This window comes from Colius striatus, chromosome 9, assembly GCF_028858725.1.
Source record: "Colius striatus isolate bColStr4 chromosome 9, bColStr4.1.hap1, whole genome shotgun sequence".
NCBI lineage: Eukaryota > Metazoa > Chordata > Aves > Coliiformes > Coliidae > Colius > Colius striatus.
In genome coordinates, this window is record NC_084767.1 from 24,776,099 (window position 1) to 24,920,277 (window position 144,179).

At 42.3% G+C, this 144,179-nt stretch overlaps 1 protein-coding gene and 1 long non-coding RNA gene across 8 annotated transcripts; one reads left to right on the top strand and one right to left on the bottom strand.

The window, feature by feature from the left end:
- Nucleotides 1-20,740: 20,740 nt before the first annotated feature.
- Nucleotides 20,741-79,402, bottom strand: VWC2L (von Willebrand factor C domain containing 2 like). 6 transcript variants are annotated; one of them, XM_062002219.1, is made up of 4 exons: nucleotides 78,646-79,402; nucleotides 76,105-76,571; nucleotides 59,453-59,582; nucleotides 20,741-22,668 (listed from the first exon to the last, which is right to left on the bottom strand). In XM_062002219.1, the coding sequence occupies exons 2-4, from the start codon at nucleotides 76,513-76,515 to the stop codon at nucleotides 22,520-22,522; spliced, it is 690 nt and encodes a 229-aa protein (XP_061858203.1). In that variant the 5' UTR covers nucleotides 76,516-76,571; nucleotides 78,646-79,402; the 3' UTR covers nucleotides 20,741-22,519. The 6 variants fall into 6 exon arrangements, with proteins under 6 accessions (XP_061858203.1, XP_061858208.1, XP_061858204.1 ...); XM_062002220.1 differs by lacking the exon at nucleotides 20,741-22,668 and adding an exon at nucleotides 49,241-52,560; XM_062002221.1 differs by lacking the exon at nucleotides 20,741-22,668 and adding an exon at nucleotides 49,241-53,013.
- Nucleotides 65,439-70,708, top strand: LOC133626050 (uncharacterized). 2 transcript variants are annotated; one of them, XR_009819248.1, is made up of 3 exons: nucleotides 65,439-65,786; nucleotides 68,571-68,635; nucleotides 69,633-70,708. It is a non-coding gene; the product is annotated as an uncharacterized LOC133626050 (long non-coding RNA). The 2 variants fall into 2 exon arrangements; XR_009819247.1 differs by lacking the exon at nucleotides 68,571-68,635.
- Nucleotides 79,403-144,179: the final 64,777 nt, after the last annotated feature.

Consider the following 144,179-nt stretch of genomic DNA (forward strand, 5'->3'; position numbering starts at 1 on the left):
GCCACCTCTGCCTGTGCTTTCTATGCTACTTCTGATCCATGTGGGCTAGCTTTCCTGTCAAGGTGGTGGAGGGAAGGGGAAAAAAATCTGTTTAGATGTGCCAGTGCCACACTGCCAATAGCGGTACAGGGCAGGACCGTCTGCCCTGTGGCCTGTCTGCCAGCAACTATGGAAAGCAGCACCTTGGGGTCTTGTTGAGGACAGGGCTATGACACACAGTAGAAGAAAGGTGCTTTTTTATCCTTCTTAAGATATTTGTACTTCAGTGTTGGAGCATCACCTATTGTGGCTCTTGGAAATGGGGTGAGTAATTAATTGCTATTAATCATTTTGGCCCCATGTCCTTTTTCTGACTTGCTCCCATACTTTGCAAGGAAAAGCAGTTTGTTGGGAAGTTTGAATCTTTGATACTAAAAGCAGACTGCACTGTGTTGCAGGAGCCAACAAAGTAGGCTTAAATATCAGCTTAAAACCTACATAAAGAGGCCTTTGGACAGCCAGATAGTATTGGCTAGGAAATGGGCTAGGATGGAACAAATGAAGATTCAGCCGTTTTTAATAGCAGTGCAGCGTGTTCTATCTTTTCAGACTTGTTTGATTTAAATTAACGGTAGTTTAAGTAGTGTTCAATTGCCCTTAAAAGCAGAAGAACATCTTGTATATAATCAGGTGGGGGAAGGGGAGGCAGGTTCCCACCTTTTTTCCTTTTTTTTCTTTTTTCTTACGGAGAAGATGCATTTTCTGTGCTTCAATTTAATTCCTGGCAGGAAGTCTGGCCTGATGAAGCAGCAGAGAACCGTGAGCTCCCGCTGCGTTTGAGACACTGGTGTCATTCAGCGAGTCGAGATGTTGAGACAGTGACAGGCGAGGGGATGACTGGTGCCCATGGTGGTGTTCTGCAACAGGGGTTGCCACGTCTTGCTACAGTGGATGCTGGAAGCGTTGTGGAGAAGTTAACTGTGCCGTGCCACAGTTAGCTGCCTCACAATATCATCAGCCCTGGATCTCCAAGGGTGCTTAAGAAGCAGAGAGATTTCTTCCCAAGTGGGCACAGCTGTAAGCCACAGCAACCCTTTGTCAGGGACGAGTTTACTTCAGGGCCATGTCTCTTCGATTACAGCCGGTATGCTGCAGGGTGCTGGGCTGCACAAGGACGAGTGGAGCTTCACCAGCCCTTAAGCTAGACAGACATGGGGAGAATGGGGGTAAAACTGCAACCTGATCTAGGTTGACCTGCTTCTGCAGGGGGGTTGGACTAGATGATCTCTAAAGGTCCCTTCCAACCCTACCATTCTATGATTCTATTAAAATGTGTATTGAAAATGAAATGCAAAGCAACAGCTAAGCCAGCTGTCTTGCTCAGCTTGTAGAACTGATAAAAATGTACTTATTTCTTCAGCCGTTGTGGAATTTGGTTAGTTTCTTGCTAGTTTAGCAAACTGCTAATTCTCAGAGGAGCCAAACAAGCATTTTGTGAGGGGAGCAGACGTGAGTCTGCCTCTTTTGTCAGCGATCAGCTGGGGCACAGTTTGGATACATAGGCCTCCAAAGTGAGGTTTTTCATTTGCCATGCATGCTTGTGCACCCTGTGTTCGCCTGAGGGGGTCCCAGTTTCTCTGGGGGTTTTGTACTGTGTGCTAGTGGTGCCCTGAGGAGAGAAATGGCTCTCCTCTGCCCTGCTGGAAGGGCCAGCTGTGAACAGCTGGTGGCAGGAGAAACCCAGATCAGCTAGAGTTTGGGTCCAGCTGGCATTCATGGTCTCTAGCAAAATGTAACTCATTTTCTGCAGCATAAAAGATCTGAAAGAACATTTTAAAAAAGGAAAAAAAAAAAGAGGGCCTTTTAATTGAATTAAATATTAATATGGATAATGCAATCAATCCTGTATTGATTGTGTTAGCCACAATAATGTTTAATTCAATAAGTCCACACTGCTGCATCATTTTCTTCCCCAGTGTTTCATTTACGCTGTGCAGCAAAGTGATGCCCATATGCTCTACCTGGCTATGTCCCCTAGGCTTGTTCTGGGAGAGCAGGAGGTGATGGCAAAGAAGCCAGGCTGCATGTGAATGCCTTCATGTGCCTTCAGGTTGACTGTATAAAGTCAAGGTCACCTGTGTGGCTGATATAATCTGGATTCAAAAGAGCTGCTCTTAGTGGCATACATAGTTTTTAAAGCAACAATATTCCTATTAATGTAAACATTGCCCACAGCTTCGATTTGCTCTGCTTCTGGAGCTTGGGCCCAATGTAATGCTTCACTCCTGCTCTCAGTTGAGTCGCAGCAGCTGCATGTTGTCAAAACGGGAAGATTTGAGACCATAAGCTCTCTAACGTGCTTCTGAAGAGGTGCCAGGTTCTGGTTTTAAACTCAGCCAAGCTTGAACGATTTTATCTGTGGTTGTAGGCAGAAGGTTTTTATTAAATTAAAAGTCACAGTTTTGTTTAACTGAAAAATTGGAGGCAGATGTTCTCCCCAGCTCAATCCACTCGCAATACAGCTTTTCTGGTCTCTGGTCCTTTGCTTGCTGTGTACCTATTGAACACAGCATGGTAAAAACATCCAGGAACAACTTGGAATAAGCATTTGGTTCTTAACATCAGTGTCTTTTTGTGGGCTCTTTCAGAGGTTTCCATGGACTGTTGGCTTCTAGTTTTAGAAACACTGCTTGATGAAATCAACCTTGACTCAATAACGACAGATGGAGAAACTGCTTATACCGAATTTGAAGTTCCTGTGGTTTCTGCATGTGTCTGTGGCTTAAAAGCGTGGTGTCTCTATCTAGCTCGGGCATTGTGAGCTACAGACCTGCCCTCCCACCTGTGGCAGGACACCAGGCTTGCCCAAAGACTGTGTGGATACTTGGGCACGTCACCTAACCTGCACCCCAGGACAGCATAAGACATGGTTGGTCCTGCCAACAAGGCAAGTTTTTACCAGTCTCTGAGGATACTTTCATCAAGCAGGTGGAGGAAAGGGGCTGGGATTTGATTTGTTCTTGGTGCATTCCACCTACATTTGTCAAATCCAAGGAAGATCCTGCTTTATTTCCTTCATATAGGGCCCAGGAGTTTCAGCATAGAATCACAGAGTGGTTATGTTTTGAAAAGACCTTTAAGATCAAGTCCAACCACTCACCTCACACTTTGAAGACTGTTACTAAACTAAACCAAACCAAACCAAACCAAACCACAACCCTCAGCACTTCATTTGTGCGTCTTTTGAGTATCTCTAGGGATGGTGACTCTACCACCTCCCTGGGCAGCCCCTTCCAGTGCTTAATAACCCTCTTGGTGAAAAAGTTCTTCCTAATGTCCAATCTAAACCTTCTCTGCTGCAATTTGAACCCATTTCCTCATGTCCTGTCATTCATTCCTGGGGAGATCTACCCTCACCTCACTACAACTCCCCTTCAGGTGGTTGTATAGAGTGATCATGTCTCCTCTCAGCCTCCTCTAGGCTAAACATCCCCAGTCCCTCTGCTGCTCCTCATCAGACTTGTGCTCCAGACCCTTCTCGAGTTTCATTGCCATCTCTGGACACCCTCCAGCACCCTCATGTTCTTCCTGTAGTGAGGGGCTCAGAACTGGACACAGTATTTGAGATGCAGTCTCACCAGTACAAGGGGACAATCATTGCTTTGGTCCTGCTGGTCACACTATTCCTGATACAGGCCAGGATACCATTGGCCTTCTTGGCCACCTGGGCACACAGCTGGCTCATTCAGCTGTCTGTCAATTAACACCCCTCCAGGTCCTTTTCTGCCTGACAGCTTTCAAGCCACTTTGTCCCAAGCCTGTAGCACTGTTGGGGTTGTTGTGGCCTAAGTGCAAGACCCGGCACTTGGCCTTGTTGAATCTCAAGTGATTGGCTTCAGCCCATTGATCCAGCTTGTCCAGGTCCCTCTGAAGAGCCTTCTTGCCCTCAAGCAGATCTACACACCTGCCCAGCTTGATGTCATCTGTAAATTTACTGAGGGTGCACTCAATCCCCTCATGCAGATCATTGATGAGGCCTTATTGAAGCCAATGGGGAATTGATTAGCATGAGACCTTATTACCGTGCAGGGAAGCAGGTAGGTCCTAACAGTGTCTGAGTGCAAACAGGATAGAAAGGCAACTAAGCTCAGCTGTAGTCAGCTGTCAGTAGGTACTAGGTCTGGTCATAGCCATACATTTTTCATTTGTCTTTGAGCACCTGCAGTCAGGTACTTTAATCTGGATTTGGATTGCCAAACCAGATTGTGAATCCAAACTGGAACTCCAGGCCTGCAAACTGAACCCCTCAAATTCACACATAAAGGAGTAAGCAATCAGGTGCAGCAGTCTCTGCATTAAGACATTGTGGTTGCGACACACACCATTCAAAGGGCAGACTCTACACAATCCACAGGGCAGAAGGAACCACAGCTCCTGCTGATGACTGGACAAGGCAGTACCAGTCCTGGATCAATATCACCATAGTGGTCTGTTAAATTGGAGATGGCTCTTGCACTCCAGGCATAAGCAAAGAAATGATGGAGCATGAACAGAAAGGGAGAGAAAAGTCTTCACAGGCACACAAAGTCCTCACCTTCTCCTGGAGGCAACATGCTGTAATCCTGTAAAGACAAAAGATGTGCACGCTGATGAGGAAGGAGGAGAGCTGGCTCCGTGTTTAAGCAGACAATGCTCAAGATAGCAGAAGAGGAATGTAGGTGGAAGATAACTCTGCTCAGCTCATGTGCTGTGCTGTTTGGCACCCTAGAGAGAGCCCCAAGGCTGGGAGATTGCAAAGAGAGAAATAATCTCATTCTGGTCCTGTTTGAGGTGCAGGCTGCCTTTGAAGTGGTGGTGTCGCACCTACACTCAGAACTTCCAGGACTTCACAGTTTCCCAGAGAAAAGGGGTGAGATGACAACCAGAGAGCTGAAGAGGAGCTGTGGGGTGAACAAAGTACTGGGAGCTCCAGCAGACCAGAGAGAGGCAATTTTTGTCCAAGTCTGGCTCCTGTTCGGGCAGCCATAGGGAGTCCCAGATCTGTGCTGACAGCTTCTGGCTGGCTCCAGATGGTACATGAAACTGCATTGTGGCCTCTTGTGTTTTAGAAAGATGGCTGTTAGCTGTGACTGCCAGGGAGTCTAAATCACAACTGTGTTCTGTGCCCTACAGGTGATAAATCTTTGTACATTTTATGATATTTGATCATGGTAGCAAAATGTGCTCGAGTGTAGTAGGGAGAGGCTATAATCAGCCCTTGGGATGTGTTGCACATTCCCACACCTAATTAGTGCACATTAAGGTAACTGTTGAAACTGTCTGTGCGTATTAAGTGATAATATTAACTTCTCCTGATCTCATTCTTTCCCCTTTCTCTTCACATCCCTGAAAGAAAAGCTCTTAGATGTTACCATTTTGAAGCAGAGTACCCAGCAAGTGAAGAAATCCTCAAATGAAGCAATTTGAGGCTGTTTTATGTCTTCAATGCCATGGTCACCCCCACCTCTTCTATTCTGGTGTCGCAACTTGCACAGGCTTCTCCTGGTATTTCTTTCATCTTCAAAAAGATGACCTTAAAAAAAGATCACTTTGTACCTGCCCGGAGGACTGAACAGTTGGTTTCCCCACAAAGTTATTACAGGCTGATGCCCCACAGAAGGATGCCAGGGGGCATCCCTGGGAAGGCAGGGACGCCTTCCCAAACACCTTGTGGTGTTTCTGCGAGTGATGTGGGGGTTCTTTTTCCTATGACAGGGAACCAGAGGATCAAAATCATCATTTTGGTGCTGCCCAGGCTAGCATGAGAACTTGGGAAGGCACTTGTGTCTGTACGGCGTGGTGTTAGGCCCCCTTGGTGCAAGGTTGTCTTGGAGCAAGTGAAGCCATTCCATCTCCCTCACTGCAGCCTCCATCAGCGTGCTGGGTGATGCTTGTGCTGGCAGGCAAGCATGGGAAGAAAAACGTGCCAGAAAAGGCAGACCTGTGGCAATGGAAGAGGTTTCTGCAGGTAAGCTTTGCCCTTGGGGTCAGCAACAAAATTCTCCTGCAAAAGAGGAAGCTTCAAAGCTCAGTTTCCATTTTTTTTCTGTCCCTTTTATAAGATTTCTCTGCCCAAAGGAGCTTTCTTTAACCATCTTGCGCTTGTAACCACCTTTGCATGGGTCTCTGTCCCTGCCATACCTGCTTAGATTTTTACAGACTTATTCACTGCATTACAACATTTGCACACCATGGTTACTAGACATTTCCTTCTAATGGATTTTGCATTAGTAGCTAGTATCGGGAAATCTGGTACCAAAAGGTTAATGTATATCCATTAGTCCTTCTCCCCCCCCACCCCCCGCCCTCGTCTTCTCTATGTGCTAGTAGAAGACAACCAATTTCAGTAAATACATTAGGTCTGGAAGCACTTGAAATTCTGTACGTGCAAAGCTGTGGGGCTGTTAATACTGTCCTGTCTAAGCACTGCAGGTAAAGTGTGACTTGCGGATGTTGAATGATACCTCTCAAGTGTTTTCCAGCCTCCACAACCTTTCATTTCCTTGTATGAAGAGTGGGTTTCTTTGAGACCTGCTCTTTTTGTCGAGTATATTACTTGCTCTGCATCTCTAACATCATAAAGATAGCTGTCCTCTCTGAGCCATAGGCCAGCTGAGAGGGAACGATGTCAGTGTAGTTCAAGCTTGTGGGCAGCTGAGACAGCTTTTAGACTGGACTAGACTATTCCTCATGCTGCAGCAAATGGTTTTCTCCCTCCTCCCCACAAAGCCAGCACGACAATTTCTGTCCTGCTAATTGGAGTGAAGCTGAGCCCTAAGTGTATCTCATTGTGTTCTCTGACAAGGTCAATCTTTTCCACTGAAAAAAATCTATTACTGTAACGACCACAAGTGGCAAGTGGGAGGGGTAGGAAGGGCTGGCAGTTTTCCTTCCTGATATATTTATGATGTGCAGAACTTGTTGTTTAACTGAAACCTTAGTTTTAGCACTGTAGGCGTCTGAAGGCTGAGAATTCGGGTCGTGATACTCTGATACTGGCTGTCATGCTTAGCAGGCAGTCAGTACGGGCTGAAGCTCCTCACACAAGCCACGTACCAAGACCCCGGTGGAGAGCCAACACTACCACTCTCAGTCTTCCCACTCTCTCATGCCCATTCCAAACCAAGATTCAACCCTGAGGTCTGCAGTTACCCCAAGGTTCTTCCATATGTCCAGCCTGGCTCTCCATGGTATCCTGCTTTCTGTCCCTGGCACAGGTGAGGGGCTGGGTAGTAGAGCAGATATGGTACGTGTGAGATGAGGCTGGCTCTGTGAACCAGCAGCTCCTGATTTCTGAATCTTGTTACTGTTATCTCTTGGTACCACATGGTTCAGATTGAGGATTTATGTCTGACCTTAAGATCTGTGGCTCCTGGACAAAATCTGCACTGGTTTAGTTGAGCCCCAGTGGGACACCTCTGTGATGCCCATTGCAGGCTGACGCTGTAGGATCGTCCACCACTGTGTATGGGACTCAGTTCTGCAAGTTCTCCAGGTAAGTCCTCCTACACTGGAGGCTCACTGACTTGAAGATATTTAGGTTAAATTTGGGTGCCCAAAGCTGGGTGCATGAGCAGCTCTGGGTATGTGAGTTCAAAACATTGCAGAATCGAGGCCAAAAGAAGAGAAAAAAAATCCCACATGCTTTAATTTCACTTAATGAGAAACCATTCACAGCTTTCCATTTCTGATCCCTATCTTTCCATTTCTATTCTGATGGTAATTACTGTAGCAGTTTATTAACAAAGAAATCATTTGATAGCTTTCCCATATTCCCATGCTTTAAGTATCTAACAACCTATTGATTCGATAGCTTGGCAGCCTTCCTGATTGAGGAGCTGGAGTCTGATGATTTTTTTAAGCACTTTGATCGTTTCACATGCAAAAGATAATTATTTTTTTTCTGGTTGGAACAAGGGCTGGATTGCAGGTTGATGGTTTACAGTATGGCTCTTGTGTGTGATCTCTGTTGTACCCATGAGAGGAGCAAGCAGTGGCTGCATTGTCATATAGAAGGACCTTGAAAAGTTGTCTTTGGTCTGGATTTGTGATGCCTTCATTACTGCAGTCAGCAGTGAAAATGTTCCCTGCATGTGTAGGTAGCTTGGAGGGTGGACCAAACTCATGAGTGTCCTACAAAATCCTGTGCATGTGAAGCCCCTTAAAAACAACTTGGAAGATCTCCATTGTCTTAGTATAAAAAATCAGTCATCTTCCCAGAGCTCCTATGTTGACAGGGAAGCACATGCCACCAGGTCACGTTGGATAATTTCAATGATGAGCATGTCTTTATGAAGGGTTTTTGTATGTACAACTGTATGCCCTACTTTCTGTGGGACTTCAGCGAGGTGCTGCATGGAATGAGCTTTGGACTGACAATAGATTTTCATGGCCCTCACTCACGGTGCAGAGTCATGATGCTCCACCAGCCCTGCTCTCACTTTCTGGATGGTTCCTCCCTTCTTCCACAAATTTCCTCTGACACTGGTTCACACTGCTGCAGAAGACCAGGATACTGCAAGAGCTCTCAGAGCGTTATGCAATATGTAATGAGTGAATCTGCTACAGCACACTAGCATGGCCCAGATGTTTGGAGACCATCAGCAGTCAGTCTGCCAGTGCGCTGGGATGACTGGTGTTCCTGAGACGTGGCAGAGGCTCGCAGGAGTGAAAAATAAGGTGGCATTTCTGGAAGCAGTGCATGACCTAAACTGCTTGTTGCCATTGTGCTTTTTGCTGCTTTCTTGCAAATTAGTGTGTCCAGCAGGTTGAGAGAAGTTCTCCTCCCCGCCTAGCTCTGCCCTGGTAAGGCCATGTCTGGAGTAGTGCGTCCAATTCTGTGCTCTCCAGTTCAAGACAGGAACTGCTGGAGACGGTCCAGTGGAGGGCTACCAAGATAATGAGGGGACTGGAACATCACTCTTGGGGATAAGATCTGGGGCTGGGAGAAGGGAAGACTTGAGGGGGAACCTTATAAATGCTTATAAATACCTAAAGGATGGGTGTCAAGAGGATGGGGTCAGTCTTTTTTCTGTAGTGTCCAGTGACAGGAAAACTTGTAACAGGCACAAGCTGGAACGCAGGAAGTTCCCCTTGAGCATTAGGAGAAATTTCTTTGCTGTGAAGGTGAGAGAGCCCTGGCACAAGCTGCCCAGAGAGGCTGTGGAGTCTCCTCTGGAGATTTTCAAAACCTGCTTGGACATGTTCCTGTGCAGCCTGATGCAGGTGAACCTGCTTTAGCAGGGATGTTGGACTAGGTGATCTCTAGAGGTCTCTTCCAACCCTCTCCATCCTGTGATTCTGTAAAATTGGTCCCAGTTTTATTGAAGGCCTACATGGGAATTGTATTTCTGCTTTAAAATAGCAGGAAAGCTTATCTCTAAGGAGACCTCAGCTGTTTCAGTAAGTAGACATGGACCAAACGACTTTAGTCACATCATGAGCCCTTCTAGGAGGAGTAAAGTGAGAAAAATGGATGGAAGTGATATCCTGTAAGAATAAGAATGTTGGTTCAGGAAGAAGAGAAACATTTGACCTCTATGAGGAGAAGCTGCTACCTATGTCCTCACAGGGTGCTTTATGCATGTGGCCCCAGTGTGCTTCTTAGCCGGTTGGTTAATAACTCATAGGCTTCTCAGCTATCCCAATTTGATCATGCAAAGCTGAGGTGACTCTACAACCTGTCGGGAATAAGTCACCGGGAGGGCTTGAATTACAGGTTAGTCATTTTCCCATCTAATATATCATGGCCTGAAAGCTTTATGACTTCAGAGCTTACTGTATTAATTTTATGCATGAGTGCTTTATTTTTACCATACATGATATATCACTGGCTTACTAAAGCAAAGTATCATTAGACCTGGAAAGGGATTTGGTCACTTACACTTTGTCACCAAGGATCATTGCATAAAGATTATGTAGGGCTGTATTGTGCCATTTCTCATGTGTTTATTAAGTGATTATAAATATCGAACAGTCTGCCTTCAGGGGACACTTGAGACCTGTTATTATAGCAACATTTCATTTAGAAAGATGGCCCACAAGCAGTGATTTGTGCCTTGGGAAGGTCTGTTGAAGGGTTTGGATGATGAGAAGACAGAAGTAGCTCGTCCTGCCTCGAAGCAGCTCTCCTTCATTGTTTTTAGACTCAACTGTTAGTATCATGCATCTTTTCTAATCCTGAAAGTCCAGACATGTTTGTGATGCCTTTGACTAAATCACATAAAACTACTTTGGGTTCTTTGGTTTTCTCTATCTCAGTTCAAGATGCCAGTCTTGAAAACACACCAAAATTGGCTTTTCAGAAGTGCTAAGCCCATTTCTTTTAATGATAACAAATTGGTTTTCTATGTGAAACCATAAATTCATAGAATGGTTTTGGTTGGAAAAGAACTTTAATATCAAGTCCAATCACTAACCTCATACTGCCAAGCCCGTCACTAAACCATGTCCCTTAGCATCTCATCTATGTGGCTTTTAAATATTTCCAGAGATGGTGACTCCACTACCTCCCTGGGTAGCCTGTGCCAGTGTCTAACAGTCATCTCAATGAAAAAGTTCTTTGCAATATCCAATCAAAACCTTCTCTGGCACAACTTGAGGCCAAATTACAGGTCTTTACCCTGAACATTCAACATACTTTTGCACAAGCCAGGGGGAAAGAGCGTGTGGATGTACCAATTGCTGTGGGACACCTGTGTCCCACCTTCTTGAGACCTCGGTGCCATTTCCCACAGCCTGAAGCTGGGCAGGAGTCCACCTTGGAGCTCTGCCACTCCTCAGCCTCTGAGACCAAAGAGTAGCCTTCATCTCCAGCCTTTCCATTTGCTACCAAGACTGCCGGTGAGCTGATGTCTCAAGTTTTCAGGGGAGCTCTGTTCCTCTTTGGTCACTGCAGTAGGTTTAATTTTTCTAAAAAAATAACTTGCAAAGCATCTGCAGGAGAGATGGTGAGGGTTAGGCCTCTTCTGGAAACTGGTGCATCTTTAGATCCCTTTTTCCACTTAAAATTTTACATTAAAATGTTTCCTGCTGGGTATGTAAAGCACGACCTGAAAATGTAGCTATTCTCCATTTCTGGATTTCCACTGTAACTGAACAACACAAGCCCACCTTTGACTAAGTGATTCACAGACAAGGGGGAAAAAAAGAAAGCTCTCTGCCTCTTAAACATTAATTAATGTTTCTGTGATTCATTAATGAAAAAGACTGTGATGAGAAGCAGTAGGTGAGTGGTAAAGAGCTGCATAAATTCACCAACAGAACTGCTATAAGCCTGCACTTGTGTGCTGAGGCTGAGAACACAGGGAAGCAGGGTAAAAATGATTTGTGACCTGGAGAAGGAGGCATTTCCTTGTGCTACATGACTGCATGCTTTTATTAGTTTGACGATGTACAGTGGGACTATTTCTCTTGGAAATGGCTTTTTGGTTAACATTTCATTTTCCTTCCCAAAGTTAGCTCTTGTATGCAGTGATATGAAACACAGCTCTCTGCAATTGGCCATCCCCAGACTTTATTAATGCTACTTGTTGTTGTAAACGATCTGTTCTAGAACAAGTAATAAAGCTCTTGTTTTGTAGGTGAGCAAGCTCTTACCTTTTATTGTGTGGCATTTCCACAGCAGGGAGAGCACGAAAAATTTGTTAATAAAAAATTAATAAGGATAACACTCATAATGCATGGCATTGATAGTTAAATTGCTTTTATCCCAGCTGTTTCTCTTTAGGAATTTGAGGCTATTTGCCAATTTGTTATGAATTGTCCTGGTTTCTGATGTGATCTACCCTACTGATACTGTATTTCCAGCTGATGTCACTTGGATATTACATGGTGCATCCAAATAACAACCTCTGAAAAAGTTCCAAATTCCTCTCTACCTGCAAAAGGCACAAGTTCCCAGGGGCAGAGAGGTGCTGCAGATCAGCTGGCACTGGGTTAACATATGTTTATCTCCAAATAGATGTGAGAAAATTGGATTGAAGGGCCTGTTGCTCATAACCCTGTGAATAATTTCCTGTGATGAATAAAGCTGACTCCTGGAGTTGCTGGTACTGGATGTAACATCTTTGCATGAGGCCAGATTTTTCCCCTGCATCTTCTCCTGGAGCAGGTCCTGATCTAAATTTGTGCTTGTTTGAAGTGAATGTGTCTCAGCTGTGTTCATGTTTCTTTTCATGTTTTCTACCCTGTTTCTCTTTGCCCTTTATTGATAGCAGAAAGGATGTGACACCTCTAGTACTGGTGCCCACAGATTGCCTCTGCCCATGGAGGTACCAAAATCTTTGCTACGTGTTATGTAGTTGTATGTTATGTAGTTATTTTCTGTCTCAAAACCTAAGGCCAAATGCCACTTGTTTGGTAATACTAGTTGGAAAATGAATCTGACAAAATAATGGAGCAAGTGTGTGGTGCACACAGATTTCCCTACATCCTGCTCCAGGCTGGATGCTCAATGGGCCAGGCCTGGCCAGGGAAACTTTCCTTGCTGAGGTACCTCCTTCAAATGATGTGAATCTGCCTCACTGGTCATAAATTCAGATGTGCATCAGCCTAAATTTCCATTTCTATGCTCAGGACCTTGTCTCCCATTCAACAACTGCTTATTTCTGCCCTTAACGTGATTTCACTTAAGAAAATTCCTTTATTTCTGCTCCAAGGCATTGCAGTCAATGTCTGTGTAAAGTTTTGGGTGAGCCTGGCCTAGGAAATGACGATTTTCGTTTGTGATCCACTTTCTCAGCTCCAGAAGATGGGAGTCCAAGTTGCCGGTAACAGTTTTGGAGAGCGGTGAGGTTGTGATGTGTTGGTCCCTCAAGCTCCAGCTGGATGGATATCAGCCTTGTATCTTCTCGAAGGACCCAAGTGGAGTGGGCAGAGGAAATAGCATTGTCTCATGACATTAGTGATGTCTCCACCTCATGGGATTTATGGCATCTCCACTTTTCCTGTGCTGTCCACTGGCCTAAGCAGACTCTTTATCTCTCAGGAAAATTTTAAGGGTTGTCTTTCCCTGTGTGCCTCCTGCTCCCTTGCCCAAGGTACCTGCACCTCTTTCCATTTGTTATCTTTCACACTGCTGACAAAACCAGCATGATTTTAGGATGTTTTAAGTGAAATCACGAGGGCTAAAATATCCCGTGGAGCTTCAGAGGAGGTAAACACACTTTGTTTCCCGGGCACATCTCCATTTAGTTGCTTTCCATGCTGGCAAGGCAAGGCAAGGAGGGGCAAGGCTACTATTTGTTTAGAAATACAATTAGTCCAAGTGTGCAGGCCTGCAGCAAGCCAAGAGGAATAACCTTGAATCCAGAGAAAGTTAGGGGAAATTTAAAGCCATCTGCAGCTCCAATGGGTCCCTGTGCACCCCTTTCACTCGCAGTTTCTATTCATGCCGATAAAGTGCCAGAAGATATGCAATACAATGGGAAATTGCTTCTTTGGGTATCGTAGCATCTTGACTTAGAAGTGCTTTAACCTTGGCCTCATGCTTCCTGTGGGGCCTGTTGTCTTTGCTGCAGAAGTACCGACGCCAGCCAGGAACGTGGAGGATTTTTCATCGGAGTAAAATTAAAATCCAAAACCTTTACCATCCTCTCGATGCCAGACATGCTCTACCCGCATTAACTTGAACTTAATGGACTGCAAAACGAGCATTTCAGCATGTATGGGAGTGGATAATTTGTGGGAGAGCAAGTTCCTTGCATTTTTATCTCCTCCCTTTCCTACCCTGCCCCAACTCCCCTTGGAAGCACAGGCATCTATCCACGAGCGGGAGGAAGACCATCTATTAAGGACATTCCAAGACAGCTCTCTTTCAGAACATTGTGGATGACTGTTTTCCTGGGAAGATGTTTGCTGCTCCCTCGAAAATTAAATTAATAAGTAGAGAAAAAGTAAACAAAGGTTTTACCCTTTGGGGGGGAAAAAAAAGGAGAAATGGCAAATTCAGCTAAATTATAGAAATACAGCTAAATTATAAAAACACATCCAGCCCTAGGAAATCCAGAAAACTGAGCAAGGCAGATGGTGCATCCAGCAAGCCAAACAACTAATGAAAAGACCAAAGATCACAGGTCCCTACCTATTAAGCTGAAATGCTTTCCTACTCTGCCCTTGTGAGACCGCATCTGGAATATTGTGTCTGGCTCTGGGCCCCTCAGTTCAAGAAGGACAGGGAGCTGCTGGAGAGAGCTCAGTGCAGAGCCACCAAGATGATGAAGGGAGTGGAGCATCTCCCTTCTGATGAAAGGCTGAGGGAGCTGGGGCTCTTTAGCTTGGAGAAGAGGAGACTGAGGAGTGACTCCATTAATGTTTATAAATATGTAAAGGGTGAGTGTCAGGAGGATGGAGCCAGGCTCTTCTCAGTGATCTCTAATGACAGGACAAGGGGCAATGGGTACAAGCTGGAACAGAAGAGATTCCAAAGAAACATAAGGAAAAACTTCTTCACTGTGAGGGTGAGGGAGCACTGGCACAGGCTGCCCAGATGGGTTGTTGAGTCTCCTTCTCTGGAGGCATTCAAAATCCCTCTGGACAAGTTTCTGCATGACCTACTCTAGGTGACCCTTCTCTGGCAGAGGGTTGGACTAGATGATCTTTCGAGGTCCCTTCCAGCCCTTGAGATTCTGTGATTCTTTGAGGTACTTGTTGGCAGTGTTGAGGATGACAATGTCACTTAAGGTGACACTTTTCAGCAGCCCTGCTGAGCAACTCACCCTGGCTTTGTTGCAACCTCTTCTCAAGTCCTTCAAGGTTGGACCTAGGGCTCCCAAAGCTAGAGCCCACCAGCCCCAGCCACCCCAGTGCCTTGCACACCAGCTGCACAGCCAGGGTAGGAGTCTTTGGAGCTCACCCCCAGGCACAGTCTGCAGCATCCACTCTTATCATTGTGCATCATAAAGGCTGGAGAGCTCAATTTTTCACCTGCTTCTTCGAAGTTTTGCCTTCAAGATTCATGTTTTTTTTTTCCCAAACCTTCCTAAGCTGTGATTTGACTGTATCTCCAAACACAGAGACAAGCCACCACTGAAATACCTGAAGTGATCATTTGTGTGGATAACAGGATAATCTCTAATGGGTAACCAGGTGGGAGAGTGGCCTGATGGTTTCTGTTCAAGCTTTCATGGGTTGTGACTATAAAGAGAAGAGAGGCCTGAAACATTGTGTGTGTTTTAATGACCAAAAATACCTTGACTGTGTCCTTTCCACTGCCAGATGCCTTACAATCTAAATGAGCATCTGTAATAGTGGCATTAATTATTACTGAAATCTTGCTCTGTCTCACTGAAACAAGTCTAATAGCTCAGGCTCATTCTTTGTCTCTCCTCTCCTCTCCTCTCCTCTCCTCTCCTCTCCTCTCCTCTCCTCTCCTCTCCTCTCCTCTCCTCTCCTCTCCTCTCCTCTCCTCTCCTCTCCTCTCCTGCTCCCCAGTCATGGCCTGTTGGCACATATGTCCATGGGTGTAGGGAAGGGAATTGCCAAAATGAGCGATTGAGTGACAAGGGCAGTTACCAGGGCTAAGATGAGAAGCTGTAGGGGTTTCTGTGCATCTCATGTGCGTTTTTTACTTTGTGGAGCTGCTGGAAAAAAAAAAAGCCCAACCATCTACTCTGTGCTCCTCTGTTGTTTCTCTGGATGCCAATCTGTGGCCGTGGTACTGAAGGGTTTCCAGGGACAACCTCTGTCTAGGTAGCTTGGAGGGTGGACCAAACTCATGAGTGTCCTACAAAATCCTGTGCATGTGAAGCCCCTTAAAAACAACTTGGAAGATCTCCATTGTCTTAGTATAAAAAATCAGTCATCTTCCCAGAGCTCCTATGTTGACAGGGAAGCACATGCCACCAGGTCACGTTGGATATTGTCCCATGTTGGACATATTTGTATGCAAAGCTCTCACTGCAGCCTGTGGCATTGAGGTGTCTGCTGGCTCTCCTGAGATCACACAGGAAGAGCACTGAGTGGGGGCACGAAAAGGCATCTTCTGAGATCAGAGCTTTTTTGGATACTGAAGCTTATCAGGGATTGAAAGATATTTTCCCTAAAAAAAGTCACAATGAAAATGTAGGAAGTTTACCTGCAAATAAATACATATTATGTATGGTATCTTAAATTGATACAGACATTTACTTCCTTTCCATGATCTCTGCTCTCTGTGTTTTAAAAGCTTAGCTTCCACACTACAAAGGAAGTGAATTTTTGATCATTTTCTGTATTGGCTTACTGTTGCAAACCCATGTAATTTTGTTATATATAAAGCATTAATTTGCTATATATTCACAGAATCGCAGAATCACAGAATAGCAAGTGTTGGAAGGGACCTTTAGAGATCATCCAGTCCAGTCCCCTGCTAAAGCAGGTCCACCCACATCAGGTCACAGAGGAATATGTCCAGACAGGTTTGGAAACCTCCAGAGGAGACTCCACACCCTCCCTGAGCAGCCTGTGCCAGGGCTCTCTCACCCTCATAGCAAAGAAGTTTCTCCTCATGTTCAAGTGGAACTTCCTGTGTTCCAGCCTGTGCCCATTACCCCTTGTCCTGTCATAAGGCACTACAGAAAAAAGACTGGTCACATCCTCTCAACACCCACACTTTTAGTATTTATAAACATTAATAAGATCCCTCCTCAGTCTTCTCTTCTTCAGGGTACACGACCTGAGGTCTTGCAGCCTTTCCTCATAAGACATGTTTCAGTCCCCTCAGCATCTTAGCCCTCCACTGGCCTCTCCCCAGCAGTTCCTGTTTCAAACTGGAGAGCCCAGAACTGGAAACAGTACTTCAGATGTGGTGTTACCAGGACAGAGTTAGAGGGGAAGGAGAATCTCCCTCGACCGGCTGGCCACACTCATCTAAATACATTCTTGCCCATGCTGTGCTGGAAGCTTAGGATTTGCATTTTGCCTTTATGTTTAGCAGAGCTGTGGTTGAGACAGGATGATCAAGGCAGATAGGTCTTGACTCATGGCCACTGAAGCCATCACAGAAATGCTGCTGAGTAAGGAGAGCTGGTGCTGTGTGGAGCCAGCTGGCTGGAGTGGTAGGATTGAGAGTACCCAAAGTCTGCATTTTTCCCAGCCTTAGCCTGGTTTTCAGCATGCCTTGCCTGGGGAAGAACGTCATCACCCTGCTGATGCTTCACAGGTGATCTTGAGCTGACCCAGCTCTCAACTAAGATGTGTATGAAATAATCTTGTAATTATAAAATAATCTCAGATGATGACATATTAATGAGGATGGGGAAATGTGGTGCTCTTAGAGTCAGCTTTCCCACTGTTTGTTCACTACAAGGACATTTTGGTGCTGGAGTATACCCAGAGATGAGCAATGGAGCTGGTGAAGGGTCTAGAGAACAAGTATGATGAGAAGCAGCTCAGGAAGATGGGCCTAGAGACTGAGAGGAGACAGCCTCATGCTCTACAGCTACCTGAAAGGGAGTTGTAGTGAGGTGGGAGTTGGTCTCTTCTCCCAAAAAAAGAGTGATAGGACAAGAGGAAATGGGCTCAAGTTGTTCCAGGAGAGGTTTAGACTGGACATTAAAACAACTTTTTCACTGGAAGAGTTGTTAGACACTGTCACAAACAACTCAGGGAGGTGGTGTAGTCCCAGTCCTTGGAGATATTTAAAAGCCGTATAGCTGAGGTGCTGAGAGACATGTTTTAGTGGTGGGCTTGGCAGTATGAGGTTAGTGATTGGCTTTGATGATCCTAAAAGTCTTTTCCAATCCAAACCTTCCAACAATTCTGTGGTAAGGGAGGCTGTTCACAGCTGCTGCACTGTGGGAGGATAAGAAATAGAAACACATCAAGCAAGTGGACTTGGATGTGAAACATCCCAGGGGGAAGGATTGTCGTTCTGGCTCTGTGTGTATTTCTTCTGCAAAATTCACTGTTACTCATGCTGAAGGAGTTGCCTCCAAGATATCTGCTCTCTGACCTGCTCTTTTGCTCCAATTCAAGACCTTTTGGTTCCCTTTTCTATCTCTTAGGCTATATCAGTTCTATCTCCCCTCACATTGTCCTCTTTATACCTCATCTTTCAACCCATCACCTCCACTTTCCCCTACTTTCTGCCCTACCAAGCCCTCTGCTCTTCCTCAGTATCTTTCTTCACCTTTGTCCACCTTCTCCTTTACTCCGTCTCCCACGGAGATGGAGTAAAGCTCTTGTGTTTGTAAGTGTCAGTGTAGGGGAATGGGAAGGACAGTACCTGCAGAGGAGGTTGTGCTCCCTCATCTAATAACACATGTATTAGGCACCTTCCCCTTGAGATGGCAGCCTCTGGAAGCCCAAGATGAACCTTTCAATAAGATTAAAGAGATGGTATTAATTGCTATCGATCATAGGTCAACAAATTAAATCGCATCTGCAACTGCATCTTGGAAAGGTCTAAATGAGAAGAGTAGTTAATGGGTCTGGCTGGCCCAGAGCTGTGATTCATTAAAGGGAGAAATGAACTAAAACATAAAAAAAACCCCAAACCAAAAGGCAGGAAGGAAGGAGATTGAGACAAGGCTGAAACTCTTTGGCTCAGAAAAAACAAACCAAGCGTACCTGGAGAGTGCTCTGTGACATTTCAAGTCTGGATCCATCCTGTCTGGCCTGAGATGAAATGCTATGAAGCAGAGCTGGTGGCAATGAAAAGCTGGCCACCAATGACTGGTGAACCTTCCACATCAACCCCCAGAGAAGCTGCACAGTGTCCATCGCTCCTCCCTGTGACCTCAGGCCTCACCCCACCACTGCCCAGGGGCCCAGGAAGAGAGAGCTACGGGACCCTTAAGATTCTGTGATTCTGTGACCCCGGCCCAACGCCGCTGTATTTCGGGCAATCAGATCCTCCCTTCTGTCTGAGCCAGCACCTCAGGGACACCTCACAGCAACATCTGTGCTGAGATCTGCAGGGCTTCCCCATCACATCAACCAAAAGCATGCTCCAGCTCATGGTGCATGGACCTTGGGATGTCCCTCTGTCATCAGCTTTTCTTTTTTTCCCCATTTGTTTTTTAGACTCAGTGCACTGAAAGGGTGAGGGGACAAAAATGAGCATCTCCATGTTGCTTAGCAATCAGCCAACTCCACAGCATCCCAGTGGGAACTGGGAGTAAAGTACTCCTGGGTGAGAACAAGGGTGCTAGTACAACTCCTTGGGAAATAATGAAGTAGCACAGCATGGAATGGAGATGATGCTTAATTAATAATGAAGAAAATAATAATATGTGGCACGTATAGTGCTGTACTTGTTCCAAGCACTGTACAAACATTAACTACAGTAATTAAGCTGTAATTAATTAGAGTAACTACTAATCAGTGTAAATAATGATGCATCTGGAGGTATTAAATGGAGTTTGTGAGCTGAAAACAAATTTCCATGTTCAGGAAATGGCATCAAATCTAAAATGGCACCAGTAAGCAGCAACAACAGCTGAAGGTTAAAGGGAGAGCCTTGGAGTCGTGCTGCTCCTTGACGGCTCCCCCCACAGTGCAGCAGCTGTGAACAGCCTCCCTTGCCATAGATTCATTCAAAGGTTTTGGTTGGAAAAGACTCTTAGGATCATCAAGGCCAACCACTAACCTCACACTGCCAAGCTCACCACTAAAACATGTCTCTCAGTATCTCAGCTACATGACTTTTAAATGTCTCCAAAGACGGGGACTACATCACCTCCCTGCGCAGTCTGCACCAGTATCTAACAACCTTTTCGGTGAAAAAGTTGTCTTATTGTCCAGTCTAAATCTCCCCTGAAACAACTTGAGCCCATTTCCTCTTGTCCTGTCACTCATTTTTCGAGAGAAGAGACGAACCCCCACTTTACTACAACTCCCTTTCAGGTAGTTGTACAGAAGGATCGTATCTCCCCTCAGCCTCCTCTTCTCCAGACTAAACATCCCCAGCTTCTTCAGCAGCTTCTCATCAGACTTCTGCTCCTCATCAGACTTCTGCTCCAGGCCCTTCACCAGCTTTGTTGCCCATCTCTAGACATGTTTCAGCACCTCAATGGCCTTCTTGTACTGAGGGGCCCAGAACTGGGCCCAGTATTCAAGTTGCAGCCTCACCAGCACTGGGTACCCGGACATCATCACTCCTGATAGTCCTGCTAGCCACACTATTCATAATACAGGCCAGGATGCCATTGGCCTTCTTGGCCACCTCGGCACACTGCTGGCTCACGTTCAGCTGGCTGACAATTAACACTCCTAGGTCTTTTTCTGCTGGACAGCTTTCCAGCCACTCTGCCCCACTGTAGCACTGCCTGGGGTTGTTGTGGCCCAAGTGCAGGACCTGGCACTTGGCCTTGTTGAACCTCATACAACTGGCCTTGGCCCATTGATCCAGCCTTCTGACAAAGCAGAACTGATTCACTGCTGGGTGACCCATCCCATCCCATCCCATCCCATCCCATCCCATCCCATCCCATCCCATCCTGGGTACTCTCTCAGTTGTTCCCAGGCTTTGTGCCCACTCCTCCCACTCATCAGCACTGCAGAGAGTCAGGGGCTGGAGCAAGGGATGGGATGTGGAATGGGCAGCTCAAGGAGATGAGGATCAACAGAGTAAAATACGCCACCAATATCTATTTTGTTTTGGTTTTTTTTTGCTGGTTCACACATTTTATATTTAACAAAATAATTTTTTAATAATATAGTCTTTTACACATCAAATTTTGTTTCTAGACTCTCCCATCACCCCCCCCCCCCCCATTTTTTTACAGATTTTTATTTTCCTCACTAGTTTCAGGCACACTATTGTTTGTAAATTTTGAAACCGGTTAGTCACTGACAGGCAACGGCTTGCAAAGAAACGTGGCGATGACTTCTGTAACGGCGCCAGTTCCACTCACAGGAAGTCAATGCTCAGCCCAAGTATGGCACTCACCCTGCTGCTACTCCTTGTCCTACTCCCTGCTCTCCAGTGAAATGCAAAAATGGGGAAGAAATAAAAATATAAAGGAAATGGTATGCATAAACCATGACAGACCATGCTGATCTGCTTTGATGATTTGCTGCCATTTCTGTTAAGAGCAGGTGCTGGACTGAAGTCTGACCAAAATCAGCATCATCCCCCTAATGACCAAAAAGCAGCAAACTAAGTGTGGGCAGCAAATGGGCAAGGCTCCTGTGCTCACTTGGGCAGGGAAGGTAAACAACAGTGGTGGATTTTCGCTTACAGTATCACTTGGAAGCTGCAGCCTGAGAAAGCACGAGGTGCCAGGGCCAAAAAGCCTGAAGGAGACTCTTGACTGCTGGCAGGGACCTCCCCTCCCAGCAGGTAGGGATGGAGCTGCTTTCTGGAGAGACCCTTTACCAGGAGCCAATGCCCACTGAGGCAGCCAGCCCATCCCTGGCCCCTGGGCACCCAGGGTGACTTTATTCCCAGCAGTACGGATGCTCCTAGGACTAGGGGAGAGCCAGGGCAGCTCCAGCAAGGCATCTTACCCACCAGCTGACCTGGTTTATTGCTGGCATGGCCATGGGATGTTTCTGGATCCCTCCCTAAGGGTGTTGGGCAGAGTGGGAGGACTGGACATCTGAATTTTCACTTGTGGTTGCCGAGTCCCACTGTTGTTGAGGTCAATGACACAGTGCCCTCGGCTCTAGCAAGCAGCCTCAGTGCTGGCAAAACAGGGCTGGGCCAAGGCCTGCAGCACCACAGCACTGGTGGGACCCCTTCCCTCTGCTCCACCACCAGCCAGGCTTCCCATGGGGACAGCCCTGGGAAGCCGTAATTTTCTGGGCCTTCCCAAGGCTTTGGGATCATGGCCTGTGCAGCTGGTGGTGCCTTCACACTCCATCAAGGTCACAGCGACTCTGTAAGTGTCTTTGACTTTATTGTCCCCACGCAGTGGAGAAAGTGTAACAGATACAGCTTGTGTCTGGGGTGTCCAGGCTATACCCCTGCATCTGCCTCTGTCCTTCTGCAGGTTACATTCCAGTTGGGTGGGTTTTGTTCTGCTTTGTTTGGTTTCTTTAAACTCTTTCCTCCCCCTTTAATTTCTACCTTCCTCCTGTCCTTAGTGGCCCCTCCTTAGAGACACAATAAAAATGATCCATCACTTCACTCATAGCTGTATTGCCCTGATGATCCCAGCTTAGGAAGAGGCTTTAAAAAAAAAATCACAACTGCAAAACCCCTTTAAATAAATAAATGTGAAAAACCCCACAATCCACATTGTAGAAAGTGAGAGCAGTGAATTGACTGGAATCTCGGAGGCGTCACCAGTCTCGGAGGTCATGTGGGCTGTGTTGTTATCCTGATCAAGCACTGATAACTACAAAAGCAGAGTAGATACCTAATACTGGATACATTGTGTGTGAGGCGAGAGCTGCGCAGGACAGCAAGGGAGAGGGAGACCCTTCCCCATGAGTTAAAATCTCTGCTTGTGTGAAACCCTCACAGATTTTGCTGGTGACGCTGTTGCAGCTGGCGGGAAGTCAGACACGTGTGCAGTGTCAAAGCCGTTCCTTCGTCATCATCAGGCTGCTTGGTCAGTGGGAGGCTGTGCCACTACAGAGCCTGCTTGCCCTGGCACTCACGCTTGGAGCACTGCGCCGGCTTCCACCAGTCCCCATTGTGGCAGTGGCAGATGTTGCAGTCATCCACCTTCACTTCGATGCCGGCCGGAATTATCGTGGTTCCTGCAAAGCAGTTTGGACCTGCAAAAACACATGGGAGTAACAGGAATAAATACTCTTTTTTTTGGTTGTTTTTCCACTGGGTGTAGCAGCTCTAAGTGCCAGGAAGCGGGCAGAGGCTGCCCCAGCCCCTCGCTGGGCTCCCACCACCACACTGCTGCTGCCGAGAGCAGAAGCAATGCTCCCAGCCTGCTCAGTGCTGAGCCTCCATCCCATGCCCATCACTTGGCTCATGGTTTTAGGCTGTTGTCAGGCAGCAAAGGGAAAAAAAGGCCTTGAAACTTTCCTCCTCCTGTTTCTCTACATGATCCCTAGTACAAATGGCATTGGATGCCCCATCACTGTGCTATTTTCTACTCAGTTGACCACTAATTTAGTATTTCTCCTAAAATTTGACTGCAAGATGGACAAGTCCATGAGGACAAGGATCAGGCCACAGCCTAGCCTTTGCTGCTTCAGCCTGGTGAGCCTGTGAAGCTGCAGGGACCAGAGCCAATTCATCCCCCAGGACTGTGGCAGCCATACCCAAATGCCCAGCAAACCCAGGGACCCCCACTCTCAGGGTGTTAGACACAGATGATTTATAATATCAAATTAACAAAAATAATTCCACCCCCAAAAAAAAGACTCCTTCCCATAAGAGCCCCACAAATGCCCATTACCCAGCTGGCCCTCTTTTCCTCCCCTCTCACTCTTGCATCAGATAGTGCCAGGAAGCAATGTCTGAGCCAACACCACGTGGAAAAAAAATCAAGGCAGTCCCACTTGTGGCATCAGGACAGCATGAAGACATTAATGAAGTATCTTGTAGCTTGACTGCTGCTCTGAAATGTCACCCCTCAGCTGGCCACTGGTCCTAATCTATGCCTCTAGTGCACAAGGTGTGTTTAAAAGATGAGACTGTGTACAGACATGAAATTACAGGCAAGTTGTTAGTGCTTTAAAGAAGGCTTCAGGCTGTTTCAAAGGGGAAACAGGGTCCCTACATGGCTGGAAACAGGCTGAGCTGGGGTCTCATGTTTTATAGTCTAAGAGAACTATTAATGTAATCTCACAGATTTATTAGCACCCTGACTTGATTAAGATGTTCCTCACGACCCCATGCTTAAGCTCAACAGGCCACATGTTTGACAGGGCTGGAATTAGAGCCAGGTAATTCAGGTTGCTGCTGAGCCAAACTGTGCCTGAACATTAAGCAACTTCCCATCCTTATTACAAGGCCTCTCCAAATGCAGATCGGCTATACAGAAACTTTTAACATCCATTTTAATGAAGCCACAACAAACAGAGGCTTTTGATTGATCCTACACTTGAATTTGAGGTGATGGGGTGTACCACAGGGCTGCCACTTTATTCCACGAGCAGGACTTGGAAAGGCAGAGCTGTGCCTTGCCATGGAATGGGGATGCTGTCTTCTCCACCACCTGGCCAGTCCATGAATCCATCAGGAAGAAGCAGGCTTTGCTCCAAACAAGGAATTTCAACATGGCTTGTTGAGCTTGATTTCAGGCTACACTGGTCTGTTGGCGGTCAAGGAGCAGCATGATGGCCTGGGGAATGTTTAGATTCTGCTCTGAGCTGGGCTTTGGGAAAGTCAACCTCCAAAGGTCCCCTCCAACCTCAGCCATTCCACAGCACAAAGAACTTCAAAGCTAGGAGTTAACCAGCCACGGACACACAGCAATATGGAAAAGCCAAATGAAGCACCATGCAAGCTGCTCGCTCACCCTCTACACACACCCCCACCTTCCTTAGGATGGTGGAGGCCCCAGCAAGATGGGAAGAGAAGAGATATCCAAGGGCCTTGTGGATCAAGACAAGGGCAGGGTGGGCTCACTGACAATTATGGTTCTGGGCAAAACTGACTCCACTACTCAACTTAGGGAAGAAAGTAAGGACAGTTTAATCCATCAACAACTAGAAACAGAACAAACAGAAAGTAAAAAAACAATAGAACAGGATGATGAGAAAAATACAACCAGCACTTTAAGGTCTCCTTCCCCCAGCCTTCCCAGGCTCAGCAACCTGCTCCCAGTATCTCTTTCTCCAGGGGTAGAGATAGAGCAGCACAGGGGACGGGTAACGGGGGTTGTGGTAAGTCTATCACAGATGGTCTCTGCTGCTTCCTTCTTCTCAGAGGAGGAGGACTCCTCATATTCTCCCCCTGCTCCAATGCAGGGTGTCTCCCACAGGATACAGTCTGAACCTCTGTGGCATGAGTCCTTCCCAAGGCTGCAACTCCTCACAAACCCTCCCTATGGGTCTCCTCCACAGTGGCAGAACTCCAGCTACATTTTGCTGGAATGCTGTCTTCACAAAGAGTCATGGCCCCTCTAGGGACAGTCACCATCCCTGGCGTGGGGTCCTCCATGAGCTGCTGGCAGATCTCAGCTCCACTATTACCCTCCAAGGGTTGCAGGGCCACAGCTGCCATCTCATCAGGGGATGTAGGGGAATCTCTGCTCCAGCACACACCTCCTTGTCTCTTCCCTCACTGACCTTGGGATCTGCATGGTTGTTTTGCTCTCATCCAACTCCTTCCACCACTTCCCAGAAAGAACAACCTTCCTCTCCCAGCTTCTTAAAACAGTGGTCACAGAGGCACCCAATTGGTTCAGCCCCAGCAGTGGGTCTGACTCAGACCTGGGCAGAGTTTCAAGCAGCTTCTGACAGGAACCATCTTTACAGCCCCTTCCCCCATTACCAGAAACAGCTTCTCACAAACTCATGACAGGTAGCCATATTTAAACTTGAAGTAAGCACCTGTCCCTCTTTAAGAGGATGTTCTGATTGCCTGCTGCTGTCAGATGGTCAGCCTCCACATAACAGCCTGGTCCTGAAACCTGGCTGTGGCTTCCACTGACAACTGCCCTCCTATGTGATGTTTTGCTGCTGTTCCAGGACATCCATGTCAGACTTTGGTACTTTTAATTTCAGCCAACACTATGACTGCTCTGGACCTTTTCTTTTCCCCAGCACACTCTCAAAATATCTGCCTCTTTATTGCCAGAGGTAAGTTTTCTTTTGCCTGCACAGCAAGCTGGACGAAGCATTTTTGTATCCTCTCTCCTCCTCTTGCTATTCACATCCCATAGAAACATGGATTTTTAATGGAAGACAAAATTTCCACACTCCATTTGTGATAATTCAACTTAAATTTCCACTTCCTGCAATCCAATTTTCCAACACAATCACTCTCAGCCAGCCCCAATTTTTTCCCTTCGTATTGGAGAAGTGGATCTGAAACGGAAAGCAGTGAGCACTGTGCCCACAGCTGAGACCTGAGACAGATGAACTCAGAAACAGATGCTGCCCCACTGGTATTTAGTGGAAAATATGCCCCAGAGAAGTGTCATTTTCTATGCAAAGGCAAGGCTGTGGGGGAGTTTTTCAGTGACCTTGTTTTTTTGTAGAGCTGATCACTAATGCACTGCCTGAGATAACATCCAGTACCTGGAGATGCTACGTGGCTTTGTGCCTGGCCTTGGAGGAGCTGGAGCCCATAAAGCTACTGCTGGACCCCACATCAAGAAACAAAGGCCTTTTTTTTTTTTTTTAATTTCCAGTAGAGTGAACCAGACTCCTTTAATTTCTCCAATATTATTTTTTCCCCCTTAGGCCAACCTCTCAACATTGCAGAAGCTCCCCGTGCTGCTGGGGACTGTCCTGAGCTTTTCCCACTGTGGCTTTCTGCTGCTTAGGGGAGCAGGTTGAGACCACAATATGCCAAATTGATGTAAAAAATAAAAAAGAATGAGACAGAACAGCACAGCAACTTGTTTGGGGTTTTTTAATTATTGTTCAAAGAAAGATGCTGCTCAGAAACATTTGATGACATCAAGAAAGTTACCTATGATAACAGTAGTAGGAACAAGAAGCTACTTTGGGAAAGGACTGTTGCCCTGATCTTTGTAAAAGCATCTTGAAACTACAGCTGCAATGAAAACAGGGCAGTAATCACTTTTCATTGCTCAGAGAGACGGATGGGAGAAGTTTGCTGCTCCCACAGACAACATAATTGTGAGATTTGCTTTGATTAACATAGTTAATACTCAGACCACAGCACTCCAGGCTGTTTGCTGTGAAAATTTGTATGGAGATATATTAGAGACATACAGATGCTGTTTTGATGGGAGAGAGGAAGAAAAATCAGATACGGTTGGTTCGTTGGTTGGTTGGTTGGGAAGAGTGACAACAAATTTTGCAGCTATATGTGTAAGGTATGCCTGAGTGATGATCCACATTGTGCTGCTGAACTGCACTCCTGGTATGGAGGGAATACATCTAATCCCTTCCATAGGCATTAACAGACCCCTGATCTGTCATGTAACAATACCCAAAGATGTGAGATTAGGTCCTCTAGGACTCAGTGGCATGCTGGTGTTTCAAAGCAACCCCAAATCCTCCAGACTGGGATACTGCCATGCTGGAAATAACTCACGACTCATAGAATCACAGAATCTTAAGGGTTGGAAAGGATCAAAAGATCATCTAGTCCAACTTCCCTGCCAGAGCAGGGCCACCTAGAGTAGGTCACACAGGAACTCATCCAGGTGAGTTTTGAATGTCCCCAGAGAAGGAGACTCCTCAACCCATCTGGGCAGCCTGTGCCAGTGCTCCTACACCATGAGGAAATTCTTCCTTGTATTTCTTTGGTACCTCTTATGTTCCAGCTTGTACCCATTGCCCCTTTTCCTATCATTGGACATTATTGAGAAGAGCCTGGCTACATCCTCCTGACACCTGCCATTTACATATTTGTAAACACTAATGAGGTCACCCTTCAGTCTCCTCCAAGCTAAAGAGCCCCAGTTACCTCAGCCTTTCACCATAAGGAAGATGCTTTCACTCCCTTCATAATCTTGCTGGCCCTGCATGGAACTCTCTCCAGCAGCTCCTTGTCCTTGTTAAACTGAAGGACTCAGAACTGGACACAATATTCAAGATGTGGTCTCACAAGGGCAGAGTAGAGGGGAACTTCTCCTGACCTACTGCCCACAGCCCTTCTAATACACCCCAGGATGCCATTGGCCTTCTTGGCCACGAGGACACATTGCTGGCTCATGGGTATCCTGCTGTCCCCCAGGACTCCCAGGTCCCTTTCCCCTACACTGGTCTCTAACAGTTCATTCCCTAACCTGTACTGGTACCTGGGGTTATTCTTTCCTAGATGCAAGACTCTACATTTGCCCTTGTTGAATTTCATTAGATTTCTCCCTGCCCAACTCTCCAGCCTGTCCAGGTCTCATTGAATGGCAGCACAGCTTTCTGGTGTGTCAGCCACTCCCCTCAGTTTATTATCATCAGCAAACTTGCTGACAGTGCCCTCTGTTCCCCCATCAAGGTCACTAATGAATATGGCCCCTGAGGGGCTGGACATATTCATCAGCACTGGCTCCTGAGGGACTCCACTAGATACAGGCCTCCAACTAGATCCTGCTCCATTGATCACCACTCTCTGCCTTCTTCCCTTCAGCCAGTTAACAGTCCACCTCACTACCTGATCATCCAGCCCACACTTTCTCAGTTTTGCTGTGAGGATACTGTGGGAGACGGTGTCAAATGCTTTACTGAAATCAAGATAAACCACATCCACTGCACTACCACCATCTATCCACCTGGTTACATCTTCATAAAAGGCTATCAGGTTGGTCAAACATGACTTCCCCTTGGTAAAACCATGTTGACTGCACTTAATGTCCCTCTTGTCCTTTAAATGCCTGGAGACAGCACCCAGGATAAGTTGTTCCATCACCTTTCCAGGGATGGAGGTGAGGCTGTAGTTACCCGGCTCCTCCTTCTTACCCCTTTTGAAGACTGGAATAGCATTTGCTTTCCTCCAGTCCTCAGGCACCTCTCCTGTTCTCCATGCAATGACATTTGCCAGCTCCCTCATCACCCGTGGGTGCATCCCATTGGGGTCCATGGATTTATGTACATCCAGTTGCCCAACTGATCCTTACCTCAGTCCTCACCAACCAAACAAAACTCCTCCTTTAACCTGACTTCCTCTGGAGTCTGGGGCTCCTAAGGACAGTCTCCAGCAGTATAGACAGAGGTGAAGAAGGTATTCTGCCTTCTGTGTATCCTCTGTCACCAGGGCATCTGCCTCATTCAGCAGTGGGCATGTCCTAAATGCAAGAGAAGCACCCATTGCAATACCCCAGCAAACTCCACCTGCCTGGTTCCCACCACAGCTCCATAAGGATATAGAGGAAAACCTATGAATTCAAGAGGCCCCTGCACAGATGGGAAGTTAAAGCTGGAAATAGAATGAGTGTGGGGTTTGATTGTCTCCAACACCACTCATCATGTTGATGCTTTGGAATCACTCAGTGCTGAACACCAGCCTGGCTCCTGGGGGCTGTGGGGTGAGTTTTATTGAACTCGATGGTTTTGCCTGTGGCTACAGCAGCTCTGAATTTAGCTTCATGTTTGCAAGGAAGCAATAAAAAAAAATCAAATGTTAAGCACTGTGAGCGAGCGTACATCACTTCAGGCCAACTGTGATATTCAGCTTTGCCCTGGATAGCATCTTGCACCATGTGAAGCTCATGGCGTTCATCAAAATTTCTCATAGTACAGCATCCTATTTCAGCAAAGAGTGGCATTTCCATCTTGGTTACATATTTGCTGATGATAATCCTATGTCTCCCACTACTCTTTTAAGAGCCTCCTTACCCCTTTAGGAAATATTAAGGCTGACTCTAAGATAATTTAGTTTATTTGGTCAATAGATAACGTCAAGGATAGAGGTGCTGATGGTTATGCTTCTCTACCTTGCACCTATAGTTTAGATAGCTACTGAATAGCCACTCATTTTTTGGCAGCCATCCCTCAGGCTTCCATGTGAAGTGCCCAATTAAAGTTGCAAAGAATTGTTGTGGTTTTGCCCAGCCGGAGCAAAGGGAAAAATCTGCGACTCCTCCCCTCCCGGGGGGGTGGGGGGGGGGGGTGAAGTAAAAGAGCCCGTGTAAGTTTACTAGGAGAAAGTTGAAGAGGAACAACTATAACAAAGACAAGGGGATATTACAAAGAAAACTAGTGAGTGACACAGTTGCTCACCACCTGGGACCCGACCTAAGCGACCTCTCCGGTCGCGACCCTGGAAGGGAGCTTCTTCTGGCTGGCTCCCTACCTATATACTGGGCATGACTTTAGGATGGTATCGAATACCTGCTGGTCAGCATGGGTCAGCTGTTCAGACTGTACTCTTTCCTAGTTCCTCATGGGAATTAACTCTATCCTAGCTCAAACCAGGACATTCCACTCCTTATTCTATACCATCTACACGTCATGTCTAGGTTCACACATCATAATCACCTACACATCCATAACATAGAGCAACTATAGGAATAATGACATTCAACAGCTATCATTATACAATTTAATCCATGGGTTATTCTCACCCAGAATCAAATTCCCTTGAGGCACACATTGAGTCTCCCCATCCTTGCACATCACCCACCAAGTGCACCGAGGTTCCTGAGCAAAAATAATCCCACAGAGGGGTTTGCCTTTACCCGAGGCAGGACACACCCAGACTGCTTTCCCTAACATATCTTTTACATGTACCACAGGGACTTTGTCCCCTTCTACAATATTCAAGGATTCAGATTGGGCAGGGCCAGCTCGACTGACAGATCCTCTGGAGTTGACTAACCAGGTGGCCTTTTCCAAGTGTGTATCCCAATGCTTAAAAGTTCCACCTCCCATTGTTTTCAGTGTGGTTTTCAATAACCCATTGTGTTGCTCAACTTTTCCAGAGGCTGGTGCATGACAGAGAATATGATAAACCCATTCAATGCCGTGCTCTTTGGCCCAGGTATCTATGAGGTTGTTTCTGAAGTGTGACCCATTTGTCTGATTCAGTTCTTTCTGGGTTGCCATGTCACCAGAGGACTTTCCTTTCAAAGCCCTGAATAGTGTTCTGGGCGGTGGCATGAGCCACAGGATATGTTTCCAACCATCCTGTGGTCACCTCGACCATTGTGAGCACATGGCGTTTGTCTTGACGAGTCTGTGGCAGTGTGATGTAATCAATCTGCCAGGCCTCTCCATATTTATATTTCTGCCATCACCCTTTATACCATGTGGACTTCAACCATTTTGCTTCTTTAATTGTAGCACGTCTCACACTCGCAGATAACCTGTGCAATAGTGTCCACCCCTCGATCATGAGCCCATTTATAGGTAGCATCTCTTCCTTGATGACCATCATGGGCCCATTGAGCTAGAAACAACTTCCGCTTGTGTTGCCAATCCAGGTCTATCTGAGAAATCTTAGCAGCCTTGTCAACTTGCTGGTTATGCAGATGTTCTTCCGTGGCCTGCTTTTTGGGTACGTGAGGATCTACATGGTGCACCTTCACAACTAGTTTCTCCACTCGAGCAGCAATTTTCTGCCAATTTTCTCGAGCAGCCCAGATAGATTTGCCCCGTCGTTGCCAGTTGTTCTGTCTCCATTGCTGTAGCCATCCCCATAGAGCGTTTGCCACCATCCACGAATCAGTGTAGAGGTAGATCCTTGGCCATTTTTCCCGTTCAGCAATGTCTAAAGCCAATTGGATGGCTTTTACCTCTGCAAACTGACTGGATTCAATTCAATTGGCCAATCAACTTATGAATGGGAGTCACAGGGTCTTGGTGCAGTATTGCCGACGGTGCACTGTTGTGGTTGCAATTGGTACCTGTTTCTCCTCAACCTTCAGCAACCTCACAACAGAAGGGTCCTCTGAAAGGCATGCTGGATAATTGTTCAATCTCTTCTACCCCCACTGTAGTCACACCGAAAGCCCACTGGTACCCTTTTGGGTCCTTAAAATATCTTCTCTTAAGATAACCTATGCCTAAAATGCATGGAGCTTTGGAGCCTGTTGCAATGGGATGCTTGTGCCAATTTGTCCCAGTCAGACTCACTTCAGCTTCTAATACAGATAGCTGTTGAGATCCCCCTGTCACTCCAGAAATACAAATGGATTCTGTCCCTTTAAAATTTGATGGCATCAGAGTACATTGTGCACCGGTGTCCACTAAAGCCTTGTATTCTTGTGGATCTGATGTGTCAGGCCAATGAATCCACACAGTCCAATAAACCTGATTATCCCTTTCCTCCACCTGGCTGGAGGCAGGGCCCCCTAATATTGGTCGTCGTAGTCATCATTTACTCTTTCCCAGGAAACACCAGAGGTCCCCTCGAGGGAATTAAAATTGAAATCGACCCTCCTATCTTGTCTAGGGAGTTGCTCACTGGAAACTGGAGCAGCATTCCTCCAAGGAGAGTCACTTCTTTTAACCTTTCCTCTCCGCAACTCCTGTGCCTGTGTTTTGGAGGGGGTGATCGTGGAGTGGGTGGCCTTGGAGTCGATGAGGTAGGTGGCCTATCCCACTTGCTCATATTCTCTCCTTGGTCTTGGTGATGGGACCGTGAAACATCCTGGGGTGTATACTCCTTACGTTCCTGCTCTTGAGCACAGGGACACTTACTCTTAAGAGCTGGAGTACTGGCAGGTGGAGAGCGAGATACAAATTGGTCAATCTTCCGTGACATTTTCTCTACAGCTGAAACAACAGCCTGTAGGGGACAAGACACATTTTCTTCATATAGCCAAAGTTGAGCAGCTAGTTGTTTCACCATTTGCCTCTCATCTTCTTGCCAGGAGACAACTGCCAATGAACTGGCATAGTTTGATGGTACACTTCGTAGGAACTTTCGCCACATAACTCGTGTGCATTGAATTTTATCTGGGTCTGTGGACGCATAGTATTATAAATAATCTCCAGCACAGCTAACTCCTTCAAATACTGAATGCCTTTCTCCATGGTGGTCCACTTGCTTGGGGGGCTTGTAATATCTTCCTTGAAGGGATATCTTTCCTTCACGCCCAACAGAAGTCGTCTCCAGAGGCTGAGCGTTTGTGACGGTCTTCTCATAGCCTTATCAATGGGACAAGGAGCCCAATTGCCTGGCTTCCTTGCCCTCTAAGTCCAAAATGTGGGCTCAATTTTCCCAACATTGGAGCATCCAGGTGATAACGGCTGTAATCTTTCCACACATCTCGCAGTTCACTCAGATTATCTCTGGCTCCAACTCTTCTTTCCTCTGTGATATCCCTTGTTCATCTTCATCCTTTGTGCTGCAAACTGATTTTTTTGTGTATTTCCTTTCCTGTACAGGAGCAACTGATATTGGCACAAATTGATACTCTGATTCAACAGCAATTGTATCAGCTGCCTGGGTTTGAGTAGCTGCAGTTTTAACAGTAACAGTCTGGGTTTTTACACCCACAGTTGTAGCAGCAGCAGTCTGAGTTTGAGTGGACACAGCAGCAATATCCACCATCTGGGTATGAGTGTCCACAGTGGTAACAGCAATGGAGTCTGCTGTCTGGGTGTGAGAGTTCACAGTTGCAACAGGGACATCCACTGCTGGAGTCAGAACAGTAACTGGTTCTGGCACAGCTGAGTTGACTGCAACATCCACTGCTGAAGCTGGAACAGCAACCAGTTCTGGCACAGCTGATTTAGGAATGAGTTCATGTGTTCTCCAAATCTTTACAGGCAAAAAGCTCCTTGGACACCTGCCCATATTCTGTATGCCTCTCCTCACATACCTACCCAACCTCACAATTCTCCAAAAGACAATTTTTATAATCCAAGCTGAGGTGAAAATGAGGGAAAATAATACAAACACGGTAATTAGAACATTCCAAGTATTATTGTTAGAATCCATTAGAAGCACCTTGAAGAAATGAGGGTAAGTAACATAGTGGGAGGAATTATACATGTCAGTTTTTCCCATAAATTGAGTGCCATTATTAAGTTCTAGGAGAAAATGCAGAAGAGACAACAAAGCCATGTACATATTCCAACCCAACTTAATAACCCATGACAAAATCATATCATAAGCCAATCCCATCCAGTGTAGTAGTATGAGAATTTTCATACATTTTCCACAGAAGAGAAACACTATCACAGGACATACATGATGCAGATAGGAGGACATGTAATACATGCCACCATACAAGCATATCAGCCAACATTGTGACCAACAATCAGTTAATTAGTGTTAGGAGTTTACACAAGGAGTTTATTTAAACCCATGCTGTTCTATTCCAACCTCCTGGGCCCCACGTTGGGCGCCAATTAATGTTGTGGTTTCAGCCAAGCTGGAGCAAAGGGAAAAACCCGCGAGTCCTCCCCCTCCCGGTGGAATGTGGAGGGGATCGGGGGGAAAAAAAAAGTAGAAGAGCCCGCATAAGTTGAAATAAGAACAATTTACTAGGGAAAATTGAAGAGGAACAACTATAACAAAGACAAGGGGATATTACAAAGAAAACTAGTGAGTGACGCAGTCGCTCACCACCCGGGACCTGACCTAAGTGACTGCTCTGGACCGACAACCGAGAAACTGCGACCCCGGAAGGGATCTTCTTCCGGCTGGCCTATATACTAGGCATGACATTAGGATGGTATGGAATACCTGCTGGCCAGCCTGGATCAGCTGTTCAGGCTGTACTCTTTCCTGGTTCCTCACAGGAATTAACTCTATCCTAGCTCAAACCAGGAAAGGAATAATCAGAAGATGGTGATGTTTCCAGACAGTATTTAGGAATGGATGCAGCCTGAAAACATCTCCATGGACGCTCATTCAGCTGAAGGAGTCTTAATGACTTTTTTGGAAATTGATCATGAATACAACAAGACATGGGATTTCACTGCTGGCAAACTGCACCCAACCAGGGAAGCCAGTTCCAGTGAAATCTCCTCTCAGTGGGAAGGATATCTCTTGGTGTGTCTCCATGGAACATGCTGTAGCCATATGGTCTCTGGTGTTGCTCTCTGGCACTCCCTGCATTGCTCAGTAGAAAAAAAAATCACTCACAAAGCAACAACAGGTGAGGATGACACCCTGAAACCTCAACAAAGATGCTCATGGACAACTCTCCCACAGACAAAAGAGGCAAGCCACAGCAGAAATACATATGACTTCCAGGCTCTGGCACAGAGGGCAGAAGTCAGCATCTGCCTGCACCCTGTGACCTTTTTCCATGTCCGGGCTCAGGAGGAAAGAAAACCAGCATCTTGTTGTTAGTGATGGCCCCCATCTCTGGAGGTTAACATGGCTCCTCTCTAGTGATCCAGCAGGATCTCTTCAAATGTTCCTTTAGCTCCATCAATGCTATTTATGCAATCACTTCAGATTACAATGAAAGACCTCAGTTTGTGGCTATAATTAATGAGTTGAGGAGGGAAGAAGTCTTGTTTTGGCTGCCTGGTATTGAGACTGCCTGCCCCACTCTCCCCGAGGGGAGGAAAAGGCAGAGGGGGAAGCCAGAGGTGAGACATAAAGAAGCCAGCTGCTGATGCTGAGCTTTGCCTTACTGAAAATTAGTGATGCTCTGCAGGAAGGGGCTGAAAACCCCACCAAAAGATAACAACAACCCTGTGACTTTTTTGTGTTAGAGTCAGAGGCTGAGGATCCTGGCTCACAGTATTGCTGAAGCCTGAGAGTACATCAGAAATGGGGCTGTCACAACCAGAGCATACCAAGAGGTCTGTGGGTAATTGCTTTTTGATGGTGTCAGAAGCGAAAGGAATAGGCTGTGGCTTTGTCTTTTCCCTGCTTTTGGAGGGGATATCCCATGTCCTCCAGGCTATAGAGGATACAGCTCTGTGCAGTTTAGAGGACATCTATTCATCCTATATCTTCCCAGTAGATATACCAGGTGAAAATGCCCTTACCCTGGATGCCACTTTAGCCCAAGTCCATCCCCACCCAATCTGCAGGGCTGGAAATAAGATTTTTCAGGTGAGTGCCTCCATACTGATGCCCAGCAAGCCTTTGAAAGCTCCTTTCCAACCTGCTCACCCTCTCCAGCAGCTCCTAAGCTGCCTGCTCCTAAACCTGGAGGCTGCATCACTGCCTCAACCATTACTCCAATAGCATTTGCTCCTCCGCCTTTGGGAGGGACTAGGAGTTAAGTCTACCAAACTCCACCAGCCTCAGAGACACAAATTAAAAATCCCTCCAGCAGGCATGTGGGGGATGCTGGAGGTGTGAGTCCTTGCTGATGTAAGCAAAACACTTTGTGGAGCCATCTGCCACCCCAAATGCTGATCGACTGCACATCTCATCTTGGAAGCACTGTATGCCAGAGCACTGTGATGTTTTCAGGGTGGGAAGGTGAAAGTTGGTCACCAGGACAAACAAGCCATGGTCTGCTCATCCCCCGCCCTGTGCTGATACAGACCCGTCATGTCTCTGTCTCTGTCCCCAGGGGGTGGGCAGGGAATGGAGGGAGGAAAGCAAAAGCAGCACTGTTTTTTTCTGGCAAGATGCCCACAAGTGTGCAGATGCTGGAATGAAATTGCTGTGGGTTTTGTCCCATCTTCCCCTGTGAGGTGAGGAATGAAAACCAAGGCAAGCACAGAGAGCTCTGGGGAGGGGATGCAAGTGAGCACAGGGCTGGTTGTGACCCCAGCAGCTTCGCGTCCCTTCTGCCCTTCAACAGCTCAGGAATTGTTCTGTTCTCATTTATTTATTCATTGAGATTTAAAATTCCTTAAAGAAAATCTTGCATGGACCTGAAGTAGGTAGATGGACATTATACGTATAAGCCAAGTCAAGGAAGGTTGAAAGATACATTTCCCACAGCCTTTTTTTTAATCTTCTTGTTCACTTGCTTTTAGACAGTGTTTTCCTGGAAGGCCAGGAGGTTTGTGAGAGCCTCCCCACCAAATCTCAGCCTACTCCTGTCTACATTTACCACCACAGACACTGCAAAGAACTCACGGCGAGGTCGGTCTGTCCCTTGTGCCCTCTCCGCTGAAAGGAACCAAACTATGGGTACTTGCAATGATGGACCAAGTGTTGTTTCTGTGACAAGGCCACTCTCTGCCTGGGATATTTCCACTGTTGACTCTTGGCCATGGTAACAAGCGCCATCTCCTCAAGGTGACCCCAAGGTGGAACGTTCACTCTTTCTTTGCCGCTTTATCGAGCCACCCATGGAGAGATGGCACCTGCAAAAAAATTCCCTCAATTTGACTCTGTTGTCTAAAATGTGCCAAATTGGGCAAATTGGGGTTTTTTATTTGTGGATAACCCCTCCTGGCCCTGGCTAAAAGCTCCCTGAAGTCAAATGGTGATATCTAATAGCCATCCACCAGCTTCCGATCTTTCACTCTGTTGCCCTAAGGAGTTCACCTCCTGCAAAGATGCTCTGCAGCTCTTTTCCATCGTTAGTGTATATTTCATTCCTCACAAGATGGTGTAACGGCCCTTCTCAAGCACTGCATATTTACATGACAGATTTTTCCAGCCATAATTCACATTGCTGGGTGCCTGAAGATGCCTAAAAGTTATTTAATCTCTGCATTAAAATACATATATATATATCTGCAGTACCTTCTCTAATCTAAATCCAAGTTGCTCATTTTAAGCAAGCCCTACATCATTAAATGGAGTGCATTAAAAAGTCAAGATTGAGCTGAAAAGCTAAATTCAGGGCAACGGGAACCTTTCCACTGATCTTGCCAGCGATGAAGCCAGCACAATAAATCAAACACACCTGCAGCTTTTGGCCAGCCCAGAGGGACAGGGATGTCCTGGTGACCCCACCTGAACTCTGTCTCTCCCTGTGCAGAAATGTTCACATCACCTGGGTTTTGCTCAGAGAACGTCACACATCCGCTGCTCTGGAGTCTAATGAATGCAGGGGACTCACTCGAGTCCTCTAAATGATGACCTGGCTCCCAGAGACACAGATTGATTTAATACTCTCTGGTTCGCACTGCGCTTAGAAAATTACTGATGGCTCATTATCTGTCTTAATCAGGAGCAGCAAACAAATGAGGGATAGGAAGATATCCAGAAGGGAATACACTGCATTACTCCTCCTTATTGATAGCACAGTTACTTAATTTGATGTGGAGACGTAACTTCAGGCATCACTAAACACTGGAGCAGGAATGTTTTGGTGCAAGGAAGATCTATGGGTGCAATTTAAAAGCAGTCTGCTTAAGAGGGGTGACATCTACCAGCACCTATACAGACCTGAGTTCTGCAGGAGGGCTTGAAATTATCACTCAGCAAGTTAAATAAAGGCAGTGGCTCTTCCACAGTTCAAAAGCACCAGCCAAAAACTGCAGTCCCACTTCTCTTTTCATCCATTATGCTAGTGGGATGAACATGAGGATGGGGGATGAAATCTCAACTGGGAGTTGCAGCTGTGAGGATGAATCTTTTTAATAACTTTTCAACAATCCAAGACTAATGCAGATAATCTAATAAAAACTGATCTAGGGATGCTAAAAAAATATAGGGCAAGGAGTACATTTCCTGCTGCTTTAGATGAAGGGTACTTTGCTCATTGTATGGGTATTTGCTCCACCCCATGCATCCAGCCCCTCTGTTTCTGATCCCAAGTGAGCCAAAACCAAAGCTGGAAGCACATCAGAGCGCACTGTCAACTCCCTGCAAAACCTCTGCCCCAGTTCCCCCATTTCACTTGGTCTCTAATCTGGAGGGGGGCTATGGACTGTTGCCCTGCAGGATCAGGCACTGCTGCAGTGCATGTCAATAGCTAATATGAAATCCATAATTATTTACCCGCTGTGCGATCAAGTAATGCACCCAAAGGGAGGGTAGTATTGAAGTCCAACCACTGCCACCAAAGACATGTCAGAGTCACCTTGTGGTGTTTCTCCAGCTCAACTCTCAGACAGCAGAAGAGCAAATCGCAGGGCTACAGACATGGCCTTCACCGTAGGGGCTCCCCCCACCCCTCTTTTACTATAAAATACAGATTGGCAGTTTCAAAGTCACCTATGGGATGTGCACACCAAATTCCTCTTCATTTTAAAAGGATCTATACATGCAAACGCCTTCATCAGCACTGAAAAGGTTAGGTTATGAGGCAAGATGCTTAGCACTGCACAGACAGGCACTGTGCATATAAACCAGCCTTTCCATATCAGATTTTTATTGTGTACATTCAAGGTTGAAGAGGAGTAACACCTCAAAGACAGCAATTCCAGATATTAAGTGAGAAATGCATGTTTCAACATTTACCTGACCAAATGGAAAGGATTATCTCTTAAAAATCTCTTTGCAGACAGCATAAAACTTTGGGAGAATGTAACAGATTCTTTAAAAAAGTACAGGTAGATTTTAATTTCAGGTAGTGCTAGGTCACTGTAACCTTTCAGGTAACTAATAGGCCTTAAAGTTGTCTAAATAGATATTGCCCCAAATGAACTCCAACAGTGATGAAGGTACATTAATTCTTTTACCGGTTCAAACATGGCAAAAAAGGTGGGTTGTTTTGGGTTTTTTTGGGGGGCAGCTGATATCAAATAGGTTAATTTAAAAGAAATCAATTAAGAAAACTACCACTAAAGTGTTGTACCAGCTAAAAATGTTATCAGTAAAATCAACAGCCAAAGGGAGGGAAAGTTGGACCTTCCAGAGACTAAATATTTATATTAAAGATTCACATTTATATAAAAAATAACAACTGAGACTTCTTCTCTGGGCCTTTTGAGTTTTAGGCCAACTTATTCACCTCTTGGTTGTGCTCAGTGGGAAAATTTAATTATTTTTATAGTCCATTATAATTTTTATGTAAAAAAAATCCAAAGTGAAGAAACATATTCAGAGGGTATATATATATATTTTAGATATATATACACACATATATAGATAACGTGCTGTTGTGTTTCTAGTGCCTTCACCTCGCTAACCTGTCCCCCAAGGGCAGCCACAGGATAAGGTATACTGTGGGACAGGCTCGGTCCAGGTGATTGTGCCCTTATCTAGGTGGTCCTGCTTTAGCAAGGGGGTTGGATTAGATGATCTCTTGAGGTCTTTTCCAATCCCTACCATTCTGTGATTCTGTGATATAGCCAGTATTTCCCAGGTCACCCAAGAAAGGCACTGGGATGCAGGGTGGCAAACTCAGCCAGAGCCTTGCCTGGGTGTTTATCCTGCCCACTGCAATGGTGCTGGGGCACTTCCCAAGGCACCAGCCTCCCACACCAGCAGTGAGCAGGTCCAACAGGCAGCAACAGCTTGTTGTCTGTGCAGACATGAAGAAAAATTCTCCTTGAGAGAAGCAAGTGGCAAAAGAGCTCTCAAATGCCAAAGCAACAGGTCTTTGCTCTCTGCCTGGTTATCTCCATTCCAAGGTGAAGGTTAACACCAAAAGAATAACAACTGGGACTTTTTCTCCAAGGCTTTTGAGCTTATATCCAACTTATTCACCTCTTGGTTGTGCTCAGTGTGAAAATTTAATGATTTTTATGGCTCATTTTAACATTTTTATGTCTTTTTTCTTCAGAAAAAAACCCTACATTTGGTGTAAGAATTAAACCAGTATTTCATACTTAACTGCAATCACAGATGATGTATGGAAGAGAGCTGGCTGCATGTCAACTCAATATAAAGGCAGAACTGAATCTAACTCGGTCAGTACAGCTGCGCATGATGTTTTATGGGGTGGAGTTTTTTTCCTATCTGTCATAAATGAAGTGGAAACTGTGACAGTGCTAGTTTTGTGTAAAGCAGGAAGAAAAAGGTGCAAAATGGGGTGGGGTTGGGGGGAGAACCAGGATTACTACACATTTATCTGAGCTGTGCATTTAGATGCAGTTTACTGAAAACCCATCCCACCTGTGGCTAATGGAACTCCAGCATGATGGCAGTCGTACCCCTGAGCATAGGAGTCGCCCCTTGGTATGAGCAAATCCCTTGCCAAGGGGAAGAAGGTGCCTTTAGCTGCGGAAATCACACACTCAGGACAAACCTTCAGCTACTGTCTGAAAAATAGAGCTTTGTTGCAATCCAGATGTCCGTGGGAACGTGTCAGTTGGTAGGGAAATGCCTTTTCTGCTGTCATGAGATGAAATGTGACACTTTGAGAGCATCATCAGGGTCACTTCTTTTGTTTTTTCCACCTAGTGACAGTTTTCTGACAAAGGTTTTGAATGTGAGACTGTGTTAGAAATGAAACTTCAAAGCAAAGCAAAAACTTTCCATGGAAGAAGAAAGAAACCATGTCTCCTGCTGAAATAATTTCTTGATGTGCATCTTGTGTTTAGGCTATTGGGTTTTCTGATTTTGAAACAGAATCCAATTCTCACACTTTGTGTGACACAGTTAGCCCATCTCCTGTGGTTTCCACCACCATTCCCAGCTTCCTGGCCTCCCCAACAACGGACAAAGAAATGACTGGCCATGGGTGGGCAGGACTCAGGTGAAAGGTGAATTTAATGAACTAATGTAGCTAAAAGTCTATGTCAGTTACCAAAGGTTCTCCTTCTAGTCAAAGGATGGACTTTTCTGGAGGGCATTTAACAGAGCCAAGTGTCATCAGCCTTGGGATTAGCCTTTTTTTCACCAGTATAAGATCAGGTCAGGCTGCAGTGACAACACTCACTTCTATGCAAATCTGCACAAATGAGTAACCACAATGGCAGAAACAGAATTTCTTCATTTGTCTGGAGAGTTTAATTTCCTGCCTGGGACATGGAGAGAGAAACTCAAGAAAACATCTCCCTTCTGACCCCACTCCAAGAAACTGATATGAGACAAGATATGGCTCTGCTGAGCCCACATCTGCAGCTCCTGAGGAAAGAGGAGGGCAGGGGGGATGGACCTCGAAAGTGCACACAGGGAGAAACCACTGCAAGGACAGGCACACCTGGGTCTGATAGACAGGCGAGACACGTAGAGCTCGGTGCTTCTGGAATAAGCAGGCTGGGACCTGCCCTGATTTCTCCAACAGCTCTAGAAGCAGCTCTAGTCCCTGTTTTGTCTCCAGATCTTGCTCCACTGAGGGCCCATTATGCTACCTCAATTTAACGGCATCCATGGCATTTCGACAATGCTTTCTGACGGTGCTGTGCAAAGAGTCAAGTTGCTAATAAAAATAAAATGAGTGGTGCTGGTTTTGCATGTGAATAGTTCCATTTAATGAAATCATCAAATGGAAAACGATCATCCTTTCCTTTGCTAATAATGCTGGGTGCCGCTACAAAATGCATTACCCCAATCTATGTGGGCTTTTATTCTTCAGGAGATGCCATGTAATGTTATGCTGATGTGCCAGGACAGGATAGTTATTTTGTGTGTAAGGTACCAGCTAGGAATGATGAAAGGCTGGGGAAAATTTATGGTGGCTATATGTGGCTTTGCATCCCTCCCCCTCAAATTTTCATAATGCTTCATTACCCCTCATTCTGCCAGTCTGTTTTTATTACTTAATTACAGGATAAAACCATTACTCATTGGCTGGTCCTGGTGGCATCACAGTATCTGAATGGCTCATGACCAGAAGCCTGTTATCATCATAGCATCCCTAAGGCGGGGATGCGCAGAGGGGGAGCTGAGGTATGGAGACAGTGCCCTGCTTGAGGGGACACGGGTTATTAGAGGTAAACCCAGCAGACAACTATTTTAAACAAAACTTGAGTAACATGACAGGTTTGAGGCTGCAAACTGCATACTCAAATGTGATGAGTATTGGTTCAGACCTCACTGGCATGGAGAAGGAACTGCGGGATGGAGTGACAAAGTGATGGACTACTTCCAAATGAAATTCTCCATTTCTGAGCATTTCTACACCCTTTATCAAACATTCTCTGCCTTTTTTCCAGTGTTCATTTTGGCCTTTAGAAATGTTCTTACAGCCAGAGTGGGGATTAAACATTAGAATAGCTACTGACCTGATACAAGTTAATGATTTTATAAAATGCCTAAAAAATGCTTTACTTTAAAAGATTTATGTTTTCTATTATATTTTTTCAATGCCAATTAATTACTTAATTCATTAGCAATGTAACACAAGAATAGTATTTGAAAATCTGCTGCTTTGTGTAGATGCCTTTAATTATGGATAATTAAATACTGTGGAGAGACCTGATTATACCTCTGAGCATTTTGTAATCTGGAAAATGAAACATGCTCTCGTACTCTTGGATGCCTACAACAAAAGCTGAGCTCAACAACCACATGCAGCCAAGAAAGGTGAAAAAGAAAATGTACCCCAAAATCCCAAACAGCCCGAACCATGCACACCATGCCTGGTTGAATTCTCTGCTTGGGGCTGTACCATCCCCTGCCTTGTTGGAGATACGAGTAGAAGCCCAAGCAAGCTCAACACAGAGCTGCTGCAGTCAGCAAGTAAACACAGGCTCAGGGCAACTCAATGTTAACGCTTGCTAAAGTTGGGAACAGATTTCCAGATGGTCCTTTGTACATACGGCTACAATAGCCAAAACTGCTAAAAAGAGCAAAGCACTCTCCAAATGAAATCAGGGCTGACCTTGGAAGATGAAAACTTGCCAGCACTAGAAGTTACTCTATTAGTTTGGCTCTGCATTCCTTCCTCTTGCGCTTTTTTTTCCCTTTTTCTCCTGTTCAGTCCTCCGCAGCGATGGCGGTGAGGAAGCCAGCATCCAGAGGGCTGTAACAACCAGCCTCACTGCCTCAGAAACATTCTCATCTCAGAAGAAAGACAAGAAAATGTTTGAAGACAGCATCACCCCAGTGCTTTCGAGACAGATTCCTTTGCTACCACAGCAGAGATGTGTTAAGGCACAAAGAGGTTTATTTTTGGCTCTTTTTGTGTTTGCTGGAGAAAAGCTGAGGGAAGGGAGGGATGCCCATGTCCAAATGAAGCCAATTTGTGCTGTCATGCCAGGCACCCTCCCTATGTGCACCTTCCCTTCCTCTTCGCCCCAGACCTTACTCATACCAAGCCCAATTTCTCCCAGCACCCCGGCCCCTCTGCGCCCTCCACAACCCATTGCCATCTGCCTTCAGTAAAAGCTGCTGATTATGGTGCCGAATGATGAAACAAGGCCAGTGGCTCTCTGTGGTGAGCGGATAGTCCCACTTGGCTGGCTGGGAGCTGACTGTCGCCCAAACCAACAGGCAGGTTGGCAGGTTATCTATGGGACAAGCACATATGCTATAGAACAAGACTGTTAAGCACTGCATGACAAGTGAGCCATCAGCCAGAAAGACAAAGTACTTATAGAGAGTGCAGGCCAGGGCTGGGTAAACCTACAGTGGATGCTTTTGAGAGCAAGCAGCATCTATTTATCCCTCCTGACTCCAATTTTGCATCCTTCTTCCATGGGCCATGAAGTGATTGCCAAACTCGGTGAGTAAACTCTGTTGTCTTTACTGAAGATATTTCTCAGTTGGAAATTTTTTGGAGGAAAAATAAGGTGGAGCACAGGGACACGAGGGAAACAAATAAATGGGCTTTGCACTGGCACTGATTGATCTGGAGACACCGGAGACACCAAAGGAAGGAAAATGTCACCCCTAACACATGGGCTGCCTGTCTGCTTTAAGAAGTCAAAGTAGAAAAAATGACTTTGTGGCTGCTGATGTCCAAGTATGGAGAGTTGGTCTGTCCAGAGATCCTCTCTTGGGTTGCACAGCCAAAATCCTTCACACGCTGCTGATTTTAGGCAAAAAATGTAGAATCTCAGAGACTGAGGGGTGAACTGTACAACTAGACACTATGGCGTACCGGAGGTGTTGTTGATGGCGCCCAGGGACGTGGTGCCTACATCATTCATCAGGGCTACCTATCCAAGGCTTCCAGAAAGGCTCTCTCCTATGTGCAAGGGGTCGGAAACTCACTGCTAGTCCCTCACAAAAAGGTGATCTCCTCCCAGCATGATGGCAGTGAGGGCAATGCTGAGAGGCAGGGCAACAGCATGCCCCTACAAAGACAGTAATAACGCTTTACTAACAGATGCCATTACTAAAAGAATGCTAAAGGTGCTGTGCCTGTAAGCGCTGCCAGGCTCACTGCTGCTTTGATCTGACCACTTGGGAAAGTTTTAGATATAATGACCTTATGTGGGGGATTTTATTTCATTTTCTTTCCATGAACAGGTAGTGGAAAACAGAAAGACCATGATATTTAGCGTCGTTGCTGACCCCCTGCAGCTGTGACCAGCCCATTCGTGACACTGCCAAGCACGGTCAATGCCACTGCTGTCAATTAGCTAGTGGGCTCCTCTAAACTCAGGATAACAGAATCACAGAATGGTAGTGATTGGAAGGGAACTCTAGAAATCATCTAGTCCAGCCTCTCTCCAACTGCTGCCCACAGCCCTTCTAATACACCCGGGGATGCCATTGGCCTTCTTGGTCACAAGGGCACATTGCTGGCTCATGCTCATCCTGCTGTCCTCCAGCACTCCCAGGTCCCTTTCCCCTACTCTACTCTCTAACAGATCATTCCCTAACCTGTACTGGTACATGGAGTTATTCTTTCCCAGACACAATACTCTACACTTGACCTTGTTGAATTTCATTAGATTTCTCCCTGCCCAACTCTCCAGCCTGTCCAGGTCTCGTTGAATGGCAGCACAGCCTTCTGGTGTGTCAGCCACTCCTCTCAGTTTATTACCATCAACAAACTTGCTGACAGTGCCCTCTGTTCCCTCATCAAGGTCCTTAATGAATATATTGAATAGTACCAGTCCCAGCACTGACCCCTGAGGGACTCCACTAGATACAGGCCTCCAACTACACCCTGCACCATTGATCACCACTCTCTGCCTTCTTTCCTTCAAATAGTTAACAGTCCACCTCACTACCTGATCACCCAGCCCACACTTTCTCAGTTTTGCTGTGAGGATGCTGTGGGAGATGGTGGGACAAACGAGAGAGGGAGGAAAATCCTCAGCTGCTGAAAAATCATGGGTATGTCTGTTGGAGCAAGGCAGCCAGTCCAATTTACACCATTGTCAGGAACTGGACCACAACCTATTTGCTCTCTGGGGGAACAGAAATGTAGCAAGAAAAAAGGTGGTCTTTGTGCAAAACACAGCAAATGTATCTAATTGTTACTATTTTGGACAGGTTTCTATTTTTAATTACAGTTTCCGAAGGCCTTAACAATTAACCTTTAACATTTCCTGTAACACATCTCTTTTGTGTTTGACACGGCTCGAAAAATAACCCAAAATTCTCTGTCGCCGCTTCCCTTGTCGCACAGCGAGGGTACCAGAGCCTCACACACATCAACCACGGTGCGTCAGACCAAAGCAATCTGAGCTCATTCATCAACAGCTGGCAGCCACCGTCCTGATCCATAATCCAGAGTGCTGGTCTGCGACCACCGTGCTGCCAGGGAGGGCCGGTGTCCATGCTGCCCACACCGCCCACGCGACTCCTGCCTCTGCGTGCTGGCAGATAAGGGATGACGCATTGGAGGCTGCTGCTGACCCGGCTCAGATGAATAATCCTCAGGCAGAAGGAGTCCCTTGGATGTCAGCAGTGGCTGCGATGAGTCAGAGATCAGACAACTAGGCTTTTCTGGAAGGAGGACCCAACATTGGCTTGGCCCTTGTGAAATCAGAACCTTTGACTTGCAAACTGAGCTGACTCGGCACTGAAATGCTGTGTATGGGCTGCAGCATGTCCCTCTGCTCAGATACAGCTCCAGGAGCTGATGGGAGGATTATTTGCTCCCCAGTTTTTGTAGTCCTTTCTGTATGCAGTGAGAGCTGAGAGGGGATAGCAGGAAAACATGCTGATATTTTGTTTCAGATGCCCGAAAGCAGGTAAATGCAGTGACCTGAGCTAATGATGCTCAGGACTATGAATCAATATCGAACGAGGCTCTTTGGCCCGTGCCTCCTGACATTTCCCAAGCATTCCAATCAGATCAGACAGCGCAGCTCAGGGTGCTGTTCTGCAAACAGCTGGTGAGCCTGATCCTGCAAGGCACGGAGGGTTTCCTGAGTAGCACTGGGTGCCGGCTGCCCTTTCTAGCCAGGCATGGGTGGTGGCAGCCCCAAAGGCATCTAACCCCAGAGGGGTGTTTTGATTCATCCTGGACCTGGCTACTTACCCCGGTGAGGGTGGGAGCTGAATGGAATGATGTTTCCCATCACAGGTGGAGCCACTTCTGTGATTTCTCTCTTACTCAAATGGGGAGGAAAAGTCAAAGTTGCAAACCAGTTTTGGTCTCAGAGTTGGTTGAAATAATTCATTGGGTAAAAAAGCCCCTTCATTTCTGTATTCCTGATCTGAAACGTCCCAAATTATAAAATAAAGATCTACCTCCAAAACCATGTCACCCCCTCCACTTTACCCAGATTTCAGTCAGTTTGCTCTGAAAGCATTAAAATGTGGCATCTGATCATTTCAAAGCTTTTTCCTCGACCTTTTCTGATGTACAAATGATGAGTTCACTACAATTGACCTTTTTCCTGGGGATGTTTCAGTGAGTCAGCATTTTCATGTTCCCATCTTCTTCAAATACACTCAGCAAGCTGCAGTGAAAAAAGTCTGAGCTTTGAAAGGTTGTGAAGAACTTTGTGTGTGCTCATCTTCACACAGACCCATCTCTCTCAATGGATCCCTGCACTGGACATCAGTACTTTTCTTTTTGGAACATCGGCTCCTGCTCCATTTATTCTAGCAAAGACGAGCTTCTATACCAGCACTACCTGGCATCAAACATTTTTAACTGGGACAAAAATGTGGCTTAATTGATGTAGAATGAGTTGTCCCAGCTTACATCAGCTGTGGGACTAGCTCATATCTTTTTTTTTTTTTTTTTGGTCTTTAAAACTAATTTCCGAATTCCCTGTGGCAATTATGACTTCAGAAATGGGTAGAAGTGGTACATACATACGTCCCAGAGTCTACCTGAAAGAATAAACCCAGGGAGACTCCACATACAACAGTATAATACTGCTCACATGGTGCAGAATACATGCAACGAGGATATAGGAGCTTAGCGGTACTTAGGGAGAGCTCTGATTGCCCTTCCACCTTCCTAGGAGATGAAATCTAACTTGCACTCGCTATCTTTTGTGCAAGACCAAGGTTACATCATACATATGATTAGACCACATATGTCCTGAGTGCATTGTGGACAGGGCAGATTTCATACCCTATTGGATGGGACTGCAAGTCTATGGTGTTTTCCATTGCATTTTGACAGGTTTTAGCTTGATGGTTTGGAGTTTTTTTACCTTGAGAAAATTCTGTTTTTTACAGCTTTTAAGCTTCAAGAACTTGCACACATAAAGACATGATACGGAACACAGGCACACCTAGACAGGGTTGCTAAGAGTGACCACGTTTTACAATGAGACCCATCCACCACACACACCCCAAAGAACAGCAGTTAGTAGGGCCACAGAGCCATCACTGTCTTTGCCAGTAACTGATTGTATCATGTGGAGTGCCTCACTGCCCTCCTCTCTGACTCCTCTGCTCCCCAGTCCACAGAGATCAGTTCTGGGGCCAGTCTTGTTCAACATCTTCAACGACCTGGATGAGGGGACAGAGTGTACCCTCAGCAAGTTGGCTGATGACACCAAACTGGGAGGACTGGCTGATTCCCCAGAAGGCTGTGCTGCCATTCAGCAGGATCTCAACCAGCTCGAGATTTGGGCAGAGAGGAACCTCATGAGGTTCAACAAGGACAAGTGCAAAGTCCTGCATCTGGGGTGGAACAACCCCATGCACCTCTACCCTGCCCTGGTGTGTGGGGAGTTTTGTGGAGACTTGTCTAGAGAAAAGAGGACATGATAGAATACAGCTGGTTAGGCAGTAAGCATTAAGCAATAAGATATTGGACTCCTGCTCAAGGCTGTGAAAGCAAGAGAGCTGTATGATAATAGGATGAGAAAGCAGGAGCTTAGTTTGGGTTAAGCAGCCACAAGTATCTGGAGTATGTTGAAACAAGGGCGAGGTTTGCACCTAAGTGGGAACCAATGATGAGCTTAGCTTTTGCAATATGTATGAGCCTGATCTATAAAAGAGTTGTATCTTTGCAAACGAAGTTGAGACTTGTTGCACTACAGGGTGGGCTTGTCTCCCGTCCTCTTCAGCACTGGTGAGGCCTCATCTAGAGACTTGTGTCCAGTTCTGGGCTCCCCAGCTCAAGAGGGACAGGGAACTTCTGGAGAGAGTCCAGCGCTGGGCCACCAAGATGATCAGGGAATGGGAGCATCTTCCTTAAGAGGAAAGGCTGCGGGAACTGGGTCTCTTTAGAGAAGAGGAGACTGAGTGGGGATCTCATTAATACTCACAAGTTTTTAAAAGGTGCACGTCAAGAGGATGGAGGGACACTTTTTTCCTGCAGTGATAAGACAAGGGGTAAGGAACAAACACAAAAAGTTTCCCTTAAACATAAGGAAAAACTACTTCCATGTGAGGGTGGCACAGGCACAGGCACTGGCACAGGCTGTCCAGAGAGGGTGTGAAGTCTCCTCTCTGGAGATTTTCAAAACCTGGCTGGATACATTCTTGTGTGACTCAATCTAAGTGGACCTGCTTTAGCAGAGGGGTTAGACTAGATGATTTCTAATGGTCCCTTCCAAATCCTACCATTTTGTGATTCTGTGAAAAATTATAAGGGGTAAGAGTGTAGTGGCAGCTTTTCTTGTGGAGGGACTCAAAGAACGCACCCAGACTGATAAATAAAACAGGGCATGAGACTTTCCTCTGGCTTTGATGCCAAGTGGTAAAGATTGGCCACAACCGCCCCACCTGACACTTCTCCTTGGACTTCCTCTGGAGCCTAGGAGGTGCCCTCTTCATCCTATGATGTCATTATTTTGCATGCATTTCTTTAGACTGCTTAAGCAAGCAGAAGGGTGGCCCTGAAGCCCAGCAGAGTGAGGGTCCCTCTGCATGAAGGGTGCCAGCTGTGCCTCTGGGCTGGGGGAAGACATGACTGGGCAGTGGGCCAAGCAAAGCCTCCTAGAACCATGCTGGCTGATGGCTGCAGCATAGGTGTGCCCCTCATTACAAAGTGCTGGCAATCAGGGTGCCATGGGCAAGTGCTCTGCCCAGCCTTCCTTTATTTAGCTGGATCAATATGGCCAGAGGTGTGAAGAACTGAGACATACCAACCCAAACATCCAAAGCAAAGAAATCAACATCCTTTTCTCTTTTCCACTGGGCTTTTATTTGTGGTTAATCAAATCTAAGGAATTCAGTCTTAGGTATGAGTCCAGATCAACACTGCAGAGGGGTTTTCTAAACACAAACACAGAAAGCAAGAAATTACCCCCAACCAGCCAAGCAAAGCCTCAAGCTGAGCGAAGCCTTAGAGCTGAGCTGACAGACCTGCACTGAGACTTGACAGCACCTGTGGAAAGCCAGAGCGTGAAGACAGCTAGAGTAGAGGGAGAGGGCTGGGTCAACGAGGTGGGAGGAAATAGATGCTGATGTTTATGGGCAGAAGAGCATCCCTGGACAACAGGGACCAGCAATATCCAATGGCAGTCTTGGCATAGTACCAGCCTTGAGTCTCTGCTACAGGCACCTTCTTTCCTTGCACAGTAACAGCTCAGTTGCTGCCATGCAGCAGTACTGCCACTATGTATAAATAATGTTCTCTTACCCTTTCTGGGCCAAATTGTAACAACTTGTGGGTCCCTCTGGCAAACGGTTGCACCAAACTTGCACTTACTCTGCCCAAGAGATGCACTCCATCAGCAAATTAGGAACAGAGATGAAGAAAAACGCACCTTAAAAATAGTTTTTGGTCTCTCCAGCTGAAGTGACTGGTGAGTTGGCAAGCATTACAGGCTAGGATGATGTGAAAACATATGGTAATACCCAGAATGAGATTACTGCACTGATTTCCTTTGCAGAGCTGCATAGGTATAGAAGAGATAGAAGGTTGCAGCTAAAATACAGGACCCTATCAAAGCAGCAGACAGGATGGAGAAGTAGAAAAAGTGGAGTGAAAGAAAGGAAGCAGGAAAAGAAAACTTCTAAGTGCCTTTTTTAATTCTAAGTTTTCTCAGACTTGCTTAGCTCTAATCTTTAATTCATATTTTCATTACAGTCTCTTTGCTCTGTAAAGTCTGCATTTCACGTAGAAGGAGCAGCTCAAACATCAATTATTCGACGTAAGTCAACCTCTTGTTAAAGTCCTCTACTCTACATATATGTAGGCTCCAATAAAAGAAGCTTTAAACATTCATTAAATTAGAAATACATGAAGACAGTGTCTGCCACTCTTCTCATACAGATATGCTTAATAATCCCAACCTTCTGGAGCAGTAAAAGCAAACCCATTTCTAATCCTTTTAGAAAGCCTGACCATGCAAAACACCCTAGCCTCCTGCAATTTGCCTGTGAGTCACCCAGAGACTATGAGCTCTTGCAGGTCAGATCCTCAGCTGGAGCATATCAGAGTAGAACAACGCTGCCGGCATTATACCAAGTGACACAGCCTCAGGATTTGGCTTTAGGCTTCTCTTGCAGCAAAATGGTTTACAGCAATGTAATTGGATAACGATGTTGCTTTGGGTCTTTTAAGTTACATCAAGAATTTGATCAGGTGGGGAACAGTAACATCATGTAATTTCAGTACTTTAATTTCAGTACTGACTGGGCTGTCTGTGTTCTGCAAAAGGAACCTAGTTTCCCAACCTGAGTCTAGGAACATTTTTCCCCCAAAAACCCACCCCCTCCTCTGTAATATATTATCATGATGATAGTGGATCTTGAACTACCACTGCCATAGGCTTGTGCACACAAATTTCAGCAACACTTTCCCATGGGGAAACAATCACCGATGAGCAGATGCTTCTTCATAAATATTTCTGAGTTTAAAGAGTAATGCAGACCATTAAATGTTGTTTCCTACATCTCTGTGAACTGTGTCCGCTTAATGAGAGCTTTGGAGCCAGTCCCATCCAACAAATGGCTTCTCATAATGCTCCCTGACCCATCTCTTTAGGATGCCTGTAAACATTCATTTTGAACTCTGCTGGGGTGGAAGCATGGAAACAGGGTTAGGACCTGGGGTACAAATTCAGGATAGTGGCTTTCAGCTCCTGCCTGGCTTTACGCTGTCTGGCAGAGTCTTCTCCTGCCTTGTTTAATATGTGAATTATCCTTTTCTTGCTCCCTGGGCAGGGGAAAGGACCACAGATGCTCAGGAAGCATTAGCTGACCCGTGAGGGTGCAGACAAACGCGGCGAGTCAGAGGGGATGGCTCTGTACCGCAGCACACTTTTACCAGAGCTTTTCCCAGCAGTGTTCCTGCCACTCTGACGCTACTCAGTCCAGCAGCCACTGCTCTGTGTGAGCACTGAGCTGTGTCATAGAGGTAATCACATTAAGTGCTCTTCAATTCATGTCTTTTTTGTTCTCTAAAGGCTCTTCCTCTCCCTTGCCTGTTTTAGTCTCTCTTTCTAAACTTCAGGAGGTGTCAGATTTGACTCAGCCCTCCTTGATGCTATCCAGCACCAGCATGGCTAGTTTTGGAAATTTTAACCTCTATAATCTTTTCTGAAGCTTTCCATTGTTACTAGATGACTGTTCATGGGGAGCAGGTCACAATCTTGAGTCAGCAGGGCATTTAAGCATCTGGATAACCCGACTGAATCAGATTTCCAAAAGCAACAGAGGAGCCAGCTCTTGACAGATGCTTCTGTACCCAACTCTCATCAGCAAGTTCAGAATCTACGTGCCTTTAACCACTTGGCCCAGTGAGATGGAGGTGAATGAGCTCCACTGAGAATCAATTTCAATGAAATAACTTCTTTTTTCAAGAAACAGTAAAGCGAGTACTGAAGTATTCTATCAGCCTGGCAGCTGCCTAGCCCAGATATACTGCCTTGTCTTCAGTCTTGATCTTCTATCAGCTTTTAAGTCAATCTATTTTTTCCTCTGTTCATAATGAAATCACTCCTTTAATTGAGCTGGTAGGGTACCACATTCCTGCTGGTAAACAAAAGAACATCAGCTGATAAACAATCAAAACCCCATCCTTCATAGTGTCAGGAACTTTTGCTTGCATTCAGTCTTCCAGCCCCACTGATTTTCATAGCTGGCCACAAAGCCTTGGTGCACCAGGCTCCGTCATAGCAACATTAAGGTGGCTTCTGCAGGTTCTGCAAAAAAGGAAGACAGCTTTGATTTGTGATGGCATTTCTTCATCGGCACAACAGCATGAAGGGGTCAGCTGTGAAACAACCACCAGCTCCCACGCACTGGACAAGCACTGCCTGAAGAGGAGCAAGTTCTTCCTGTTATCCCTCAACCCACCACCTGACATCTGAGTGAGGGGGTGGTGGTTGGGTCAACTGAGTACCCAAGAAGCTATCTGGCTGCTATGAATACTTCATCCACCAAGAAGGAAGACATGGCTACGCTACACTACTGGCTTCGGTCTCTGGGACCTATGAAGAGGATCGTGGAGTGCAGCAAAGTCTGGCGTGGAGGATACATCTTCTTCTTGGCTGATGACATTCAACTTGCATCTGCACAATCAATCAGCATATTGCATAGACTTTGACTGAAGGGGTTTTAACTGCAATCTTAAAATCTGGCCATTTCAGGAATTCCTGAAATAAATTAGAAGAGGAATTTTATTTAGTCGGGTTTTTTTTCTTTTGTAAAGGAATTTCCCCATGGCTCCAAACCACTGTTTTCCATAAAGTAAATGAATATGAAGTCTTCTCTCATCCTCTTGCCACATTTCCTGTGTCATCTTTATCCTGCAACAGTTGTCTATCACCAAATGGCAGACAAAACATCCTCTCCCCAAAACCTTCATTTTTTTTCCTCAAACTTTTATCATTTTTTTCCATACTCCATTGATTTTTTTTTTTGTTAGAAGCAGATGCTTTCCAAAACAATGACCTGGAGATTCAATGATCCACAACTTGCAGATAAATAACAAGATATACTTATGCAATAAAGCACAGGTAAATTAATATCCAGGTACAGGATTATTCAATATTAAAATCTTGGCACTTTTCAAGGTAGCCAGTAATTTGGAACAATAGAGACCATGTGGGAAAGTTCTTTTTGTCAATATTGGTTAACAACTTGCACTGTTAATCCATCCCCTTCACCTAAAATGCAATAAGTAATTTACATTTGCGTGGAGCTTGTTGTCTCCTTAAATCCTGAAGGGTTTTATAAAAGAAACATATTGCATTGCCCCCCCATAAGACAATACCTAGGCATTGATTTGGTTGTCTCCCTGATTCAAAAGGAGGAGCCCTGTTCATTGACGGTACCACCAGCCTCTTTCTGTGGCATACAGATTTTCCTGGGAGGTCTACCCATCTGACTGCTGGTCAGTGTTAACCCTGCCTAATTTATGAATGCAAAGGCAGCTCCTGAATCAACTTTCACCCAGTGTGTCTGGCTGGGCAAGACAAGAACAGTCTGGCCTGGGAGCCGCTTGCCCATGTCCCAGCACCAACTCACCCTGCTGTCCGCAGCAAAGTTTTTCTGAAGGGACATCCCTTTGACTCTCGAGGACTTCCAAGAATCTCCCATTTTGAAAAAAGGCATTTTTACACACTGCTTGCTGCGAAAAGGCAGTCTGGAAAGTCAAATCCCAGGTGTTGTTCTACACAGTGGTGTGGAAAACTGACTTAGGGACACATGTAATGTGTTTGCTAGAGGAAAGGCTGCCCTTGGCTTTGACAGGCTGTGAAAATCCTCGGGAGGTTCTGGGCAAAACATGCTGTGTTACAGAAGGAACAGGCTGGGGTGCTGAATGCTTATTGCAAATTAACTTGAACAGAGAAATAATGAGCAGCAAGTTTATATTCTCAGTAAACCGAAAGAGAAGCTTAGGTAAAATGAGGCTTCATATACACAGAAATAAATGGGTATTTACTCCCTTTGTGCCCATGCCCTCAAATATGAAGACATTTGTATGAAATTATTAATATTTATAGCATATTACAATAAATACTCAAAGAGCTTTGCCTGAATACATGCTATTTTACCAAGGTAAAATCTGTTGAAGGTCAAAAGGATCTTTCACTTGCGTGTGGAGGGCAAGATCAGATTTTTTACTTTGAAATGTGTATCAGTTGTGATAATTTAAAACTTTAATTAAAGACTCAGTGACAGATTATCTATGAAATGTCTTCCTGCTGCCCCATATTTCATCACAAATGTCTCCAGAAGCCCATGCTAATGTGAGTAAGCACACTTGCCAGAAAATATTTTATTGTAGACACATTAGCTTTTATCTGTCTTATTGGGTAACAAATTCTTTTGTTGAGGATCAGTGGCTAAAAAAAAAAAAAAAATTAAAAGCAAAACCAAACCCCAAACTAGAAATTTATAATGTTTATTCTGTTCATCCCTCACGAAAATGAAAGTGTCAAGGCAAAGTCTATTTTAGCAATTGTGTTCATGTATGTGTAAGTGGGTGAAGGCGCCTTTGAAATGCTCTGAAAAGAATTTCACACTTTACAGAGAAGTTAACAATTCTATTGTGGCATTTATTGGAAATGTAAAATTCATTTCCCTGACACATCTGTGCCATGAAGTCGTCCACTATGCTGAATTTTTGCTAATGTCAAGATTATTTTCAGATGCAATTCGGAAGGAGCACTTTGCAAAATCAGAAGAACATGGGTCACCACGAACCCCAGGTTGCCCTTCCCTTGCCTCCACTCACCTCCAGCTTTTCCCTGACATTCATCTGAAATTGCATCTGTTTTTTTCTTCCACAGGGGGGACGGATGCACAAGAGGCGTGAAGCTGAGCCCTCTTAGAGCAGCAGGTAGATCCACGTCTCTAACTCAGCACAGTGTTGGAGGAAGTGCCCCCAAGACCACTTTGGAGATTCCCTGCTAGGGCACCTCTGCTCACCCCCTAGAAAGGGCAATTGGGAATGGGTGATTTTGGCTCAGGAGGAACAGCACTGGGGAAGGTGAAATGCAATTAATTTCTTCCTTTGCACAGTGTAGTAGGTGAGAGTTGCTTGGGGCTAGCAAAGAAGAGCTGGCATTTCATCTGGACCACAGATTAAATCAGATTAAGAGATGAGAGTGATGATACTCTGGGGATCCCTCCCCCATCCCTGCATCCTTGCCAGACCACATTCAAAGGGCTGAAGGAAATATAAAGTGCAATCTTGCAGCAACGCTTAAGGATGGACTTTAAAAGCAACATGTTTCATCAATAATGAAGCTTAATGCACAGCAATGGATGGTGGGATGAGCAGAGGTCTGGAAATGGTTAGCATCTGGTGAGAAGACCCAGGAGAGGTATGAGTTACGTCAGACATGCACGTCTACAGCCCTCGACATGTGGGGATGGGCACTTTGGGGGCAATTTTTTCTTGGATGGGCTTTGACACAAGCAGAGTGGATGGATGACCTTACTGAACCACAGGGGAATCTGGGGATGGAAAGGATAGCACAGATGGTGGCAGCCACGAGCTTGATTTTAACAGTGATAGGCAAGTTTTAGATCCCACAGAGGAGAGAGTTAACAATAGCTGACACACTTTTGTCTGGAGAAGTCACAATGACTAGAAATAACAACTTGGGGCCATAATTCTGCAGTCTGTCACTACCAGGAAACATGAAATCCAGTGACCTTTCATCTCCACGATAGAAATGCTGTGCAGCACCTGGAGCCAGTGTCCTTAAAATCCACTCTGACAAATAGGGTGATAGGACACAAAGGAGACAATGTCCTCTCCCTTCCTCACCCCCAGATTTTAGCCTCGCAGGGAACCCCGCCTGCTCTGTGTGTAACGTGGTGTCCCTTGCTGAGCAGAAACAGCTTTGCACCAGCTACAGCATTTAGCAAAGTGCAGGATAACAGTTCTATTTATTTTGACAATTAGGGATATATCTCCAAAGCCACTTGTTCAGACTACTCTTAAATGATGGTAGAGGTAGGGAAATTGATATTGGCTTTTTATGAATCTTCAGGTCAGTATGTTAGAATCAACAGATTTTTGCATTAACCTCACTGCTTCACAGCACTTTTGCCCTTGGCAAGACATAATTAAGAAAGGCATGAAAATCTATCTGAATGTATCAGGTGGAAATTATTCTGCCATTAATGGCTGCAACAGCTAAACAAGTAGGCAAGCCACGATGCTAGCAGAGTGCAGCAAATGATGCAGGGCTGTGTTTTAACCTATAAAGAGGAATTTCCTTGCCAGAATTTTAAGGAGTAGCCTTTGAAATTACGATTTACACTACACATTGTTCTGGGGATTAACTTCTTGCCCTGCTCCCCCCTGCCCATGCCCCCCCCCCCCCCCCCCCCCCCCAAGCTGTATCCCTTGAGCAATGACCACAGGGACTGAGAGTAAGCTAAACTGTTTTCGTCACATTGAAACGTGGCACCGGAACTGCCTTCATCACTTTGGCAGAAAGAAAAGCTACAGGGTGGAAGGAAAAACACAAACAAATAAAAAGAAGAAAAAGAATGGGGTGTTCCAATCATTTAAGTGGGTCTGTCAGCTCGTGTTATCTTCATGCATTTGTGAAACTGAGCTTTAATTGACTGGCTGCAGCAGAGAGCGGAAAGATAACATCTTGGTCTCAAGATGAGCAGACAACTTACAGCATTGCGATCCTCATTCATTAGGATGTGTCAGAGGGATTCAGAGAGGGAAGAGACACAGCAATGCTTGTTACTTGTTCATATGAAGTTGCCAAAATGTAAGAGGGCTGCAAAGGGTGTGCATCACACCCGGAGCCACCACCAACAGCAGTTACAAAATTTGCTCATCAAATTCCCAGTGACAACGAAAAACATCTTGGTGCCTATGAATTTCCATTACTGTGTGAATGACTTAATTTTGTTTGTGCAGGATGAAGTCAAAACTACAAACATTGGCCAACTATTAGCCAGTGAGCTCCAGCTGCAGCAGAAGGAGCAGAAAGTCCTGACAACTGGGAGTGGGGAGTCTCCTGTCTCATCCCTACAGTCAGGCTGGGACACAGACAGAGGTTCAGTTCCCCTCCACAGTACCCCTGCCCTGTGTAGGCATGTTCCTTGGTGCCAAGGAATAGCCACCCCACTGCACCGCCTCTCCCCTTCATCCACTGCTGGCTCAGAGCTGTGATACAAGCTCCAGCCTCTCTGGCCTCAGGAACCCCAAGTCATGCAGACTGCTTTTCAAAGGATGGTGAGAGATATCTCTCTGCCTAAAACAAGTTTCAGAGAACTCTGTGTGTTTACAACAGATGAGTGAAGAGATGTGTGGAGAAATTTGACAAAAGCATGGAGGAAGCCTCCTGGGTTCTACTTGAGGGTTCCAATCACTACACTGTGCCACAGAACCCCTCCAGCAGGTGTCTGATTTTCCTTCTGTCCTCCTGTCTTGTGCTGCCTCTTCCTTTGCTCCTGGTTATTTGGGCACTCTGACTGTTTATGTTAGAAAGATGCTGTCCCACTCCCAGTCACCAAGGACGCTGGGGACTGAAACACAGAAGCCACCAACCCTGGAGAGTCTGGTTGTTGGGGGAAGCAGTCATGATGGCGAAGGGTTGGTACGGAAATCCAGCAGCTCCTGGATCTGCGTGAAGCCACCTCTGAGTATGCACTCCCGAGCAGCCTTAGCAATGCTCATAGCTTGCAATCATGACACAAATCAGGTGGGAAGGGCCCAGCAAGCACTACCACTGTACATGAGGGGGCGTCACCACAGGACCCCACCCACGATGGGAACACGGAGGCCAAACACACACAAGCGGCTGTTGTTCAAGGTGAGTCTGAGCTATGGTGAGAGGCATGATGATGGCCAGTTACCCCTCCCAGCCATCAACTGAAGACACCAATCTTGTTGAGTACAATAAGAAACCTTAGACCCAACTGCAGTGGGACATGCAAAGGTAGGGTATAGAGCTAGTAAATGTGTATTTTCTCTGAAGTTCATCATCAACAACAAACCAATGAAATCTCCTATGAACATTTTCTGCTTTTCAACAGAAACATAAAACTCTAAACGAAAACCTTTCAAAGCATGTTTCAGTAAAAGCCACAATTTAATATAAACCCGAGGATTTCAAGAATTATTTTCAGTGCAATTCTCCAGACTGATCTTAATTTTGCCAATTTCTTCAGTAAAAATATTTTGTATTTCCAATTCGTTACCTTTTATCTGTCTTGAAGAGCAGAAAATGTGTTGAAAATGTTATTTCTTTATAAACATTTTCATTTAGATCCAAAAGCAACCATTACTCTTATCCAGCAGCAGTGATGTATGTAGGAGGAAATATATGTGGAGAGTGAATTCCAAACACGAGATGAGCCTTTTCTTGTATGTTAAGAAAGCCATGAAGAGGTTTATGTGATGCTAGCTCCCCTTTTAATCTGTCTTCATATCTACAGTAGGAGAAAAGTGCTTTTCCAGAGACATATGTGTGTACAGGCTGCTATACAAGACCGAGGAGAACTTCTTGGAAACAGATTCCAAAGAGGTACTTTTAGTCATCCAAAAACCCTTCTTGAAAGTACTGATGAATCAGATTCCACAAAATCCTGCTGAAAGCAGGACGGTAAGGGCCAATGCCACTCATACAGACTCCAGCACACAACAAACAATGTTACAGGCTTGGTGGGTGTCTTACTAGCCCCAATGGAAGTACTACCATTGATTTCAGGAAGTTTTCTCTCGGTCTTAGGCAAAAAACATCAGTTTCTTAACTTAGGGACAAAGACTCTCTCTTTTCTTATATACTTGACTTCATGCTACACTACTTATGAGAAAAAACCCAAAGACACAAAATGACTATCACCAATATCAGGAGGCAATCCTGTGAAGCCTGACTCAAGTCAGCAATCCCATCAGCTTCAAGCAGACGACACAGCCCAGAAAGGGCACCCTTAATTTCCACAGATGCCACCTTGTAACTGAAGCCCACACACAAGGAGAAGCAGCAGCCCCAATGCCAGCCTGTGCCTATGGAAGCAAACCTTCTCGTGATGCATCAGTAACAATGTTTTAGTACAATAGTTCCTTTACATCTCTTTGTTAAAGCCAATACAGTACTTTCTTACCATTTTTGCAGACGGGGCAACACTGTTCTGGTTCATAGACTGGGTTGACACACTCGGGAACTGCGCAGTCTGCTACAACACAGTGAACTTCATTGCTGGGCTCGCAGCGACACCATTCGCATGGCGAGGGCTAGGAACAAATCTAAAATTAGCCCATCTCCTCCTGGACCTCACAAGTTTGCAACATTTCTATCTTGCCATAAGATAAACACATCAGCGTTCAATACCTCTTGACTGCATTCATTCATCATGGGTAATACAAATTAACCTATAGGACAAAACAGCAACATCTGAAACAGGCAACCAGAACATTAGAAAAACCAGTGAGCGTGATACTTGTTTTCCCAGGGAGGGTGTGGGGTTTTTTAGCTTTCATGAGACTCTAGGATCCTTTGTCAAAAAGAACAAGCTGAAGCACTAGCTCGTACCTCTGCTGTACCATCTCCTGTTACCTTATACATTTATCCAGGAGCAAAGTAGAATTTTTGGAAGACCCTGAGTAGCAGTTAATCTCAGAAAGGGGGGACAGGGTGATTTTCCAGGTCATGCTTATACAGACCACCACTGCCTCAAGCTGTCAGAAAGGTGCTGCTGGGGTGGCCTGTCTACCTGACAGCCTCTCAACATGCTTTCATTCCTGCTTTTTCAGAGCAGAATAGTGTTCTTGTAGGGGCAAAACTATTTTATTCTTTGTGCAGCACCTGCATCTGGGGTCTGTGAGTACACCCATAACATAACCATTAGATCTGGTCCTGGCTGCACTCTTGCCTGTTTCAATGAGATTTCTGAGCGATTGCCTCACACAGAATATATAAATAATTAAGAGCCTTAATAATTCTGCTGAAGTCAGGGTGTTCTGGATTAAAGCATCCAACTAAATGGTTTTGTTTCAGCTCCATCAATTCAAACAGGAATCTCTATCCACCTCTGAATAGTAGATAGTTGTAACTGTCTCATTCTTTGAAAAGACATGGAAATCTGTTGAAAATCTGTTAAAAAATCTGTTATCAATGTTTTAAGGTTCCCAGTATCCTTACTTGTGCACAAGTGTGATGGAAGGATGACAACAGAGCTTAAAAAGGAGAATAATAAAAGATTTTGAAAGGAAAAGATCTTCCTTTCAGTACCTGTAGGTTCAATATGTAACTCCCAATTTCTCAGCATTAGTAGGTCCATCACTAACACTTGAACCATAAATGTGAGTAGTGTAAAAAATTCTGCTTTCTCTTGCATTGGTGGGAATCAACAGCAATGAGAATCCCTCCATATAATATTCCTCCTTCCATAAGAGAAGGAGGATTCATCACCATGTCTTTCAGAACCCAGCAACATGTCACTCATTTCTACAAGACACACAACCTGTGAGGCCTGATTCTGGCAGGTAAAAAGCTTTTCAGTTCACATCTAAGAAGCTCCATATGTCCTGAGTCAATAATTTATTCCCAGGAAATTCATTTCTACCTTAAAATGCGCTAATTAAAGCTTCCCTTGCTTTGTCTCAGCATCTGCAGTCTATAATTCCCATCACCTCTCATTTGCTCACGGCTTCGGCAATTTAGATAAAATCAGCACTCCTTGAGCAAGGGAAGAAGTCTGTGGAGGTGGAATTCCACTCTCTAATTATCTTTCCTCATTCAATTCTGCTTTGATTTCTGTCTGAAGCACCAGGAATCTAAATTCATTTGACTGACATTTCTTATTCAAGTCTATTAAATAAGAAGAAACAATACAGAAGAAAATAGACATAACTATTTGCTGAGGGATCAATAAGAAAATTGCTGCTTTGTTTTTACTCATTTTAATCACTAATTATATGGAGTAGTAGAACTAGATCTTGTGATTTGTGGAGACTTTCACTGACATATCCTTCAGGACTTGTCTCCATCTTCACTACTACAGTGGCTGCAACAATAAAAAATATGTGATGCATTTCCACAACCGCAGCTCAATCTATAGCTTCAAGATGATCAGCACAACTAGAAGCTGCCCCGAATGACTCTGTAACTGAGTAAATGAGACATGGCCTACACATCTTTTGCTTTTGCATTGTTAGTGTAACCTGAAAATGACACTGTAATAAACTGTGATGTTGCTTGACACTGAATGCAGCTTTCAAGGAGTGAAGAACTGCACACAATTAAAGAAGGAAAGCACACCTTGGTGGTACAAGGAATGAGCAGTCAGCAAATGAAAAGACTGCTTTGGCATGAACAGTAAGACTTTTCTCAGCCAGCTCTTCTTCCCTGTCTTATCAAGTTCAAGGTATTTGTTCTTGCCTCTTCTTTGTCTATTTTTTTCACTTGCCAATGTCCTTTACTGTGGCTCTTACTCAAGATGTTCCCCTCCACGAGCGACTTCAGCTCTTCTGTCCACTTAGCTTATGAATGTCTGGGTACTTTCTCTCATGAGATGTGCTTTGGGATGTGACATGCAAACCCTTGCCCTTTCAGAAAGGACTCTTCCTGAAGCACACTGATTGAGCCCCTTTTTAGTGCTGCCTATATGCTCTGCATCCCTGATATTATTTTCCCTGGAGATACCTTTTTCATGAAATAACCATGGGGCATTGGCCAATAAAGCCCTCTATTTATTTGCACAAGCATTATGTAGACCAAATGTTAAAATGACAAACTGGGAACCCACGAAGAATATGAAACCAGTGAATGACATCCCAAATTTTTGTTTCCCTCATTTGCTCTTATTTGTCTCCAGATCACAGCAGTCACTCTTTTGTAGTCAATGGCACTCCCATCCACAGGCTGCTGCTTTGCTTGCTCTCTGTCTCAGGGTGAGTACTGCTCATGATTAGGAGCATTTCACAGGACTCTTGAGGCAGTTCTGTCAATCTTTGCAGATCCCAGAACTTGGATTTAAAGATTTATTCCCCATAGGAGTGGTTTAAAATTTTGCAGCCACTGCACACCAGAACACTGTAGCTAACACTGGTGCCAGAAAAGCAGCTCTCATCTCTGCTGAAAAACAAGGTTAAAAAAATACAGAAGGTTTCTGAAATATGAAGAAGACACAAATCAGAGGCTATGCCATACCCACATGGACAGTGCAAACGCTTTATTGGTGTCCCTGATATTCTAGAAAGAGTGTTAAGACTAAAGGATCATAAAAGGCTTGAGCCAGAAGATGATTTATTCACTTCACCTGTCCAAGGCAGAATAATCTTAGAAGGCTCTCCAGGGAAGGATTTGTTAGGAAGGTTTTCAATAAATATTGTTGCAGACACATTCTTCTCACCATTGTCCAAAAGGAAGAGATATTCTCAATGCCCCGCCATAACGGTTCAAGCTATGTTTGAAGAAATTGACCTATCATTAAAACCAGAGGATCAAACTGGGTATTTTTGTAGAAGGCACCAGTACAGTGTTTTGACTTGGAAAAAATGGTGCAAAGTATCCAAAACTCTTTTTACTCAATTTTCACTTACAACTGGGGTGAGAGCACTAACCCTCAGAACTAGTGAGGAAATATCTTCTTTGATATTGTTGCCAGTAGAGAGGTGATGACTAGACAAGTTGGTGGGAAGCAGATGTGGCCAACATCTAACCACCATTCAGGGGCTTTTGAGAACAGATGAAGCGAGACACAGAGCACAAACAACCTTCTCAGTCAGCACTGACCCCAATTCACCTCTGCTTCAGCCAGTTGTTTCCGAGAGACCACAGACCATGGCTTAACTTCTATTTCTCTTCTGGACTATTGATTAAAGGACCGTGGCCCCAGGTTTGGCTGGGAGAGCAGGTTTATTCCTCGCTTCTACCAGGGGATGGCACCATCCTGCACAGTGGGGTGGCTGGAGAAAGGAGCCAGCACTCATCCAGTATCATGGCTGGAAAATCTTAAGTCTCAGGTGCTGTTAAATGGGAAACATCTGCAATCAGCAGAGTTTGTTAACAAAGAAGGAAGGAAAATTAAAACAGAGAATACGTGTGGCTAATAAAGATTTTATGTGCATGAGCACATAATGATAAACTTGATAGATGATATAAACAAACACACGAAAAAGCCAACAAAGGAAACAATGAAAAAACAAGACACAGCCTGATCAGGGGAAATCAGGAAGCCAAACAAGATGTGGATACTATATCTCCTTATCTTCACTCTCACTCCCACACACACCAGCTCCTTGCCACTTTCACCTTCTTTTAGGAAGCGTATGTCAGCACATGTAGGAATTATGATTGGTAACATCATCCAGCCATTCCTCACAGTGATAAGAGGCTTCCTCTCTCAAGGGGCTCATGTGAGTCCTTCTTCAATCAGCTCCTAATTTTCAGAAAACCACAGAATTTCACACCTCTGAGAGGTCTACACTTCAAGTCTCCAGCAGGCCCTCAAATTATCCAGAAGGACTGGTGGGCAGATAGAGAGATTGCATGATCGAACAATTCTTCAGGAAAATAGCCTAAAATATTAATTCTTCCCAAACTTAAGGGAGAGATGGAGAAAAGATAATCGAAAACTGCATTCAAAACTTTAAATCTACTCCTTTGTACTTTTCTACAGCTGAAGAGACCTATTTTTTTGCCCAAGGCAGCTGGTACAATCACACAAATAACAGATACACAATATTTCAAGGTTTTAGGCAAGATCTTGCATGAAGCTTCTGCAAAACCTAAGCTTTACTGCACCTGAGCCATCTCATTTAGTCACAGAAATTCTTGTCTCAAATACTTACTGAACCTCACCTGTATTTCACTCCTAGCTCATGCCTTGTCCACAACTATAGTACCCTAAGCTACCTCTCTGCTGTCCCAAACATGTGAAAGACTTCTCTATAATATGTAGATTGCCCTGCAAAAGCTTATTACTGAGTAGTACATATTCTCCCTGAGTGAATGGAGGAAGCATATATACATATACGAAACATTATACTTCAGCCTGCCTCTCCCCTGCCTCCAATAAGGATTTCTCTGTCTGCACATCTGCCTGTCAATCTCTCTTAGCTGCTTCTACGCAAACATCTCTGGAGAGGGGGAAAGGGAGTGATTTACTTAAGATAAATGGAAAACTCTGAAGATGACATCTGACTGATACTTTTTCTTTACCTGTTCTGTCAATCAGAAGCAACTCTCCTCAGTTTTTGCTCTACCGTCACATTCACCAGGCTAACTCTGGTTTCCAAGCACACTCATTTCAGTCCTCTATGTGTGCTGTCACTCAGCTCAAAAGAGATCTCAGAGAGAGTTTTAAGGCTGCAGTCTCCTGTGATCAGTTGTGTTTACTCCGCAGGCTTCACTCAGACTGTGGCTTTGAGGCTTATATCCCTCCAGGAGCTGGGAAAACAGTTTCCATTTTCCAAGCAGCCTTCTGACAACAAATTGTTATTTGGCACCTAAGTATTTCAAGAGCCAGTGGATTTAAAGACTGCACACAGGCCTGTTACTCCTTGAGACTTCTCATTTTACGAATTGAGATGCCAACTCCTGATTTCCTCCAGGCACGTTTAGCACAGCCACTTCTGAGACTGGGGACCTCTCCTCACCTTTTCAAGAATGGACTTTGAATTGTATCCTGCTTTTTTCATGCCTGAGTTTTCAGCTTCATGGAAGAAGGTTTACATCTTTGCTGGACCTAGCGTACAGGCTGTTTAAAGCTACTGCAAATTCTTGCAACTGCCCTCTAGTCACCTGTTCTGAGATCTAGTTATCAGGATTTATTGGGCTGCTCGTTTCCTTCCGTCCTACACTCTTCAGCTAAGCTTAAAGAGGGTATTTGTACAAGAATGTCCCATAATCCCATACTAAAAAACTTCATCTCATTGAGAGGTCCCATCAAGTCGGGCACACAAGGACCATGTTCTTGTTCTGTCTATCACATGACAGCCCTTCAGCGATTACATGCAGCTACTAGCAAACAACCACAGAGCAATACAAACATTACAACTATTACATCACAAATACTTGACATTTCTTTTGAAAAAGGAAACAGAAAAGCTTCACCTGAGTGTTTGCAACCATCTAATCATGTTACAATAGACACAACCTATCACCATGCAGGGGCTGTTCAACTTAGCAGAAGACAACAGAAAGCTGTCCACTGAATTGTGCAGAACTGCTAATGGGACCTGTGATGCTTTTCACGGTCAAACAGGTATATTTACAAAACAAGCAGAATGACTGGAGAATTCTGCTTGGCTGACTGGAATATGAAGTGGTGTATAACTTAGAAAGGAAGGCAGTAGTCTTGTTTTCTAAGCCCCATAGAAACATAAGGATCCATCAACAAGGCAAATGCAGGACACATGCCAGGATCACTGCAAAACTTAATCAGGCATGGTGGCTCCTACATCCTTCAGACACCACAAAGGAACAGTGCACAGGTATGTAACTTTTCTAGACGAAATTGCAAAGGGAAAAAATACTTTTCATGGTAGTTTTATTGAATACAGAGTGGCAATGCTTTCTCTCCCTTCGAGAACATCTTAGACAAAGATGCATAAACTCCTTACAGAGAAGGAGATGCCAACATCTCCATTTCTACCGGTGGCAAGGTGAGTTTGAATGCAAGGATCTAAATCTGGGACTTGTGCACACATTTGTCAGTACTTCGCCATAGATTCTGATTCACTAGCTGTGTTCACATGTACCTCCTGCCTACATGTTCCTGGGAAGGAATGGATGTGTCCTATCCCCTGTGAGTGATGGACTCCAAGGGAAGGAAAGCTGAAAACCATAGCTGCTGCAAACCACTCCACCTTTCAGTTTTCCAGAGACTGTGCTAGCGCTCATATGGATAATCACAGCCTCCTCCATCAGACAGGCTCAACTGATAGCATCCTGCTCTATGCAGATAAAACAGCAGGGAAAGCAGAACAATGTAAAGTGAATTCTGTCAAATTGGGCACTTATATCTTAAGAGTAGCTGTAACTTTTAATGACACTAAGGACAATGGCAATTCTGATGGAAATTATTTTTGTAGCTTACAGTTTCAGGTGGTGAATTTATTGGCAGGAAGCAAGAAAAGGAAGAAAGTTAAAAAGGACCTGATGAATAAAATCAGAGGCAAAACCAGTTTCCGCATTGTGACTGAGGTGGGAAGTCATAAACCAGGGGAGAGGAATAAAAAAGAAACCGGGATAGCATTCACTGAAGATACTCCTGGAGTCGAAATTAGAATCATTTTCATTGTTATTGAAATTGCCTGTGATCTCAGGCAGATTAGCAGGGGATTGCAGAAAAGTTCAGAGAAAGCTTTATGCTGAGAAATTTTGACTATGCCAAACTGTGGAGAACAGACTAGCTAGTGAATCTCACCTGAAGGAGAGGCTGAAATCAGCCCATTTCTCCTCTGGGCTGCTCACTTTGCCTTTACTATTAGCAGAGCATAAATAACTGTCTAAATGGTGTTAAAATTTTGGTAAACGGCTCTTTGTGTGTGTGTGTGTGTGTAAATATGTGCCAATGCAAGAACTTACATGAGGCAAAAATGTCTCTCAATTTTGTAACTTAAAAAAACAAAAATCCCCCATCCAGCTAGTGGAAACACAGTATCAGTTATGCTACAGAAACCATAATGACTTGGATTTTCCACAGGTGGAAAGTTACTCAAATAAACAATCTGGTGATTGATTATAGACAAGTACAATCACTGAGAACACCATCAGGTTGCAAATGATTTCGCAACAGGAAAAAACCTACTAAGTCATTAGAGAATTTATTTGCAGTGAAAAACTGGAGCTGTATCCTACCTATATGGAGCACTAGCAATACAAATGAACTGTGCCATCCAAAATATGAAAAATGCTTGCACCATACTGCAGATTGGCTAAAACAAAGAGCTGGCTCCCAAGAAGTAGCAGAAGTGGATGCTGAGGCCTTATATTTCTGAGGGAGCTCCCACTACACACACCAATACCACGTATTTGAGGCTGCATATTGCAAATTTGTCACTCAACAGAAAGGACAAGAGAGACGCAAATACATTACTGTAAACACTTTCTGTAAATGGTGACTCCATCCTCTACTCAAAGCAGCCCCATCATGAGGAGGATGAAGATGACTTGCCTGTTTTCTTAGTTTAGAGATACTGCAGCTCTTTGAACAAGACTCAGTATTAGTTACCCATGACTGTTGCTCTGATCATAGTTACAACAACCTTTCCAGCAGGCAGATGACTAGGCTTGGATTCTGGACACGGAGAGGCAAAAACATGCTGTAATTCCTCCCAGGTCAGGTATGTCTTTCCTCTCCTCAGCTCCAGATCATGCTTGTCCATATCTGGAAACAACATTATCCTTGTGATCTTTTTGTAAAAATTCCTGGGGAGCTACTGCAGAGCAGTAAGCTAGATGAAGGAGAGCAGCACAGAAGATGTGTCTCACTGTGGGTATCCTGTGCCCACAACTGATAATCCAGGATTGTGATGGCATTAGGAGCTTTGTGCTCATGTATTTGCAATGTGCCACAAAACCTGATGGGTTTAAAAGGCTTCTGGAATCACGTCTGGATCTGGAGAGTGACTCCTCCATTAGCTGATGAGAGAGAGAAAACCTTGAGATGAGCCTTGGCCCTTTTTTGACAGGAGCTGTGTATCTGCAGTCTTGTGGTTACTCTTCTCTCCTGAGAGCAGCAGTGGAGCTTTCTGTAACAACATGACTTTGCACTTCTTTCATAAGAACACTCTTCTTGTTTTGATACATGTCTCATTTCATTCCTTACAATAGTTGCATCTCACCCTGGGGCTGAGGAGACTGGAGTTCTCTATTACTTTGGTGATAATTTTAATAACTACCACAACAGTTTCTTAGTTCAGACATGCCTAGTGCACAAGGAATGGGAATCCCTTTGAAAGATTACAGATATGAAAGATGGGACTGTGGTTTCCATGGGTGATGCACAGCCCTATTTGGACACAGACAAAATGTTTGTGTGTGCTTCACACTTGCTAAGCTTTTAATATCAGTGGGGAAAGCGAGACCAGCTTCCAGCTTCCTGCTCTCTGTTCCCTCCGTGTCGGCTCTTGTGATGAAGGAGCCTTATCTAGGAGAAAGCCTCCTGGGCAGGAAGAAAGGAACCAAGGACCTGGTCAGAAAGATGTTTTAGATGGTTTTACATGTGTTTTCCTTATACCTGAATCTGCTACTTCCTTCTTCATTCACTCCAGAAGATGGGAGAAGGTGGCAAGATCAGCTCTCCATACTGATACAGTACTGCATTTATATCAAGGAGGTAGGTACAACACAACCAGCCATCACTGAGGAGGAGATTTGGATCTTGGTCCCACTCCTTCTCCTGTAATTTTATGTCTGGATCATCAGATGCACTTTCCCCAGCCAGCGTACAGGCCAGTACAGGTTTGGCCCCGTGACTCCTTTACTCACAACATAGTCAGATGATGGCTGTTTGGCCAAATTGAATGCAACCTTTAGAGTCAATCTGCATTGGCTGGAGACAAGCTCCGTGTCCCCATGAAGCTCAGGCAGCTGGAAATAATCAGCCAGGTGAGTGACTGATGGCTGGGTCATGGCAAAGTGTGAGTGGGGAGTGTAGGCCCCACACTGCAGATTTCAATGCTGTATCACTGTCAGCCTCAACATTTTGAAACATTTTGCACCTCTTTTGCCCTAAGCAAACACAGTACCTGCCCATGGTACTGCAGTGGGATCTCCCGTGTCTCACTGGCACACCAATATGCTCCCTTCTAATGCTCCCTGTATTTTTATTTTAGAACTACACTGAGCATTGACACTACATGACTTATCTAATTATAGTCTTAAAAACAGTAACTAGGACAATAAGCTAAATGAGCATCGTTTTTAATTATCACAGTTCTGAATAAAACACACTCCTGCAGCAAGAAACACACACCTGCACTTAGAATCATAGGTAGGGGTTGGAAAGGACTTTTTGAGATCATCTAGTCCAGCCCCCTTGCCAAAGCAGGCCCACCTAGATCAGGTCACACAGGAATGCGTCCAGGTGGGTTTTAAAAACCTCCATAGAAGGAGACTCCACACTCTCCCTGGGCAGCCTGGGCCAGATGTCCCTCACCCTTACAGTAAAACAAATGGAACTTTTTGTGTTCCATCTTCCCTCCATTACCCCTTGTCCTGTCACTACATACAAAAATGTGATGCCCCAAACTCCTTCCCCAACTTCCCCTCGCTCTGTTAGGAAATGGTTGTCTAGAAAACTTCTCACCAATGATATGTTAACATTTCTACAGACTATATCCTTCTTCACAAGCTGACGACCTGAGGACCTCCCACTCACGAGCCCTATGGAAACATCTTGGGCAACAGAGGTGGACGGAGCTGGGGAGAGTCAAGGGATGAACACTTCTCTCCAAGGCCCCATCAGGCATTGTCTGGAACAGTGATGAAGCCTCAGACTTGATTTTATCACTCTTGGAAGGAGCTGGTAACTGCACATCCCATTTTCTTAACAGCATGGATCCAGCAGCAATGGAAGGGGGAGAAAGTGCCACAGTCTCTTTTCTGGCTTTGCAGAGATACCTCCTCTCTCTGGACAACCCCCAATTCTGGAAGCAAGCAGGGTTGATGGACTGTTTCCTGGAGCAAGTATCTATGAGCTCAGCCACAGCTTTGGTGGGCACATGTTGCTTCCTTGGTCATAATTACTGGAAAAATACCAGTCCTTTGCTTTTGCACATATAGACCAAACTCTGCACAGCACTCCTGCACCAGCAGACTGTGACTAAAACATGGGGCTTATGCCTAATTCCTGGTGATTTTGAATCATGCTGATGCTCAAGTTTCACGTCTTATGCATTCCAATGGGGAGCTTTGAGAGAGTATGTGTGTAGTGCAGCCAGCACCACTGAGCTCTAAGCTTTTGGGGCCTCCACATATTACTGTCATCTGGGGAAAACAACAGCATGGGTTTTTTGTAGCCAAATTCTGAATACAACACATCTTCTTTTACCTACTGTAATAATATACTTGTGCATAACGTAATATATATGTTATAGAATCAGTACAACTAAGTATATAACATAATTCAAAATATAGCTATCTCTATAGATCTCTATGTGAGATGCCTATCTATTTCAGTATGTTTTCTTGGTACAAATTATGACAGAAACACAGTAAGTCAGTAATTTCAGATTCCTTTGCATAGACATTGTCACTGTAATTTTGCCAGGAGGGAGATAATAAATCATACTTTTCCATCTGACTGATGTTCTGTTTCCCCTGTCTGATTTCAATGGCTGTATGCTATCTTCAGCACTGGCATTGTTCATGGCTCCTTTTATTAAAGCACAAGCACGTTATTGAAAATTTCTTTTGTATTATGATTTTCTAGCTGTATGTGAAATTGCAGAACACACAAGAGGAAGAAGGGAAAAAAAAAAGAAAAAAGGTACATTTGTTTGAGCCATAGTAGAAAAAAAAATCTGCTGCACATATCTTGGAGAGAAAAACAGCAATATTAAAATTGGGGCCCCATGCTGGCTTGGGTTAGTAATCAGTTTCTTGGAATTCTTGAGTAAAGATCTAAAACCTGCTAGTGAATTGGATGACTGGTTTAGTATACTACCAAAAGGTTTAATATTGCTAGTTCTTGAAATGATTGGCTTGTCATGATCTGAGTGCTTTCCAGGATTCACCAGGAATCTGCACTTTCATAAAACAGAGGAGTGCCCCTAGTCTGAAGTAAAAGTTTCTATAATGACCTGAGAATTAGCATATGATAATGCTATGCTTATATAGTCCCTCATTTATTTTGGATTCTGATTATATCCCAAAGATCCCTGTTAGAGCTGTGACCCTACTGTGCCTATTGTGTCCTACTGTGCCAAGTACCGCACAAGACGAGATAAAGTCAGTGAGATGCAAAAGCCCTAGATGAAGGATTACAGGTGATTTGAGAACAAAACAAAGCAACGAACTTAAGATATAGTGGCAGGAAACATGGGAAAGAAAAATAAAGTAGAACTCCCTCAGTGAAATCCTGGCTTTTTTTCAAGTTAGTAGAGATTCTGCCCTAGAATGAAGCTAAAATTTCCCCTTTCCTGGCTTTTTTTTACCTTCTCACAGTGCAGAGGCCCACCCAGGGGCAGGGGTTGTTCTCCTTTCTCTCCACACTTGTGCTTGTTGCAAGAGACGAACACTGAGGCACCATCTAGGGAATTTTGCAGTGAGGATAGGTTTGAGAGCAGTGCAGCTGGAAGGAGAGAAGACGAGGAGGTGGAGAAGTCATTGGGAAGGGCAGGCAGATGAAAAGCAGCAGCAGAAGTTAAGAACTGGCAGAGCCAATGGCTGGAAGAAATTGCAGCTCTGTGCTTGGCAAAATGCAGGGCAGCGACTGACGAGAACCTAAAAAATGTCCTTGAATTTCACAGTTGTTTCCAAGCTCAAGTTCACAACTGCAAGTTGAAGCCGCTCTTCTGACCTGCATTATTACCAGGAAGGCAAGTGGAGATATTTGAATGTCTGCGGCCAGAAAATGTCTGCCATTTACTCTGAGAAGGATGGCACCATGTTACCAAAAACGTGGTCACCAGGACTGATTCTCCTGTGGGGACAGGGAGCAGTTCCTGCATGAAGGGTCTAAGATGAAGAGAACACTTCGAGATGTCAGCTTGACCATCTCTTGTGAACCGATCTTTCATTTTGCAGCAATGGCATTTTGCTACATATTTGTTTAGGTCCATAGCAAGAAGGTCATTCTGGATATGCCTATGTGGAGTTGATGAGAGATCTAGGAAATACAGAAGTGATTATGGACTTTTCAAACTGACAACCTAATCCTCTTCAAATGGCTGCTAACTCTGGCTACAAATGTACCTTAAGCCATGCTGTAAAATGCATTCCTCAAACCTTGGCAGGCACCTGCTTTACTGTAAAAGTTATGCAGAAGAGTAAAAACCAATCAGCACTTGGGAAAACTGTTGTCTCAATGACATTTGCACGATTCCTCCATCGCTGCCAATGAACATCCATCACGCTGGCTGTACACTGTCTCCTTAAGTTTACATAAGCTGCTGACTGGGAACATTTATTTAAAACAAAATCATGTGTACTTACAATAACTGAGACCGCTCTCAGAGTTGTTGTTTGCTTGTTTTCTCTCTCTGGGAAAAAAGGGGAAGGTTAACAACCTTCCTGAAAGATCTCTGCTACTACAGATGAGCTCAGAGCACTTGAGACTCAGACCGTAACCCCCAGCATTGAAATCAAAACACAGCTGATGTGTTGGAAAAAAAGCAAGTTGCTAAATGACCCCAAGAGTCCCCGTTAGATCTTTCAGGAGAAAACAGAGATTGCCTCAGACATGCAGTGTCCTTCACACTTTCCCTGCAGGCATTGCCCATCACCCTGCATTTGCCTCTGAGAGGGACAGGACAGGACAGGAGGAGACCCAAAAGACCAGATTTGAGGCTGACAAGGAGAGAAGTGGAAAACAAGGTTGTGAATTAGATAGAGGGATCCCAGTAAAAGCCACCAGATCTCCCCTTTCTCCTGCATACTGCTCCACGGGAGTCAAAATCCTGAACATGTAGCAACAGTCTACATAGTCAACACGTTTGAGTAGGATCTTGATTCACATTAGGAAGACCATGCAGATCTTTCCTGACATGGTTTCCAGGTGGAGCTGCAGCCTCGGCCAAAGTTGGGGATACATCCCAGGCAAAGCAAGGGGATGAGGCAAGCTCCTAATGGGCAGCTGGAGCTTGAAACCCACAAAGATCTCCCAGGACCCATAACAAAGTTATCAGGATGCTGCATGGGGTTACTAAACCATCTGTCAGTGACACAAGGTTTTATGAAAGGATACAAGGAAAACTACTAATGGGTTTAGATGTACAATTGAACTTCAGTTCTGCATTTAATTTGCATGTGTTAACGATTCAGGGGCACCAGCGTAAACATTTGGACAGCTGTCTAGGCTAGATGCCTTGTTGTCATGTTTATATTTTGCTTATGACTGTTGTGAGTCAAAAAAATCTTAGGTACCTAGTGAACTATGATTTCACTAGAAGAAAATGAAACATTCAAAAAGTAGGCCTTTACAACTACTCCTTTACCCCAAGATAGTCACAGTTACTTTCAGTGGTAAGAAAAGAGTAAATCACATTTGGATTTCTCACCCAAAACCTAAATAGAAATCTACAAACAAGACAGGAAAATTCTCCCAAATGGAAAGCTCCCACAGACTTTGTTTAATCCTAGAAAAAAAAAATATAGAGAAAGAAAAAAATCCTAATTTGTGAAAGATCAGGCAGTGATGATCAGGCAAGACGAGTCAGTCCCAGCACATGCGGAGAGACACATGCTTGAAAAGATTTTTAAATGGAGGCTAATTTCAGCTGTAACTAAGCAGTGACAAGCCCTTCTATGGATGATGATTTGGAACCTACATATTAGCAAAAGTAAATCAAGTGGAGTTACTAGCCCACACAAAACAATGTTTGTTTCCACTGAAAACAGTCTGATTTTGAGTCTGGAGAAAGTCTTTCCCCTTTGACTTCAATGCATGAGGAATGGACTCGATAAAGTCTGCAGACATAAATCCAACAGAATGAGGGAAGAGAGAGCTCAGAGTCTGTAAAACCTACAAACTGCTCAGAATTTCATCAGTGGAGACTGCAGGTAAAAATCTTTGTTCTGTCGAAGTAAACAGCAAAATGCTTGGATGCTTGAATGGAGTCAAGATTGCACTTCACAGCAGCAGTTTCCTGAATCTTGAAGTTCTCTCTTTCCTCTAGCATTTATAAAGTCATAGTTCACAGGTACGCCCTTTCTCTACCTAAAACATGTCTGGAAGTGCATAGTAATCTTCCATTGCCTGAATCTCTTCCACTACTTAGACGAAAAAAAGACAATTTCACTACTTATTCTAGGTAAACACATATATTAAAAAGAAATTGTTCCTGCCATACTCCATAAGGTATTGACCTCTCAGCAAAACACGGGTCCAGGTTAAAAGCTTGACTATCAACTAAATTAAGTCTAAAGGATCTCACATTAGTCCTGGACTGGCAAATGTATCCTAGACTGACGTGCCATTCTTTGCTTTGTGTTTCTCTGAGGATACTGGAACTATGCTTCCCACAACACTCCACAGTTTTTGAACACAGAAAACAATGAACCAGATTGCTCTAACTCTAATAGCCTTTCTCCCCTAAATTCTTTTTCTCTCTCCTTTAATCTGTTATCAGGGGGTCCAATTATTTCTTTCAGGAAAAAGGATTAGTAATTTTGTACTTCATTCACATAAAAACACAATTTAATGAGAAGATCCATCTCATTATTCTCCCACTGAAATCTCTCCAAACACAGTCCTTAGTACTTTCTCCTTCCTAAAATCTCTCCAAAAAGAGCCCTTAGAACTCTCACATAAGAACCTGATTGCATGTCAGAATTCCACCTAGGTGGAATATTTCACCACCTGGCACAACAGCAGTTTAAATGGGACCACTGAAGCACACTCACAGGATGAAGTTGGGCTAGGTCTTCCTAGGCCAAGAAGAAACTGTTAGTTAAACAGGTCACAAGACCAGCATCTTCACATTTCTCAGCAAAGCAGAGAATAGGTTGGCCAGGATGGCCCTCAAGCAACTGTTCCTCATGTACTTGTTTTGCCTTGAGTCTATGACATTAAACTGTCTTGCCCACACTGAGTGCCCATACATGCCCATAACTGTATAAGTGCAATTACAGGTGGACAAAGATGAATTTAAAGCACCCACAAAGAAAGGAACTAAATGGAAAATGACATTGTCTGGGAAAAAAAGGGAATTGTGATCTGTTACTGAGAACTTGGGAAGTACACAGACCTATAGAGAGGTAAGTATTTTCATTGTCAGTAAAGAAAATAAATTGGCAAGTGTATAATGAGATCAGGCACACAGCCATGAAGAGTTATAGTCTGTCGTTAATTACGGAGGTATGAATCTTAAAGTCACGTGATCTGGAGGACAAACTCCTGCATACCTATTGCCTTTACAGACCCTGTTCTTCACTGTGAAATGCTGTTTTCCTTAGCAGAATAGAAAACATGCAATCAGACTCATTAGAATGAGAGATGCAGGTTGTGCAAGGGTAATGGGTTTTGAAAATGTGGTCTCATTTTTAAGTTATATTCCAGAAATATTTCTTTACAACATTCCTAATAGAAACGCAACCATTACAAACCCTACATTTCTCATTACTTGAGACAGTCATCCACCTAGAAATTAATCTTCTGCCATTCTGGACAGCCTTGCCACAACTGAAATGAAAATATTAAATATAGCTTGCAATCTGCTTACTCACATTATCTTAACAGTTATGAGTAACAACTCTCAGCACCATGTCATCAAATTTTTCCATCCAAAATGGAAAAGGGGTTCTTAAAGAGCACTCAGTATTGGTTTACAAGCATTTTTACTTATACCATTGGTAGTCCAACCTGACTCATGCAACAAGCAATGGAGGAGGTTTTCTGGAGCAGCAGATCCAGAGGGCTGGCATTTCACATAGAGGCTTCTGACTGACCACTGGCCTTCAGTGAGTGCACATAAAAGGGGAGAGGTGGCAGCTTTTACATCAGCCAGAGCTGCATCACAGCTAAAAATGACTTCAGCTTTGGCATCACTTAGGAGCAGTAAGCAAATACCGAGTGTCTCTGAGAGTCCCCAACAGAAAAACAATTCCTACAGCATACTAAGTACTAAAGAAAGGGTTTTGTACCTTAAATTCCTCCAAAATTTTGTAATTTTTCCCATGATACTCGCAAAAGTTTTTCACTTCTTTGCATTCTGGACAGCATCCATTGTGTTCCACTTTTGTACACTTTGGGTGGATTTTAGGGCATTCTGGTTGATCGCAAACAGGTCCATCCTCAGTACAGACACAAGGACAGTTGGAATGTCCTGGGAAAAAACGTTCTCCCAGTTTGTACACAAAGCCACTGTCATCCACACATCCCTTCCCTCGGTAGTCATCAAAGATCAGATTGTCATTACTGGAAGTCTGGTCCCCTTCATCAGCAGGGTAGTCTTCATGACTGATGGCAGCTGGAGTGACCAAAGCAGGGATTACAAACAGAAGTATCCAGGCTTCATGGATATGAAGAGCCATTCCCCTCCTCAGCTTCTCCATGGGATCTCAGTGTGAGATAGAAACAGCTGCTTCCATAGGGAGATCAGTGTCCTGGTCTGAAAACAAATATTTTTTTTAAGTGAGGACAAACTCAAAATTCTAAGGAATACTGACTTACAAAGGCCATAGCTTTGAACAGCATCCAAGAATAAATCAAGACTTTCAAACTGCACAGATAACTAATTAATTTCATTTGAATTAAGCCCCTTCTCAATTACTGTTAAAGAGAATGAAGCATATGCAACACATAAATTAGACACACATGCCTGTAAGCACATGCCCACAAAATACCTCTGGTGGGTCACACAATCATCTAATTTTTACTTTCTTCACTCACGCAGTTGAATTTTCTGATGCCCCAGAAATTAAACTAGCAGCCTGAAATCCTGTAGTGATGGGCAGCTCAGAGTGACTTGAACCAAAGTTTCACCATGGTCTTAACCTTCTGCTGTGCCCACTGTCCCTCTGCACCATCTATGGTGCGCAGCTTACTTCATTAAACTGAGGTGGGAAACCTGAGTTGAAAAATGAGATAAGCATCATTTGTAAGTAGACAATCTGCATCTGATATGACAGATAGTGCTGGGTCATACTTGGTCTTTGAGAGGTAGAATAGCACAAAACTTTATATTTCTAACGAGGAAGAGGGACTACCCGGGCTCCCAACACAGCCCAGCCTGAAGCAGGAACATATAATCCTGACAGAAGCAAAGATGTTATTCACCTCCTCTATTATTCAGCATTTCAGTATTTCCCAGAGAGAAATGCAGAGAGTAGGATGTTCACTGCCTCTGTAATGCATGAAGCTGCTGAAACATGTTTGCCCGATTAACGAGAACTTTGGAAGCGATGCAGCATGGCCTGACCTTTGCAGAGCTCTACGGAAGCAGTTGAGCTGAGGGCTGACCCAGAGAGGCAGAGAAGCTTTGCACTGCCCTCCAGAGAATCAGCTCCAGGCGAAAGCTCCTGGTGTGTGTGCCTTGGGTGCACTACCGGCTGCCAGTCGCGGTGCCACATCACTGCCGCCAACACACTGTCTCTCCTGCCTGCCAATAGTCAGTGCAACCCCAGCAGCAAATTGTTTTTTGACCTTTCTTAACACTGTGCAAAGTATTACAGAAAACTTTTAAATGAGATGAATTATGAGCATTATGTGGATTGAGGAAATTGATGGCACAAACCAAAAATGTTTGGATGTGTGTCTCTCCTTCGCTTCCTCTGTTCCCAAGGTGTGCACACAGTTTATACACATGGTATATACAAACATACATTAATCTCCCCCCACTCCCCCCCCCCCCCGGAGCTATTTTTATGTATCAGGATTTTTGGTGGACTGCAGATGTTCAGCAATTAATTCTCCTTTAATTGAATCAAAAAAGCAGCAGCAGGAGGAGACAGCTTTAATCCTAGGGAAGCAGCTAAGGGATCCTGTTGACAAAGCAGTTTTTCTGAAGCCACAACAAAGGGAGACACCGGATATTACACAAGCTTTATCAAATCCAAAAGATATCTTCTTAATTGAAGTACTAGCTACGTTTCCTTCACAAGGACTATGCACCCTGTTACTACTATCAGCAATACCTATAATAACATGTTGTTTGGAAATCAACTGATTTATGCAGACATGGTTGCTTTACGTATTTCCAGAACAGAGAATCTTGTCCACCCAAATGCTACAGGTAGGTTGCAACATTGCAGATTGGTGGCTATTTAGGGGAAAAAAAAACACAAGCAGAAGCAAATGAAGTAATTCATGCCTGAGGAAATGTGAAACCATTGAGAGAAATTGTTGAAGTTTGATAAGGAAGCTCTCCAAATTAGAAAATAAATTTTAAAAGTTCTCCAAAGACCATAAATAAGACCACTGTAATTTGCTATAGTGTCTGAGATGTCCCACAGCAATTCGCAAGATCCCGCCTCAGCGGTGACACTGGAAACCAGACAGACTGCAGGCGTCTTGCACGGACAGATTTCAACAAGTAAACAAAATGCGGCTCAGCTCAGAATTAGTTTTCAGCTGAACTTTCTCATCATTTCTCATCATGAGAGAGGCCAAGACTGTAAGTAAGTCTCCTAAGTAAAACGTTTCCCTCCTCCTTCCCTCAACCCAAGTGAATAATTTACACTTACCTAATCAAGCTTGATCTGAAAGCTGACAGGGGTCACAGGCCAACATGGACTAAAAGGTTAGAAAGAGATTAGTGAAAGCAGTTCCTCCTAATCACATTTTCAGTGTTGACTCACGGACAATCCCTTTTCCTCCACCTCCCATCGCCAAACACGGGAAAGCGGCAGCCCAGCAACCACAACATGAGAATTAAGCTTTAACCCAGTGCTCGGGATTCAGAGCGAGCAGCGGCGAGGCGGTCCAGAGGCAGGGATGCCGCGGAGAAACCCCGATGCCAGCAGCACAGTCATCGCGGCGAACTTGGGTTGGATTTCCTCAGGTCTTGAGGCGGGGGGGCGGAAGAGCAAAAAAACCCACCCCATATATATATCCCCTCCCTATGCCCAGCGGGTCTCTTGCGATTCAAGATTTGCCACGGCGGGGGAGGCGAGGGGAGAGGGGGCTGGTTAGGCTGTGGGCAGGCGGGAGATGGAGGGTGGAGGAGCCCCGCGGGCGGCGGGCGGGCAACCCCCCCGCCGGGCCCCGCTCCCCTGAGAGGGACCCCCCCATGCCCACGCCGCGCTGCTCCGCGCTCCCCCGCCTATTATTACTAAAATCTTTGGGGAAGGAGGGGGGAGGGGGAGAGAGGGGGGGAAAAATAAAAAGAAAGACGGCAGGGGAAGCGGAGAGGGGATAAATGCGTCGGCGGAGCGCGGAGGCCCCGCGGCCCTCAGCGCGGGCGGGCCATGGCGCGGAGCGGCGCGCTGCGTCCGCGAGCAGCGCTGTGTGCGCGGGGCGCCGCCACCCCCTTCAGGCGGCCGCCGTTCGTCCCGGCGGGCGCCGCTTCCCCGCTCGCGGCTCCGCCGGGCGCCCGCCCGCCCCGACAGCGCCCGCGCCTGCCGCCGGCCCCAGCAGCCACCGGCGCGGGGGCTGCAGGAGAAACCCACACCGCTGCGTTAGGAGAACTTCACGTCTTCCCCCCGCCCGGGCTGATTCTGGGGAAGGGGCGCCCAGAGCTCGTGCCTCGCGTGTTATATTAAACATCGATCTCCTTGCAATTCGGCTGCTCTGTCATTAGGCGTCATTGTAAAGCTATTTCTCCAGAAACCACTAAAAGAAAGATTCTTGATGGTCAGAAAAACACGATGTCAACAGGAAGAGGGAGAAATTAGGGGGTTTATTTGGATAAAATGCATAACAATACCCCTTTCGGGCGATTAGTCTCACTGTAAACATTAACTGTGAAAACACGCTGCTATATTGTCAAACCTTATTTCCATAACGCCTTGAGATGAAGGTTACATTAGGCAGAGTGCTGCATCTCAGGTCCAGAGACAAACTGTACCATCGGCACCCTTGGAAAGCAGCTGCTCTCCCTCGTGATGGAAGGTAATGCTGCCGCCGTGGCCCCCAGGCTGGAGAGCTGCCCAAACTCAAGTTGCGGAACTCGCCAGAGCCACGAGACGACCTGAAATCCAGGGGAAAGTCATCGAGGCTTGCAAAGGCAAAGCTGGAGAGAAGTGTGGAAGGTTTGAGATTGTCGCTTTAAAGACAGCCATGCACACTGCTGTTTTCTGAGATAAATTATTGGAAAGATCAGTCGTAACAAGAATGGATTTTGGAGTGATTAAGTGAATCTAGAGACCCTGGCATCCTACTCATTAGGAGCACAGCTATTTCACTTATATTTGGATACGATTTTTCGGTACCAGGTTCTGACACACAGAAGAGGAGAAGTAGATGCTCTTCTGATACCTGGAGGTATCGCCATCAGACCATGCTCTTAATGCTTCTTGTCTTGTACAGCTCTGTAAGAAATGAAGATACGGGTTTTCAGCTGCATTTCAGGGAGGTCAGGCATCTAACAAAACTGAATGCATTGCTCCCTCATATCATTACAGAAAAAACAACTATAATTAAATTGCTATTATAAAATTGGGTTTAAGAGTAGGGAGAAAAAAACCAAAAAACCCACCAAAAATCTCTAACAAAAGAAAATCTAAGAAAGATTCTAAGGAGTTCCCAGTTTTCATGTGTTTATTTATGAAACAAATGGACTTAGTTTCTTTCACTCTCAAGCAGGCAGAATGTGCTTATGAGTTTATTGCCTTCCTGCTTAAATAAAAGCAGAGGTTACAGCTGGTAAGTAGTATGTTTGAATCACTTTTTTACTTACCCAATCACCAGATAAAGACTCTCTCCTTATAGAAATGTAATAGCCATGAGTTTCATGTACAAAATAAAAAGAGAGGATCAATATATTCATTTCAAAGTTGGTGTGATCCTCCCAACAGCAGAACTGTTGTACGACCGGTCTTGATATTGGTCAAACACTTTTTTTTTTTGATTAGGAACAGGTTCAATATATCGTCCAAACGATTACAGCTTTTTTTTATCTATCAGGATTTTCTCTCCAAAAGCAAAGACACCAGTAGCAGAGGAGTAATTAATATTGGCACCGATAAAGTCAATCTGGCACCGAGATCGTAATTTTTGGGGGAAGATAATGAAAAACAGGAGATATTTTGCTATTTTTAGGTATTTGGGTTATTCACCAAGTAGCCAATAGGAACACACTACCCAGCAGCAGTTACTGTGGAGGAATCTGTCCCAATTTTAATAATGTGCAAGTCATAGTGCCTTGGATGTTCCTGTGTGATGTATCGTTTATATAGGGAATATATTGCCCTTCCATTCAAACTGATTCATAACACTGATGTTCTCTGCTCTGCTCGTCGAGAACCGATGGCTTCGTTTGACAGCCTGGGAAGTAAACAATTGTCATTTTCTCCATTTATCAAAGGAAACACATAGTCTAAAAGATCTTGCAAATACGTTGAGGATATTTAATCACAAGTTATGCTTAGCGTGGTCATGGACATTTGTGCAAGAAAGAGAACTAGAAAGTAGAGCTAACCATGATAAATATGCCCAATTTGCAAACCTTTATAACTACTCGGCTTGTTCATCTAGAACAAAGCCTGACACAGCAAAGATCTGTAGGATGGATTAGAGTGTCCAAAGCAGCAGATGTGAATATTTATTATAAACTCTCTTCCAGCAAGTGTTTGCTGACAGAAGCATTGCATATGGATTTCACTTGCAGCCAGACTCTCCAGGCAGTCACTGGAATGACTTCTCTAGGAGCCAAACAAATGCCATTTTGCCTGGAGCCTTGACACCACAACAGCTGGGCAGGGGGTTAATGTCACTTTCAGCTTCTCAAAACCAGTAAGTAACCCACTCATTACAAAGAGAGAGGGATGGGAAGGAGAAAAGACTTGCACAACTGCAGTTTGTTTCCAGAAAATAAGGACAGGACAGACTGATAACTGAGATGACAGTTTCAGTGGCTAATCACCCCTCGAGTTGGGCAGCAGGACAGGAGAAGCCCACAGTGTTGGACTTTTCTAAACTCTTTGTTACATAAGTTATCTGTCTAAAGCAAAACAAGAGCACTCACATCCAGTCCATGCCAGTATTCAGACAGTATCGGGAAATGACAAAACCAATAGGAAAATAGAGAGGGACAATAAAAAGCAACTAGCTAGGAGGTGCAGTAGTAAACTGCACATGCCTTCATCACTAGTCCTCAATGGGAAAGGGTTCAGGTGTATGAGGTGGCCCTGGTGAAGAATGATTCATTTGATATGAATTTTCATTAGCTGAGTTAGATGTCTCACTATTGTTGACTTTGAGTACAGCCCTTTCCTTGCCTGGTAGCAGCAGGATACAAAGGCAAATGTACCTGAGAGGGAATGAAAGGGGAGGAGAACACAGAAAGTGAGAACATCTCTTTTTCTGTCACCCTTATGTCAACACTGATCTATGGGCTCATAGCAATTTACTTGTTATAATGTAAATTTACTCCTTCTTTCTTTCAAAAGCCAACAAAACTATTAGATAATTGTCAGGCAAAGCTCTTTTTAAATGAAGGATACTTACTTGTGCACTAACAAAGGCACTTTGATAGAACACTCAGAGGAAGATAAAAGCCTGGAGATAAATTTTTCTTCATACCTTTTGACCAAAATGTCAGGTGGGACTGCTAAAATTTTGCTCTTTGCTCTGCCTGCCACCACACCTGTCCTAAGCTCATCCTTCATTCTCACACTGTATCATGGTTTTACGAGGAGCCACTTTTGCTTGGTAACAGGGGGAGGGAGCTGCAGTGCAGACGCGGTAAAGAGTTCTTGGACTTTCCCCTTGCTCTTGGGTTCAGACCCACCTCCAGCCTGGCTGGGCCAATCTGGCGCCTCTGCCATCACTATTTAAGGATGGGAATTTTAAGTGTTTGGGACGAGCTGTAAGAGTGGTACAAGATGGATGCAACCATGTAGACCCCACAGTCAGAGAAGGAGAAGGAAGGAGGAGCGCTGGACCAGAGACCCCTCTGCAATCCGTGGTGAGAACGCAGCTGTACCCCTGCAACCCATGGAGGGCAATGGCAGGACTGAGAGCCACCAGCAGCTCCGTGTGAGTGCGTCCAGATGGGCGAGAGACTGAGGAGGTGGCCATGGCGCAGGCCCACACGAGAGGCAGAGAGGAGCTGCAGCCTTTGGGATGAACGCATATTGGAACTGCCCATGCAGGGCTGCCGGGTGTGTGAGGTACCCCACAGAGGAGCAGGGAGGATCGGTGAGGAGCCCAGCTGCACACAGGAGAGAAAAATGTCAGGAGTCATCAGGAGAGAACTGACTGAAACCCCCATTCCCCGCCTCCCTGAGCTGTTCAGCAGGGGAGGAGAAAAAGACACAGGGATCAGGGCTTTGAGCCTGGGAAGAGGGGAGGGGTGGGGAGAAGGTGGTCTTAAAGGGCTGGTTGTGCTCTTCACCATTGCACCACTCTGTGTTGTTTTGTGTTGGTTATGTTTTTGGGTTTAAGGTTATGTTTTAGTTGGTGTTGGATTAAATTATTTTCTGGTTTCTTCCCCAAGCCGAGTAGCCTGGGCTGTTTTGTCCGAGACCATACGCAGCAATTAAGCCCTCCCTGCCCTTTGCGAATTCTCAGGTCTGTGGTATTTGAATCTAATCATGATCTTTTGTCCCTGGATGGGCCTAAACCATGACAAACTGACAGGAGTTATGACAAAGCACATTGCCACAAAAAGAGACCCTACAGTAGCAGTCTTTTAACTTATTACAGCTGATTTGCTGTTGTCTATTGCTAATTTTTCTGTTGTACCCCTGTTATGTCCTCAGAATAACATAAGCTCAGACCATCTGGTCATTTGCTTCAAAAAGGATGCACTGAATTAGAAAATGTAGAGAGAGAAAGGCAGTGAAGGCAATAAAAGGTATAAACAGCTTCTGTGCAAGGAATCACTAAGAGGGATGACGATTTACTCCAGAAAAATCTATTTGCACACTATAATGTACTTGACTGGTCACACTTTCTCCATATGCAAGACTCAAGCTTCAGTCGCAGCCCATTCATTGCTGGGACCTACAGAGACATCCGAAGTTGAGCAGGATGCCAAGCTACAGGTGGTGTGGGTAAAGCATGGAGTTTTCATCAAAATGCTAGTCTGAATCTCAGCAAACTTGGGAGCTGCAAGTCAGCCAGAGAAGCTGTCAGAAGCAGCACAGCGTGGGACATGGTATTTCTGAACAGTCACTATTCTTGGATGAAACTGAATTTCCTCTGAGCAATCAGGGCACTTCATTTCCCTTTTTTACCCAGCATTTGGGTAAGTCATCACTTCAGGTTGCCAGTCCTGATGTCCTACAGAGAAAAAACTCTATTCCTAATCTCGTGGGTACTACCTTGCCAGGCTACCATTTCCAGACTAGCAATGCTCTTGGTTTTAGGTATTGATTAATTACAAATGCAGTGTTATTGTTTGGGCTGGAAATACATCTGCACTTAAAAAAACCCATAAATCACTCATGTCCTTCTGGAAAAAACTATTCCTGATACTAAAACTGGTTCCCTACATTGTTTTAAGACCAGAACTGAACCTTAAAATCAGTTAGTACCTCAAAAGACACGTACCTTACTTTGGAGAATAGGTAATTAAAATGTATGGAAGTCTCTCTTTGTAAATTTTACAAATGTACAGAAAGTTATAGGCCTAAAAAAGACCATATAAAGTGCCAAAAGCAAGAATTAGGGAAAAAAAATTACTGGAGACTCTACACTGATATAAATACATGAGCTTAATATCAAAGTCATTGCATTCAGTGAAGCTGAGTAAAATATAAGTAAGGAACATGATTTTTTCTCATCTACGAGGAACTATGCATAGCTATGTTGTTAATATCAACAAAACCAAAACCACTCGTGTGAGTATGATATCTCCTAATTTGAACTAGTGGAAAAATTTAAAATAGTGCTAGTATGCTGCAGCAAACTAATTTGTTACCACATTTCTTCAGAAGACAAAACTAGACAAGATTAATTTGCTGGGTTGATGAAACCAAATTACTTGGGGCAGAGGGAACAAAACCTGTACTTGTCAAAAGACAGTTTGACAATTTGTATTCCATAAGAGTCTAACAGAAATCACAGTCATGATTTCTGTCTTCTCTGGAAAATGAATTTTGAGTGATCCTTGCCAATACCATATTAAGTACTGCTTTACTGGCTTATGTGTTCAAACAGCTGTAAACAGTGACATCTTTGGATGGGAAAGCCTAAAAAGCAGATGAGTTTCCTGACAGTCAATAAATTATGTTGGCCAAAACCTTGAAACAAGTCACAACAGTAAAGGCTGTCAAACAGCTGATTTCTCAAACAGTTGGAAACAGGGTGCTCTTCAGAGCGAACACTCCAGCAGGCCCAACCTGCCCACTTCGTCCCAGTGCATCCCGCTCACAGTGCAGCCTGCTACCGTTATACACACTGCTTTGTATGAACAGCCCTTCCTCGATCCTCATCGGCAAGCCCCTTATAGACACACTGAAGCACTAAGCTTTTCTTCAGACAAATTAATTCACGAATTATGTAACGTTCAATTATTGAATACTCTGAAAATTCCTTTTATAGCAGACAAGAAGTGTTTTTAGAGTAGTCTAGCAACTGAAATAATAAGAAAATAGTATTGTAACAAAAGTCACAAACTTAGCATAGCATTTTGGGCTGAGACATTCGTACTGATAACTAGTACTGTTTGCTATCTCAGAATATTTTTTTTCCATAGATTCAGCAGCTAACATAAACACTTTTGCTAAGATACACAGCAGAACAAGGACAGTGAAAGATCGAAAACTCTCTCTTCCAGGAGTTCTTACTCCCACAGCAAACGGACTAGTCGAGGTGCTGAATTTGCCCAATTGCTTGTAATAAAGGTATGACAGTTACTTTACACATCCTTGTAAATAATTCTGATGTACTGACTTTCCCAATTTAAGAAACATTTGCACTGCGTAACTATAAGCAAAGCATTCATCTTCAAAGACACAAACCCAGTTATTTCTTGTTTCTTTAAAATTATTAACCTGCATGAATTTAAGAAATTCTGTTTATCATAACTGCATAGAGAAGTCTGACACCATTACTGATGGCAGAGATGAAATAACGTATCAAAGAAAGAAAGAAAAGCTTTGATCAGGAGGGAAATGATTTTTATACACATCAGAACCAATTTAAAGAATTCTCTAGGATCAATTTAGATAGACAGAAATGCTTCTCAGCATTTAGTACCTGTGGAGGCAATATTGATCCTATCCATTGATTTCTCTTAAGCACGTAGAGCAGCATCTGGTTTTGTTGTGTGGTTTTTTTTTAGAGAAAGATGGCCCAAAGTGGAAAGCATCAAGAAACTACTTATATTGTAAGGACTTACAGTAATGGTTCAACCAATGTCATTACTCAGAACTTTTAAACTCTAGTCAAGAATAGGCAAAATTAAATTTAACTTAGTTTTGGCACATTAGTCAATAGAATATATTTTAAGGATTTTTTTGAAACCTCACTTACCAAAAGCTACCAATTCCTTACATAACACATTGTACCTAACATGTTTTTATCCTGTTCCCTTTTTAAAAGGAATCTGTTTATGATAATCACATAGCCCTAATGTATTACTTTTCCTCTGAATTAAGGTCTTTTGTCATTATTGAAGCTGCAACCATGATGACAATCACTCAACCTAGAGTCTCCTAGAATGGGTCACCTCTCAGATAAAAAGCAAAAATATCCAGTTCCTGCTTTATGTAATCTGCAGTCTAAAAGTAGATTTTAAAGAAAACCAACTACAACAAGGAATGCAGCAAATAGATCAGGGAGGACAATGGTATAGGTAATCATAGAATCATGTAGGCTGGAAAAAAATCTGTAAGATCATCAAGTCCAACCCTTAACCCAGCATTGCCATATCCACCAATAAACTGTGTCTCTCAGTGCCACAGCTACATGACTTCTGAATACCTCCAGGGATGGTGATTCTACTACTTTCCTGGGCAGCCCTGTGCCAGGGCTTGACAACCCTTTCAGTGAATAAATTCTTCCCAATATCCAATCTAAATCTCTCCTGGAACAACTTGAAGCTTTTTCCTCTTGCCCTGTTGCTTGTTGATTGGGAGAAGAGACCAACCCCCACTTTGTCACAATCTCCTTTCAGGGAGTTGCAGAGAATGAGGTCTTCCCTCAGCCTCCTTTTCTCCAGGCTAAAAAAACCCATTTCCCTCAACCACTCCTCATGAGAATTGTTCTCCAGAATCTTCACCAGCTCCGTTGTCCATCTCTGGACACACTCCAGCGTCTCAATGCCCCTCTCGTAGTGGGAGATCCAACTGAATACAGTGTTCAATGTGCAGCCTCATCTAATTATACCTGACCATACCGTTTTCCTTTAGTTGAATGTTCAATAGGCATCCTGGCAGCAGGAGAGGCCTAAAGGAGGATTCTTCTCTATGCCCTACACCATTACAGGTACCACGTACAGAGCTAATTCAGGTGTACAGAGCACATCTATAGCAGTATAGCTGTTTTGGGGTACCTCCCCCAGCCAGTGATGCTTACCTTCTAAGCCTGGACACAGTATGGCATGACAGTAGCTATGGGACCTCCAGCATCTGAGTTGATACCTCCTGTGCTTCAGAGAAGTGTGAACTGGATGGGCTCAGATCCTTACCTGGGAAATGGGAGGAAAGATCCAAGTTGCTCTACACCAGTTGGTGAGGAATTTCTTTACTGAAAGGGTTGTCAGGTATTGGAACAGGCTGCCCAGGGAGATGTTGGAGTCACTGTCCCTGGAGGTGTTTAAGAGACGGCTGGCTGTTGCACTTAAGGAAATGGTCTAGTGGTTGATAGATCTTGGACAAAGGGTGGACTTGTTAATCTTAAAGATCTCTTCCAGCTAAAACAATTCTATGATTCTATCTGTGATCTGGCCCACAGTTTTTCCTTGGTATGGAATAAGACAAAACTTTAATTTTCAGGAATCTTCCTGAGAGAGATAGAAAGGCAGATGGAAAAGTTGTCAAACACTACTATCTAAGGTTCCTCATGCAAATGTTACTGTGTTTGACTAAATACGAGTAAATAAAAGGCTTAACACGCTGCAAACTATGATTGCAGTGTCTGTAGATAAAATTCTTTATTACTGTCACACCAAGCAGAATGTTATTTACCAGCAACTGATTTCACCATAAGATAGATGTTGTATATTTTTTAAATTCTATAAACAACTTTTAACAAATATAGCAATTATTTCTCATCTTCCAAATGTACACTATGTTTAGCCTAGGAATGCACTTTTCTAACATCGTTGCAAATCTTCTATTGTCAAATGTGAATGAAACATCCTAAATATTTTTATCTTGGAAATAATAATCCTCCCTTCCTTTTGCCTTCCTAGTGTGTTTGTTCAGGTCTTTCATGGGAGAGAGCGTAGAAGAATAATCTTGAGCAGGTGGCAATTCACTTGCAGCAATTCACTAAATATTTTCAGTAATGGAGACCAAAAGGCAAGCTGGGAATGAGAGGAGAGGTCCAACAATCTGCTGATACAGGTCTTTAATATATTGGTACCAAATTAAAATCCCTTTGTCATTCTCTAATGTAATGACTTTTTTTTTTTTTTTTTCCCTTTCTCAGAAGTATTTAACTAGACAGAGATTTGCCAAAGCATATTAGGGAAAATTAGCTTGTTTCAGTATGCACTTAAACTCGTGGCTCACCTCATGCATGTGAAGTCATTCAATTCAGTGTAATCCTGTGCTTAAATGATGGCAGGATCAGGGCATCACAAACAGATTCATTGTTGCAATAATGAGTTGCACCACAAGGTCTTATAATGAAGAAATTCACTTTTATTTGGCTTTTAGCAGTACACTAACAGACCTTTCAACAAGAAAGGCAGCTTTATAGACTGAGTAGAGGTATTCACCCTCAGTACATTTGCTGATGACACCGAGCTGGGTGGATGTGTAGATCTACTTGAGGACGCATGTGGTTCAACAAGGCCAAGTGCTGTGTGCTGCACTTGGGCCACAACAACCCCAGCAGTGCTACAAGCTTGGGACAGAGTGGCTGGAAAGCTGTCCAGCACAAAAAAAGACCTGAAGATGTTAATTGACAGCCAGCTGAATATAAACCAGCAGTGTGTCCAGATGGTCGAGAAGGCCAATGGCATCCTGGCTTGTATCAGAGATAGTGTGAACAGCAGGACCAGGGCAGTGATTGTCCCCTTGTACTCAGTGCTGTGTTCAGTTCTGGGCCTCTCACTACAGGAAGGACATTGTGTCCAGAGACAGGCAATGAAGCTGGTGAAGAGTCTGGTGAACAAGTCTTATGAGTAGCAGCTGAGGAGATATGATCACTCTTTACAACTATCTGAAAGGGAATTGTAGCTAGGTGGGGATTGATTTCTTCTCTCCAGTAAGAAATGATAAAACACAAGGAAATGGGTTCAGATTGCACCAGGGGAGGTTTAGGTTGGACATTAGGAAGAACTTTCTCACTTAGAGTGTTATTAAGCATTGGAATGGGCTGCCCAGGGAGGTGGTGGAGTCACCATCTCTAGAGATATTGAAAAGATTCATAGATGAGGTGCTGAGGGATTTGCGTTAGTTTAGTGATGAGCCTGGTAGTGTTAGGACTTGATCTTAAAGGTCTTTTCGAGCTGTAATGATTCTGTTTTATAATGCAGTTTCCCAGATCCAAGTATTAAAAGAAGATAATAACAGAAAAGCAGAGAGAAGTTTCTTAGACAAATTATTCAAGAGATGTTTACAAAGGTGGAAAGTAATTCAGCCAGAATACAGGAGAACTGAAATTGCTTAGGCAGTGTGTTAATAGAAATAGTTTTTACCTTTAAAAATCTATGTATGGAGATTTGTCCTGGATGAGAAATGAATGTGAGGCAGAATATGGCCTTAGACATTTCCATTGAAAGAGTAAGAGTGTGGAGTAATGTTTGGCCAATGGAAAAAGAGGACTTCTCTTAACTTCTTACTGAGTGGAAAATGCAATCTAGATGAAGGAGCATTATTTACAGAGCTTAAATGGATCTCAGAACTTGGCAAATCCCTTTTCAATCAAAAAATCACCAGGAAGTTACTCAGAGCAAAGAAAGCATTTATCTAATAGGAAAAAAAGAGTCCTTTAAATAAAATAACCTAAGGCCTTTTTATAAGGATATTTAGATGCAGACCATTAGCACAAAGCTACCTTTCAGCTGGACTTGAGCTTTTTTATATTAGATTTTAGCTGGTCTTCTGGTAACATTTCAGATTTTTTAAGTAGTTCCAAAGTAAACCAGAAAGCGTTAAAGCAAGAAACCTTTGGAGCAGAGTCTTCAAGATGTCAAAACCTGCCTGAATGTGTTCTTGAGGCATATTTGAATATATTCAAAATATATTAAAAAATAGTATATGGAGAATAAAAGGACAACAATCTCCCTCTTCTGTCCAGGACCGGAGGGTTTTTTCCTGAACATTTTTACCAAAGATGAATATTTGTGCATATAATGGGAACACACCTGTCTAGATTTCAGTGTTACCTTGAATATCATGAACATGTAGATCAATATTTCCAATATTTCTACAGTGAGTGAAAAAAAAAAAAGAGATAAGGAACAAGGGAGACTATATTCTGGCAAAAATTCTTGGACTACTACCAAGTGTGGGACCTCAAAAATAAAAAAATCAAAAAGGCAGCATTTGATTTTTATATTGCCGTTGAAGGAGAATATGTTCAGTGACAGTATATGAATGAGGAGCTGCCTGGAGCCTCAGCAGAGCAAGAACCTCTTCAACACTTGTTGGTTGAGAAACTTCAGAGAAGGTAACATCAGGAATCACAGAATCACAGACTGGTAGGGGTTGTAAGGGACCTCTAAAGATCATCCAGTCCAAACCCCCTGCCAAAGCAGGTCCATCTAGATCAGGTTGCACAGGAATGTGTCCAGACAGGTTCTCCAGAGAACACTCCACAATCTCCCTGGGCAGCCTGTGCCAGGGCTCTCTCACCCTTATAGTAAAGTAGTTTCTCCTTATGTTTAAGTGGAATTTTTTGTGTTCCAGCTTTTGTCTGTTACCCCTTCTGTCACTGGACACCACAGATGATGTTGTTGTTGTAGTTTGGCTCGTGCTGCCCAGGGCAACAACAAGACCAAAATGTTCCATTTTTAAATGCTGCATGAGAAGAAAGCAATGGAGGAAAATAGTAAAAATGAGTATCATCTGATGATCTTCAAGAAGGAATAAATCACCATGAAATTATCTGCAGAAGTTGCCAAGCTGAAGCTCTGCTTACAAAGAAACATTCTGATGGACTTTTTACTTGATAGCAAATGCTCCACATCATGGTTAAGGTTCACACTAAAATCTTCTGAAGGAAAAGATTTTCTCTTCTCTTAAACATATATTGGAAGCAGCATATCAAGTACTATACTGCATTTAGTAGTATCTCCATAATGCATTAGCTGATTTCTTGTGTTTCAAGAGTGTGAAATGAAAAAAAGTTATACTTATGTTAAATAAAAATTTTCATTAAGAAAAATAAAACTTACTGATGAGTTAACTTAGAAAAATTAAGTCACAGCAAAATTGCTATCACTACAAATTGAAATTTATTCTACTTTCTGCCACAAGTGAGATCCCTGAACACAGATTTGCATGTAAAAACATGATTTCCTTTGAACTTCCTACTTGACTGTGGCTCTATGTATTTTCAGCATCAGTATGTCTTATTTTTAAGAATTCAGTGAGGTTGAGCAAGAAGAATTCAAGGTATGCAGGAACATACCTCTTACTAATGGAAACACCATTTTAAAAGCATTGAGACATAGAAAATAACCTTTTTATTTAAATCATATTCTTTCTCTTTTTCCCACTTTCCATTTTCAGATGCCTGCAGTCATTCAACTAAAGCCTCTTTGATCCTCTTTCCTTTCTCAAACGATATGATGGATATGCTTGTTTTACAGAAGAGGAGACCAGGATGTGAACAATGATTTATTTTTCCCCTGGACAGCATATGCATCATCCCTTCCATTAACTTGAAAGGAATGACCAGGTGTGTAATCGTTTTTTGACACAGAGTAGCATTCATCTCATCTAACCTTGCCATCTCAAGACAAGTACTTCATTGAGACTCCTACTGCTATCAGTAAGGAAACTTCCTTTTCAAAGGAACTCCCACTGCCTCTTTTAGACAGCTATTGCCAGTGATCATCTATGTTTGCTTATTACAGAGGGACTCTACACAGCTTGTTTGCAGACAGTTGGGGCGAGGTGAGATTAGATCCCACTCACAACTTGCAAACAAGCACCTCAAATTTTCAAAAGAAATTCCCTAATTTGCACTACTGGCAGACCTGTGTACACCAGAGCTTCTGAAAAAGTATCTAGACACTTGTATGCATTTCCAGATGCTTAAATACCATTGAAAGTCAGATTTACATAGACAATAACCTCTATTAAACCCAAGTCTTAATTGTTCAGTGCAACTCTCACCTGTGACAACAATCCATGGTTTAAGTAGCATTTGGTAACCAAGTAGATAATGTGCATCATCAATGGTCTTGTAACCCTATTAACTCTGAGATAATGGACTTGTCTCCACTATATTTCTAAGCTTATTGAAACGGACTATAATTAGTGCTTCCTTTTTTTCTTACTACAAACCTCTTGACCCCAAGAGCCAGCTCTTACACCACAGCTAATAACCAGTGCAGGTGATCAAAGGCTGAGATGAAGGTGAACTCAGACAAAAGGGTTTGCTCATGCAGACCTGGAAGCCAAACTTCAGCTTGCTTTTAGAGTTCAATCAGGAGCCATGGAAACTACTAGTTCAGAGAAAAACCACCTTTGAGGAAAAATAATATTTATCTTGCTTTTTCTCACAATATTCTTCCTAAATCTTTTATCTCTGAATATGCTCCTTAAAGTGAAGTTCAATGTCCTTAAGAACCCAGCTCAGAGCAGAAGCTCTGGGTCAACATTGTCAATTCCTAATGCTTTTTGAACTCATCATTTTTTTTTCCTAGCAGCTAAGATCAGGAAACACTTCTGGTTTGTCCTTGAAACTGGTTTGTTGTTATCATTATTGCTTACAGCTTAGAGGATGATCTAACATGTGTATTCTGTTTTTTGTCAAGCAAAGTTCTTCGCTAGACAATCCTCCCTGGAGAGGAAGGCTGATGCAGATCTGGTTAAAGCACTGCTGAGGCCACTGCAAAAGCTGAGCTTGGCTTGTACTGCTTGTGTCTCCAGTTTAGCCTGAAGTTACTCTCCAAACTTTTTTGTGCCTGGTCTGTTGTATCTTTCTGGGTGACTGGAAAGAGATGAGTGGAATAAAATGCGTGTCCCCACTGTCCATTTACTTCAGAGGTAGCCCAATGACTAGCCTGAAAAGTTACCTTATGTTTAAGTAGCCAAGTAGATGGGTTCTATGCAATCCATAATCTTCTCAAACTTCAGTGCTCCCAACACTTAAGCTGGTTTCTTTTGTCTGTTTATAAACTTTTCAGGATTAAAAAATGGTGATTTAATCAATGCAGCCTTCTGATGTTTCCTACACTATCATTTTAAGTGAAACAGAGTGTTACAGAATGACTTGTATCTCTCTTCCTTATTACAGCTAAATAGTATTTTACCATGGTGGTAAAACCAGACAGACACAAAGGAAGACTCTGAAAACAAACCAGAAAAAACAGAAGTAGAAAAACAGGCCTAATAAAATCTTCTCCAAGTTAGGGCTCAAACAAAGAGTCTACTTTTAACGTAAGCATTTTATTGTCAACAGCAGCATCTCTATTAGGCTTGTTCCCTTACCTAAACATTCCTATTACTGTCATTTCTCAGGGTTGTCGTATTCATTGCCTTGACAGCACAAACACTATGCTGTAAAACCTGTCAAAGAGCCAGTTGATTTCCTGCGTCTCCCGACACTTGCAGGTCTTTAATATCAGGCTGTCAGAACACCTAAGAGAAGGGTGGGTGCTTCCCTGTTCAGTGCTGTTACTGTGACTACCATCACACATACTTTAATCATTAGCCTTATACTACTATGAAATCCAGACTTGGAATCCCATGCTAGAAAATGCTGCTGGCATAAATCTATCCTAGAGGTTAGCTGGCTCACTTACTCATGGAGTTCTGTTTGTAAAATGAAGTCTTTACATTTTACGAAGCTCATAGAGTTTTTTCTTAAACTTTATTCTGTGACTTTTCTTTTGAGAGGAGAGCTGTAGTAAGTGTAACAATTACTCATTGACAGGCATAGGTGAAACCCAGCTGCTTAAAAGAACCCCCTCTATGCCTGGACCATTTTGTCTTTAGGTATATGAATGTAGCATATGAGCTTGGTGGGCAGTAAGTTTTCCATAACACAGAACTTCTTTGATTCAAAACTGAAATGAACATCAGAGAAGAACAAGAGTAAATCAGACCATAACCGTCAGTGGTCTTTAAGTGTTTATGGCACTCACTTCTCAGGGAGGAGGGCATTTATATTTCTGCTCCTGCTTTGCTGTTGTCCTCTTGTGACACTGAAAAACTAGTTCCTGAGGTAATAATTATCCTGGGAGAGGCCTTTTTTAATATCTCCTGGTTTAGCATTCCATTTTGTAATCCCTTAAAAAATATAAAAGCTGGTTAAAAAGATTTTATAACCCCTAGATTAGAGTGATGCCCTGAGATGTAGCAGTCTCTGCAGTTACTAACAGTCAAATTAATCATCGTGTGGCATGTCTCCACAGAAGTCAGCATGGTCAACAGATTTATGAAACCCCATTGTAAGAGCTGAGAGTATGATAATCAAAGCACATACTTCCAGGTGATGTGAGTCAAGTAAGCTGCCAGAAATCATAGGTGGATTTTTATGTATTGATGCTCCAAGTGTTTCTATTCGCAGAGAAGGGAACAAAAATTTAGGTCTTTAGTACTCTAATTGCCAGAGAACATTTGCTGCAGGAACCTAATAACTTTTATATGCACAAATCCATGAACACCCTGCAAAAGCATTAGTGCAGAATCAACAGACTTGTGGCTGAGGAAGAGGTAGGACAAGTTTGGAGATCGGTTCCACTGCCTCACTCCCTGAAAGCACATGTCATTTAATTTCCACATGCTCCCCATCTGCAATAGAACGCAGTGACAGTACTTTGTTCAGCTTATCTCAGACCAACTGGGGCAGGAACTGTTACAGCTTGCCCAGTGGAGCCTCTGGGCATTATTAAAAAAAATGATAAATAATTAAAAAAATGTTTACTGCTGTAAGTCAACATCAGGTCTCCTGCCTACATGTGCACACAAGGTATCAGTTGAACCATGGGAGATAACAGACAGTGTCACTTCCTTGGGCTGCTCCACTCCTACCAGCTGCCAAATTACTCTCACCTCTCATCAAGTAATGGTTAAATACTGTAAAGAAATGCAGTCTGGCTGCTATTGCTTACAGTAATGAATGCTGCTGTCAAGTGTAACAAATATCATATGTCATAACGGCATTTATGGCACTAATACTGAATCACTGGATATCATCCAATAAAAATCTATGGTGAGGTAATGGGACGTAGCTAGAGAGTGTTGAAAAGGATGTCTGAGTTGATGTAGCTCATATAGTTTCAGGTATACACAAAATATCTTGTAATACTGCAGCTCAGTGACAGTGAAAAACCCAAAAAGCCCTCATTGTAGGATACATTAGACATTTTACAGATTTATGGTACTTCAAATGCAGCTCCTTGCGGGGCTTCCTTGACAAGGTTTTAAGCAGGGTTAATACTTTTGACTGTTTGAGGACATCTCCTATGCTCTAGGTGTCTGAAAGATATGAATTGTTTTTCACTTGTTGTCTTGGACTGACTGGTATATTACTGCTTTTATTCACAATCAAAAAATGTTTCTAATTCTTTGTGGATTACTTGTCCCTTGCCTGAGAAGGCAGCATAGGTCAAGTCTGAATGGGTTTGTCTCAGGCCCCTACAAACTAACTGCTCTTTCAATCCTACATCCGTGGCATGAAACAGTTTCCAAAATAAAAATGGCCTGTTAGGCAAAGGTAGTTTCTTGTATATCAGGTTAAGATACAAAATGTGCCTTGAGCTGTGTTCCTTTTCCTTGGACTTGCCATTTGCAATATTACTGATTGCTTAGAAATGTTAGTTTCTCTTTCCTGTGCTTGCAGAGCCGGTTACACACTAAAATTACTGAGGTAGGGCTTTTTAAGTCCAATCTATCACTTTCCTAGGACTGTGTAAGCACAGGTAGTTGAAATTATTTTCATTGAAATCCAGGTTTTCAAAGCAACCCTGTCAAATAAAGGCATCCACCTTACATTTGCTGGATGGCTTCAGCTAAAATTTAGGCTGTCATAGTCTCCAAAAAAGGGAAGATTGCAATCTTCTCCACCACTGTATTATCTTTTCTCACTGCTTTTCCTACTTTTATATTCTGGCAAATCTGAAGTGATAGGAGGTAATCCTAGCTTGTAAGAACTTAGAAGAATTGAATGCAAGTCACAATGTATATATTTCACATCTAAATATGTAATTTTCTGCAACCTTCCCGTCTCCTGCATCTTTACCCAAAAAAACTCACTGTTCTCCCTTTGAAAATGTACACTGTCCTCAATAATGCTGTTTAATCGTTCTCCTTCATGTTCTGAAGCTCTACACCTACCTGCAGGTGTTCTTCTCAGTGTATCTTGGTTCTTCTGTGTCCTCTTCCTCTTCTACGTCAGTCCAGTTCTTTGCTCCATGCTCTTATTCTTCATTTTCTCATCTATGCTAAGCTGGTCTCATTGCAAGCCATAGTTTCCAATTATCCACCCGTCATTCCATTTATCTGGCTAAAACAGATCCTTTCCAACTCTTCCAGCCCCCATACAAAACCTGCTGTTTTCTTGACACATTTCTCACTTCAGTCATTGGTTTGCTGTGACTTTTTTTCATGAGTTACATGTTTTTTTAAATATTTTCTAAGAAAAATCTCTTTCATGTAGCTTTCTAGCCACCATATTAATGCAACCAGGCTTCTGTAACCTTGTGGATTACTAAATTACCTAAATGACTATTCTGATAGCATGAAAAATGATCATAGTGAAAGCCACTTATAAATTCCATTGCTCCATGCAAATTTTAAGTCCTGTTTTAAATGCCTCCTATATTACTCTTAATTAGGAAATTGCTTATTAATATTGTACTGACAAAGTCCTAGGTGGAACCAGAACTATTACAATGCCCGGCTTTCATTGTCAAAACACAAGCCTCATTCTTTCAAAATCCATTCCTGTGCAACCTGAGGTGAACCTGCTTTAGCAGGAGGTTGGATTGGATAGTCTCTAGAGATCTCTTCCAAGCCTCCCCGTTCTGGGATTCTGTGTGATTCTTGCAGAGCCATGTGTTTTGGTACAGCACACAGACCCAGTTACTGGTCCAAGAAAAGCCTAGGGTATGCAGTGGGACAGAGTTCTCAGCCACTCCTAGCCAAAGAACCCGTCAGCCTTTGTCTTTTTTCTTCATTTATACACAAAGCTTCTAAACCTCCTCTGGTAAACAAGAAAGAATAATCTTAGGACAGAATCCCAGAAACTTCTTTTCTGTACAAGGAAGCCGTGGGTTAGGTTGTGTTCCTCCACACTGGAGAACCTTTTTTTTAAATATCCCACTGCACTCCAGTGATTCCATTCTCACGGATGCAGACCTCTTTCATCTGGATGAAAGTGAGTGGATGATTCCATAATGCGTCCAATGTTTGTTATTAACTTTTAATATCCTCTATGATTAAATGATTCTGATATTTCCATTAAAGAATACGTTTTTGTGTGTCTGTTCTTTCTTCCCATCTAGTGCCCTTGAGTTAAAGATGCAAATTCATGTAACTTCATTAAATTACATTTGTTTTAAAACAAGATTCACATCCAGGTCTAGATTTTCTCAAAAGCTTCAGATGCTCAGTACTTAGGTTTCATCACAGCAACTACTGAAGGGAAGAACCAGACTCCACTTTCATATCGAAACTCTCTCTGAGCTATATACATATATTTCCAAAGATTTTATTAAAATTCAGCTCCTATTTTCCTTATGAAGTACTGATATTTTTGCCAGAGAGTTGATTTGGTTTCATGAGATCTTTAGCAACAAAACCAAAGCAACCATGTCTGGCTGCATAAATAGGATTTCAGCAAGTCCTTTTGAACAAAACCTCTTCCCAAAATTGTTTTTCTGTAATTGAAAAATGTCTTTCAAATGGAACCACTTAGCACAGCTCTGAACTGTATCCAGAATGGTCATAAACTGCTGCTCACAGGCTAACGGCCAAGATTTTAACTTCAGATATAAATGAAGTAGCAGATGCCAATATTGCTAACACCAAAACCTAGCCTGATAAACTTGATTTTAAAAGCTATATTTCTTTGTTCTTATTTCTGCTTGTAAAATCAGGGGGATATCCTTAAAACAGAGCTCAAATTAAAAATATGCTTTGGGAAAACTTGCCATGAAAACTCTATTCAAGCCAGGCTTCTGGTCTGCCTGAATCTATTGTAACCCAAATAGCTTGTAAGGGAGCCCTCTCCAGACTCCCTTATTCTTTATGAGCAATAAACAGGTCAAGAGCGTCAGCATTACTTTCAATTCCTTCCACCAAAACACCCCAGCTATACAAAATTTCACCACTTCTTCCCTGACATATCCAGTGAATCACCTTTAGCTATTTCTCACAATGTGATCCCTAATACCTACCACTCTATCATTCTACCTTCCCCATAGCAAAACACTGCTACTGAGATCATCATAACTATTCTCAACATGTCTCTCTCAATGGCCTCCACTCCTCAACTCCACCAATTCAAACTTCTTTCTCAGAAGATATATAATTCATTTAGGTTTTTATTTCGACTCCCCCTGTTCCACCTGTTTAGCTTTCAATGTCTCATTTGCCTGATTCACCCAGCAGTCTTTATGCCATGAATTTCCATGACTCAACTCATGGAGACTTTCTTCAAAAACACAGCAGACTTGAATAAGATCAATTGAAGCCACTGGTGTAAAATTTCCTCAATCAGAAAGCTGTTCAGAAGAGTTCCTTCTGCTTCAGCAGAGACACCTGCACTTCAGCATTCTTCAAGCTTTTATCAACTGGTGTTGAAAAAAAGTCTTCCACGGCACTTACTGCAAATTCAGAATCTGATCAGGGGCAGACAATGTAGATGGCATAACATAGAGAATGTTTTCAGCAATAGAGCAAGAAGGCAGGAGAGAGGGGAAAAATGCCTCTTATGTTGTATCAACCTTTTTATTCTTGTTTTACCCAACATCAAGAATACAACTCTATAGGTAGTAGCCATGCCACCTCTTTTACCTTCACTCCATCCTAATTATCAGGGTACAACTTAGGCTTTTAGAATTACTTCAGGCACCAATGTCTCGGCTTCGGCTGAAAGCTATTCTGATTCGGCATCCAATCTTCAATTATATTTCTGGTTAGAAAGAACTGACCCAGTTCCATTGCACATGTGATTCTTCCTCTAAAAGATGTACCACTGGCTGGGTCATAGAGAACAAACAAAATGGGAACTTTGGTGTTTTGCAGCTAGAAATCATTAGCAAACAAATTTAAGTTTCAAAAAGACATCCAGCCTAAGGAGAAATCGAGTTTCTGTATTTACTGCAGCTGTTCCTGAGCTAATATGTCTGGGTTAACAAGGATGAGGATTCCAGCAGACAGATGATAATGACTAGAAATAATTTGATATTATCTATTTCTCTGTTTCTGCTGGTGGAATGTTTTGTTCCTTACTTTTTTTCTTTTTCTTTTTTTAAAAAAATCCCAACATAATAAACCATGAGTAAATTACTGATTAAATCTGACGTCCTAAAGACATCAAGTAATTGTAATAACCAGTATTAGAAAATCATTTAGAACTTACTGATTAGCTCATAATACATGTGATTCTTTCTGCTGTTATGAATACAGTTTAATTTAAAGATAATCTTCTAATCCACTGTATTAAAAAGCAACTATGCCAACAGTGTATTAATTAAGAATCAGTTGCATATCCCAGAGACGTAACAGATCCAGGACCTTATTAGAACACATTCTTGTGGAGGTAAGTGGACAACTGGGGAGGGCATCAGTTAATCCACTTAATTATTTAATGCTATAGGATTTAATTTGCTAATGAATTTCATAGAGTTGTTGGATACTGAAAACATGCTGGCTTGTGAACATCAACCACAGGTCTTGCTATCGGGCAGATACTCTTCTCTGTATTTGCAGACCTGATGTTATGCTGGTGAGTTGGTTATATGCAGCAGCAATATTGAGAGAGGCTTTTCAGATGCTCTTTTAGTGGAATTTAGAAACTGAGAAGCTGGAAGAAGAAACAGCAACTAAGCCATCCTGTGAGCACCACCAACATAGGTTTTGCAAGTGTCTCCTGGCCTATATGAGATACACTGATACATTTCAGGAAATCTGGAATCATTAAGTCTGAAGTTTTAGAGAGAAATGTAGAACTATCTCTAAATTAAAGAAACAGGGAAAAGAAAAAAACAAAGAAAACCACACAGACACAACTTCATCATTTTGGGTGCTAAAGAAAGATTCTTCTTAAAAATTAAATTCACATTTTCCAGTAGAACCTGAATATCCATAATTCAAATGCGTCGGTTAGCAAAACCTGTTCAGTATTGGATCTGAATGAACAGAAGTCAGTGGCAAATTCAGGATTAAGGCCTGAATCTTTCCCAAAATATTAAACCATGTCAAAAAACCTCCTTTTGAAATTCTCTTGGTGCTACACAAATCAGTTCTCATCACATTGGCCGCCTCAATAGGACGCACAGAGTAAGACTTTAATTCCTAAGAAAGTACAGGCATATTACAAAAGCTTAGCATCTTCCATTGCCTGTATATGCAATTTGTATACCCATTTGTCTGCTGCACAACTGTATTTCGATCTTTTTTTCATTAGTAGCTCGTAGTTTATTTGGATTAATTATTGCATGAATAAGAGTATCATTATATATAGCAAAGATGAAGAGCTTGCAAATGGAGAAGTCTAATTCCCTCATTGAGAGTATTACACTCTCTGCCTCTCAGGGTGCATTATAAATCCACACATGCTCAAGCATTGAAATTCTTCACCTGTATCTCAGCTAGGTAAAACAATGTCCCTTCATATCTTCAAGCTGCATGCCTTAGGTGGTCTGAAAACAGAATATTTATTGATATTAGCTGTACCGCATTAATCTCCTCTGTAGAAAAAGAGAAGTTTTCTTGTTTCAAAGATGGATTTATCTGGAGAGCTGATGGTTTAAAAGCCTGCCCTAAGTTTGAAGTATGACAATAAAACAAATCAAGTCTGAGTAGAAATTTGTTGATATGTACTAAAGATTGTAACTTAAACTTCAGCTTATTGTGATATTATAGTAAAGGCAAGTATAGAAACCTGACATCATTTCAAATTAACTTGGTTTTATCTGGACTAGTAAATTATTTTAAAGTACATAGTATCAATTAAGAGGAATAAACTGCTCAAATTCAAATTGGAATTCAATTTGAAATTGGAATTTAAAGCCATACTTGATTAATATAGAGGTCTTGGAGAGAAAATAATTTAGTTTAGGGAGCAAAGATCAAGTACATTTAGCTATACTGGTAGCGGCAGAATGTCACAGAGAAAGTAAGAAGATCTAAAATGATAGTCACCTGGGATTGCCCGTAGGGGACAATGGAATGGGCTGGACTTGCTCCAGACGTGATGTATAATTCCCACTGTGTTAGATATTTAGAGTGGAATGAGAAACTGCATTTTTTGCTGATTGATACTAGTCATTAGAATTAGCTAAGCAGAATGAGGAGAGAGTGAGGAAAAAAAGCTTCTCAAGTAAGCGCAATGATATCCTGAGAGGAACCGTGAATCGATTTGCCCATATGTTCCTGCCATCACTTCACGATTCAGTGGTCCCATTTCCCTCCCATCCATTCTGCAATTTTAAGACAGAACAAAACTCAGACAATGTTGTGAATACATCCAATTTGCTTAAAGAACAAAGATTTTTTTCATCCTGTTTGTATGTGGCTGAACTTTATGAGCTGCATTTATATTGCCTAGTTTGCACAGTCTGGGGCCAATCTGGATGTTTTTAAGTAAAAGTTATTCATTTAGCAGGAACAGGTAATTCACTGATTATCTGAATTGTTTAGGCAAGTTCCCCACACTATCAAAGCTTTTGTTTCTTATATGCTTAGGCAGCTTATCTATTACTCTTTGAAACACATGCCTATAATCTTTGACTGCATTCTCACAGCTAGAAATCTACAGCTGGCTTCAAAAATCATGACATCATAGGCAAAATACTAGCATCACTGACTCCTGAAAGTCATCTCTCTCTGTTCACACTACTGTTAAGCTCCATATTTCTGCTCTTAGAGACTTCATGGAGAATAAATACATGTTTTGTATTAGATTTATTTCTATGTTATTAAATCTTGTTTGTGCTTCACCCAGGTTCATAGAACAATGTGAACTTATTTCACGCCACAATGGATCATGTCATCAAAAATCATTATTCCCATTGGAGATTCTACAGTTGCTTGCAGGCTTGGGAGCATATGATATTCCCAACTCAAGATCCTGTGACGGGAATGAAATTCATAGCAAGATGGTAATTACATCTCATCCTATACTGTGAACATATAGGCACTCAGAGACAAGTGTGTCAATACTCTATGTTTATATTTTTGCAAGACAGGAGGAAAGCAATTTTATTCAGCTATCTCCCAGTGACTTTCTGCAACTACATATCAGCAGAACTTTTTTAACTTTTTATTTTAAAGATAAATTGCTTGGTGCAGTATCAAGGATACTTAGAATTTAAGAATAGAACCTATTAGTCTGTCACTCTTTCAGAGGCACAGACCTTGAAGAGTCTGAAGAAGTAGTCTTTATGTGACAGCATAATAAGGATGTCAGGCCCCCTCCCTCCTCCTCCAATCTTCTTGAATGACATTTTCCCCAGCAGGGAAAATTAATACACTTCAAAAGTTATAATGTGCTGGAAAACATATATCAGCCATCAGCATGATTTTCCAAAACGAAGCAGCATGGGAACCACATTCTTAATCAACTTTCGTAAAACAGTTATCTTCCTCCTTTTCAAACAAACAAACAAACAAATAAATAAATGTTTTGTTTAAAAAGAACTTCATAATACTTTTACTGTGTAACGTTACATTTGCTAGTGAAGTGTGGAATATTTTTCTTCTTATGTTATTAAGTTTCAAAGACACACTCCTTGGGGCTTGTCTTAAGTCTGTCATCTGTGCTGCTAGTAAAGACTCTTAACACTTGGACAGCTACATCCATCCCCTTGGATCCCACCAACAAATCAATCAAACTGGCAACACTTCTCTTCATTGCAGGCTTTCAGCAGTGTGCCAGAAAATGTTTGTATTTCATCACCGCTTAGCTGGCTTTTGTCATCACTTTAGACTTGTCTGTATCACTTAGCAAGAAAGGGAGGCACACGAGGGTATTATCTCCTTAGTGTCAGAAGAAGCGCAATTTTATTGTTTGATCACAGCAAGGAGAGTGGCTGATATCTCACAAAGGGTAGAAAACAGAGAAAAAGTTAGGGAATTTAGATAAGGCAAAATAATCAGAGGAAGGAAAAGAGAACAAATAAAGAGAAAATGGAGATGAATTTAAGTAAGAAGAAGATTATAAAGGAGTATGAATCAGGAAAATATTATGTCAAAAAGTACACACACTAGAAAAAATTGAGATAAAAGGAAACAATATGAAACAACCCTATGAGATCCAACTTTAAATTAAGAAGAAAGATATTATAATTGGTGTTCTCCTTGTCAGCACCTTCTACACTGCTTTCTAGGTGCATGCAGACAGATATATATAAACTATTATCCATAAGTGGATCAGTTCAGGAAGAAAAGTGTACCATTTTCTGACTTGCAGAAGATGAGAGACTTCACTTACTTCTAAGGACCTCAGGAGAAGTCCAAGCTACAGAGCAAGCTGAAATAGCTGTCCTTGACAATGATTCATGTTAACAGAAAAGGAAAACATTCAGCATGAAGATGTCTGAGTCACTGACCTGCCTGTTTTCAAGGAAATAGTAGGATTCAATGTAACAAACCAGTTTCCCCATTAGCATCAGGCATGTGATGAAGAATCAGAAACTAGTTAAGAAATCCATGAGCAATTCAAGAGTCCAGAATTATATCTGAGACTTGCCATGAAAGGGCTGAGTCCAAGTTAAGTCTTGAAAGTGAAACGGAAAGGTCCAGAATGGTGTTAAAATAAATAGATCAAATTTGAGCTTACAATGTCTCAGAGCCAATGTAGCATAACAAGACAATTGTAACATAAACTAAGGACTTTAAAATGAAAGCACAACTGAATTAGACCAAGTAGATCAGCAAGCACCTTTGGGGCAAAATCAAGAATACTGAATGGTGGATCCTGCTGATTGAATGTAGAGAGATGTAGCTTATATGTATTTCAGAAGATCTGATCAGTCAGAGGATAAGAAATGCTTGCTTTTCATGGTGTTTGAAGTTGAGAAGGTGACTGGTAGTTGGTACCAGTTTACAGCACTGCTGGTTTCCCAATTAACTCCCTTCGAAATACAACAGAGATGAAAGATGATGATGTCCCTATCACTGAACAATAGCTTTTACTACACAAATCATGTTATTGTCTGTTTAGAAGAGGCAGCATGGTTATATCATTAAAAGAATTGCAGACAGCTTCTGCTATTAGTGGTCCCAATGTGCCTCCTGCCATCTGTGATGGGTGAAAGCGTAGCAGGCAACAATCTTTGCATTGAAGCCAGCTTTCCTGACTACTACTTAACAAAAAGGTGGAATCTTTTGAATAACAGATTTGTTTCTCAGTGGTGCTTAGGAATGCTCTTGATAAGAGTAATCTGCTTTGTAAAATTTGGGAATTTCACAGGCAAGAGTGGCTACTCTAAGGAGTGAAGATACAGTTTGTCTTTATGAATATATTTTCAGTGCAAGCAAGTTTGTTGGGAATTAACTTTGACGTCAGCATAGTAAACCAGAACTAGAAGGTTTGGCAACCTTCAGAGTAGTAGTCTGGTCCTGAGGTTTTTTGTCTGTTTGCGACAGGCTATAGTCTCTGCTCATTTAGATTGTTTGTCCAGGATGCCAGGCATCTGTGTGTCCCCAAACAGATGTGCCAGGGAATTGCAAGGCTGCTCTTCCCCTCAGCCTTCACTTGGAGGGCTTGCCACCATATAGCTTTTGCTATAACTGCAGCTTGGGCAGTGCTAGGGTTAAACTCTTACAGGAATTTTCTTTTCTTTTGCATTTTCAGTTTTTTTTTTTTTCCTTTCTAGGAGAATACACTTGTCAAGCTACTTAGGGCTAAGATGATAACCCCAGATGTCTTGCATCAACTACCTAAAAGTCCTAAAAAATTAACTTAAAAAATGATCAAAAAACCAGACCAAGCTTGGTTTTTCAATAAATCAATAGAACCCATCTGACTTATTGCACAAAGATTGCTCAGAGCATTTCTGCAAGCACAACGAGAAAAAAGCATGTACAGGACAGAATTTCACTGTCGGGTCAAGTGCCACCAAATGTGTCTTTGCTGACAGGCTAATTAGATCTCCAATTTATCCAACATAATGAACACATAGTATCTTTCCATTCCAAACTGAAATTATAAACTATCTCTGAATAGAAAAAATTCTCAATCCTCCAATTTACAGTCAGCTAAAAACAAAATATATTAAGCTTTTATAATGTTTGCAATGAGGTTCTATTCATGATATAAATTGTGTCTTTACAGAAATCTTCAGGTGCAGCACTGCAAGCTGACAACTAGATTTGCATCTGCTGTGGCTGTTCTCAGAACTAACATGAAAGAATCTGGCTTTGGAATAGAAATAGATGAATGGCAAACTTTTAAATAAAAGAAAGGGAGTTATTGAAAGTGAAGACAAAAAAGTCAGCCATTTTTATCTCCTTCTCAATTAAACAATGCAAACTCAAATATTTCCCACTGTTTGTTATGACAAATAGGATCAGTTTAGGGTCAAGTACAGTAGACAAAAGTGTATTACTAACATCACAGGAAATTCTGCCATCAATTGCAGCAGACTGCACTTAAGAAATGGATGTTTTCTTGAATTATATCATGCTATTAATTTTCAAAGAAAAATTAGGGTGTTAACACTGTGAAAAAACCTCTGTAACCTGTTAGTGGTTTCTGTATTGAGAGATGCTTCGAAAGCACAAAATGAACAAAGTGGGATGTGGGGGAGGAATAGCAGCACAGCTGTATTACCTTAAACAAGCTCAATGTACCGCTCTACTACAGCATTTACATACTATGTTATTTTTATCATGAGTAATTACTGAGAAACAAAAGAAATCATTAAAAACATTAGGGAAATTCTATTAAGACCAGATTTTAGAGACTTAATATTTTAATTTTGCCAGCATAAAACAATCTTTAATGCATCAGAACACAGATTCTATTCAGGCATTTGTCCTACTGGATTACTATAATAGTAAAATAAAATGTAAATATTTCTATTTAATCTACTGCCAAATTAATTTAACAATATGTATGCGTAGCCCAGTGTGGTGGGGCAGAGATCTTTGGTTTCAGAATGCAGTCTCATAGTCACAAGACCTAAGGAAAACCCCCCTGATTAACAGGTGTCTCAGAGACTGGTGCTACCAACACAACTTTTCATGATGCCAGATCTGATGACAACTGGAGTTCAGCTGTCTCCAAGGGGGAGAAGAATCCTTGCAAATGAGTTAGTGATGCTCATAGAAAGGGGGAAGGGGATAAAACAAGGTAAATAAATGTGATAAAAATCAATAGAGCAACTGGATGTACATAAATCCATGGGCCCCAATGGGATGCATCCTCAGGTGCTGAGGGAGCTGACAAATGTCATTGCTAAACCACTCTCCATCATCTTCAGTAAGTCAAGGAGAACAGGAGAGATGCCTGAGGGCTGAAGGAAAGGAAATGTCTCTCCAGTCTTCAAAAAGGGCAAGAAAGAGGAGCTGGGTAACTACAGACCAGTCAGCCTCACCTCCATCCCTGGAAAGGTGATGGAACAACTTATCCTGGGTGCTGTCTCCAGGCATTTAAAGGACAAGAGGGACATTAAGTGCAGTCAACATGGCTTTTCCAAGGGGAAGTCATGTTTGACCAACCTGACAGCCTTTCATGAAGACATAACCAGGTGGCTAGATGTTGTTAGTGCAGTGGATGTGGTTTATCTTGATTTCAGTAAAGCATTTCACACCACCGTCTCCCACAGCATCCTCACAGCAAAACTGAGAAAGTGTGGGCTGAATGCTTAGGTAGTGAGGTGGACTGTCAACTGGCTGAAGGGAAGAAGGCAAAGAGTTGTGATCAATGGGGCAGGGTGTAGTTGGAGGCCTGTATCTAGTGGAGTCCCTCAGGGGTCAGTGTAGGGACCCGTACTGTTCAATATATTCATTAAGGGCCTTGATGAGGGAACAGAGGGCACTGTCAGCAAGTTTGTTTACAATACTAAACTGGAGGGAGCGGCTGACACTCCAGAAGGCTGTGGTGCCATTCAGGGAGACCTGGACACACTGGAGAGTTGGGCAGGGAGAAATCTAATGGAATTCAACAAGGGCAAATATAGAGTCTTGCATCTGGGAAAGGATAACTCCAGTACCAGTGCAGGTTGGGGAATGAACTGTTAGAGAGCAGTGTAGGGGAAAGGGACCTGGAAGTCCTGGGGTACAGCAGGATGAGCATGAGCCAGCAAGTTGCCCTCATGACCAAGAAGGCCAATGGCATCCTGGGGTGTATTTAGAAGGGCTGTGAGCAGTAGGTGGAGAGAGGTTCTCCTCCCCCTCTACTCTGCCCTTATGAGACCACATCTGGAATATTGTGTCCAGTTCTGGGCCCCTCAGTTCAAGAAGGACAGGGAGCTGCTGGAGAGAGTTCAGTGCAGGGCCACCAAGATGATGGAGTGGAACATCTCCCTTCTGATGAAAGTCTCTTCAGCTTGGAGGAGACTGAGGGGTGATCGCATTAATTTTTACATGTATGTAAAGGGCAAGTGTTAGAAGGATGAAGCCAGGCTTTTCTCAGTGATATCCAATGATAGGACAAGGGGAAATGGGTATAAGCTGGAACATAAGAGATTCCAAAGAAACATAAGGAAAAATGTCTTCACTGTGAGGATGAGGGAGCCCTGGCACAGGCTGCCCAGATGGGTTGTGGAGTCTCCTTCTCTGGGGACATTCAAAACCCACTTGGATGAGTTCCTATGTGACCTACTCTAGGTGACTCCTGCTCTGGCAGGAGGATTGGACTGGACAATCTTTCAAAGTCCCTTCCAACCCTTAAGATTCTGTAATTCTGTATCAGAAAGTTGTCTAAGCTTAGAGCTTCATTTCAGTCACAAAAAGATGTCAGCCCATCCCATGTCCATAAGCAGATATGTTCAGCTTTTCTATCAGTATACTTGTGTCAATTTTCAGCAGTGGCAAACCAGTGTAGCACCAGTGTAGTAAGGAGTAGAACTGAAGTCCAATCGCTCTCTCCTATATGTGTCTCAGCTGTCATGTGGAACCTTGTGAACATGAAACAGAAAGCCATGAGTTTCCTCCCAAGAGAATAAAGGTGAACTGCTGCTGCATAGCTAGTTCTTTGTCATTAGATACTCCTTACAAGCCCCAGAAGTAGAGAAGGAGATAAGAAAAGGAAAAGATCAAACTGGCACATATTCTCATTCATTTACATTATGTAACTTCATATCTGAGAAAAAAAGCTGGCTACAGAATACTTGGGAAAAAAAATCACTGGAAGGCAGATTTGTTCACAGTTCTCATCTCATGGTCCTTTTGCATGCAAAATTCCCATTAACTTATGCATTGGAAACACAAACAGGATTCTGCACAAATTTGCCCAGGCATCCTCAATGTATATTCATTAGAGACCGGAATAAAAATCAGTTGAGCACTGCACACTTCTCTGTAAGGACACTTCAACAATACAATCCAAATCCTCTTTAAAGATGTTTTTTGAGATTTTCTGTCAACACTGGGAGAGAGGGAGGTTTTCCAGGAAATTTAGTACTACTATTACTTCCAGGTAGATAGGAATCAACCCATCCATCCATCTATCCATCCATCCAAATATTGAATGAAAGAATGGCTGTTGTCCAAAGCTGAGTTTCTGATATCTGCAGATTGGAGAGGCTGTGGAAGAGCTGTCATTATCAACAGATTTATGTTCTGTGGTATCCTGGCAGCAGATGCTGCTGTTGCTGACAGGATCTACAGCACTGGGGATAGATGAGTGCTTTTCTGCTGTGCCACGAGAGGGACTTGTCAAGTGCCCAAAAGAATCTGCAGAAAGCTGCAGGACAAAAGATTGCTTCTGATTCAAATGGGCAAAACCTCCCCACATGGAGGCAAAGAAAATGATGGGATGAGAAGAGGTGTACAAGGTACATAATTAAGAAAACATAATGCTGGATAATGATGCTTTGGAGAAAGCAACAGAAATCCATATGCTCACTGAAATGAGAACTGTGACATTTAAATGACCCAGTAAGTTTCTACAAGCAGTTGCGGTAAGTGTATTTTTAGTGTTTAACAGATTTCACCCTCATACTTCAGGACATAAGGCAGTTGCTACCTGCTTGAGACTGTCCAGGGGCAGAACCACCACTGGCATGTTATAGCTGAATTCCCTATTATAGGAGTTTTAAACCATTTTTCCGAAGCATCTAGTCTTGGCTTCTGTCAAAGGCAAGACACCTTAACGACTCCAGATGAACCGTTGCTCTAACATGCTATGACAATTTCTGTATTCCTACAAATGTCTAGATTAAACTCAGTTTTTATTTCAGTTGAATGGTTCACTTTGTAAAAATAGCTTGTAGAAATAATCAGTGGGAAAGAGAAAGTAACCTGTTCAGAATAATTTGTGACTATGATAATTAAAATATAGCATCAAGGAGTTTGCCTAGAGATTATTTTAGTAAGGATCATATTATACTATACAGTATAATGTCAGGTAACAGGTATTGCCAGTCAATTGTCAATCTATCATACTGGATTGAGCACATTAGTGTGATGTCTGTTTAGTTGCTCTGAAGGTTAACCTGGATTGCAACTGTTCTTGATAGTAAAGAAAACATTAACTAGAAAGCCTGGATGAAAGCTAACTTAGCGAGATGGACAGTGCCAAAAATGTTCCTATCAAAAACAGTGAAAAATTATCCCTGGGGTGTAAGCTAAAAAAGGGCACTGAGTGATTTCCGAAAAAGTGAAAACTCTTTTGATTTTAAATCCATGTAAAGAAAAGTCAAATTGAAGCTGTCATTTTAATCTGAATGGAAGTTTCTTTTCAAATCCCTCACAACCTATAATGTTCTGATTTTAAAGGTTAAACAAGCTGCAGAAGCACAAGTTGATTAACCCTTGTCTTCTCTCAGACCTCAAACCAATTAAATCTAAGCCAAGTAAACTAGTTGCAGACCAAATTTAATGTGGTAACTGACAGCTAGTGGAAACACTGCTGGAGAAGGAGGAAAATCAAGCAAACAGGAGCTTTATTAAACATGAAAATGATGTCTTAGATGATTTCATTCATCTTGAACTCCTGGAATCAGCCACTTCATAAAAGAGGAGAGAGGGAAGAATTCTCATTGGAGAACTCTTTTAACATACATGAAAACATGAAGAAAGTATCTTGTTCCACTTTGTCAGTCTAGTCTGTTAGAATGAACAATTCCCAATCTAAAGCAATTTCTTTCTCCAACTTTATCGAAACATTTTGTTTTACAAATGGTGGAAAAGATATTTTTCAGATTTCTCAAGTCCTACTTTTTTTCCTCTGCAAAACCTGGGAGTCATAGCTCTCTGCAGAAGTGGGAGGACTTGCTAATTGAATTAACTTCTCACTGGGAAAGTAGAATGTCTTCTGTACTGGTATTTTCATTACAGCACTACAAGCTCACTTCTTTTGCACAAAGCAAGAAACACAAATGACCTTTTTTATGTATGTAGGAATTACCAGACAGCAGGGATAAAGATCCATAGGGTTGGAAAGACGCACAGGACATCTATAGAGGGAGGAGGAAATATTTCACTATAACTTAGCTAGAGGTATATAAATTTTCAGTATGTGAATATTTTCATCAGCTTCCAGTGAAGGAATGGCTTCCAAGAAACCATCCATATGTGAAAAGTTAAGCATGTGCCTCACCGTACTGAGATAGATCAGAAGGACAAATTACTTATTATTGCTCCGGTTCTCTTATTAATTACTTCCCCGACAGGCTGCCACTTTCTCTCTCTCTTTTATCTATGCAGTCACTCACTGGCATGCAACCTATCTCTTGATCTACGGCATCTCTAAATTTGCATCACATAAAGCTGAATGATTAGGTGACAAAGTTCTTGGGATCTGATGACTTCATATCTGTCATTGACTTAACTTGTTCCCTTCTTCTACAGAGGAAAGGCCATATAATAACAGGAATGACACAAAATTACTATCTTTCAACCCTAAGAGAGGAATTAAGCTTTTCTCAGAGAACTTAGGTTCAACATGGCATCAATCCAAGGCAGATCTCCAGCTCAGATTCGTGGTTTTGCCATCAATAAAGGAAGACAAATTGATTTTCTCTTGTCCGATTTTTTCCCCGAGATGATCTCCCTAATGAATGCATCAGGAATCACAACTCTCTACTGCATAAAAATCAATGACCTTTGCAATACACCTCTAAATTTGAGGAAAAAAGTGCTGGGTGCTTATGCATGACTCAGTTTGATGATGTTGCTTATCTGAAGCTCCAACACCTTTGGCACCAAAATCAGGATAAATAACCAGAAACTACAGCCACAACAAAAGAGCCAGTAGCATAGGAATGCTTCTTAGAAGACTTCAATACCCTCCATTCCAGTTGAGAACTGCAAGAAATACTTTGTTTTAAGCTGGCTAACAATGGAAAATCAAATTCTAAGGAATGAAAGTGTCAATACATGATGTCTTGGTAAGGTTTTGGATTTAGAACTATACTTCTGAGTAGATTTGCACAGAGATGGTAAACACCGGGATATATAGAATAGTTAAGCACTCCATCCTTATTGCAGACATCCAGAAACAGGCAAAACACATAATTCTCAATACCAACTTCGTAATTCAGGAAAAATCTCTAAGGAAATCTCAGTCTTTTAAGCTTCACTAAGAATATGTTGGATATCTCATAATATCAAGACTTTAAGATCCTGTCCACAGCTAAACTCCATTCTTGTAATTGAGGAAACACAGCTGCAGCCCTAAAGGTTTCTGAACCTGGAACAATTTGTAATTAGAGAGTTTTCATAAAGACAGAGATTTACTAGATTTTTTAGTAAAGCTGAATAGAACATTACATGGATCATAAAATCATAGAATGGTAGGGGTTGGAAGGGATCTTTAGAAATCATCTAGTCCAACCCCCCTGCAGAAGCAGGTTCATCTAGATCAGGTCACATAGGAACATGTCCAGGCGGGTCCTGAAGACCTCCAAGGAAGGAGACTCCACACCCTCCCTGGGCAGTGAAATAGTTTTTTCTTATATTTAAGTGGAACTTTTTGTGTTCCAGCCTCATCCCATTACCCCTTGTCCTGTTGCTAGAAAGCATAGAAAAAAGGGATGTCCCAACCTCCTGACACCCACCATTTAGATATTTGTAAATGATAATAAGGTCTCCCCTCAATCTCCTCTTCTCTAGACTAAACAGTCCCGGTTCCTGCAGCTTTTCCTTGTATGAAAGATGTTCCAGTCCCCTGATCATCTTGGTGACCCTGCACTGGACTCTCTCCAGAAGTTCCCTGTCCCTCTTGAGCTGAGAATCCCAGAACTGGATACAGGACTCCAGATGAGGCCTCACCAGGGCAGAGTAGAGGGGGAGAAGAACCTCCCTTGACCTGCTGGCCACACTCTTCTTGATGCATCCCAGGATGCCATTGGCCTTCTTGGCCATGAGGGCACATTGCTGCCTCAAGTTCAGTTTATTATCAATCAGGACTCCCAGGTCTTCCTCTGCAGAGCTGCTCTTCAGCAGTTCGACCCCCAGTCTGTACTGGTGCATGGGGTTGTTCCTTCCCAGATGCAGGACTCTGCACTTGTCCTTGTTGAACCTCATGAGGTTCCTCTCTGCCCAACTCACAAGGAAGAAAAAAAATATCAACAGTCATAACCTGAACAAAAGGAGAAATCACATGGCTGTTGAGGCAAGAAAGAAGTTTCAGCTTGCATCAGCAAGCCTAAACCACTGTCCGATGAGTGTCATGCCTGTAGTGGTTTTGTGAATGTAGTGGTTATGTATGGCCAGGTTTTGGCAGCGAGGGGCTACAGGAGTGTCTTCTTTAAACAAAGAGCTGCCAGAAGCTTCCTCTGTATCTGATACGTCCAGTGCCAGTTGGGTCTAAGATGGATCTACTGCTGGTCAGGCCAAGAAAATTAACGACGGAGGTAACGCCTCTGTGATTAACATATTGGAGAAAGAAAGAAGTTGCTGCACAGGTGCTAAATGGCACCAGTAGAAGAAGGGTGTGAAAATGTGAGAACATCTCTACAGACAACAAGGTCAGTGGAGAAGAAGGGGGGGAAAGATGCAGCCCATGATGAGGCAGGTTGTCCTCCTGCAGCCACAGAGGTTCACTGTGGACCACAAATATAGTTGCGACCCATGGAGGACCACGCACTGGAGGGAGTGGATGCCTGAGGAAGACTGTGACCCTGTGGGAAGCCGACACTGGAGGAAGTTCTGGGCAGGATTAGGGAACTTGTGTGTTGCCGCCACCGGCAACACCACCAGGCCGCCCGCACGGATTACTCAGCGCCCCCGCTGAGGGGACAAGGATCACCACACACTCAGCATTGATGGCACTTTATTCCAACCCCTTGTTTACACCATGTGCTTATATCTGCTACCACCAGCACCTCCTCTCACTCCACCCCATGCCCACCTCTTCTGTACCTTCCACCTCTCACGTTACAACCCGAGATCTTCCGGACGCCTACCACATCTCCCCCTCCCTAAGCTCGATGACTCCAGTGTCCTGTGGCACGGGCTGATACATAACATGTCTGCCCAGCACACGTGACAGCTGAGCCAGTTGCGGGAAGATATAAACAGGTGCTGGTCGTGTTCAACTTCACTGTTCAATCTCGCCAATAGTTGAGTGACTCCATCTTGATCTGCATCACGGCGAGCACTCTGAGAAACACGTCAATCTGCAAGAGAGACTCAGTAGACCGTTATACTCATATCTTCTATGCCCCATGCTCTCCCCCTCCCTAAGATGGTTGAGCTGTACTTTTAAAGTAGTGTGAGCGTATTCAACGATCGCCTGTCCCTGGCTAGTGTGAGGGATACCGTGGCTCAATGCATGGGGATAGCTGGTGTGTCCATGACCCCTCTGGGCAACTCCATTGCCTTTTTTTTTTTTTTTTTTTAAATAACTCAAATTTTACTAACGAGCATCAGACTTTTATAATCAGCAGCAAAGCTAGCGTGTTTATAGTACTTCTAATTGGTCCTTTCTCTAAAAGCCAGCTGTAGTTTTCTGCGATAAGCCTTGCAGTTTCACACGCTGCCTCAGCCTCCTCCTTGCTCAAAGTTGTTATCTCGTAGGTATTTTTGCTTCTTCGTTTCTCACAGTTGAGAGCAGCTCAAGGACAATCTGCACATTAGTTTAGCAACTCATGCCTGGTAAGCGTCTTCTTATTCACTGAAAAAAAAGCAAAGCTGACAAACAAAGTTATTGCACTTGTGCTAAAAGTAAAATCTATAGCAGGTCTATGTTGCAAAGTAGTGTGGCTAATACTACTTACATTACTAATGAAGTCTAAATTACAAACCACTTTTTTACAAACTGTCTTCACTTTTTCTTTTTTTTTTCCTCCGTGTAGCCGCACCACCCCCCATCTCCACACCAGACTCCGTCCTCTAGCTCTCATTTCTGCCACTCCTCCATGTACATCACTCATCTTCGGTGGCCAATGAGGCGTCTGACTTTTCCCCTTTCTCCCACCTCCATTTCCATCCAGCGCCAACTTTGGCGGATCGTGGGGTGGCTGACTTTTCTGTTTTCTCGGTATCACCTGCCTCAGCGCCGCTCCCGGCACTAGTCTCGGTGCTGCTCTCGGCGCCTCAGTCAGTATCACTCTCCCCTATGTTTTCTCTGTTTCCCCTCACGTACCCAGTGGTACCCAGTCTAACATGGGGTCGTGCTTTTCTACTCTGTTCTGATCCTCCAGCATCATATTTCCGTCTGACCCTGTCCTCATCTCTTGCAGCTCAACCTGGGGGTATTCCAAAGGGCTGAGCTCAACTGAAAGGCAACTCTCCTGTGGGGGCTCCGCTTCAGGGCCGCATTCTTCATCTTCCTTTTCACTATCAGACTCATCACATTCCGAGTCTATCCACAGTAACGGACCCACCTGCGGTCCTAAACTCTCTACTTCCATGCTGCACGTTTCCTGATCACTATAAACTATCTCCTCTGTCTGCACTCCCCGCTCCTTTTTCCAGAGAGCTTCCTGCACTGATAACTGAGACTGTTTTTTCTCTGTTGACTTTATCAGAACCCTTTTAATATTTCCCCACATATCGAAAAGCTGACCCATTTCCATGACCCCCTCTACGAAAACCTGATACAGCTCCCTGTCCACCACCATCCATTTCTGCACATTTAATAATTCTATGGGTGCCCATATCACACCTCACTCCTGCAACCACATGATGTAAGCGACTGTGGGCACGTACTGAATCTGTTTACCCACCTCAGACGCCATCGTCTTAAGTCCCTCAATCATTTGCTCCAACTACACCATGGCTACGAACATCCTGCGTTCTGCCGATCATGTTGGGGTCACCATATGTTGCTGCCACTGGCAACACCACCAGGCCGCCCGCATGGATTACTCAGCCCCCCTGCTGAGGGGACAAGGATCACCACACACTCAGCATTGATGATACTTTATTCCAACGCCTTGTTTACACCATGTGCTTATATCTGCTACCACCAGCACCTCCTCTCGCTCCACCCTGTGCCCACCTCTTCTGTACCTTCCGCCTCTCACGTTACAACCCGAGATCTTCCAGATGCCTACCACACTTGTGGATAGAGGTGCTCACACTAGACCACATTTGCTAGCTGGACTTGTGACCCCATGGGGGACCCACACTGGAGCAGTTCATTCATGAAGGACTGTTTTTCATGTGGGTGACCCATATTGGGGTAGTTTGTGAAGAATGGCACCCCATGGGAAGGACATGTGTTGGAGAAGTTAATGGAGGATTGTCTTCAGTGAGGGATCCCGCACTGTAACAGTGGGAAATGTGAGGAGGCCTCCCCAGGTGGACACAGTGGCAAAGTCCATCTGTAATGAACTGACCATAACCTCCATTCCCCATTCCCCTGTGCTGCTGCAAGGAGATGAGAAGAGTCCCAGGAAGAATTAGAGGTGAAGGGAGGTATTTTAAGATTTGTTTTTTATTTCTCATTTTCTCTACTCTGTTTTGATTGTTTGTTAACAGATCAAACCATCTCTCCCCACGTTGAGTCTGTTTTGCCTGTGACTATAATTGCTGAGTGGTCTCCCTTTGTTATATTTCTTTCTCACCTGTCCAGTTTAGGAAGGTGAGTGACAGAATGACTTTGTCAGCACCAGGCACCCAGCCAGGGTTAAACCACCACAGTGGTTTTGCATCTATCCAATATACTCCTCTCACGTGAATCTCCTTTCAAAAACATCCTTCTGCTGAAGTAATTTATCTGTCATTGAGGACACTCTTTCACTCTTATTGCTGAAAAAACTTTTGCGTTAGAAATGCAAAACCAATAGACAAATGTTAAAAAAGCATTATTTACATCACAAAAAACAATTCCAGATCATTTTACAATTTCTGTCTGCGTTATATCTTATGTCCTGCTATTAAATCCTTTAAATTATGTTAGAATCCTGTCTATTGACTGTAGAATCACTTATAATTTAATCTTCCTAATAACATTAAGAGTGCAGTAGGATCCTTCCAAACTAAAGGGTAGGATGATCTATTAGCATTTCAAATGTGTTTTCATGCAGGGTTACTGATAACAAAATAAACAAATTCTGTATAGTATGAGTAGTTTCAATACATTATTTACTGAAACCTGAAAATAAAACTACTGTCTCATCAAAGGTATATTTTAGGATTTTCAGAAGACTTCTGCAGAATTTATTAGAGATTAAAGTGAAAGTGTCTGTAAGTGCATAATGGAGTTCTGTAGAAATGATTCAGAAGTCCTGCTGTGGTGAGCAGAGAAAACTTTTTACTCTGTATAATTCTTAAAACAGTGAAATGAATAGAAAATTAAGGGACAGATACTTGGCATCGGCTTGGTGAAAGAGGAATTACTCTACCTGCTGTGGATCACAGGCTGTAGGTTTCTGTGCATGCATTTACAAACTCCACAGAAAAAAAGAATGTGTGTTTACCTTCCTTGCATTCATTCTAGGGTGATCCATTAAATGAAAACTGAATTAATTATACAGAGAAGGGCTTTTAGTCCAACAAACCCCACGTATTTAATATATCCAACTATCTCCTACTCTTATTTTCAATTACTTTCCCATTCATATATTTCCCCCACTGCAAGCAAACTCTTTACAAAATATTAGATTAGCAAATATAAGCTCTTGTGAACACACTTTTCTGAAGTAGAATGATACAACTCATCCAAAACAAATATGAAGTGTCTTTTTTTCTAATATGCTGCTTATAAGAATCTTCATAACTAATAAAAATGGAAAAAAAATTCTGCCTTTCCAGAGGTTTCTACATCAGACTCCAAGAGTGAAGCTATATGCATTTAAAAGGCTACTGTATGTTGGAATCTCTATGCACAAGTAAATATTAGTGAAAATGAGGCAGGAGTTAGGATGAGATACAGGTAGAAATTTCTAAATTAATTGGTTCCAGTAGTGATGATATATCAAGAAAAAATAGGCAGAAAAGTACCATATAGTTAGATTTGGGATAAGTATTAAAGCACAGTTTTACTTTTCATGTGATGTTAAAAAGTCATATTTTAAGTACACTAAAAAGTATTAGTTACCCTTTCTACTGGCCTTGTCCATTTCTTATCACTTGCAACAGAAAACAAAATAACAAAATTCATTGCGTGGCTTCAAGGTAGAAATTACATATGTGTAAATTTACTTTCCCATAAATGACTCCTAGCATGTTTGAGACAAGAAATCATTTCCTTTTTCCATCTATTTCTATCTCCTTTTAATATCTTAATTAGTTATCTTAGTAATACTTTCTTTTTTTTTTTTTTTTAGCTCAGGCTAAGAGTCCAGGATTCATGAATTTAAAAAGCATTTTTGGCTTTGCTGACAGCCCTGAGGGACCCCACTGTGGATAGCAGGAGATGAGCATGCAGTCAGGAATGATATCCCTTCTCTTATGACCTCCAGTTTTCTTGACAGACAAAACACCTCATGAAGGTGTAAGATAAAGGTCTGGGATGATTTTTGAGGCCACAAAGATTCTGAAAGTCATTTTTATATTCTTTTTAATGGGATAAAAAAGGGACAGCAGCAATACGAGTGCTACAAATGACTTTGTGAAGAATCCCTCCTGATCTTCACACCTCAGACCCTCTGTCACAAGTACAAGTCTAATGTTTTCATTCATCATCTCAGCATAGATAAAAATGATCCATTTTTTGAGAAGCTTATCATCTTTGGATTACTTCTAAACACATAACCTTATCTCTTCAAGGTGGATGCCTGGCTCAACCATGACCTTGTCAATCTCATTAAGTCTTGAATGAATTTTCCCAAACTTTCTTATCAATCAAGGTAATTACTTCTTGCAGGAAATCCAATCTTCTGTTAACCACATCATTACCTGGTGATCGAAATCCTCAAACTCTGTGTAAGCTGGAATCACTCAAATCACCCAAGAGAATAGAGAAGCCTAAATTTATAAACAAATCTCCACAGGTCTTTTCCATTTCAGCAGCTATTCCCCAGATTGTTAGACTCCTTGCACTATTGCTAAGAATTAAAAATACATCATAGTTTTGCAGTAGGCTTTAGAGTCATAAAAGATGACACTATTCTTGCAAAAGCCATGTATTATGAGAACAACATGGAAAGAAGGAAGAAAAAAATCTCTGGAAGAAGCGGATTTTAAGCAGGGATCTCAATAATTCAGTAGATAAAACCCAAACAATATAAGAAAATCCATACAAATGGGAAGAAAGGTCCATCTAACCTAAACCTCCCAGTCTGGGAAAGAGTATAAAAACAGGGTAGGAATGTAGTGATATCTCCTTAGAGTAGTTTCCCGGCTGTCAGCAACCTGCAGCTTGCCTGATCCAGGACAATCCAGTTCTATTTAACAGCCGTCACTGGGTTTTTCTTTGTGATTCTGTCCAGCTGATTTGAACCTACACAAGCTTTTAGCATGTACAATATCTGCATCTCTATTTTACCCATGAGTGGTTTGGATGCTGTGTTAATTCAGGCCAGAGATAAAACACTTCAGTTTGAAATATGGGAATGTAATTAGGATGATTGTGAAGAAGGTTTGGGAAAGGCTGGGAGCAAGTAAGGAAACTTGCTGTTCTGTTAGTACAGATCATAGGAAGATTTACCAAGAGATGTCCTACTTTCAGACAGACTACATACGCTCTTCTACCAACGCATCAGCTCTCAGGCTGCAGAGACTGGTGGTGTATGTTAATAATGCTGAGCTCTTATGAATAAAAAGTAATTATTTCTTGTGAAAAAATGTATTAATATTTATAAAAATTATTCCTATTATTAAAATTATTAATAATTTCTATTAATTAGTAAATAGATTAATATTTTTATGAACATATAGTTCTGGCCTTCATTTTCAACATAAAAATATTTCAAAATAAAAATATTACTATAGAAATCTGCCTTACCTTCTCTCCTAAGGCTGTAAGCAGAAGTCCTTGTGCTATTAGGTTGGTGCGAATGCCATCAGTATAGCTGAGGTTTTTGCTATCGGTGTGTTGTAGTTAACCTGGTCGGAAATCTAACCAGGACTCTCAACAAAATGAGCAAATTGTCCCTCACATACAAATCTGAGGTGGCTATGCGCACAGACATTAAGTAAATTCTTCAGCTATTTAGCTTTATGTATATATGGACTTTCTACAAACTTTAATTTAACAAAATATACAATTCAGCCAGCTACATATCTATTATCCCTCCAATTGACCCCAATTAACAGTTAAATGTTGTGTGCGTTGATGATTTCTGTGAAGGAGGGATGCTAGATGATGATATCAAATAAACCTCAAGTCAAACTGCTCTCTCAGGGAAACTGTATTTAAACTTTGTCACATCTCATGTCCTATTCCACACAGCACAAGTCATTCATTATATTGTAAACCTTATTTTGAGCTGCAGTAGTATTTTTCAGTCTGTTAAGCTGCAGATTAATTTTCCTCTCATCTCAAGTCTGTTACATTAATTGGAATGGTTGCTTTCCTTCTGTTTCCAAAATTATTAGCTTAATGCATGTGATGAAAAAGTGCTTCCCCATGGTTAGTGTGTCTTTGGCTAGTATTTGATTAACACTAGAACTTCTCCAGCTCACAACTAATTCCTACTCATCAATAAAACTTATTGGTGAGCAAGAGAGAAAATTCCAGAAATATGTGTGAAACCACAGCCTCGAGCCATCTCTGACGCTGCTCAGTGAGACAAAAGGACCAGGCATCTACATGCTGAGCAAAGATATCCTCAGCTTGATGATAACATGGGTTTTTGCTTGTTTGGAAGAATTAGAACTTCAAGTCTTCCAGAAAAGACCCAGGACAGATCTAAGACAGATTTCAAACCTAAGGCAGACTTTGCTTGGTTTGAAGTGGGAAGGTGTTTTATCTCTTGCGAGGACTATCTAACACTCCACTTTTCAAGTGTCTTTGGCCACTCTGTATCCCCAGCAGCACTTTGGCACATCCGGATACAGATCCCACTTTCACTCCGGAAACTGTCACTTATTGCAACCCTAATGATTTATAATTACAGTAGGGTTTCTGTTATTTTATTCCTTTCCCCCCCAGAAGAAACTTAACACTGTGACTGAAACAGAATAATCACCTTTATGGAGGCTTTTGTAAAAAGATCACTAAGAAGAACAGAAAATATGTTATCACCAGAGAATTAATGATATCTGCCAGAAGACTGAAGAACAAGAAAATGACTGTGATTGTATTTTATGGTACCTCTTAGACAAACACAGGGGACACAAGGACAAGGGCAGCAAAAAAAAAAGGAGACACATAGGTGAGCTACACAAAGTCACCAGCTACTTTATTTTACCTTTTTACATGACCTAAATCTTGCCCTTTTATCTCTTGCTCTGATCTCGTAAGGAAAATAAATTCTGGATTTCTGGATAGATTGCACTTGTACAATGACTATATTTAGGCCTGTAAAAGATTTTTGGCTGACTGCAAAATTACAATACGTGTTTTGCATTAAAAATAAGACAAAAGGCAGCCACAAAATTTTCTTTTTTTTCAGATGTGGAATTCTGCATATTCAGCACCCATCCAAGGCAGGAAACAACAGCTTTCCACCTGCAGCCTCCCAGGTAGCTCTGCAGAACCTGGGGAGACCTTACAGGATACATTTCAGTTGGTAGAGTCAGTCATTAGCAATAAATTTAGCCTGAGATAAACAGCAGGTGGAAAAATCAGAATAAAGATCCCAAAATGCAATTAAACAGTAGCTTCTTCTAAGTGGAAGCAAAAGATGTTGTGGATGCATTAGTGCTATGAATAAGACTGCAATAGATGAGTATCTATTAAAACTATCTATTCAGAAAAAGATTAATAAATTACCATTACATACATGGAAGGCATTCACAAAATGAGCTTCAGTCTTCTTTCTATAGCTGAAGGTGAGAGACTGACCTTTTCAGACAACACCCCAGAGAAGTCTGACCTCAGGGCTTTGCATGGTCTCCAGAAAAACCCATGTCTTTCCACCAGCCTAAAAAGGGATCGAGGAGAGTTTGGCCTATCAGACTTGAGCTTAGTTTATGTAACCTCATGTAGTGGAAGCCTAGAAAAGCTGCTTCTGAGAATGTTTAATACATTCTGATAGGCATCTCACATGCCTGCAATAATGAACTCAAGAAATTACATTATTATACAGTTGGAGCTTTATAATTTTTATTAGCCTAGTCTATGTGGTGATATTCCCCCAGGGACCTCAATCAATGATCAATGACCAGGGTTCTATTCAACACCAAAGCATATTCTTACATAAGTGAGAGTAGGATCTCAATAAATTATAGCAACATTATTATTTGCTAAGAACATAGTGCTGATGCTTAAGACTGTTAAATAAATATCTTTTTAAAAATTACTATAGCTGTGTGTTTACAGATGTAGAATTAAGCCTTTGCTGTGTTATTCATGAACACATCTGCTACTAACGTGAATGTCTCTTATACTAATTGAGTTTAAAGGTTATGATGCACCCTTCCGATGTAGAGGCCCTTTAAATCAGCAAAACAAATAATGCAGCAGGTCCATTAACAAAATTTTTTTAACTTTTTTTGGTCATAGACAGAAGTCAAACATTAAAAATATTCACTTGGAATTTCCTTTTTCTAATACATAATATTCCTTGCCTATAGGTATGGAATTACCTGTAAGCTAATTCCAAGGTAAAAATAAATATTAAATCATTGCTAAATAAATGATTGCTTCTTTGTTGCTCATGCATCATATAATTAATACCGTGATGTGATCTAACATGTTAAGGAAATAAGAATTTGCCATCAGCAGGCTGAAAGAAATTTGTTTATTAGTTTACTGTGATTCAATTTATGAGAATGTGCTTCATTGATCTTTGCAAAAGAACTTTAATTGGAAATGAATATCACAATCTATTTACCACACCACTAAGCCCAGTCTGCTACAGTTCATTTAAACTACACCTGCTACTTAATTTTCCAATAAGGGAAAAACTTTGAATTAATACAATAAGAAGCAGTTAGAAAGCAGGCTCAGTAGACCACTGTTTTAATCAAGGTGTTGCATGCTCTTATGAAATGCACCAAGGAGCTGATTGAGATTTTGTGTAGCATTTACATCAGAGCTTGAATTCAGACACTGCATTTTGATTACTACTTTCAACATGCAAAGTCATTCCTCCTTTGCCTGAAAGATATAAAATCTATATCCAGCACACAGATTCAGAAGAAATATTTCAACACTTTGGAACATTGATGCTTCTGCCCTAAAGCAAGGACAAAAAAAATCACCAAAATGAGCCTTTTCTGTCTTGTGTCGTCTCTGCAGACTTAGCTGAGGAGCAGTGCCAAGTTTTCCTAGGAAACTGAACCAATGAATACGACAACAGAGTATAATATCGTCACATCCTGTTCCCTACATTTAAACAAAAGTTAGAGCAATCCTTAAGGTCTTGGAGTCTCTGGAAACTGTATTATCTGTGGGCTTTTTCCAAGGACACACACCACATCTGCCACCTTTGTTACTAGGTTGGACAAGGGGTCTCTTTAAGCTGCTTGACAAGGAACGACCTGGGTCCATATTTTTGGATGACACCATCACAGAATTCAACATACAGGGCCCTCCTGCCAAGATCTTCACACTCCACTCTTCTGAGTCCCAGCACACCCTTGTAGCTCAGTTCAGATTTATAAGTACTTGCAGTTTGTCAGAAAGGCCAAATTCTTCACAGCATAGCATAGCGGCCCATGACTAAGCGCAAAGGTACTTAGCTACCCTCAGCATTTAATACAACAGACCAGTGGGATGCATGCAGGATGAACTGGATGAAGAGAAAGGTTGAGCCTCAGTGACAACAATCAACTGCTGCAATGGGTGTCCCACGTCTCCAAAGAATCAGCAGAAACCACCAGCACAGCTTGCCAGGGCAAGACAAAGCGTCTTGTTACGCAGCAGCAGTACCCAGTCACACAGGTGAGCAGCTGGCCACACATTGAACACATTTTATATCTGAGATGAATTAAAAACTCATCAGGAATAACAAAAGATTGATATGCATTTCCCTGACAATTTTTATGACTGCTTCACTGCAGTCTCTTCCATACAACATATCTGTGAAAACAGCAACAAATCCCTAACTGGGTTAGGAGTTGGTAAGATTTTCCCCCCAAATATTCATCAAAGTAGCCCCTCAGCCCCTTTTTCACACTAGCAGTCATTTCTGTGCTTAATCGTGGGGCTAAGATTTTGTCTTGACTGAGCAAAGCTCCTCAGTAGTGAGCCTACTAAAAATATCCAGCTCTTCCTCATATAATATATTTATCTTGATTAAAAAACAAGACTGCAGTGAAACACTGTACCCTCCTTCATAAAGCCTTTTTCATTTTAACACAGTGCCTAATTAATAACATTCTTTTAACATGATTAGCCTTTGTGTGATATTTTAAGAGATTCTGAAAAAATAATTCTTTTACAAGTTGTATTCAGATTGTTATAATTTTTCATTAAAGATGATTTGCAGGGTCAGCCTCTGATCTTGCATTTTGCAAAACGAATGTCACTAACTACTGCGGAGTTATCACAGATTTATCATGCCAAGAAAACATGGTTTGTAAAACCTCATTGGGAACTTTGCTCTCTGGCTAGTCAGGCTGTCTGTGACAGAATTATTTTTTTTCCTCTAGAAACACCAATTTGTCAAAATTGAAACTAATTCCCTGAATAAAGAGGTTTCAGGCGATTCTCTAGACTTGGAAAAATATTGGAAAAAAGTCAGGAATGACCAGAATGTTCGTTCTGATGACGGTGGGATGAGAAATCCCAAAAAGAGGTTTACTTAAAATCTCTTTTTATTGTGAAATTTAATTTCAACTCTGTTTCCAAAAACGTGAACTATAAAATTAAAAAAAAAAGGCTTATGAAGAAACATTTTGAAGATGTCAACAATAACTATTTTTAAAATATCAAAAGTAGATATTTTGACTGGCCACATTATTTTTTTCCACTGTCTGCTAATGTTTGAAGATTGTCAGATCAACTTTTTATCTCAACTGGCACTATTTTTACAGGAAGGGATGAATCGTTTCTGTTCAGGTCTATTTTCCATCCTGTGAAGAGAGGGCTTTTCAGTGAGTACCTATGTATGAAACACAAGAAGGCTGGCCAGAAACTTCGAAAGGCCGAGATCTGCTGAGGATGGAGACAACTCAGTTGTCTGTGAGATGAGTTGCCCTAATGCTTCATTGCCTCAGAGCTGAAGGAAAGTCCTTTAGCAGGGCCCATTTTTTCTGTCTTTCTGCATGGGCCTATAAGTTGGACCATTACATTAATTTTCCTGCACTTAAATTGTTCCCTACTGGCTTTTGTAAGTATGATTAATATTCTTCAGGAATGTGTTGTTAATTCTTCATAACAGTGTAGTCACACAAAAGGCAAGGGGAATATTATGTCTGGCTTGTTGCACCTCACCAACCATTTCAATAAATATCTTAAAGAACAGAGGGTGTGCAGAGAATGAAGAGTACTAGGGACTGCTTACATTCCATGCACTGCAAAATAGATCACTGATCTCTCTGATTTAATAAAAAATATTACAGAGCAGCGTTAAATCATAGAGTTGGATGTTGAAAAGTACAGTATCGTGAATGTTCCTTAATATATTCAGCACTGAGATGGATATGTATTATATATGTTATTTATTTAGCTGCACAATGGCAAAAAGGTGGCTTTTGTATGCTATACTGTTCTAATAAATATCACGGTTCCAAAATAAAGTTATGAATGGTATTAAAAATGAAGTACACCCAAAATGCATGACCTGTAAATAAAGAATATCCCATGGGGAGAAAAAAGAGCTAAAAGAATTCACCAGTGAATAAACACAACATAGCATAATTAGAGGCTCTTTCGTTTTTCAGTCAGGGTATGATCGTACAGTTTACTCAAAAGTCTTCCAAAATCCTCTGGGTACATGCTGCATTTACAGGAAAGCTTTCTATTGTGAGCTCACTCTTCCCTCCCTGGACCTCCACACTCTTTAAATGTAATTTTGGGAAGAAGTCTGCACTTGAAAGGGAATGAAGCAGATTCTTAGAGAAATAATTGGCTTTTTGAAGTTCTAATTTTGACCATTCTCCCATTTTTCAGATTCTCCAAAGTCCAAATTCCACTACTGTTCATAGTTATTTTTCGGTTGAGATCACTTGGCCCTGTTTTTTGCTAGTTCCCAAATGTACTAATCTATTATCTTTTTCTGGTTATTAAAGAGAGGGAAAATAGTAATAACTCATTTATGCTAACTTATCATCTTACTATTATTAATTAAAACAATTTAGCAAATCAATTTTAAAGATACTTTACTACCATGGTAATCCAAGTATATGTGATCATGCACAGTTGGTGCCACTTGTGCCCACTTTCCCCCATTAGGTAACTCCTGGCATAATGAAGAGAGTAATTTTGCAAAGTCCTGATCAATTATGCCTAACTTTAAGGGAGCAATAATTCTGAAGTAACGTGACATTACAAGAGGACTGCAGCACTATGTTTTAATGCCAACTAGTAAGAGTTTTGGCTGTTCCACCATCAAGTCAAATGAGACCAAGTACTGTTATTTTTTCCCTGCATGTCAGAGACACTCAAGAAAACCAGGATTTCAAAGGATATGTAAGTATTTATATATAGTACTTTGACTCTGAGTCTTCTACAAGATAGAGAAAATTCATATTGGAAAAATAGTTAAAAACAAAGTCAGAGAGATGTTTCATAGAGATTATTTACTTTACACAGACCCAAATACAGTATTTTAAATCCATTTGTCATTGATAGAAATGGATTTGCCTCTTTCTTGCTTTGATCAATGGGAATTTGGTAGTTTGTGAGAGAGTTAAGCTTTCCAAAGCTTTCCGAAGGCTTCTACAGGTTGTGTTTGTGGAAGGACCAACTAGCAATAATGATAAAATTTGACTGATATGCTAAACCATGAAATCAAAGCTTGCTTTATTCAGAACATTATCCCATTTTCTTTTGATTGTGTATTTATTATAGAAGGCACACTTTCAAAAATAATAAAAAAAAAGGAGATAGAATAAAGCTATTGGGACTGAGATCATAGGGATATTGAATTAAAACCAGGTTCACTCAGTTAACCACTAACAGAAGTTTGTATTAAGATACATTTTAAAGCAATCTGGGGATCTGAAAATAAACCGTCTGGATATGATTCTGAATCAGGTCAAGAATACTGTTATTATTGCAGAGAAAGATGAAGCTTTATGAATAAAGGTAGACTGGCTAATGCAAGGTACAGTACTCAATATAGCACCAGTCCCAAAGCAAAAAGGATAAAGCCAGCTAGCTCCCCAGACAGAAATTACACTTGTTGAAGTGAATTACAGAAGACACACATTCTAATGAAAAGTAAAGCAGACTGAACACTCCTGAGATGACAATAAGATGAGAACTAGTTCTCCAAACCTCTCTTACTCCCAGTGCCTTGGTACTCCTAAGAGCTCTCAATAACTTCTTTCTGTTAAGTACTTGCTGTCTTATTTCCCTCCTACTCATCATTTACCTGCTTCAGCTTGTCTTTGTTTCCTTAACAGCAGGTTAAGCTCTATTTCCCTTCCTGTCAATAACTAACCTCATCCTCAAAGACGACCTCTATCCTTTGCAGTGGGAACCTTGCAAATACAAGTACTGTGTTAAGAGGAGGAGTTTCATTGAAGCTTTTATTGATGCACACCTCCTAAGGCACATAACATAATGCCCAGGGAAGTAGCAAGGCTGGGCTTGACCATGGCAAGGTGAAAGGGTCCTCTAAGAAGTAAGAAGACATCCTGCCTTTTTCTTCCAATCTCTTGCCATCATATTAATTAGTCATGGAAGGTAAAAACCCAGGATTGAACTGTGACAATGGGAATATCCTGAAAGATAGATGGGGATCACTTCAGAATATGCAAGAAATACAATGTGGTCTTCATTTTTACTATGTGTCACTTTAAACAAACCTGTAATCTTTATAAGCACATAAGCGAACTCCTACAAGTATCACATATCAAAAGGTGAGGTACATCTCACCCCACTTGACCTCTCCACAGGTTGCATGTCTAGATTATACCTGTGATCAACTATTTTTGGATGAGATTCATCATTCAGTAAATAGCTCTTTATCTCTCTAGAGACCACAAAAGGAGCAATGTCTAGATGATTAGAGTCAGTTGAGGTCAATCTTTCACAGATAAGGTCTTTCATGGAGTCTTTCACTGATTGATGAACAAATTGTACAAACTGAGCAAATTAGGAAGATGTAATGGAATATTTTGCCTGATTCTCAGTTGAAACACATTAGTTCACTATTATTTGCAAACTACTGACTTTGTTTAAATATTTAAACAACAGAATGTAGTTAAAGAAGCATTTTCTACTGTTACTTTAAAGCACTGATGTTGATCTGGTAAATTTTGGAGAAGCAGTCGGATATAAGTTGGAATTGTCTCTGAACATAAAGATACACTTTTAATATAATTATTTTGCACAAGGTGCATAGTTCACAGGGAAAAAAAATCTTCTGTAATTGTTAACTAGTTCAATCTTAAATGACTGATGTTCATACCACAAACTAATGTATTTACATGCAATATACCTGCTACACCTGGCAAAGAAAAAAATTGACGAAACATAGGTATGAAAATACAAGAGAGATCCAACAATATAAAATACGTAATAGAGCTTTGATAAAGGAATACAGTGAACACCATTCTGAGATGTTCATTCCTTGGAGAAGTCTGTAAAAATCTGTACTGACAATCTGTATTTGGATAAATTACACAGGTTTTGATCTGTCTGGAAAGACTGAGGAATATCTACTTCATCCAGGATATATACAAGAGAAGGCTTTTCATATAATTCAAATGAGCACTTAGGATAGAGAAAGAAAATTCTGATTCAGAATAAAATCTGAATGGATATAATGTCTGTGAAAACTGGGATTCATATTGCATAGTCCAGGCCTGAAAAGACATAACTTTAAGATTGAAAGCAACTCCAGTTACAGCTAAAAATAGGAATATGTTGTATTTGTAAGGACTAGTTACTTTACTAGTAACTAGTACTAGTTACTTTACTCATATTGGATTAACACTTTTCCTTTACAAAAAAAACCCTCTTAAATCAGTAAGTCTATTCTTGAAGTAACAACATCACATCCAGTGTTCCTTATGAGTTGGTATAAACACATCACAAATGTCTGGCAAAGGAGGTCCCTACTATCTGCAGCTGCATAGTATTGACTTGTTGTCACCCTAATATCAATTATTGGTTTGAATATCGATGCAGATTACAGATGCGTGTGAGAGATTCCCACAACATGTCAAAGTGGAATTAGTTTCCTTGTGAAACTAAAATAATTTTTAAACCCCCATTTTGAGCTTGGATTAAACATTAAGATACCTTGACAGCTTTTAACACAATGCATATTCATTCCAATCAACTCAATGCCAACAGAGATGAATTCGAAATGAGTTACAATCTCTTAAGAAAAGATCTAGAGCCACAGCAGACAACTCAACAACTTGCACAGTAACATTCACACTAGCAAAACAGACTACAGGGTCCATGATACAAGAATTTCTATATGAAATATGTATTAAATGCTGGCATTTCATAGTCTTAAAAGACACATTGAGTTATGTCTCTACCTTGCTTTCAAAAGGTAATATTAGAAGCAAAGTTGCTTAACGGAAAGGCAACACAATGGGCACAGACAGAAGAGAGGATGTTGCCAATGAAAAATTACAAACTTGACTCCACTCCTGGGTGAAGGACTTTGCTCTGGTACTTTCTCACCAGCAGTACATTCAGCCCATGGAGACCATGGCATGCTGTCAGAGACACAGATAGACTGACTACTACAGACAACCATGTCAGTGTAAGAAACAACTGCTTCATGCTATCCAGACTGCCATTTTGCCAGAAAGGGCCACTCCTCTAGCAACCTAGTACATAAGTGCAAAATCCAAAGGCCTAGCTTATATTTTTAATGGGAGAAAAAATGGCAAACAGCAAAAGGAAACAGGATTTTAAGTTGTCCCAGATATCTGGATAATAAATGAGAGGCAAAGACCTTTCCAGAGAGCAGGAATTGGCCAATGCCAAGAGCCAGAACTGAGAAGCATGGGTGTCAATAGGGAAATTGGAGACAGCTTGGCATAGAGAAAAGCAGGGTGTACTAAAATAGCATGGGGTAAGACATATCCTTACCCACATTTAGGTTGTTAAAAAATAAGACTACAGCAAAATCCTGCAGTTATCTTGCAGTGCCCAATGACACTTCACCTTTCTGAGTATCAGAAGCTTAGATTTCAACTTCAGAGTATTTCCCAGACTCTGAACTCATTTGTTTTGCACTGACCATTAAAACTCCCCTCCAAGGAATAGTTTTATGAGGAATAGTTATTCTTGTCAGTTTTTAGGGACTTAATAACCTTAAACACAGAATAAATTCTCTGTAGAAACTGAGGAAGTTCTACAAACTGGCATATGGCTCATTAATGATTTCATAGCAATGCAATCCACTGGTCACAGAGAGTTCACTGATGATGCCTGCTCCCTCTCCTGCTTTCAACATGTCAGGCCCAGGAAAGATGCATTTGATCACAGGATAAATGGAGATACACAATGCCAGGGAGGGAGTATTAATGCCCTACTCAAGGTTTCTCATGCAACTCCACCTGGAATGTTGTGGAAATTGTAGTTTTAACAGCCTAGTCTAAAGTTGAACAACTGGCAAGCCTGAGGAGAAGCTCAAGGAAACAAGGAATCTAAAAAATGTTATGTAGCAGATTAAAAGAGGTCTGAGTGAGGATAAGTCTGATGTGATAATGTAAGCTACAAGAGTGAGCATGACATTTTAAGTGAAATAAAAGCATGCAGGAACATAATTCAGTAGGAATTGGCCAAATATGAATAAATATAGCTTGGAAAAACCATTAGAAATGCGAGGTCTTCAAACAGCTTATTAATGGGAGCAAAAAAACCCAAAGGCTGAAATGATTTTTTAAAAGAGCTTGAAACTTTACGTATGAGGAAGAAAATAATCTGTGACTACTATGCTAAGAATGACACTTACAATGTCTCTAGTTTAGGACATAAATTGATTTTACAGCAGCCGAGGTGAAACCAGTACACTGTACATACATCTGATGGGTACAGAATAATGGACCACAGGAAAAAACAATCTGTTTCAATAAAGTATGAAGTATACTATCCTCTTTCACAAGCTATCTGAAAGCAGTGGTTTTCCACTACTTTATGAATCATATACTTGCACTTTCAGATTTTCATTAAGTTTTTCACTTACATATGTTTAGTCAGTTTTCAATAACTGAAAATTACCAGGCATACAAAGATTCATTTGCCATCCAACCTTTTTAAAGGTTGATAAGTTAATGAATCTAACATTTGAGGACATGTTTTACCCTTTGTACATTCCTATTAACTTCCACAGAGTAACAACAGGAAAGATAGTCACAAAGTTCCCTTGTGTTTAATTTATCTGTAGAAAGACTTAGAAAAACATGTAATAAAAACAGTGATTCAGCTCAAAAGGGAGAAGGAATGGACACAGACATTATACACACAGAAGACAAAAAGGCAAATAGGAAATAGTAATGTCTTGGCAATAAATGCCAGTCTACCTGGATTTGAAGGCAATGAAAAGAAAAAGCAGGTTAAAAAAAGTGCAAATAGCAATATTTTGAATTGCTAAAGATATTGTTTTCTCTTTGGAGTAACTGTTTTATCATACACATTAAAATGTATGATTTGCTTCATTAATCACACTCATTTCCCTTCAAGAGGTAGGGATACGATCACAACTTATTTCATAGGACCAATATAAAAAGGTTGAATTTTTATTTTCATTTGAGTATTTAGTCTGATTACTGTGAAAAACATTTCCACCCCAAAACATTTAAATGTTTTGTATCTGAAAGTACAAGCTGCAATAACCAGCAGCATCTTCTGCCTACCTGTAGTTTCAAATCTAAATTCCCTTTTCACTCAGGAAAGAGATATCGGTGATTTATTTCTAAATAGGTTACCAAAAAGAAAAGATCTAGCTCTAGATTTTTGGATTTGGAGAGAGCAAAACAAGCTGCAGCACAAGCTAAAAGGGAAAGATGAGAAAAAACATATTCAGGTACACAGGTATGCTTTCAGATTTAGGTGGTACTCAATTAAAGTAACACATACTAATAGAGATATTAATGAGGATTGAAAAGGAAATATTCTGAAGAACCTGAATGGAGTCAAACATTAAGGGTTAGAAATACATGGGGAAATTACTTACTGAATCATCAAAAGAAAGGAATGACAGGTCATTCTAACAAAGAAACTGAGAAAGACAAGTTTCAGCAATACTACCATTTAAATGCTTCCCCTTAAAATGCATTAAATTAAATTCATTTAGTATGAAGACACTTCTCCTTAATTTATGGGCAGAATTTGTCTTTGTTCAGCTACCAAGGAGAAAAGGAAAGTGAGATCACATTGAATAACTAACAAGAGAAGATGGGGAAAATTTTCAAAGATAAAATATGTCAGTGGAAAGCTGCCTGAAAAAGGGGGTTATTCTCTACACAAAAAATAACTGTGGATAAACAATAGGCATATCTTCAAAATATGGTTTTAGTCAATATGTTAGTCAATCCAGCCAGTACTGCTTTTACAAAGGCAAACTAGTCCACTGGTATTTATCATTGAACCTATTGCTGTGGTATGAAATTTGGGAGGATTCATTAAAACTATGCTATTGACTGAACTTTGGATTTAAATTTTTCTACAATTACAAAATTGCAAGGGTAGAAAACATTTTAGAGTTACACAAAAGTCTCTAAAGGTCCCTTCCAACCCCTACCATTCCATGATTCTATGATTCTATGAGTCAACTCTCCAGAAAGGAAAATGGCACAGAGAAACAAAGTCCAAATTTTTAGCATGAGAAAATGAGAACTGACATCTTAAAGTCAAATGACCAGAGTTGAAGTTCTTGTTTATTGGTTTAAATGTATTTTTCACCTTAAAAGATCAAATCTATACGTATCCAATTTCTTCAGGATCAGCTACAGCATCCTTTGAGTTATATATTTTTAATCCCGCAAAGCATAGGTGATAGCACATTTGCCTCTTTCTAGAATTACATGAGCTCCCTGGTTATCTGCTGTACTCCAGAGCTCATAAATTAAGAGGGAGTGTTCATATGAACAATTGTTTTAATGAATCTGTGTCTTTATAAACTCCAGATAAGATTAATACTAATTTTAATTACAGTATTTCTTTTCTTCCCTCTTCCCTCACTAAAAGCTCTAAATTTTTATTTGTATGTTAATTCAAATTGCTGCTTAAACAAAAAGAACAGGATTGGAATGATCACAAATGTGAACAGTCTACTCAAATATCTTCATCCTGTGTGCCACAATGGTACATGTGCACTTAAAGCATTTTTGTCCTTAAACACAAAGTGTTGAAGTAATATAAAATGCTACTAACAGTCTTCTAATGCATTGTTGGTTTGGATTAAAGCTTTTTATTCCATTTGAGCTCAAGTGGCTATGTTGTATGTGAATAATTTAAAAAGTACCAACAAAACAAATTTATCTATGTTTGCCAGGAAAAAAAAATCTTGCAGACAAAAAGATACAGAGAAATGTCACAATTAAAACTCAAGGAAACTCTGAGGTAGTAACTGGATCACAACAATATTGGATCATGTCTGATAACATTATCCTGTTTGAGATAGTTCCCATCTGCATCTGTGAACACGTAGTGGCACTGACTGTTAGTAACTACCCAGTGTCCCAAGGCTGCCTCAAGCTCACCTCATCACCTTTTATGAATTTTCATCCATTCTGCAAACATATGAGCCCATTAGTCTGAAATAAAGCTTGCTCTGTCAGAAAGGGTATTTCTCTATCCAGTTGCTGTTACACAATATATGAAGATGAAAGGCAGAAGACCAGCCTTGGTCCTTAATTTCTTGCTCAAAGGTAGTATGTCCCCCCTACCTTTCTCTGGAATTAATTTTAAGTTCTTGAAATAACTAAGTAACATTGCTTGTGTAAAAAGAGAAAAACTCTTAAGTTCTTATGCAATATGAACAATATCCAGTAATCCAGAGGCAGAGCAAATAGGTTATTATTAAGACTTTCAGTGTAAGAAACTGAAGAGCTTTTCAGAATTCATTTTGGTAAAAAAAAAATTGTTATCTAGGAATACCCACATTATTTGAGTGCTTATGGTCAGCATATATGAAAAACAGTGCCAAGTACACAGAAACCAGAAGTTCAAGAACATTCCTAGCAGAGACACCTGTTTGTGTTGTATTGTCAGATACACAAGCATGGGCATTGAGCCCTGAGCACTGTGACTGGTCACTCTCGGTTCAAACCTGCACCTTTCACAGGTTTCTCTTTACTGAGAAACACATGGGGCTAAAAGAGTGGTTCTCAGGAATGAAATGAAGATATAAACTCAGAACGATAGTATGGAAAAATAATCAGTATTCTCTGTACCAGGCAGTCACACTAAATGCAGATGATATGCACTATATGATCCCATTTACTGACTGTGATCTGCTTGACAGCACGGTGGATTCACTCCTCTGAATGGTCAGACATGGATTACTGTTGTTGCCACTTATTTTATGGCATAAAAATAGAGATCTAAGCACCTCAGAGAAGTGGAAAGATATAGTCCCCTTTTCCCAGTAGCCATGTTAATTCATGGACTGAAAGCCAGGGCTTAGGAACTCTCCTTACTCTCTGGCACATCCACTGAGTCCAGCTTTCACAATTTCTAAGGCACTCAAACTAGAGAACTGAAGGGGAATATGAAAGAACAATTCAGGCTCTTAGAGTGTGAAGGCCTAAGGCAATTAATGCTTCAATCGTCAAAGTACTGCATGCATTTCCCTAACAACCTGAGATATGCTAATTTAGAGAATAGACAAAAACAAATCAAACACAATGACTTCTAAAATTTGAACCTGAGAAGTTCAGGCATAAAAATATTAAAAATTTTGAAATGCACATTTATATGCAGGAATGGCAAGAAATTTATCTCCTTTAGTTGCATAGATGTGTCTAGCAGAGAGGGATGCAGACTGCTAACTTAGACCTGGTTCTACAGTGCACCTAATCTTTCCCAAATGGGACTTCTTTACAGAGAAGCAGAAGTGGGTAATAATTTCCTGTTGCACTTCAGAGGTTAAATTGTAGCTCTGACAAGAGTGTGGCTCTTTGATTTTAGCAGGAGTTGTAGGTAGCTATAGGTGAGACCTTTTATCCCTTTCCACAGAGAATTTAAGTTCTTTTTCAGGAGATCATCCTCAGGAATAGCAGGAAGCCAGGGAGGATAACTCATGTTCACCTACCACTTTTACTAGCTTTAACTAATTACCTAACTATCTACTAACTACCTCTTAGGTCAGCAAGTATGTGTGAGTAAACAAACAGCCACAATGCTGAGAATATTACCTTTAAAAAAAGTATTTTTTTCCATTTGTTCTTCCTTTTGTAATGTCAAGGGAGAACTTATGAAGGACTCTATAATGTTACTGTAGTAAATGATATATGATCCAGATCCAGCAACTTCTCTGCCCATTGTCAGTGATTGGGCAGCTGTTCAACTAAACACAGAAAAAAGCAAAACGTGTCATGGCACACTCAATGCAAGTCAATGAAATAAAGAAAATGTGACACTTCTGATGGGGTTGAAATATTTCTGCGATTTAGCTGTGACAGACCAGACAGAGGGCTAGCTTGACTAGCCTGATTTTGTGTATGTCCTCTGTAACGACACAGGAGCATCTCAGCTTCTCCCGAACATCGTTGTTCCTCCTTCCCTACAATCTGTACACTTCTTTCCGTTACTTTGTTAAGCACCACATTGCCTTTACCATACTTCTTTTCAATGTGTTTCAAAATAACTGTAAGAAAACAATTAATAGTAGCATTTACAATATCAGGAAAAAAGCCCTGATATATTGCATGATGTTTTTTCCATATAGACAGACATTAAACAGCTGTTTTTATGAAGAAGTAGCACATTACAACATGATTTAATTTACTTGAAATCTAAAGCTACCTGCCATACCCACAAAATAAAGACCCGCCTACAGAGAAGTCATTTAAGGCATCTCAAAGCAGCATAAAACATAACACTCTAACAACAATATCCTGAACATATGGTTTTCTTGAGTTTCATTCTTTCGAACAGGTTATAGATAACTTTTCAAAATTAAAAGCAATAGCAGAGTTTCTCAGTAAATCGCAATACAGAAGTTGCAGGTAAATGCATTATGGCAAAGATCTGTCTTGATTCCAGCAAAATAAGTTCTCTGCACTGAGCTTTTCACTTGTGGGTTCATATATTATGCCTTATTATACTATATGCAGTTGTATATATTAGTTTATATTTCTTTCAGTCCTGTACTTCACATGTCACTTGTATATGTTTATATAAAATCTTGGTGCTTACATGAGTTCTTGGGAGAAAAAGCCCACCGCTGTATAGATGAAGGTAACACCAGCACAATGCCATGCCAATGCTGGTTACAGCCTGGAGGCTTTGTCATCTCGGATAAACACTAACTGACCAGCCCTCTGGCTCTGCCTGGAGGAGAGAGGAGATGCACAGTTGCTTTGCTGCAGGTCGGAAGATGTCTTTAGCTCTTACATCTCTTTCTGGCCACTGCTCTGGTCTAACCTCTGCTGGATCTGAAATGTTGAGCTAGGCTGGAAATTAAAACTTCATCTCTCTCTTTTCAGATCCCCTTTGAGTCAATACAAATTCACGGTTTGGATTTCCTAAACTGTGCCATGCTGCTTGAAAAACTGCTTGACAGTGGCCCTAAGAAGAAAAATATATTTTTCACCATGCAGTGTCACAGTCCTCTTTGTATTAATCACTTCTTGGTCTTAATGATATAAAAGTTAGAACACCTGACAATTTTCACAACTTTGGCACTGATGTTACCCAGACAATGAAAGGCATATACAGTAGCCACACTTGAAAGGTTCAATATATTGCATTTCCGCAAATTCTGCACTTTGTGAAAAGCCCACTGTCCACAGCCTAATCAGAAGTCCTGTTAAATGTCAGATTCTTATGGTTCTTCCCTTTCAGGATCTGCAGTTTTCAGAAGCTGTCACGTGTTTCAATGTTTAGCAGAGAATAAACCAGCTATTTTAATTAAGCTCAAGCTTCCACCTACTTACATTTTCTTTAAAAATGCATAAAATGATGAATTAAATATACACATCATTACTCATCAAATTGTTTATCTCTGTACTAATTTTATATATATACACAGATTAAATATTCATATGCTCCTTTTCCCTTTCAGAGCATGATAACTCCTAGGTCCTTGCTCTTCCATATTGGTGTTTCCAGTTGCATTGAGTTGAAGATCATTTAGGTAAAAGGATCCTTAGAGACTTCTGACCCAAAATTCCAAATGAAGTAGTTGTTTGGGTTTTTTTCCCCTTATATTAGTAGTGGAGAGCTGTCCATATGCTTATGTTAAGCCTGACAGATCTTTGATTACCCCTCAGCTTGTAGTTATGCAGCTATAATGCACTTTAGATCCATTCCATAGTTGTTAATGGCTCAGCACACTGAGACCTTGAAGAATAACAACCAAGGTTATTTAGTAATGTAATGCAATAAAATAAAATAGACTTCACCAGGTATGCAAAAGTAGTAAATGCTTTGCTGATTTTAAGGCATATGTTTCCTTAAAGTTCTCAGAACATAAATGATTTAACTACTACATACACGCACAAACAAAATCACAAGCCAAATTTACTGCAAACTTTGCAAGCTGCAATAAATAGGTAAAGACATAAATTGCTGGCAATTAGGAATTTACTGAAGAGGGTAGTTAGGGGAATTGCGCTGATTCAGAGAGATGAAATGCAAATATATCATGCTTACATGTACAGGGCCACTGCACCTGTGCCCTAGCTAAAGCACTAAATCAGCAAGCCCAATCTACCACGCAGACTCTGAGGATGCAAATCATGATGAAGCAGTGAAATCCTAGAGACATGGTGTTCCCACTGATGTTAACCCAGGGCTGTGTTTGTTTGGCACCTCTGAAGACCACACTACCAGCAGTATGCTTCATTTATAAAACAAAACATGCAGGCAAGCACTGACTACTGCTGACACTGCTTCCAATTACAGTCTTGAGGTATTTTGAAATTGGTAATGGCAGGAAGATCATAGAATCATAGAATCATGGAATGATAGGGGTTGGAAGGGACCTCTAGAGATCATCCAGTCCAAGCCCCTGTCAAAGCAGGTCTACCTCGATCAGGTCACACAGGAACACATGCAGGTGGATTTTGAGAACCTCCAGAGAAGGAGACTCCACAAGCTCCCTGGGCAGCCTGTGCCAGGGCTCCCTCTCCCTTACAGTAGACAAGCTTTTCATTATGTTTAAGTGGAACCTTTACTGTTCCAGCTTATGCCCATTACTCGTCCTGTCACTTGAGACAACTGAAAAAGTGCATCCCCATCCTTTAAACATACACCCTTTAAGTACTTGTGTTAGTGACGTCTTCCCTTAGTCTTGTCTTTTCTGGACTAAACAGCCCCAGGTCCCACAGCCTTTCATCATAAAGAAGATGTTCCAATCTCCTGATCATGTTGATGGCTCTGCTCTAGGTGCTCTCTAGCAGTTTCCTGTCCTTCTTGAGCTGGGGAGCCCAGAGTTGGACATAGTCCTTTACATGTGGCCTCAATCATGGCAGAGTAGAGGGGGAGCAGAACCTCCCTCGACCTGCTGGACACACTCTGCTTGATACATCCCAGGATGCCATTGGCCTCCTTGGCCACAAGGGCACATTGCTGGCTCATGGTTAGTTTATTACCAATCAAGGCTCCCAGGTCTCTCTCTGCAGAGCTGCCCTCCAGGGAGTTAATCCCCAGCCTGTATTGGTGCATGGGGTTGTTCCTCCTCAGAGGCAGGACTCTGCACTTGCCCTTGTTGAACCTCATGAGGTTCTTCTTTGCCCAACTCCCTGCCTCTATGTGCCCAGCTTTTGGGTCACACTGAAGGGCTGTGGCTTGTTATTGTAAGAAATCACTAGCACTGTAAGAAGTGCTTGGCTATAGCTAAATTATTCTTAGCAGAAGCACTGTTTCAGCTCCTGGACAGCACATAGTTGAGTGAGGGCATTCATAGACATGGATCAAATGTCTGCACTACCTGTGGGTTTGCAAACTTCCATGCACAGAATTACTTCTCTACCAATGTATCAGCTTGAACGAATTGTTGTGGAACAGAACAGGCTGCAGAAAAGGGGTTAAGGGTTAGGTGAAATATCTTCCTGGGAATGCTCAGCATGGCAATACTACTTTAAGGGTCCCTGGCAGCAGGCTGAAGCAGAAAGTCTTAGAAGCTAAAGAAAATACAGGTGGGAAGGAGCATACTTGAACCTCTGCAGTGGACAACATGCAGTAATCATGCACAGACTCATTGAAGCCAACACACAACTGCACAGAACATTGTATCTGTCACAGAGCCTCAGCATGCAGAAACGCCTTCCCCACCCCTTTATCAGCTCTGGCCCCAGGACAGGGATAACAGAAATCCACAAACTGCTACACAGGTGGCAGGTGAAATTCCTTGCAGAAGTTAATCTAAAGTAAAATCTATGCCATGAAGAATCTCTATTTTTCATTCCAATTATATGGTTCAAAAGTGCAGGATTGCACTTAGCATCCTATTGCTGGTGTTCATGATTGCTTGAGTTTGTGCTAGTGCATGCAAGGTCCTCTGCCCTCAGATCAAGTGGGGTATGTCATCCGGTGGAGGCAGCTATTGGTAAGAGTAATAACTGTTCTTTGGATTCAGTCTATCGCTAAAATAAGCTGTAACACAAGCCAGGCACGAGGGAAATCCATTCAATAAGCAGCTTGAACAAATCTATGTTCAATTAATGTAGCTTTTCAAACACTGTGACAGTGTTTGGGCTCTAAGAAGATGGTTAAGACATTGCTGCCACCAATCATTATCGCAGTTCTGCTTCCTCATGGGAAGCAGTGTCAGTCCAGGGAGGGAGCACAATTAGCAGTAGCAAGAGAGTATGTGGAGGAGTGTAGGATGAAAAGCAAGACTGAAATTACTATCAAGACATTCCTTAGGGGAAAAGGAATTTATGAAGAGAGGATGAGGAAATGTAAGTGAAAGACAAAAAAGGAAGGAAAGCGGAAAACTTGAGAGACAGGTAAAGCAGGATGAAAATCAAACAAAACAAAGACCTTGAAGAAGCCAAAACATTATTCTGTGATCTGTGGCATAAATGTTGTCTAATTTTGGTAGATTTGTATCTTTTGTTGCTTTGTCCCTGCCTTCCTTGCAGCAATTGCCATTAACCCCATCTATTCCATTTGGTCAGTGTAGACAAGATGTAACATGGGAGCTACAGAATGGATGTTATCAAACAGCCATTTTCTACCAGATGTAATGTAAAAGGACTAAACTCTCCTACATATTCTTCCATCATTCTGAACTCTCTCCGGTCACTTGTTTTCATGAAACCTTAAGGAGTTTGTTATCTCATACTGTGCTGACCCTCCTTCTGGTTTAGCTGCATTTAGCAAGCAGGTTCCAAGTTATTAAAGGAGGATTGACAAACACACGGAGGGCCTGACAGATGGACCAATTATATAAGCCTTATTTCCTTAGGCATCCAGGCTAAAAAGAGGACAAACCATGAGGAACATGAATCTTGCTGAGAATAAAGTAAAAGCGTGTGGGTAGGTGGCTGAAGGGGTAGGGAAGCAAAGGAATATAAGACAAAGGAGATTGCTGTAAGGGAGTTGAAAGGGAAGGGAATGAGCAACAGTAGGTGGTGATGTTATTGGTAGGAGTCTGGAGTTCCACGTCAGAAAAGGCAGCAGGTTTTGATAGGAGAGTTACCTGGAGCTGTAAGATGCTCTGTTATGGCAGGAGCACCCTAGGAGAAAGAGTTTGCTGGGAATGTGATCCAGGAAGTAATAAAGGGAGTGCAAAATGTTAGGGGATGAAGTAAAGGACAGAGAATCTGTGAGTAACTGTTGAAGATTTGGAGGGACAAAGGGTAAATGAAGAATAGAATAAATCTCTCTAGGCAAAGCGAGAACTGCTGAATTCGATGTTGCTATGGTGATTTACACCACCTGAGGACCCAGGTTCAACTGTTTAAGGCAATGCATATAATTATTCTTTTTATTTTCCCAAATAAGTACTTGCAGCCTCTTGCTTATATATAATGTGTTTCATAATTCAGAATTCTGCCGTGATTTGACAGATGATTGATGTACTCACACTACCAAAGCTAGTTGCAGTCTTAACTGGAAAGGTGCAATTAAGAAACGTGTTATGAAACAAATGTCCTTTACAACTTGAATGGTATATAAACAAATTTGGCTTATTTAATAGATATGTATAAAAGAGAAAAGAAGCAAAATTCCAACTTTAGAAGATTGCTTCATTTAAAAAAGGACAATAACAAAGGAGAGTGCCTCAAGACTGATGCAGAGAAAGCTGGGTTATCCTGCATAGACAGCAGAGATCCAAGAATCCAATTCAGCATTATTCAGCATTACTACAAACTTCTCCTACAACTTTTGGCAAGTTATTTAAACCCCTATGCCTCTGTTTCTCAACTTGAATAACTGCTGGAACTAAACTTACCCTAAGGATGTATTTTGAGACTCCAGTAATAATTCCTAAGTGATTTGAAAAGTGCTACATCATGTAGGTGAAGAATGTAATTATTAAAATTGTGCTTCAGAAATCATCACTAACAAGGATTTGTTCTGTAGCTAAAACTGCACCAAAAACATTATTAGCTTGCAAATCACAAAGCTTCCATCCACACGCAGGGGAGAGGCACTGACAAGAGCTGCTCCTGTACTGTAGGAGTAGGATACTCACAACCAGTATCATGGCGTGTTGTAATGCTCAGTTACTACTGCTAGTTAACCTACGGCAGTGCAAAGCTTACTGCAGACCCACGTTCACAGCTCCTTTCCATCTGCAGATATCTGACCAGCAGCACCTCAGCTAAATATTAAAAATGTTCAGATTATATCTGCTGGCAGATGCTGTAGTCTCAGCTGCAGCACAGGAGTAGCCCAGCAAATGCAAGTCATCACTGGGATTCACTGGAAGAGGGATACATCACTGGAAAGGTGTGGTAAGGTCATGTAGAGATATCACAGATCGGATTCCTGTTCTGGAGTCTGACAATCACAGTGATTTTGTTCCTTGCTCGTGTTTTTAGAAGATGAATCTGTGTCTGTTTAGGGTTCTATGATGCCTTGCTTTGTATACATTTTGGTTTGGTACAGACACTGGCCTCATCTTGAAAAAAATTGTATTTCAAGATGCATTTTAGAAAGAAGCCTAACTGACTGAATACAATATAGGGAGTTTTATTTAAGAACAATGGGGAGTGTATGTAAGCTTTAAAAGAAACATTAATCATGTGAAAAACATGCCTATCTCCATCTCACTATTATAACAGATGCTAATCACTTTCTTAGAGAACATACTTTTTTCCTGTAAACCCTTTAATACACTGAAAGTTTTGGAAAGCTCCTTGTGAATTGGAACTGCTTTACATAAGTTATTTCTAACATGCTTGTCTTGCATGCAGGACAAATGTTCACATAACCTGCTAGCATTTTGATGCAAACACTGAGATGACTGATTGTGTAATATAACAAGGTTACTTGATTCTATGATTGCCTACTAATGTGAAAAGCTTGTTAGCTGTCTAGTTGTCTGGCAATGCCTAACTAACTTTGCCTACAAACTCAGACAAAAAAATTATCACCTTCCTAAAAAAAATTTGGAAAGAGAGGCAATGTCTTCTGAAACAGATATGTAATTATCCTCTTTCAAGATCTCATTCAAAATCCCCAGTGTTTTGAAGCATCTAAGGTATGTTACACAAAGATAGGCCTTTGAACTTATTTCTTTTAAAGTTCTTTTAAATTTTAACTGCTTTTTTAGCCAAGTAGGTCAAAAAGAGTATTTTGGGAAATAAGAATAAAATTTAAAGACCTGCCTCTGGTCTGTGAGTTTCATACAACAAGAATAGATGCAAGTAAGACTATGTTATATTTGTAGTTCACAGATTACGTATGCATGAACTGAAAAGCTTATCAAGACACATGACAATACTGAGCCAACTGAAGGGTAAAAGCTAATTCTGAATCCAGACACACTTGAAAAATGTCTTTCCACCTTCTATGAAATGGTGGGAAAAAAGGTGTTATGAACAATCTTCAAATCAAAGGTAGAAATTGTTAATTCAGCACTTTTTATGCAATACAGTATGTGCCTAACCTTTATAGCTGGGATGCCTCCCAAGGGAGATGCATCTCTCTAGCTGAGAACCAATGGCTTAAACCACATATTCCTGCAGATGGAAAATGGTTATATCCTTGATTTACCTGTTCCAGGACAGCATTTTACACAGCTTTTTGGAGCAAATGACAAATATTAGCCCGGTGTTCACGAATCTTACCTAAATTTATTCTGATTGGCCACAATGGAAGTACATAAACTGCTCCATTCAACTGTGATGCATCAAACAGAAAGCCAGGGTTCAATGACATTTTTGTGTTGAGTTTCAAACTGCTTATTTACCTGTGGTATATATAGAGATGGGACACTGAACTGAAACTCATTGCTACTGTTGGGGTACTCCACTCCCTTTCAAGAACCAAGTTACTGATGAAAATGAAACATAAAGAAGAGATGTAGAAGGGACTGCAAACAAAATTACTGGAACTAGGCTGCAGTTTTACTTTGAATGCTTCCTATCTTAAACAAAATAGTAGCCATTGCTCATCACTGCTTTGCTTTTATTGCGAAGAAGATCAACCACTTCTGCACAAAGAGAAAGCATTCTCTATTTGCTTGTGTAGAGACAAGTCTTGAAGCTTGGTGTGCAGATACCAAAGCAAGACTTCCTGCTGTTTTCAAGGTGTATTTTAGATAAAATAT

Coding starts and splice junctions, on each gene's coding strand:
- VWC2L (XM_062002219.1), bottom strand. CDS start 76,515: ATGGAGAAGCTGAGGAGGGGAATGGCTCTTCATATCCATGAAGCCTGG. Junction 59,583..76,104: donor AAATTTTGGAGGAATTTAAG/GTACAAAACCCT, acceptor ATTTGTTCCTAG/CCCTCGCCATGCGAATGGTG. Junction 22,669..59,452: donor TTGCCCCGTCTGCAAAAATG/GTAAGAAAGTAC, acceptor GTGTTTTTGCAG/GTCCAAACTGCTTTGCAGGA.